Genomic DNA, 144,179 nt, shown 5'->3' with positions numbered 1-144,179 from the left:
ACCCGCCTACCTGAATACCAGAGCATGTGAGCGGAGCAGAGCGAGGAGTGGGGCGGGACCATTTTGCTAAGAGCGTGGAGTGGAGTGGGTAAAGTGCCTGAGTGGAAAGCCTCTGGCACTGCTCCCACTCCCACTCCAACTCCCCCCAACTAGCAGTGGAGTGGAGAGTGAGTGGAGCTAGCTGCTGAATTAGAAGCACCAGAGTGGGCCGCGAGCGGGGCACTGGGGAAATAAAAGCCATGCAGCGAGTGGTTTCAAAGAGGAAGAGCGCGAGGAGCAGCGTTTATGAGCACTCCACTCACATGCTGTGCTGAGTGCCGTCATTAACTCACTCACTCATCTAACTCTAAATCTAAACTACACAGGAAGTCCGGTTTCAGAAAATAGGCATACATTAAAAAATGTATTTTTATTGACAGCATGACATATTTAATGAAATATATCAGACTAATTTATTTTAAACAAATTATTAAAATCTAGTTATGTATTACATATGTAACTTATACTCTCAGGCACTCCATGAAACACTATCAAACGTGAATCAGCTAATCATGTTAAACCCAGTAACTGTGTCGCTCTCTCTGATTGGACAGTTCAATACAACTCCTTATTATTATTATTATTATTATTATTATTATATTATTATTATTATTATTATTATTATTGGTTGTTATCATAATATTAATAATACTGTTCTTGTTATATGCAAATGTCCTTTTTATATGCATGTGGGGTTTCTCATATTAATTTTTGTTCCGAAGTTACAGGTAATATTGTTCTGAAGTGTGACATGGGTTTAATCTACAATTCTATTCCTATCCAGCTGTTGCCAATGGTACGACGTAAATGTTAATGGGGTTTCCCATGTTAATTCCTTTGTTACTTAGAACAGGTATGAAAGAACAGAGGAAGTGATTTAGACTCTGCCGAGAAGCAGTGGGCAGACCACGGTTTACCCGAGCAAAGCCTGAAATAAGTTAGCGGGCAAAGCCTGTAACATATATATATATATATATATATATATATATATATATATATATATATATATATATATAATATATATGAGATAAATATAATTTTACGTATGCATAAAGAAATTATTTTTCTTTGTATTTATTTACTTCTTAAAGCACTTTAATAAAAAAAATTGCACACAACTTGCACAGACTGCCTTCATTCAATGACATAACATTTAGAAAGGCATTCATAAATTGCTATACAAAAAAAAAAAAAAAAAAAAAACTACAGCCTTGGCTTGACATCAAATTGCAAATTCAATACATTATGGTATGTTACATAAGAACATAAGAAAAAAGTACTAACAGTCCAATCCAATTGCGATTCCCATTTTAACCCAGGCTATATCTTATTTAGTAAAGTAGTTAATTGAGTTAGTACGCTGACAGGCAACAGTTCATTGAGATGTGTATACATTAGCACAAAGCACATAATGCACAGAGATTTGTCCAGAAATCAGTGTAGTAAAAAATGAAGAGCGCTTTCAATTCTGTTTTACACAAGTTGATCCTTATCTAATATTATTTAGAGTGTGCTTAGGTCACAACCAGTAAGCAGAGTATACCACATGCTTGAATATTGCTGTATTGTGTAACAGCTCACTTTGTCAGTTGTTTAGGCTTAGTTATTGTTCAGCACACTATTCAATGCCACACCATTGACTCCCCCAGGAAAATGAAAAGAACAAATTAATGAGGCTTCTAACAAAGTCCCATAGTTAATTGTCCCACACATTGATAAAAGAGTGTTCATTATGCATCGAGATTGGCTCAAGCAAATTAGTGTTGATACAGAGGAATATGGCAAAAACAGGGGGCATTCAGGAAGGCAATTGAAAAGGATTTAATTAGTCTATTTTAAAGCATTGTTCGGTCTGTGGAAAAGGCACTGGCACATTTACTTTTGATGAGGTTGTTGTTGACTTGTGATAAAAAAAAAAAAAAAATAGCAAATAGCTTTTGTTTTGCTCCTATCTCTAAGAAGAAACTGGCCAGACCCTTGAAAATTCTTCCAAGAAACGTATTCAGTATTTAGCAGTGATTTTCGACATTTGTTTGTCGAAAAAAAAAAAGAAGCATGCGTGTTCATCAAAACACAGTATTTAGCAGTGATTTTCGACATTTGTTTTCATGGTTAGAAGGCAAACCTTGTTCGAAAAAAAAAAAAGAATCATGCAAGAGAATCACTCATTTATACAGCAATATAAAAACCACACTAGCTACACATGTAATCAACTATGAATTGTCTACATGTAAATACAACCTGCTTATGTGACTCTAGGAACTCATTTAAGACTCCCATTGAGTTCCAGTGAAAGCCATTTCCTGTGAGTCATTATTGTAAGTTAATTGTGCAAAACGTGCATGTCTATTACCCTAATCACATGTCCACAATAATACACGTCATCACACGACCAAGCAAAACGATTGCCATTTACTTCATTCGCAATGTTTTCAAGCATCACAAGTTACTGAGGTAGTGTAAACAAGGCCAAATTAAACTCAAATTAGAAGCTGTTCACACTGAAATGATGCCCTGGGCCCTCATCTCCCAGTCAGACCTTGGTTCTTCAAGCTGTTGTATATTGTTTAAAGTCCTCTGTATGTGTACCATAGAACATTGTGGGGGTTTCTCGGCTTATTTGTGAAAAGTTCCAGTTTCCGTTGAATGTATTGACTTCATTGAATCCAACGGAATCTCCAAGCCTTAAAGTAACCTTCCTGGTTATTACCATCTTATATACTATACTGTTAATGGAGGGAGGACAATCTCAGTGGTTACTATGGACAGATGAGCATTATATACAAGTAGACTTTAGTGCGGGATTGACTAATATATTAAAAGGAATTTTATTCATAACAAAGTTCTACCTAATAAATTAAGCATTTGCTAGTGGATGACCCAGTTTTTTGCACAATGAAGAAGAAAAGTAATAAATAAACTGAAAACTCACTATGCACATATTCTTTGAATTTTGGCCATATAGAAAATATATCAACCTTTATTATATATATATATATATATATATATATATATATATATATATATATATATATATATTAAAACCCGTGAAAAAGTATTTGCCCCCTGTCTGATTTTCTGTATCTTTGCATATTTTTGACACTGAATGTTATCAGATCTTTAACCAAAATCTAATATTAGATAAAAGGGACCCTGATTGAATAAATAACACAACATTTTGATACTTATTTCATTTATTTATTAAAGAAAGTTATGCAACACCCAATGCCCCCGTGTGATCGCTCCCTTAGACTCAATAACTGGTTACGCCACCTATAGCAGCAATAACTGCAACCAAATGCTTCCTGTAATTATTGATCAGTCTCTCACAGTGCGGTGGAGGGATTTTGGCCCACTCCTTTATGCAGAACTGCTTCAACTCAGTGACATTTATGGGTTTTTGAGCATAAACTGCTCATTTCAGGTCCTGCCACAACATCTCAATGGGTTACGTCTGGACTTTGACTAGGCCATTCCAAAACTTTAAATTTATTGTTCTTCAACCATTCTGATGTAGACTTGCTTGTTTGTTTTGGATCACTGTCTTGCTGCTTGACCCAGCTGCACTTCAGTTTGGCCCGGGGATATACATTTTTCTTAGACTATAACGTCTGATTTGCCAACGTCACGGAAATGACGTCGACGAGATCAAATAGAGAGTTTAGTATGCCCGAATGTTGTCTCCGCGCTGGAGGTCGACCTGAGTTGAAGGCTGGGCCTTTGCTTTACAGTCCGGTCCGGGAAGTTCTACGGAAGAGGATGGCAACGCAAGAATCGCGGGAGTGTCGCCAACCCTCCTTCTAATAGTGGTACTTAGTAGAAAGGCAGTGTGATCGCGGGTAAGGTTTTAAATTGGCTCACAGAAGTTGGTCAAGCTACATCTCCCGAACAACAACCGTACAGAACGACGACTGGTCGACTAAGCTCTTCAGCTGACAGACGGATGGCCTGACATTCTCCTGTACAATTCTCTGATACAGAGCAGAATTCATGGTTCCTTCAATGATGGCAAGTCGTCCAGGTTCTCATGCAGCAAAGCATCCCCAAATCATGACACTAACACCACCATGCTTGACCGTTGGTATGAGATAAATACTGTAAATTTACAGTATAATCGTAAATCGCGAAAAACTACTCACTTCTAAATCTTTTGTAGTCATTTTTGTATTACTTTAGTATAAATACATGTTAATTTGGATTCATATGTTGTTTTTTTCTGACTTTATGTGAACTACAAGACACAAATTCGCCTGTTTTCTCATTGGAAATAGTGATATTTTGAAATTTACCTGTCCTGGTCACAAAAGCAAAGTTTGCGGGGAATAATAGCCATTTTCTATACTTTTGAGGCATAAGCAATTAGGAAATAACACTTACTACCCAGGAACAAAAAAAATAAATAAATAATTGTTACACAGTGTTATATATATAACTCAAGACAAACAAAACTTCCTAAACATATTCTTTGAAAATGTATTTCACATCACATCCACAAAGACAATAAATGTGGTCTATATATATACTGCATACAGGCTAATACTCATGGAGGATTCTCCTAGCTGGCTGTGCTGCTCTGATTCTATAACCTTCACTTGGCAAAGAAAACAGACGAGGCAGGGCTTGGTGGGGACCTGGTCGGGGTGAGCTGCAGTAACAGCAAAGAAAGCTAATTTTCAAACCAAAGCTTTACTTGCAAATCCCTTTACTGTGTGCAGTCAGTTTATAAAGTGAAAGCAGAAAAAAAAAACCTTGAAACTAAAACCTGAACTAAAAATCCAACCTTTAATTTAAGTGCAAACACCAGTACCTTGTAACATTGCCCTTTTTCAATTTCTTGTGCTCTCAGACTTAAAGAAGTTTTGACAGGCTCTCAAAACTTCTCTCAACATCCCTTGGCTGACATCCTGTGTAATGATTCTGTGAAGCACAAAAACCACAGTATCACCCTTTTACACATCTGGGAGACACTTAATCTTTCCTAATCCATTCACTTGTTAAAAAGTTTATTCAAGCAGAACCAAGACAAATACATCAGGAAACATACCAAAATGCACTGATTAGAATGGGAACAACAGCGAAACAGTTTCAGAAACTATACAGATGTCACAGTGGATAAATAAACTATATTGTTTAACTGCTAAGGGGCGATAGCCAGTTGCACGAGCTTTTCAAGTACACTTGTTCTGAGGTGGTCAGGCTGAACAGTCTATACTAGGAGTGCACACATCTGGCTCTTGAAGTCCAATAATGAATAGTTTAACAATTAACTGATTAAGTCCTGGAAGGAATTTGAATTGGTTCATTTAAGCAATTTGCTCCACTACCTACACAAACTACCCTTTAAAAGGAGACACAATCTGCTTCACATGATAGTTTCTTTTTTTCTACCCAGCGCCTACTACTGTAAGAGGGTGGAGGCTGGGCACGAAGCGGTGACCATGCACACATGCACACCACAAGCGAGCATCTTAAGCACTTTTTTTACAGAGCTTTTAATCTCATTTCACTGACAGGGGTCTGCATCCACACCAGCAGTGCATCACGTATATTGCACATTACATTATCAATACGACGCTTCAGGGACTGGTTTTGGCATCCGTTTCCTATTCACACTTTTCTGAGAAAAGCAAATGATCAATGTCTCCCATGGCTCAACATTGGCTACATGGCCCAGACCCCCCCATAATGTCGTAATCAAGAAAAGAGTCAGCTTAGCTGGAAGAATATACTTATACAGCAGGTATCCCAGACTTTGATTAGCACATATTTTGACTGCATCAGCTAAGATGAAACCAGGTGTTTAAGTTGAAACCCAGGGGATGCCAGATTAAGATTTCTCTGGCTGAAATTGTCTCACAAATATGCTCTTTTACTGACAGCATATATGCAAAACTGAATACAATGCTAATTCAATCAGAGTGATTCATCATAATTTGACATTTTAGCAACTATATATATATATATATATATATATATATATATATATATATATATATATATATATATATATATATATAATATATATATATATATATATATACACACACACACACACACACACACTCACACACGCACACACACACACACACACACACACACACACACACACACACACCAGTTAATGTACAAATTCAACAGTGCACACCAGGAGAGCTGTGAAAATTAGCAGTGTTACCTCTCTGACTAGATTCCATGTTAGACAAGAGCTTTAATGACAATGTAATGAGATGCATTAAGTTATACAGACCACATACCTCACAGTGGGGCATTTCTAGAAGCATTGCTTTTATTTCTATTCAGCTGTTCATTAAATATATTTTACATAAATTATCTGCAAGGAAAGAGAAAAAAGCATCTGCATGGCTTACCAAAATGAACTGTACTTGATGTGAATGACCCAAAGGGCCAGGCTGGTGCAGTAATGAACCTGGCTTGACCCTGTGGAAACCTTGTTTCATTAGGCAATAACGAGATGAGGTGCATTTGCTATGGATTAGTCCAGCTGGGAGAGTTGGTGGCTTTTAACCCCTGTTGGTCAATGATTCCCCTAAGGAAATGCCCTGGGCTAAGGTGGTTATTGCTGTTATAATCATCCTTCAGTACAACAATACATGTGATTGTGTTCGTGTAAGCCTACCACCTTTAAACCTTTAATATGGCTTATGCAATTGTCATGAAACTTGATATTAATATTATGCTACTGGTACGTGAGCATTAGACTGATATAAGGTGGTGTCTCTTAGCCTGTCCGTCGAAATAGCATACTTTTATTTTTACATGTACTTTTATTTTATTGGTAACTGTCAATCTTTAAAAATGAAAATATATACAAAAAATAACCAAACCACAGGAAGTCCCGCACCCATCCACCTCTCATATGAAAAGCTTGAGAAGTATTCATGAACATTGATTATCTTATTAAACATTACAGCCGTGTACTCCTAAAGGGTCATTTTCCTTCAAAAACTAGCAAGGGGGCGAAAGCTGTGGTTTTTCTTCTCAGAATTACAAAGCCGCTTGTAAATAAGGCCATCAAGCAAAGTAAATACACCATGCACCTCTGAGTTATAGTGTTTAGTCCATCTTTAGCAAAATTTAAAGCTGGGCTTCTGAACACAACTCTATTAGCAAAGCAATCTGCTGGTTGCTGTGAGCATACGGTCAATGTTGATCTCAAGTGCTCTAAGTAATTAAGATAGCTGATTGGGACTCCAGAGGTGACCCACCCTATGTGAACTAAACATCCATCCAGATGCCCATGTGGGCAAGGCAGTGTGGAGATTCTAGAAAGCAATACTATATTGTCTGAAATCTGGCTGTGCCCATGCTGTTAAGCAAATAATTAATACCATTTGTCATTCATACAACACACACACACAAAAAAAAAAAAAAAAAACTGTTGTATATTACAAACAAATAGTAATGCGGAGGTTTCTACCTGGCCCACCTTTTTCTGCATGTTAATCCACCATTACAACTCTGCAAAATGTAGTCTGTACTGGAGAGAGGACCTAGATTGAACGGTCAAGGCTATGGACACTTACAGAACTTTGAGAAGAATATGTAAGGGTGCCTGTTGTCACCTTTTTTTATTTGCACCTGCAGGAGTGTAAATGTAGAGCTCCCTATTGGGCCCTAGCCAAACTTGACATGACTGGGATTTGAAAGGACTCTCCCAGATTGCATGACTCCCCCTGCATTACATGCAGTAATGCCTTTACTAGGTGAGCCCAGGGGGACCCCTGCAAAAAGGACGTTTACTCTATGGATCAAGTGTGTAAAAACCATTTCTTTGATGAAATTACAATAACCATTATAATACACTGACCGTCAACTACATTCAAGATGTGCTTAATCAGAGTGAAGATCAATTTAATAATTTAAATAAAAAAATAAACATATTTATGAAGAAGATGAAAGCAACTTGCTTTTAAGAGTGTCCTAGGAAACATTGCAGATATTGGTTAAAAAAAAAAAAACAACACAGCAGAAGGAAATGTCTGCCGTAGCACCTATTCCAGCGTACATTTTAAAATAGTATTACCACACACACAACTGGGTATCCTGTGCCTGAAATGAAGCCACACTATTTTAAAGTGCCTGGGGTTAGGGGATGAGTTGAGAGTCAATACATTCTGATCAGAAATAACCCTAGAGACAAAAGGTAATTTTCTGAAATTACACTTAATAGCACAAACCTTTTTAGCTTTCAGGAAGGCATGACTAGTGCATACTTATATGGTTATGTGAAGGGGTATTCAGAATACAGAAAATGTGTGCATTTAAACATTTAAAAATCCAGACTGGAAATGGCATCTATCTGAATTGTATAACTAGATAATGATGCCATACTTCTGCAGTATCATGGTTTGACCATGTCACAACATCTGTCTGCGTTACATGAACATTACATGATATGAGCCAGGCAATTACTGCACTATGTCATCATAGCCCTGTGTTTATAACAAAGGAACACGCCCCTTTGAAAACCAGAATGACAGCATATAATTTACATTTCAAAAGCAGATACAAACAAGGCGAAACATACAGGCCATTGCAAAACTAAAATGTACCTACAAACTAAGACAATTATTTGTCTTATCATTGGGGTACTCCATCTTACAGAGGACCAATTACACTAGGTTAAATACAATTCTCTTTCTGTTTTACTTTGGAACCATTATATAATGGTCTATATTTATATGTGTTTAGAACTGGCATGTGTGTAGAATGCACACAAAAATCGCTCATTAAACTTACATTGGCATGTTGGTAAGATTGTTCTTGTATGTATACACTTTTTTAAATCACTCATTGCACTGAAGGTGACAACTGGACACCATGAGACTCTTTAGCAGCATGGTATGGAAAGCAAAATGAGCTATTTTTAAGTTTGACCTCCGACAGGGAACTAACATCGGAAAAATCATTTTCTGTGTTCTTAATTTTAATGCTGATCTACCCTCCCCATGACCTTGGGCTGATTAGAGGATTTCAAATAAGTTTTCTAGAAAAATATAGAAAAAACCTTCAATATCTACAACACTCTTTTCATATAATAGGACTGTCTTTCTCGCGACTGATTCATTTGTTCTGCAAATAGAATTCATGAATAGATCTCCCTGTCTGTTTCAGTCACAATGGCAAGACCACAATCTACCTGACTACAGTGACGGCCAAAGGTTTTACATCATCTAGAACTTGAGGATTGAGACACTACAAAATGATATTGCAAAAGCATGCCAGAAGCTATTATAGTAATACAGTATTTCGAAATGTCACATTTTTTGTTAAGTATATGGAAAACAAGAAAGTGGAATGTAGTATGTTAACATAATATTATTCAGCAGGTTTCTGAAGCAAAATTAGTTAATTCTGTAGGTTGATGCTACAATTTTGGCCATAGCTATATAATAGAAGACTTACATTAAGTGTTCTGCAATGGCTAATAGTTACATTGTTACAGTGGCTCTCAAAAGTATTCACCCCCCTTTGACTTTTCCACATTTTATTGCATTGCAACATGATATCAAAATGGATTTAATTAGGAGTTTTTGCCACTGTTCAACACAAAAAAGTCCACAATGTGAAGAATGAAGAATAAAAGTGAAGAATAAAATCTACAAATTGTTTTAAATTAATTACATATATAAAATAGAAAATAATCGATTGCGTAAGTATTCACCCCCTTTGCTATGACACACCTAAATAAGCTCTGGTGAAACCAATTGTCTTTAGAAGTCACATAATTAGTTGAAAGGAGTCCACCTGTGTGCAATTGAGGTGTTTCACGTGATTTCAGGTTAAATACACCTGTCTGGGAGGTCCCACAGTTGGTTAGTACATTTCCTAACAAAACCTACATCATGAAGACGAAGGAGCATTCGAAGCAAATCTGGAATAAGGTTCTTCAAAAGCACCAATCAGGGGTAGGATATAAGAACATTTCCAAGACATTGAATATTCCCCACAGTAAAGTCCATTATTAAGAAATCATTCAAAGTAATTCTTTCTAGTTTCTTTGTTGTGTTATACATTAATAGATCATGCGCAAGGTGCATCTTAATGTTACTTTAAGGGATGTAATTCTGTGCTGTTTGCACACAAAGAAATTATGTATTTTATAATAAGAGGCGCCCTTCACACAATATCTTAACTTTTTATGAATCACCAAAGCAAAAATCATACTCATGAATGGTATTTAACATAAAAAAAATGTTTAAAAGTATCTATGTATTTTCAGATTGTAAAACTGCATGCAATTTGGCAAATATTTAAGTTTTTTGGAAACTATTTAAACATACCCATTTTATCAGGGATTCGTCATTTCTTTTTCTTCAATGTCATTATCTATATGTTTTGAATCATTCCAATAAGCTGTTATGTACTAGTATTGAAAGCAACAGCACTTTCTCGTGTTTATAAGACCTTTAAAGAGCAAAAATAGCATTCGCCGATCTAAATGTTGCTCTTCCCTGGTCCACTAAGGGTCTTACTGTAATTAAACAAATTTAGTATTTTGATTCACTGGAACTTATGTGAAAAGAACCCAATCCATTAATTCAAAACAAACAGCTGAAAGCTTAGTATCTTCATTGTCTGGCAATCCCATGGCATAACAAGAAGTCTAGTTGACCCTATTATTAAAGAGAAGCTGCAGATTGCCTTCTTACAGAATTACAATGCATTTGTGTTCGAGCGCAATATATGAAAAGGTAAAAGTGCCATGTTAAGCTTATCTAGCACACGAAAGGAGGCATTTTCTGCCTTTTAGAAATAGGTAACCATGACAACAAATATTCTTTTTTTTTTTAAAGAACTTAAAATAATAGTTCCCTTAAAGAATGACCTTTACATCAAATGTTTTTGTAACTTTACCGGCTTATGAATATATTTTGCTGTTTTATTGTTTTCTCAATTAGGATGAATTTGGCAATATCTAATTAGATCACAACTAGCTGTGATAAATGCCTTTTCCCCAAAGTGTTTGGCTCTCATCCAAAGTAACTGCACAAACAAAATGTCCATTCGAGATTGCTTAACTTTTTAAGAGCCCAGTTTCCGGGGGAAAAAACAATGACCAAATAGTTTGCATAGCACGCAAAGCAATACCAGAACATAACAGAACCAAAATCGTACAGTCAGACCTGTAGCTAGACTGGGGCGAGTGGGGAAGCCACCCCGGGCATAAATCTGTGATGGCCGGGAAAAATTACTGAAATGCATTGCCACTAGAGTAATAATTTTGTTTTGCAGTTCTCAATGTTTTCACCTGTCAGCTGTCAGCTTCCCACTAGCATAGTCTGAAGATTGCATGCACCTCTGCACTAGAAAAGGAAATGCATCACTTTCTTAATGACCAAGAATCTGGTTCTCACAAATCTCCAGTTTGTTAGTATGTCTGTGTCGTTTGCTTCCCCTGTGTTTCATAACACATATTAAGCACCTACAGTATGTAATAAAGGTAAACCAAAACATTATGATAGGATAGACAACAAGCAAGTACATTAATTAAGTACAGCTATCAGGAAATAAACGGCACTGTGATTTAAAAAAATAAACAGTGTGGAGCTTTTCAAACCCAACATTTTTTGAATGACGCTAATCTTATTTCTGCCTTGGCCACATTTGCTCCTGTGCTGCCAAGAGTCCTTTTAGCAAATTTTGTTCCCTACCGTACATATTTAGTTTCGACAATATGTGGGTTGTGCGTTTGTAAGAACGGCACAGGGAAGAGTTACAGAATGAAAAACTTTTAGTCTGCAAGTCATTGTCTGTTGTAGAGAGAAGAATAGATGTTAAGCTTTAAAGGTCCCAGCTGGGGAATCCGATTGGAAAAGGAAATGTGAATATTGCTCTGGGAAGCTGGCAGTGCCGCCACACTTCATGACAGTTGAATTAGGAAGCAAGCCAGATTGACTCCCTGAAGAAAGGCTGGCAGGAGGACACCAGAAACGCCTGGTCAGTCACACACTTATGAAGGAGGGGGTTTTGCTGACCCAATACGAAAGGTATCCTTCCCACTGGGATACCATTACAGTCCCTGTGCATTAGTCTAAATACAGATATCCTGAGGATAAGGCATAGAAACTGAGAACTTGCTTTAACCTAAAGTAGTACCAGTTAGCAGGTTTTAAAATGAAAATGCATGTTTACTGTAGTGGGTGTTTCTTTCAAACTGCACATTTCAGAACTATGGGTTCCTAGAAAATGTTGCTATGAGATCCTAGCATAATCTAGATCTTTAAACTATTACTGTGATCGCGTTATTCGTTTATTTCCTTGTGCTCTAATTTTCACATTCAAGACCACTGTAGTGCATTTCCAGTGAAGCACACCTTCATAGCCACTGAAGATCAGCTGGTAGATTATACGGTGCTCGCTCAATCTCCCACAGAAGCAAGAGTTACACAGTGGCGGACAGTATGTGACCCACACTGCGTTATGGATCCTAGTGGTTGATGAGTTAACAATATCAACATCTGCTTAAGACACATTCTTACCTCTTGAGTAGAGAGCTTCCTCTTTAGTTGAATGGCAAGGGGTTTGGATTTGATCAGAGAGGTTAGTGATTTGCTTCTAGCTTCTGCATCTGCATTCAATTCAATGAGCGGAGATGCCAGTCTATTGCCAGTGCCACTTTTACAAAATGATCCATTCCACCAGAGTTCTTACCTCTGTATCTCTCAGATAAATTAAACCATAGCATGCCATACAGTACATGCATACTGCCCATGCTTTGCTATGTGTGATTTGTTGTTATACATGGTGGATACATGCCATTATCTGCCTATAATAAATGAACAGTACTCTGGAGTTCAAGGTGTCTTCCTATCATTTCAACATATTATTTTCATTAGTCCTAACTGCTACACACAGAGCATGCAGCCGCACTAATCTTGATTGTGTGCACGTTTCGACATTCAGAATTTTCATCTTAGTGTTCAATCAATCCTTCACGGGACGTAGCTGATTGTGATGTAACTGTAATTGCACTTAATTGGTCCTTTTTTTCCCCCAAGGTTTAGAATTATATGTCAAATGTATTAAGGGGCGAAAAAAAAAAAAAGAAGCAAAATCTGTATCAGACAGAAAAAAAATAATAATAATTACAGTAACACTTTAAATTGTGTCTTTAATTACTGTGTATTTATATAGTAGTTACTTAGTAAATACATCTGTACATATACACATAATCACAATGTTATTATTCAGTTACAATGTACTTAATATGTAATTATTTTGCATGATACACTGTAACCCAACCCTAACCAGAACTCTTTTCTGATACAATTGTGTACTTACATATAGTGTTAAAAATATTTGGATATCAAATACATTGTAACAATGCATAATAACATTGTAATTATGTGGAGGCACGCGTGTGGTTACTAAGTGCAATGAAACTACTCAGCAATTAGAGACACTTACTGTAAAGTGTGACCAATACTTCATTTCATGAGCATTTTCCTAATATTTAATTTCTTACCTTTAATATTTAATTTCATGTTTATGCTTAGATAATTATCTGTTATGCCTACAAACTACAGTATTGCAGAAGAAAAGACATCTCCTTGCAAAACATATCCAAGCAGGAAACAACGAACTGTCAATTCTACAGGAATAGATGGTGACAAATGATCTAAACATCTGGTGCTCCAAACACTGCCACTGAGCTAATATACATGTTTACAACAGTTACTGCTATGCAAATCAGACATCTAACAGTGCATGTGAAACATTAACAGCAGGGAGTGTATTTTGGAGAGATTTTAGGAATGGTGGTATGTAGATCTACTGCTGTTTAGATGAATAGACCCCATTATAGTTAAGGAATTACAGTACATAGTAATGCTAGGCATTTATCAGTCTCACACATGCAAAATGCTTTTTTTTTTCTTTTGTTCTGCGTATCGCTAGGGACTGTACGTGGATTGAAGGTCAGAATCCTCTGGTACTCGATCCAGTAGAGAATGTTTTCTGCTGCGGAATTACACCTATTATTGGCCCTGAGTATGCTAGGCTATAACTTAAGATCCAAGGCAATATGTGATGAGAGCCATAATGCTGCAAAGATGCTATTGTCTCAATGGACTCGCTCAGAATGGCCCCAGGTGTGCACCTGGTTCGTATTACAAAATAAGAACTCTCCTGAATTTCTGATTAATAGCTCAGGGAGTTCTGCAGTAGGAAACAAGTTTATCTGTTGCTTATCAAGATTGCCCTTGTAAGGGGAGTGGTAGAAATAGGCTGCTGAAGTAAAGGTAAAAATTGCCTGACAGTATGAAAACAGCATCCGGCGAGACACACACACACACACATACACACACACACACACACACACAGAGAGAGAGAAAGTACAGTACTGTGGTCTCTAAGGTACTGGTGAAGCAAATTACAGAACAGCAGTAAAGGACTGTAATTCTTTACTAGTCCCAGTTTAGCAGAGTGATACAGTATTTTATTTTTTCAGATTACACAAAAAACAATGATATAGCAATTGTAAAGTATACATACTATACATAGTATGTAAATAATACATACTGGTAATGTATTGCAGTTTCACATCTGTATTAGGCCACTGTTCGAGTCATTGTGTTGCTCTTGCTAGAAATGACGTGGTCTGCTAATGGTTCAGCTTGGGTTTCAGAAAAGAAAAGTCTAATTTGTGTGCTGAGGTCATCAAATATTCTGTATAATACAGTCGAACGTTTGCTAAATTAAACTGGGATCCTGTTCAAATGAATACTTTGTAATTTGAGTATTTATCCTAATATGTACCAACATTAAAGACTTGTAATGTTTTTATGCTTGTATTTCAGCAAAAACAAAAAAAAAAAAATAGCAAATAAAGAGACTGCTGTAGATGTACCTATCCTAGGATTCAGAAATGTAATTTGGTTTCTAACATTATTATTTTATTATGAGATCACAAGTCAGATTATAGGTTAGTTTAGATTAACAGGGTTTGGATTTGGAAGCCTTCTATAGTATATTAAGGGATGTTAATAGTTCTGAGTTTAAACATTTGAACAGTTTTATTGTCCTAAATATTTAACCATTATTAAAGATACGCCTATGAAATATATAGGACAGCTGCAGTGTTTACACAACAGGATGTGGGCAGAATAAGATATTTTTCAGTTTTTTATTTAATTAATATTCATATGTAGTCTCATCCTCATTAATGTTGCAATGCATCATGAAAAAGTAACAGCACTTTAATGCAGGGTTTCTCTTGATGGCTTTCGTGATCAAAATAATAACTGGTATTGTGGCAGGGCCGGGCCCTGCTTGTAAATAATGTTTGGTTTGTGTGTTGGTGGTGGTGGTTGGCAGGGATGGGGTTCATTCCTATCTCTGCCAAATACATGTGAGAATGTGACTGTACCCAAAGTAGATCATTGGTGATAATTGGGAACAGGCGCGTATTATAAAAAGGGAGCTAGAAATTCCATTAGGGAAGAGTTTTTTTACTGCCATGTGGAGAGAGACAAACGCCCCTATATTTACAATAAAACTCACTGTGAGGGATTTTCTTTCATGGATGTCTGTGTTCGTGACTTGTTCTGTTTGATCTTTTTTTTATTTTTTATTATGCTCTGTGGGCAGTGTTTTGATTTACTTTTGTTTAATAGATGCACACCCCAGCACTTAAACCAGCAGTTACTGTCTCTGAGTTTGAATCCTGTCAAACTGTCACAGCTGTCTTAATGTTTAAACATTTAAACTTGTGTAAAACAGAATCTAACATCACTAATCATACTTGCATCCCCAACACGATTCTCTTTTAGGCATCGGGAGTTAAGGAGGCAGGAGTTAGCAATGAGTAATGTCAGGTTAGGTTTACAGTTAAGAAAGAAGGGCTCTTTTGCAGTTCCTGTCAGTAGCTAATGCCATTAGCCTTTTACGCTGTTTCTATGAAATTGATATTCTCTTTCTTTCTGCAATTTGTTTACAGAGAAAAGAAGAAGCTGTTTATTACAGTTTTCTATTGCTGCACTTCCTGTCAACATGTTTGGGAAAAAAAAAAAAAAACAGTTTTTCTAAATGTATTGTTTATGCGAGAGTTTGCGAGGGGGTTATTGTTACTGAAAGGTTTTAAATTAGATTTATTTGTCCTGAAAATTGACCTTCATGGGACATAAAATGTTATTATGCTGCTATTAAACTACAACTCGAAACCTTGTTTTTAACAGCCATAAAGCTTAAGCCAGGGCATTGCAACTGATGTCAAATGTTTATTTAGCTTATATTTCGCCAGGTCAAAACCCAGAGGTGAAAGACAATTAACCAGCTGAGCCACCCATCCCCAAAGCACAGTATATATGACGACAACGCCTAGCAGTTGTAATTCTGTTTAACTTGTACAAAAGATAACCCATTGTCCACTCAGCTCTGCAGTTGTTTGCATTTCTCTCAAATCTTTTTGCAGTAAGCCTGTGTTACATTGTTTTGACTACGAGTTCAAGAGCTGCTCTTCATTTCCAGGTGCCTGTCATAGACATTTGGTAATGTAGGCTAGATCGGCATGGAAAAGACAGCACCATCTAGTGTACAGAAGTGTGTTTCCAGCAAAAAAAATAAATAAATAAAATAAACTTGATTCAAAGCTGCAGGTCACTTTATAAAGATGCTTTTGGTTGATTCAGCATATGTAGCAAATACCTATGGCAGGCAAAACTGAATAGCAGCTCTGGAACACAGAACTTAACACAAACTTATCAATACAATACGACTCATTCAGAACACCAGGTAACACCTGTGTCTCTAATTGCTGTATATTCACATAGTAGTTACTTAGTAAATACATGTGTGCTTAACCCTCTAAACCTAATCATATCACTAACTGATACAATTACATGAATTGGGAAAAACAATTTACACATTAAGTCCATTTAAACTATGGATAATAACATTGTAATTATGAGTAATGTATTTACTAAGTAACTTCTATATAAATACACAGTGATTAGAGACAGTGTAAAGTGTTACCGGAATCACTCAGAACATAAAAAAAGACAACGGGAGTGTCAAATAAAACAAACAAGAAAATCACATTTGAAGCTAATTACTTTTTAATTCCGCTAGTGGTGAAATTCAATAACAATATTCATGTGTGTTTTAATTATGTTGACAGTGCGCTGTTATACTTCAGCACATTCCCAAGTAGAGCTGGCAGCGACGAGGCAATGCCTTAATTGATGTCTTGATTATAAGTAATTGCTTGGGAGCATCACCTTTGCAGTGTATCTGTGAGCTGCACAACCGGCATGATAGATAATCGCCAGGTGGACCTGGAAATCTTGTCGGAAGGTAAACAAGTAGATTAATATCTGGCCATTGGAAAAAAACAAAACAGTAATGTAGTCGTTTTATCTGTTATTAAACTAAAGGAAATCAAAATCTTCTCTTTCTGTTGGTACCTTACTGCATGTGTAATAATTGTGCATGCATATTGCATATATACAGAACTGAAATAGATTGTCCCTAACTGGCTAAGTCACCACCATTAACTAGGAAAAACATAAATATTCTCCATATTACTTTTATAATGCTGACCCACAATCAATTTTTACACTAACTGCTGTTCTCACAGACCCCGATTAGCTCTAATCTTGGACTGAATGTTACCTAACATAAGGCAAGATTAGTGCTAATTAGGGTCTCTAAAACAAGACTTAAATGGCTTGTTTCACATTGCTACACAGTTAACCCTTCACTCTATAAGAAAGAGGACTGTTTTTGACAGTGCAGTTTGTTTACATTACCCAAAGATGATTTTAGCGATAGTAAGGGCAAGATCTCGCAGCATTTTTGCTGAGAGTAAAAACAAAATGCTAATGTTATCAAAATAATTTTTTTCTCATTTGGTCCACATGCACCTAGACCTTGGCGTTCTGTTGGGTATCAAATGATAACGTTTTCATTGAGAATTTTTTGCACTGAGATAAAGGATTTGAAACGGAAGCAGGAAAATCATTTTTTACTCCAATTGGAAAATCAAAGCGTTTTCCCAAGAGACAAAAATAAATAAATAACAATAATTCTTCTAAAGCTTTGAAATAGGGATAAGATAAGGTTTGGGGGAAAAAAAATAAGTTTCTATATTACAGCTATCCTATTTCTCCAAACCTACACTTAAAGGTTTTTTTGTTTCTTTTTTTTTTCTTGATCCCACTTTTAATGTAATTTTAATTGCTTTTTGTTAATTACTCTTGAAATCATTGGGTATTGTTCTGGGTTAAGGCTCATTCATATTGGACAGGGTGCGGGCGGGGTAAGTTTTGTGTTCACACTGAACGCGGCAGAATATTGACTTAGGGCGGCACACGCTTTAACAGAGAGGGCGCGGGGAAAAAATTGACAAGATCGACAAATTAAAAACTAGGGCTGCTCCAATTAATAGACAAAGAGTTGATCGTAGATTTTTGATTATTTTTTTTTTAAATGTAATCCTGCAATAGTATTTTTGTATATAAAATAAAATCAACCAATAGAAGACCTGCATTTTCTCTGTGGCAGTCCAATCATAAGTGAGTGGAGGCGGGACATAAAGTTTAAGGTCTTTAGTAGGTTTAACCAATGGAAGATAAAGATCTGCCCCTTGTTATAAAGCTGCCCAATCATGAGTGAGCAAAGGCAGGACATAATTGGGAGTTTAACCAATGGGAAAATGTTTTAGTATTACTATGCAGGACAGTTGCCGTAATATTGTAGCGTCGGGTCCAACAGGACGGCCGAGTGGGGCTTTATAGTGCTGCCAGGGTTGCCAGATTTCTGCTGGATTGATAGACCAAAGTCACTTCAAAAATAGCCCAATTATTTGTTTTAACTAAAAGCAAGCTTATTATTAACACACAGGCCTATGCATAAAAAAAAAAAAAAAAAATCAAAAGCTTTCGTAAGAATAGATACCTGGTATAAATTTGGTAGAAACTACAAGCCCCAGTACAGCTCACACACACGTCACTGTCACCAAATGTGTACGGAAGCTCTGAAGGGATAAATCAACATTCATACCAGATCAGCAACCGAATTAAGCGTGATCCTTTTATTGAAATACTAGTGCTGGTTCTGTATCCCAAACTATATTACAAACATGAAAATAGTTTCAATCTTTTAAAGTTATACCTCCAATCTAATTACATTATCAACCTGAGACTCCTTAATATTTCCCACGGCTGTGTTTTTAAAGTAGCCCAATTCCGTGGGAAAACCGCGGACCTGGCAACTCTGGGTGCGGCAGTGAACTGCGATGTTCACACTTCTCTTTCTCGCCTGCTGGACTCTATATAAGGTGCAGCCTGTGTGCTGTTTGAGGATCGTGCTGAGAGAGTGACAGCAGCAAGCGACCATTTGCAAGCTAAAACAACTGCACTTCTACATGCCATTTCATTCCTCTAAAACCAACGGCACTTTAAGTGGCAATCCGATTCAGCAATAAATGGCCTTTCCGGCGCCAAAGAAACCCTTTGTTGCAGTGTCTCTTTCTCTTACAGAACCTGTGGCAAACCGCCTCCACAATATTATTACCTTCACTAAAAACGCGCACGGCACTAATGCCAATAAATTAACCGATCAAAAATTTTAATCGATTGACAGCTCTATTAAAAACCTATTTTAAAATGGCAGCTGGCAGTACATTGCCGTGAATCGATGCATGTTGCCCTCTACATAATTACATAGAAACTCGTCTACAAATAATGTTAAACATTCTTAAAAATAAGTTGGTTTTAATTGGTTATTTAAACTGCGTTTACAAACACTTTATTAAGAAGGGGAGTGTGTGCAAATTGTTGCTATATTGGGGAATTATGGGAAGGAAGTTTCAGGGTAGCATTAGCTTTTATTGTTTTTTATTGAAAGCAATCCATAGAGAAACCGCTCATATCCTGTATTGAGAACAAGAAGTCTGGGCCTCAATAGTTACTCATGCACATACATGACTTAAACATTTTTTTCTTATTTGTATGTATGTATGTGGCAGTGAGGTTGAAATGATATGTAAGTATATACAGCTATACACATGCGGGTTTATAGCTAGAACCTCTGGGGAAACAATAAGAGACACTTCACTGGAGAGCTATGCCTGTGTCAGGCTGCTTTCATGAAGACCTACAGGCGATCCAGAAGCGGCTCAGGGGAATCACTGGGGCATCACAGTATTCACCACAGCAGACTAGCTTCGATTCATCTTCCGATTCCAAGTGTTTAGTGGTCACAGTATGAACTCTCTTATGGAGGTCAAATGTGTTTTTCAGGTCAGGACTGAGCTGTGAGTCTTTGGGGGCTTGATTCTTCACTTTCCAAGTTGTGTTGAAAAAGCCCCTTCATTTAATTGACATGTCCTAGTTAAGGGATGCCCGTTGCTTGCTGTACACCGATTCCTGCTGGGATCAATTATTGGCTGATGTAATAAACTGAGTGTCATGCTGCTTATAATAAATGCTAAGGAGAATAATATCCCATTATAGGCGATGTGAAACTAACATGCAGTTATTAAACAGAGTTGGGTTAGCTCGCTACTTAAGCTTCAATAGCCCATATATTCTAGAGCAAGGTTTGGTAATTCCAGTCCTGGAGGGCCAGTGTCCCTCCTGGTGTTTGTTTCAACAGTCCAATTAAGCTTCTAATAAGCACTTAGTTGGTCAAATTAAGTAATTTAGGGTACAGTTGGAACAAAAACCAGGAGGGACACCAGCCCTCCAAAACCGGAATTGCCCACTCCTGCTCTAGAGTTCAGTTTACAGCTTTGAAATATAATGTAATTCCTTTTTTTAAATTTTTCATTTACATGATATCTCTACTTGATCACAATTTATACCACAAACGTGGGTAGCGTGGGATCCATTTGTGTTGTTCCATTTAAAATAACCCCTGAATTAATTGATTTAATATAAAAATCAAATTAAACATGCTATTGTTATCTTATTTTACTTGCGGTATAAACAGAATATTGAATGATCGTTCACGGTATACGGTTTTCGTTCACCTTAGAAGGGTGTCCTTAAATAAACCATTCACCCTGTTGAGGCTCATGATTTACAGTGAGATCATCCTGCTGCAAATAACAACCGTATACCACAAACCATCATTCCATATCCTCTCTGTATACCTGGATGATGGTCCAGTTTGTTTATATTCCCCAAAACTATGTGTTGTTTGTGCTTCTGACTGCATTGTCGCTACTTCCACTTGAACAGTAAAATGTTATGAAGGCCAGAAACAAAAAACGGAAATTAAAACAGATTTTTTCTTATTTTTTATATCATTTTTTTTCTTTTTAAGCTCACTCAAGTGGCCAATGAACTGCTTCTACCTTTTGCAGTAGAGAAGTGTGACAGGGCAGGGAGCCCCGTGCATGGGAAATGTGTGTCTGTGGCAGGGAGAGGGTTAAAATCTCCCTGCCTAACTAAATTGCCTAACTGTTTTATTGTTAATTATCACCTGCGCCTGGCTACCACTGTAAATTAGAGCCATGTGCAGGGTATTTAAAGAAAGCAGCCAGTCTACTCAGGGCTGCTGTGTGAAAAGGACCCCAATTGTAGGTGTTCTCAATAGAAAAACAATTCAAAGGTACTGTGTGAAGCCTTTCTGTGGTATTTGCAAAAACTGTGTTTTTTTAGTTTGATTTTGTTTCAACAGGTAAACAGCTTAGCAATCCTGTTTTGTAGTCAGGGTGTTCCAGTTTGCGTTTTAGTTAGTGCTCGAAAAAGAGCTAGGTGTTTATTTTCATTTTATTTATTTTTGTAAATATTAAAAGTGCGCAGTCACGCTAAACTGCAAGTTCCTGTGTCGGGTCAGGGTTTTTTAAAGGGGAAACGAACCTGAGAGTTGCAGTTCAAGATTCAGAACTACTTGGCTTTACCAAGCTTACAAAATTATGTAGACGTACTAACATGAACGTGTTTAACAAATGTTATTTCCCTATCCTCTTCTAACATCAATATTTTTCAGATCTGAAGTCTGATTGAAGAGTCCCATAGATCAGGGAGATGACAATGCTGAACCATGCCTAATAGCCAGCGTGAAGCAACATGAGGTTTTGCTTAACAGCTCACTTTTCCACTGCTTCTGTAAGCCTGAGAAAACAGTGTAAGTTGCCCTAATCAGGGACAGTGGCAATACTGCCTGCTTAACCTAGTACAAAGTAATTTTTTCTAAGGCTAGAACATATATCTTCAATAGGAAATTTGTGCTACAAAGAAAGACAGCGCTGGCTCCTTAGGCGCTGAACAGCCGAGATGACAAAACACATTCCCATCATTATTTTTCAGTGCTGGATTTTGTTTGTGCTGAAAATAGAATTTCCGAAAGTACTTTCTAAACATTGTTTAGAAATACCCCAAGGAGTTTGCTTATTTAATTTCTGTCGGTTACTGTAAACTGTCATGGTCTTAATAACCGTCTTCCCCACCGATCCCATTAAATGTAACCTTGCCATGTTTTGTTACACAAACAGCGCATTTATCATCCAGATTGTACTGAACACTTCGAGTGTGAGTGTCTGTTTTTGGAGTTTTTATTAAGGACCTCTCACTAACCTGCAGAGCTATTGCTTTTAAATGCAAAATGATTTATTGCTTACTGTTAAAGTTCTGATAACCGCAGCTTTAAAATCAACAAGATATGTTTATTATTATAGTTTAGTAGATCGTTTACTGGATAAGCATGAACCTTACTTGGAAAAAACCTGTTGGCTAGATGCCAAGAACATTTTTTTTTGGGGGGGGGGGGGGGGGTGCTAAAGTATGTGAAATAGTTCTGAGAACAAATATCTTACCTTTCGTATAACTAGTTGCTACATTGTTGTGGATAACAATAATGTTAAGTGTATGCATTTAACTCTTGAATATTGGAATCAATAAAATGAAAATGGTCTCAATCATGTCCCACCCCCTTTAATTGTAATGTAATGATCATCGTTTCACATGTGAAGCAGTTAATATTGTTCAGATAAATAAGTTTAACTTATACTGGGAACATAAAAAAAATAGAATCTGTCCTATTAAATCAGATTCCAGTCTAGCAGGAGAACAATAAGAAAGTTCTGATTTGTTGCACTGTATGGCAGAGATTAGGATCACTACTCCAAACAATTCACCAATATGAAGAGCCAGCTAGTTTTGGATTAGCAAGAGCCCATTGCACTGACAACCTACAGTGCTAAAGCTTTTTGTAATCTGTCATAAGAGATAAACACGTTACAGGGTGTTATCCTACTTTTTGGCTGGAAAGTTAGACCTACCACAAAGCGAGTTTAACAGTTCAAACAAATGTTTTCTGGGAAAGATGAAAATGTATTTGTGCATGTGTTCTCCCTCTGGGTTTAAGGCAGAAAAGGTTCAGAAAATACACCCAAAGTATAGTTTACCAAAGCATTGCATTATATTTTTTGTTACATAAAAGCAGTTTGCCCAGAAGCCAATTTAAGCTGAACAGCATTTAATTACAGCGCCCCCCAGTGGCATGGAATAGTCTGGACCAGAGTATCCGGGATAGGATGGTGCATTACATAAACAACACACATGTATCGGCTAAACATAGAATAACGACTTGGATTACATTTATTTTAATGAGTATTTTCCAAGAATTATTGAACTGTAAATGTTTCTGATCCCAGACTGAATGAATGATGTTGTCTTTTAGAGTGTTGTTTTTTTTTCTTTGTGACTGGAAATTAGTCTGTTTATTGTCGTCTTGCCAGGACATTCTTGTAAATGAGTCTCAATGGGTTTTTTCCTAGTTAAATAATGAATAAATAAATAAAATGCCTCAAAGTTGTTGTCATTGTAGGTTTTCGATTCATCCACTCAAAATTGATTCTGTGCAGAGAAAGAGAAACAGGCATTTTGTATTAACAATGTATAAGATTAGGTTAAGGGAATATTTAAACAGAAGATATTCCAGTAGCCTCTGGTGCATTTGGAACTGTATTTTGATTAAATGGAGGATAGTGTGAGAACAGTCTACACTGACACATTGAACACGAGTTTGGGTTGTCCAGATAATTCTGGAGTTGTAGAAGCTTTTTTTTTTTTTCAATCAGTGGATGAATTGATAACCTGTGCTAGCATGATCTATTAATCTTTGCTTTGGCTCCCTCCAGAAAAATGAAATAATTGAAAGACGCTGTCATTGAGCTTATTGAGTTTATTTTGTTTTTATATGATGGCATATGTGGCAGAGCAAAGCTCTGCCCTTTTTAAATTGGCAGAGATGGGGTTAATTTCCCCTACCTGCCTGGGTTTATTATGTTCAGGTGGCTGGGGTTGATTAGGTTAATTAACGATCAATCAGCGCCCAGCCACCTGACATAAAAGGAGGCCTCTGCTTCTCATTTGGGAGGAGGGAGCTGAGGAAGCAGGTTGGTGTTTTCGTGGTTGTGATTTTTCAATTTTCTAAAACCAGTGAAGGCATTGCCCAGCCTGGAAACCTTTATTTTGTACGTTTTTCTTTTTTGTCTTTCTTTTTGTGTTTCAATCCCTTTTGTTTTTTTTGATTTATAATAAAAGTATTTTTTTTTTTTTTAACTGCAGTCTGTCTCTGGGCCTCTATCCGCTCGCCAGCCTGTCACAGCGTATGATAATCATCTTGATTAAAATGAAGTTTTAATCAATCATTTCCATTGCACTTTTTTTTTTTTTAATGATAGATTTGAACCAAACCATACACTTCAGTTTTATATGTAATATTCCCAATTAACATCAATATGTAATTCATTCCATTTTTATCAGGCCAGTATTGTGATGCATAACTTTGTGCTAAAAAAAAAAATCAATGCTTTTTAAATTTTGATTACATTGCACAGTTGACCAAATAGGACAAATCTGAAAAAAAGCTGTCATGCTGTTCTGAAGTGAAAAGAGAAATCACCTCTAATATCCCAGCAAGCTCATCTTACAGTGCAACAATACAGTGAAACTTGTATTAACTGGTCACGTGTCTCCACTTTGAAGGTTCTGCTGTGATTAACCCAGTTATTAAATGACCCCCTTTGGCAGGGTGAAAGACCTTAATCTATATTGTGTGTGTGTATGTCAGAATGTAAGATTGGCAGTGATGGGGTTAAATCTCTCCCTGCCAGCAATTACAGGTGTGGCCTTTCCCTAATTAAGTAATTTTGGTGCTAATTGGGGAGTGGCCACATGTATAAAAGCAAGGAGAAATCATTTGTTTGTTGGACCAACCGTCATTCCCTGCCAGCTTTAGCCTCTCTCACATGCACACACTCTATACATTAAGGTCTGGTACTCCCTGCCCCTGTGTACATTTTGTTTTGTGTTATGTTTTTATTTGTTGTATTGTTTAAGCCTACAGTTTTATTATTGTTTAAAGCCTGGATGGGGTTCCCCATTCAGATAAAATTGTGAGAATGCGTGGTTAACAGCTAGCGCTTATTGATAAACTGGCTGCTGACCACGCATATGATAAAACTCATGCCAAATGTGGTTGAGAGGTACATTAGGTAATAGATAGCCAGCCTACCCCTCCGCCACAATATAAAAGACCTGTGGCTTTGGCTGAAGGGGGTGGGGAGTGTTCAGGAGTGGAGAACAGGAGCAGAGAGAGGAGATGAGAATCAAAACTAGTAAAAGAAAACAATTGCTACTCATGCTGGTTCAATACCAGCACAATACTTGTTTTAGTCAGTGTTTAGTCAAAACACACAAGCAGCGTATTCATACCCCAGAGCTGTCTGTGCCTTTCTTCTTCCAGGTCCAATTTCTTCCAATTAAACTTCAAAATACATTGTGGTAGATATTTTTGAAGTGTATCAACTTTTAATTCTGTATATATATATATATATATATATATATATATATATATATATATATATATATATATATATATATATATATATATATTTGTTCCTAGCACATAGCCTTATTCGATGACAAGGCTCAGAAAGACTGATTTGATTGCCCCATGGCTTATTTGCGTGAGACATCCCCGAAGAGATCGCATCATCAGTTGTGAGGCACTGACATTAGAGCAATCTGGGGCGTTGGTGTTAATAAAGATAAAAGACTACTAATGTAGGTGAACAACAGAGAAAATGTTGTTCTTGTTTCTTTTTTGCAGAAAGTAACTGTAATATTATTACTCAGATTAAAAATCTAACTCATTATATTACCTTTTTATTGACAAAAGTAATATTATTACAGTAACACGTTCTAGTAAGACCGTCTGACCTGTGGACAGTTAATCAATAGACAGGAGGTTTTGAGAAGCAATAGGTCAGATGGTGTTTGGGTTGTTATCAAACTCAACAAGGAATTATGTGCCAAGAACACCATAATGAAGTAGAAATACAGCACTGACACAATCCTGCACAAATAAGAAACATCGCCTTATCTTTAAATAAAGATCCACTGAAGTCTTGCTAGTGTTACAAACCACTGGCACCATCAGTGTTTCTGTTCCCTCCTGATAGTACAGTATGGTGTTTACATTTGTTTTCATTGGTCTTACAGCAGATATATAAAATAGTTATGACATAAAAAGAGGGATGACACTGCCAAACAGAGTTAAATACTAATTATAACTCACATCTTGTCAGACTGTGTACTTTTCTGAAACAGTGGGCCAGCTGAATGATACAAAGTTTAATATTAGTGTTCAGGAATGATACCTGAATGCCAACACTGATTGATGTCTGACAGGTCCAGGTGGAGACCTCCTAGACTGAGCCCTTGCCTCTGGGGTTCAGTACCTGCACTGCTGCTAAGAGGCCTCTTGATCACTTCATAAAGTCGAATGAAACCTGCAGAATAATGTTATGTCAACATATTGAATTGCATAACGCTTTGTAGTTTTATATATACTTAATGAATAACTGTTAAAAATTGAAAAACTTGACAGTTTAGAATCTAAAATGAAATACTGTACTACTGTTATGGTTTCCTGAACACTTTTGAGATATCCGATTTTGTAGCTTCTTTGATAACACAATGTTAAATAAAAGATCTAAATTATGTTTATAATAGTAATTCTAGGTGATGCACAATTTTTGTCCAGAGCTGTACAATCAGATCCCACTATGAAAGCTAGGTAGGACCATGAACTGTCCTCAATGTTGCCAACGTTGGCAGCACAATGGATTTGAAAAACAAAACAAATTACACTTGTGTATCAGTTCATACAGTTGTGATACCATTGATAAAAAATAAACACATTAAAAAAATCACTGTAGAGGCATCTGGGCTTCCATTGCCCCTTAACAGAAGAAGAGCTCAACAGATGGTACAGTGAGAGAGCGGTCCTCTAGAGATCTTCAGGCATTGCCAATAAGACACACAAGTATTGACCTACTGAATGAATTCATCGGTTTCTGTGTAGTGTGGAATGACCTTTCTGGATGTTCAAAGACTCACAGTATGTGTGCTTTCATTCGGCCGTATTGACAGGCTGTGATCTCCACTGCCTGCAGATTGGGCAATGTTCTTTTTAAAAAAAAAAAAATCCAATGGGCTTTAATTAAAGACAACAAACTTGTGTTAATTGTGAAAGTATTGATCCTGGTGTCCTGGCTTCCCCTCTGAAAGTGATGCAGAGCAAGAACCAACTGGCTGTCTGTAAAGTTATGGAGAGCAGCTGGTAAAACTTTTGCTATTGACTTACATACATATTGACTTACATGACTGACTTAATTTGCTTTGACTTACAGCAATGTGCAAATTTATTTGAACACCTCAAGAGTAATTTATATACCCATCTGCATGAAAACCTCTGGGTGTGAGAATTTCAATTTTCATTCAGTAATCAGTGATATAGAAACAATAGGCACTGGTGTGTGAAAAATGTTAGACTTCTATGTGCTTTAATTAGGCATCTTACATATTACAATTTATGGGGCTGTGACTAAATTAGACCATCACTAAATTGTCTATTTGCCAATTTTCCAAGATGTTCTATTCCCTGTTCAAATACATACAATCATAGAAATAAATAGTGTCTTCCCCCTTGTAAAAATATAAAGCAAAGTGTAATAAAGCACAGTTAAAGCATAGTTAAGCATTGTAAATCCCTGAGGGGTAAGGTAAAGCATATTAAAAACATGGCAAACCATGGTAAACTGTGATAAAGGTATAGCACAACCATGGGAAAATTGCAAAATCTCCATTAAGGGTTATAAGATATAAAGGTTATGGCACAATCATTGCTAAATGCTGTACTATAAAAGAACATCTAGTATCTGTAACACCAAAGCAAATTCAGTTGATAACTGGGATCAGGGGTGTTCATTACATTTGATTGTTCAGATAAATTGTTAAATATGAAATTCTCAATCAAATCAACTACTATTCAATAATAATTACAATCATAGTGTGCTCAAGAACTTAGAACAATAAATAACAATGATAAATGACATGCCAGAAGAAGCCTGGTGGACAAAAAAAAAAAAAAAGATTTACTTATTGTCTAGGAAATAAATTAATTTTTTTTTTGTTCAAAGCCCCCAACCCACCCACCTACAAACGGAAAGTCATTTATCTATTTTTCACCGAAAGGCTAGAACACCATAAGTCAGCATCTTTGTGACACAGATGGCTTATCTAAATTAAGGAAGGGACACACATAACCCGGAACACAGTGTAAGAAATCTACAATCCTTTTTGCCTGGTGGTATTACACTCCACTTTACAGCTCTGTCCTGGTTTCTGTGCTATGTTTAAAATATTTACTTGGGTTAACTTTGTGAATATTTTTTAAAGGCGTTAATCTTAATTAACAGGGCGTGAACCTGTGACCCTGCCCACTGCAGGTGAGCATCTTAACCATAATGCAAAAGAGCCAGGCTCATCTGCATTTGTGGTTCTAGAGCTTTTTAAACTCATCACAACTCATCAACAGGGGACAGGACAGAATCTTTAATGGCAGAGTATTGCACAACACCCCCCCCCTACCCCTCCCCCCCCCCCCCCCCCCCCCCCCCCCCCAACCCCCCAGATAGAATCCATAACTGCAGTGTATCACACAATACTGCCCCTTACATAAGCACAGAAGCCAGAAGCCAGGACCAAGGACACAGTTGGAAATTAGTTGAAGACAGTCTAGACACTTCTTTACACAGGGTATGGAATGGGTTACCAAGCCACGCTGTTGATGCGGAACCTGAATTTGGATCTTTAAAAGACACGACTTGATGAAACAAGGAAATAAGACCTAGGAAATACATATTAGGTACAATTTACGTAATGCAAGTATCCTGAGGCAATACTGAGGGCCTTTCTGGGATCCAATAAGTCAGTATCAGGGGATAAAGATTATTGGTTATTGCAACCATTAACCACTTGAAGAGCCTGAAGAAAATAAACCATTTTTGCTTCAAATTTCTGTTGGTGAATTTATTTCATTCAGTACAAGTCTGCAGGCAGAATAAAATTGAATGTTGTGAAGGACCAAAATAATCCTCACTGCCAACACTCAATGTATATTGAGGGCCAACATAGCACAGGGCCACTGCAACAGTATGATCCACAGTGGTTATTTGTACATTCCCTCACCTTAAAACAAATACTCACTCTTAATACATTTCAGTACCAGACAGTGTTCAGTTCACACTCCATCATGTTGCCATTGCTGGCAGGGGCTGCGCTGGTGTTATAGTGGTAAGTTTTCTAATAATTTTCCATATTTCCTGATCCTGTGACAGGATAGCGTCACAGCCCATGATGTTACCAGCAGGAATTAGAGACAGAAGCTGCAGTGAAGCACTGTTGCGCACATTTAATTAACATAAATAACACAAAGACAGGAACAAATAAACAGGCACAGGGGATACAAAATAAAAGGTCAATACAATCCGTGCCATGCCATGCCATGCCATGCCTGTAGGCTGGGCTTTCACCTTCATTCCAGTGGTCCAAACACCCTCCACCCAACAAAGGATTTTTCCTTCCATACATATATATATATATATATATATATATATATATATATATATATATATATATATATATATATATATATATATATGCCATCCACTCCCCAATTAGCATCAATTACCTAATTGGGAAATGGCCACACCTGTGATTGCTGGCAGGGATTTCACATCTCCCCAGCCAACCTTACATTCCCCCACACACATTACTTACAGGGACAAGGCTACAGGGATACCTCAATGTGGATTGAGAAGTTCTATGCATTAGCAGTCAAACCACAAGAGCCCAAAGCATTTACTCCTGTACACAATCTACATCGATTTCCTGCAATAGGAAAGCACTACTGATAGTGATATAGAACCACCGAGATTCCACCGGCAAGCCAGTCCACAGCGGATATTGAGGAGCTGCTGGCCTCTGCAGGACACAGGCCAACCCTACAGGTATCCGCTTGTGCTCACCATAACCATAACCATAACTTGGAAGTTTAGACAGGGTGCTGGATTAGGAGGATTTTGTGCCATTAATTGAAAGACTTTATATTAATTTAACCCTGGGGCTGTATTTCATTTGATGACCAATTAATATTATTATTTATTTTTCTCCCAATTTGAAATGTCTAATTATATTTCTCCTCACCGCCGCAGGTCCCCACACAGCACAGACATCCTGAGGGCGTACGAGCATCCTCTGATCTCACAAGCCTGAAGCCAGAACCGCTTTTATGCCGAGCAATCCAGAGCAGAGGTGGGTGGGGCTACCAATCTCGGAGAACAGAGATCAGCCCTGCTTTTATCCAATCCGAATGTGATCTGTACTTGGCCAGTAGGGTTTGCTGTTGCACGATGAGGAGAAAGAGTCCCTACTGATTTCCAATCCTCCACCCCAGGAGCATCAGAGCCAATGTGATGCCCCTTCAGAGTTCCCAGCAAAGTTCGGCCTCTGTGCACAGCCGTGAACTAGCGCCGTCCAAGATGTATGCGCTCCCAGCGGCAGTGCTTTAACTGGATGAGCCACTCTGAGAACTGCAGCTTGGCTATGACACTTGTCCTCTGGCATTGCAGAAATTCAATGCTAAACTCCTTCAGAACTGGAGGACTCACACTGTGTTCTGTCTGAAAGCATTTAGCTTTTTCATTGGCACGCTTTCCTTCAGGGAGTGAATTAGAAATACTCTACCCTCCGAGTATTGGCTGGGGATGAGGTCTTGCGGGCCAGTTTATACTCAGACTTCTTTAACAAAAAAACTAACAACAGTTCTTAGTATTTAATAAACTAAAAATACTAATAAAATAGACATGAACACTAAATTGCTGTACTATTCAGCACAAAATCACATTAGAACAGAGGCACCGGAATAGTTTTAGTAGTGATGCTGAAAGCCACTGAACAAAACTGTAACCTCTGTATGTGATGGAAGCCATGCAAAGCAGCACCCCAGCACCCCTAGTTCCAGCGACCCTGCATTAGAATCAAAGGTAAACAAAAACATCTTAAATGGGTTCCCTCCTATTAATACGAAGAAGAAAATCAGGTCATCACATTTTTGCAGTTGACAACCAAAAGTCAATAAAAAACATTGGCTAAAAAAGGTCAGTGACCTAAAAATCCAAGTTGCACAAGTGGAGCGATTAAGTGGTCACACATTGCTTTCCAATACTAGCTTACCAATATAGATACCATCTCAATCCGTTTGAAATCCGGAAAAATACAAACCAGTAAAACCTTATTTAGTGGCTATATCTTTTTCATCAATTCTATTTTCAGCTCAATGGGCAAGAGAGTAGATTTGATAACTTGGCATCCTTGTATTCTCAGTGGATTATTTGACTGCGGTATGAATAATAATAACAAAAGGGGGGGGGGGGGGGGGGGGGGGGGGGGAGAAGCACAGGATCTGTCATGCTCTCAGTTCTGTCGCACTTGTTGTTTTTGTGAACTTAAAAGATGCATTTTGCTTGAACAGTCATTAGGTGAATCATTGCTCGTCAGTGAGAAGAGCAGCCCTGCCAAGCTCATTCCTCTGCGGTCACTCTTGGTGATGGTGTACGAGCTCCGTCAGCATGTCAAACAGCAAGTTCTTATTCAAATAACTCCACTGGACTGTCCTCGAGGAGCTTACAGCGTTCAGAATAGTTTATTTGTGTCTTGTCCACCCTAGGGACATACAGGAATGCCGGTTTTCCGTCATCAGTTTTGTTTCATAGCGGTCGTTACCCATTTTCCTAATAGAAGGTCAGTCTCCGCACAGTAAAGACGGACGTAACTAGAAGATGATTTTATTTTGACTGCACATGGTTCCTCAGCATCGACATATGTGTGCCGCCAATGGTTAAAGGTAAGCTGTTAAGCTTTGTAGTTAAAAAAAATGGTTACCCAAAATGTTATTTTATAATATATGTAATATTTATATATATATAAAATATATATATATATATATATATATATATATATATATATATATATATATATATACACACATATACACACATTATTATTTATTATTATTATTATTATTATTATTATTATTATTATTATTATTATTATTTAATAAATATACAGTGCACACTTATTATTAGAATTATGTTTCCACCCTGCAATTACTCTTTGGACAGTCAGTGGGCATGCTCCGATACCTGTGCCAATCGCCTCTTTACACCCGGAAGCTTCACAGTTGACGTCAACAAGAGAACAAACCCTGCATTTATTTGAGCCCACTGGGTACCTGTTCAGTAGGTGTGGTGAGGTGACAAAATGGAAAATTACCTATATGGTAACAGGGTCCTGGGAGACAGTCAACATGGTTTTAGGAAAGGGAGATCGTGTCTAACTAACTTCCTTGATTTTTTTGAGGATGCAACATCGATAATGGATAATTGCAAAGCATATGACAAGGTTTATTTAGATTTCCAGAAAGCTTTTGACAAAGTCCTGCACAAAAGATTAATTCTCAAACTGAACGCAGTTGGGATTCAAGGAAACACATGTACATGGATTAGGGAGTGGTTAAGATGTAGAAAACAGAAAGTACTTATTAGAGGAAAAACCTCAGAATGGAGTGTGGTAACCAGTGGTGTACCACAGGGATCAGTAATAGGTCCTCTGCTATTCCTAATCTACATTAATGATTTAGATTCTGGTATAGTAAGCAAACTTGTTAAATTTGCAGACGACACAAAAGTAGGAGGAGTGGCAAACACTGTTGCAGCAGCAAAGGTCATTCAAAATGATCTAGACAAGATTCAGAACTGGGCAGACACATGGCAAATGACATTTAATAGAGGAAAGTGTAAGGTACTGCACGCAGGAAATAAAAATATAAATTATAAATATCATATGGGAGATACTGAAATTGGAGAAGGAATCTATGAAAAAGACCTAGGAGTTTTTGTTGACTCAGAAATGTCTTCATCTAGACAATGTGGGGAAGCTATAAAAAAGGCTAATAAGATGCTCGGATACATTGTGAAAAGTGTTGAATTTAAATCAAGGGAAGTAATGTTAAAACTGTACAATGCACTAGTAAGACCTCATCTTGAATATTGTGTGCAGTTCCGGTCACCTCGCTATAAAAAAGATATTGCTGCTCTAGAAAGTGTGCAAAGAAGAGCGACCAGAATTATTCCAGGCTTAAAAGACATGTCATATGCAGACAGGCTAAAAGAATTGAATCTGTTCAGTCTTGAAAAAAGAAGATTATGTGGCAACCTAATTCAAGCATTCAAAATTCTAAAAGGTATTGACAGTGTCGAAAGGGACTTTTTTGACCTGAAAAAAGAAACAAGGACCAGGGGTCACAAATGGAGATTAGACAAAGGGGCATTCAAAACAGAAAATAGGAGGCACTTTTTTACACAGAGAATTGTGAGGGTCTAGAATCAACTCCCCAGTAATGTTGTTGAAGCTGACACCCTGGGATCCTTCAAGAAGCTGCTTGATGAGATTTTGGGATCAATAAGCTACTAACAACCAAACGAGCAAGATGGGCCGAATGGCCTCCTCTCGTTTGTAAACTTTCTTATGTTCTTATGTTCTTATGACTCATTTTTCTTTTGTAACCTGCAGGAGCACCAGAGACAATTTCATTACCAGGTGAGTTATGCACCAAGGATCAATGAACCGCCTATACATAAAAACAATATGGTTTCGATTCTGCATCTGTCAGAGGGTCAAGTATTTTAAAACTAGTGTAGGTTTTCTTCCTACACCAATATATTTTAAAATGAATTTCCCTTATAGCTTTATTATTGAACCATATTCAAAATCAGCATCTCGTAAACTCTGTATGCAATAATGTACACTCCAGAGAACATTATCTTAGATTTGAGGAACACCATGGGGATTGCTTCCCAAGCTGTGCTTCAATCACAACCTGCTTTTCCAACATCCAGCATAAGATTATAAGCACGTGTGTGATTCTTGGCGCACAGAGTTAGGTATGATTTGTGAAATAACTGAACAAGGAAGAGGAAGCTCAGTGTAATCTCATTACACACTTATCATTTCTAACAAAACAATGCCATTTTGATTAGTTATGCCAATTTATGTAACTGAGTAACACTTTATTGAATCGTTCTAGGTATTTCTTAAGCATTCATTTACCGTTTTTTTTTTTTTTAAACGTGCAAATATGCAAATTTTTCCATCCAACTTGTGTAGAAATGTTTGAAAAAGAAAAAAGAAAAAGAAAAAGACACCTTGGTAGTTTATAGGATCTTATGCAATAATTTAACAATAGCTTGATATGTTTGGCATTGATCTTAACATTATAGGTGACTTTCTCTTTCTAACAATTGGAGCAAAGCAGGACTGTAACAATGTCCTTAATTGTGAGTTGGTCTTTTTGTAGAGCTGGCTTTAAAGCCTATCTTGTTAGTTGTTTAAATTCTAGATTTTCTCTCCTTTGTTTCAGTGACAACAAGTACTTAGCATTAATTGACTGATTCACACCTGCATAGGTTAAAGGGGGAAGTCTCTGGGGATATTGAAAATGAATTATAAATGTATACAGTGCTATTCATTGGACCCTAATACCCTATGGGAAGATGAATAGAGATCACACAGAGATTTAGTTTAACATCCCACTCATGTTAATGAGCTGTAATAAACAGAATTTCAAATCTGTAAGTAATTCACAAATTCACACTGATACAATTGTGAAAATGGTTGGAATTGTAAAAGGGATTTGTTTAGCTTGGGGTCTTAAGTTTTTGACACAAGTGACTGATAGGCTATATTTCCCAAGCATAATAGACAAAAAGCCTAAATGCATCTTGACTACTTTGGATAGAGAATTATCTTCAGACGCTGTCACTACACGTGAGGGTCATTATTCATTTTTGCTATTTTTCTCCCTTTTCGTGGAAGTGGGTTTGAAATCTCTTAAAAAAATAGGTTTCCAGATTACCCTTCAGCACTTCTTTTGGACTCTTAGAAGTGTCTGTTCCTTAAGTGTAGATTGTGTAGATTGTTTTACGTGCCTTTAGTTTTTCCTAATAAGATTTTTTTCCCAGATTGTGAATAATCAATTTTCAAGCCTTTTGTACAAAATAAAGCAGATTTCTCTTTTCCCGAAAACTTTTGGGAATACCTATTAGTTGACATTACCAAATATCTTCTTACTATAAATCACATATGGGAAGTTAACCAGTCACCATTAGGGAATTGTCAGAATCTCATATTTTTGACTGATCCTGTACATCGAACATACTGCTCAAATTGGCTACAATATTAGTTTTTGTAAAGTATAACAAGGTAAAACTTTGAGTGTAGGGTGTCTTTGGGGTGAGGCATTGTTGTAAGTGACTCTGCAGCTGATGCATAGTTCACACACCCTAGTCTCGTATCTTGTAAAGCGCTTTGTGATGGTGGTCCACTATGAAAGGCGCTATATTAAATAGATTATTATTATTTTATTATACGATACATCATGCTGTACAGTTTGAACACCCAGTACTGGCCAAAGTGCACTTATAAAAGGAGACACTACATGTGGCAGGCTGGCGAGTGGATAGAGGCCCAGAGACAGACTGCAGTTCAAAAAAATAACTATTTTATTATAAATAAACAAAAATAAAGTGCACAAGGGCAAAATAACAGATACTCAAACACAAATAAAGCAAAAACAAAACTCACAAAAATAAAGTTTCCAGGCTGGGCAATGCCTTCACTGGATTTAGAAAATTCAAAAACCACAAAACAAACACCAACCTGCTTCCTCAGCTCCCTTCTCCCAAATGAGAAGCTGAGGCCTCCTTTTATATCAGGTGGCTGGGCGCTGATTGATCGTTAATCAACCTAATCAACTAATCAACCCCAGCCACCTGAACATAATAAACCCAGGCAGGTAGGGGAAGTTAACCCCATCCCTGCCAATTTAAAAGGGCAGAGCTTTGCTCTGCCACACACCTCCCCCCATGTACAACGTACACCGGCCGCAATCGGCCAACTCCCCCCCCCCCCCCCCCCCCCCCCACCCTCCTCCCCCCAAGAGTCCAATTATGTCCCTTGGGTGGGCTGTTATGGTGGGTGGTGGTGGGCGGGGTTGATGTCGGAGCCCCCAAGCCTTCTTTGGTTGAGGGGGCCCCGAATGTCCAAGGTAGCATGGCGACGGCGGCCCGGCTCCCTCTGGTGGCGGAGGCGGCGGCGGCGGCCCGGCTCCCTCTGGTGGCGGAGGCGGCGGCGGCGGACCGGCTCCCTCTGGTGGCGGAGGCGGCGGCGGCGGCCCGGCTCCCTCTGGTGGCGGAGGCGGCGGCGGCGGCCAGGCTCCCTCTGGTGGCGGAGGCGGCGGCGGCGGCCCGGCTCCCTCTGGTGGCGGCGGCGGCGGCGGCGGCCCGGCTCCCTCTGGTGGCGGAGGCGGCGGCGGCGGCCCGGCTCCCTCTGGTGGCGGAGGCGGAGGCGGCGGCCCGGCTCCCTCTGGTGGCGGAGGCGGCGGCGGCGGCCCGGCTCCCTCTGGTGGCGGAGGCGGCGGCCCGGCTCCCTCTGGTGGCGGAGGCGGCGGCGGCGGCCCGGCTCCCTCTGGTGGCGGAGGCGGCGGCGGCGGCGGCCCGGCTCCCTCTGGTGGCGGAGGCGGCGGCGGCCCGGCTCCCTCTGGCTCTGAGAGCGGCGGCGGCTCCTCCTTCTCGGGCTCTGAGGACGACGGCAGCTCCTCCTCCCTCTCTGGCTCTGGGAGCGACGGAGGCTCCTCACCCCTCTCTGGCTCTGGGAGCGACGGCGGCTCCTCACTCCTCTCTGGCTCTGGGAGCGACGGAGGCTCCTCCTCCCTCTCTGGCTCTGGGAGCGACGGCAGATCCTCCTCCCTCTCTGGCTCTGGGAGCGACGGCAGATCCTCCTCCCTCTCTCTCTCTGGGAGCGACAGCAGATCCTCCTCCCTCTCTGGCTCTGGGAGCGACAGCAGATCCTCCTCCCTCTCTGGCTCTGGGAGCGACAGCAGATCCTCCTCCCTCTCTGGCTCTGGGAGCGACAGCAGATCCTCCTCCCTCTCTGGCTCTGGGAGCGACAGCAGATCCTCCTCCCTCTCTGGCTCTGGGAGCGACAGCAGATCCTCCTCCCTCTCTGGCTCTGGGAGCGACAGCAGATCCTCCTCCCTCTCTGGCTCTGGGAGCGACAGCAGATCCTCCTCCCTCTCTGGCTCTGGGAGCGACAGCAGATCCTCCTCCCTCTCTCTCTCTGGGAGCGACAGCAGATCCTCCTCCCTCTCTGGCTCTGGGAGCGACAGCAGATCCTCCTCCCTCTCTGGCTCTGGGAGCGACAGCAGATCCTCCTCCCTCTCTGGCTCTGGGAGCGACGGCAGATCCTCCTCCCTCTCTGGCTCTGGGAGCGACGGCAGATCCTCCTCCCTCTCTGGCTCTGGGAGCGACGGCAGATCCTCCTCCCTCTCTGGCTCTGGGAGCGACGGCAGATCCTCCTCCCTCTCTGGCTCTGGGAGCGACGGCAGATCCTCCTCCCTCTCTGGCTCTGGGAGCGACGGCAGATCCTCCTCCCTCTCTGGCTCTGGGGACGACGGCAGCTCCTCGCCCCTCTCTGGCTCTGGGAGCGACGGCAGCTCCTCGCCCCTCTCTGGCTCTGGGAGCGACGGCAGCTCCTCGCCCCTCTCTGGCTCTGGGGACGACGGCAGCTCCTCGCCCCTCTCTGGCTCTGGGAGCGACGGCAGCTCCTCGCCCCTCTCTGGCTCTGGGAGCGACGGCAGCTCCTCCTCCCTCTCTGGCTCTGGGAGCGACGGCAGCTCCTCGCCCCTCTCTGGCTCTGGGAGCGACGGCAGCTCCTCGCCCCTCTCTGGCTCTGGGAGCGACGGCAGCTCCTCACCCCTCTCTGGCTCTGGGAGCGACGGCAGCTCCTCGCCCCTCTCTGGCTCCCGGGAAGGCGGCTCACCCCTCTCTGGCTCTCGGGAAGGCGGCTCACCTCTCTTTATTGGAGTGACCGGTGGATCTCCCATGTCTACCGCCAGGTAATTAACCACCATGAGGGCAACCTCTGGGAAGGAGGCCGGGTGGTGCTGTTCCTCCCACTGTTCCCACCTCTCCCCATCTCGACGCCACAGCGTGTTGATAACTATGGGGAGATCGTGGACGAGGTCTGCCTCAGGGTGCATCAACCAGTCCCAGATCTCCTGGGACGGTGGTGAAGGTGGTGGTGCTGGAGGTAGTGGGGTGGCCCCTGATGCCCGGGGTGAACACGGCACCTCTTCCTGGGCCTGGTTGTAGGGGCATCCTGCCCAGTTGTGGCCGTCCTCCTCACACCGGCCACACCAGTTTGCCGGTGGCACGTCTGGGCAGGACCGCCAACGATGGTCCTCCTTCCCACACCAGGAACACCAGGGGAAGAGGCTGGCCGGGTCCTCCAGCGGTGGCTGCAGCAGCTTACATTTCTTCAGCTGCTGCTTGTCCTGCCTTTTCCACTGTCTGCTCTTCTTTCCCATTTTTTTTTTTCAAAAAAAAAAAAAAAATAAATACTGCTCTGAGCCTCTAGGTGGCGCTATCCCACTTCTGACACCAAATGTGGCAGGCTGGCGAGTGGATAGAGGCCCAGAGACAGACTGCAGTTCAAAAAAATAACTATTTTATTATAAATAAACAAAAATAAAGTGCACAAGGGCAAAATAACAGATACTCAAACACAAATAAAGCAAAAACAAAACTCACAAAAATAAAGTTTCCAGGCTGGGCAATGCCTTCACTGGATTTAGAAAATTCCAAAAACCACAAAACAAACACCAACCTGCTTCCTCAGCTCCCTTCTCCCAAATGAGAAGCTGAGGCCTCCTTTTATATCAGGTGGCTGGGCGCTGATTGATCGTTAATCAACCTAATCAACTAATCAACCCCAGCCACCTGAACATAATAAACCCAGGCAGGCAGGGGAATTTAACCCCATCCCTGCCAATTTAAAAAGGGCAGAGCTTTGCTCTGCCACACTACACTATATACTTATAGTAATATTCTGATGAAACAATCTGTATTATTATTTCCCAGAATCTGTATTCCTAACACCATGCCTATACTGTAACTTTATACATTTTTACTTGTTCCAACATTGGTTTGTTACACAAGCTTAATTCAAAACAGAAGTTTAGATGCTAAAATTGCCTTGCTAATAACCTATAATCAATATATCAATTCCATTCTGCATTGATTTACCAATACTCCATACTCAACAGTGTAATCAACCATCCAATATGTGCAGAAGTCTGGCTCAATCTTAAATCCAATCCATCAGTCCTAGCACTCATTTCCAGGTAAAGGGGTATCATCTACATCTGACTGATATTTAATTTCTTACCTATTTCATATCCCATTACCTGTGCTCTCTATCATTGTCCATGCTTAAATCCTTGTTTACCAACTATACTCACTCATGGGCACTTTTCAATCACAAGGGCTACTTTTGAAAAGTCTTAAAGCTGCATTTTTGGTTTTTAAAAAATGTTTTGCAGAACTGTAATTTTTGCCAGGTGTACCGATTCATAATGAGGCCACACCAGTGCTTTACATTTCACTTAGTTTTAAAAAGTCACAGTAATGTGATCAGTGGTATTAAAAATTAAACAACGTGAATCTACAAGAAGACATATTAACACAGCTCTGCTAATGCATATTCATACACAGATTCTCTTTAAAGCAGAGCTCAAGGTTCCAATTTGTTATTGTGGGAGGGTAGTGGGTGGAGCTTTTGGGAAGGACCAGAAATTACAGCACACAGGAGCCGGAAATGGAGTTTAGTCCTTATAGCCCTGTACCATCAATGGTATCAGGGCAGGGTTTTATTTTACAAAAAATAATAAAAATAGAACAGTCCAGTATTGCAAAAAATAAACAAGAAAACCACCTGGAATACCAGCAATGGTAAACTCAGGTTTGAAATAAAAAGAGTAAACAAAAAGTCACGGTTACAAAATAAATAACAACAAAGGAAGCACTGGGTTTCTTTGTGCTACTGCGGTGGGTTTCCTCTCACTGCTTCTTAGCTCCCTTTCACCGATTAATGGCCAGTTCTAGGTTCCTCACTCCGGTAATCCAACACAGTGTCCAAGGTTTTCAAGCGTCTGTGAATAATAGCAGTGAATAAAAACAACACAACAAGCACAGCATGTGTTTTCAGTTCAGCCCAGGGAGACCAAATGGTAAAATCATACTGCTTAAATACTGCCAAGTCCCACCCCTGCAATCGGCATGCTGCCCCACGTCAGCCAATCAACGAGAACAGCACAGCTGATTGCAATGATGGGACCCGACGGCCGCATGGTTCTACGTTGGGCCAAGATGGCCGCCTGACCCGGAACTTCCTGCATGGTCAGAGCTCAGCCTCCTGATCCAATCACGGTCAACCCTACACAGCGCTGCCGGTGGTTGGGAGGGCAAATTACGACAGGGACTCCTTTCAATCCTGTCACAGTTATATTATAGCTTTTAGGTCCTTGTGGTGCTATGCCATTCATATTGTATTGTGCAGTATACTGTATGGAGTATGAAAATATTTGTGACCCAGTCATAAATGGTTTCCTGACACAATAAATATTAATTTATGAATAAAGTAAGCTGTGTTTTTGCTGTGTTGGAAATACCCTATGTTAGTAATTTCTAAGGGTCAGCAATTCACATGTGAACTGCCAGCTGACACAGGGGTTAATTAAAACAGTACTGTATGTGTGGATGTGATGGTCCCTAGACTCTAAAATTATGCCATGGTTATCAATCTTAGTCCTACATTGATGAACCCCGCGCTACGGATTTATTGGAGTCATGTCCTTTTTCTGTTCTACAGTTATATGTAGGGCTTCCGATTTTTGGTTTTAACCGATAAAACACACGATAAAAAAAAATAATGAAAATATCGGTGTCAAAAAACACCGGAAAAACTGTGGAAACGGTTAATCAATTCCCATTGACTTTACCCTTTTCCCATTAAATACAACCTACTACAAAAATAATAATAAATACATTTCCCAGTCCTGCTGGGCAATGTCCCACCTTCCTGACTTGTATCTACCATTGATTCATTCTGAATACTTTAACCCAAAGTAAAAGTAACCAAAAACACTAATTTCACACAGTACATCTAAAACGAAAGCCCTGAAAAAGAAACTCAAATAGCTAAAAATAAGAACCAAAAAATACAATTAATAAAAACCGAAAAACAGAAGCCCTAATTAAATGATAATAACCACCCACCTATAACCTAATAAATAAGATAAGAAATCCTGTAGGAAGTAACACACCGAAAATCCTAGATGATGAGAATTGACGGCTATGAAAAGGTCAGGAGAAAATGAGATTTTTTTTTTTTTTTTTTTTTGTTACATGTGAAATCTTGCTCCTTGTTTCCAGCAGACAGATGTCATAGGTGCATTCCGAATTGAACTATTGATTTTCCACGGACGTTTCACTGCAAGTTCATAGCTTAGATAGATTTCAAATGTGCAGTTTTGAAAGAAGCACATTACAGCAAGCACTTAAATACATCTCTGTTTGCAAGTCATGCTTTCGGAAACGTTTTACTTGCTTGGTTGACTGGAGGGTGAAATCCTTCGCACCATTTCAATGGCTTCTTTCATTTCATAAGCCAACCAGCTGCTTCCCCTATTGAGGGACATGCTTTCAGACAGTAACACTGACCCACAATGCACCGCTGCAGTGAAATCACTTGGGAAGAGCAAGTGGTTTAGAATCACTATCAGTTTTCTTTTAAAACTCAGAAGTTAAATCCCCCCCTTGTTAGCTCAGTCCATATCTCAAATATGTCTTCTTTACGTTCAGCTGGTACACAAGAATGCAACCATTACCTTACCCTCAGTGTAACACCCCCAGTAGATGTAAGAAATACCATATATGTACCAGCTAAAGACATAAGGCATGCTTGAGAGGCATCTGAATGAACTGGTGATACTGAGGCGAAAGGTTACAACATCTCATCGCTCCTGAGCAAACCTGTTCAATTTAATTTTTTTCAAAAGGTCCTTATAGAATTAAAACTGCATTGTTCTACTGCATATATAACCACATAGGAAACTGCTGGAAGCAATGCAGCAACGCATTCTGCTTCTTAAGGCATCCTTGAACACAGGATTAAGATCAGTTTGAGGCTCACGCAGTTGTAGGAAACGGCTCTGCACTGGACAAGACAAAATGACACGTTAGATCGATAATTATTTTCTTTTCAAAACATGTTCTTATTCCCACTTTGTAGATTTACTGAATTCCCCATGTCTTCAATTACATAGAACAGAGCTTGCATAATTATGCTTTAGACTGATGGATAATTTTGTTGAAAACTGTAGTCAGAAAATATTGGTACATGCTGAGGTTTCAAATTAATCTCTAAGGGAGATTCTGGCTCGCTGGTTCATACTGTTTGTACAGTAAAAGTAGTTTAATTTTCCATACGTTCTCACAGGAAATGTTCCAACTTCTATAAAATACAATCATTTATAACCAACAGTAATATATAAACCTAGCTTTTCCATACTATTCACATACACAGGTTTTTATAAGATATGGATTTTTCTGAAGCCGGTGCAATTACCCTCAGCGAGTCTTAAATCAATTAACATGTCAGTCTAACTGTCCAATGTATATAGAAGGTTCATAGTATTCGTATGTTTTAATTTCAATAACATAGCAACAGTCCCCCATGTCGAAAGGTCCACCCTACCTGTAGAGGGCAGCACCCTTCCATGACAACCACTGCCACGTTAAAGGAATGCTTAAATCACCTACATTTTCCTAATATTCATCCTATTTTGTGTGTTCAAAATAATTCTCTATTGTAGCTTCTGCTTATTATTCAGTAACTATTCCAGCAAACATTCTTAAGTGAGGTAGGGAAGCATATCAGTGTTGTACAGGTTCATGTGCACAATGCTTAATGCTTCAGTGCAACACTAATATGCTTCCCCATCACAATTAAGAAATTCACGTCTGTAGAACCACACACACACACACACACACACACAGAATATATGCTTAGATAACTACTACCCGTGCTTTATACTGAAAACAATGAATATAAAACAGGCATTTACAAACTAGTATATTATTAGCAACTGGTTTGCTGTTCCGAGTGGAGTGATATTTCCTATAGTACTAAACTATTCTGGAGTTGAGTCCCTTTGTGTTGAAAGAGTTACATTTACATCTGGAGATTTTTTTCAGATTAAATGTTACAGGTACTTTACTGTACGGTAACATCATCATGCTTAAATAAGCACAGTGAAGGATTAGGAGTGCAAAAAGAAATAAAAAGCAACCAAAGGAAATTACAGTAACTCAGCAGCGGTGCCACATGCCTGACCGGGAAATGCGCACATCAACATTTAAAGTTGCCTACCAGTTGACTTCTATGAGGCTACAACTAATGCTTTAACACCGTTTACAGTGTCCTGTAATAACTCAAATCAGAACAGTATTCTAGAGTGACATTACTCTTCTCTGCATGGCTTTAGAGAGTCTGCCCCTTTTTTATTGTTGATATTGATATTTTCCTTAATGTACAAAAAAGCCAATATAACCAGCTATAATACAATTTTAATAGTACTGCATTTTATCAATGTAGGAGGCATTAAACAAACGATTCGGGTACAGATATCTATGTGAAGTTGCATATTTATAAGCCAAGGTTTAGTACAGGGCATTTGAATGTTATATCAGCTTCAATTGTGGTCTGGGATTTGTTTTATCCTAAATATCCTTTAACGAGGGTACACAATTCCAAGGTGCAGACCCCTCCTTATTTAATCTGTCTCAGTAATTACTTAATTTAACCTGATTCCAGGTCTTAATCAGTCAAGTATCCTCAGAAAAGTATTCTCATAAAAGGATAACACTGAACAGTGTGGTCACAGCAGGGCAATTATAACCTCATATAACTGATGCTATATGATAGTTGCTATTCTGAGACCACTAAATTCATGTTATTGAGAGTCCATCAGCAGTAAAAAGACAAGTGCATTAATCACAGCGTCATGTAGCCATCACAAACTTTTTTTTTTGTTTAATAAAAAGTAACGTGCAGTAAAAATCCATCTCATAATGACGACACGTCAATAATCAGATTTTTCTTTTTCACTGTGCAACTGGAGCACAAAAAAGTATTAATTTGTTGCCACTTTAATCTGTAGTAGCGTATTAAGCTACAGAACACGTACTTGAAAGGTGGGAGTTCTAGTTGGGGCCATGTACTCTCTCTCTCTGGGGGTGCCACAGTGATCGGTGCTCTTTCTTATTTGCATAAATGACCTAGAGAGGGAGATAATTATCAAGCTTGCAAAATTTGCTGCCACAACACGTACAGTATGCAGTGGCCCAGGAAATCCAAAGGGATTTAAATCGCATAGAGAATCGGGTGGAAATGTAGAAAATGTTATTTAATGGTAATAAATGTTGCATGCTGATCACTCAGGTGTAGGATATACATACCAAATTGGCGGTAGGGAACTTAGAGAAAGAGCTAGGTATCTAACAACAACCAGACAAAGTGGGGAGGCATTTAAGCACATACACGTATAATGTACTGGCAAGACCAAGAGTAGGCTGCTGTGCCCTAGGTACAAAAAGAACAGTTTATTCCAGGGTTCAAAGGAGTTGCAAGGATAGGTTGATGGAATCTAGTAAGCCCAGAACAAACACTGGTCAGAGGAGAGAAACAACAGTGTAGACTTTACTGAAGAGCTTGCTAACTGCAATACACTGCAATCCTAAATAAGAGCAGACCCCTATTATCAGGGCTGTCTAAATAAAAGTGGCCGTATTCACAAATCATGAACCATGAGCTTAGATACCGCTTGTTTCTTTTTCTAAATAAAACTTTGTTACAAGCTGCAGTAAGATTTTATATATATATATATATATATATATATATATATATATATATATATTCCCTATATATATAAATATATATATAGCTATATATATATATATCTATATATATATATATAGATAATATTATATATATTATAACTATATATATATATATATATATATATATATATATATATATATATATATATATATACACACATATATATACATACATACTCCAGTAAATTGAACAAGAGGCTCCAGCACTCATCTAATTTCTTGCAAGATCTGTAACATTAGCAGTTTGATTTTGCGCTACATCAGAAATGATGATAAACAGTTTGGGGATGTGGTACAAGAACTATAGTTCTTTCAGTAACTTCCCTTAAAAGGGAATCTTTTTAAAAGCATGGCAAATTGTAATAAAGCATAGATAGATATTGGAAAGTACAGCAAGGTACGATAAAGCACATTACAAAATATGTCAAGCCATTTTAAACGTTGATACATGCATAGCATGAGAAAATGAATAGGCTTGCTCCGTACACATACAATGTGCCACTGTACACCTAAGGAACAAACAGGAGTAACATGCCTCGTTTCTGTATTTTTGTGTTATTATTTTTCACACTCAAATGACAGCTATTCACAACCCTCCTTCATATGCAACACTTTGGGCTCGCGCAGTCCTTCACCCCAGCCGCTATAGAAGCAAGAGGGGCTTGACTAGAAAGACGAGAAACGGTAATGGATACTACTATCTAAAACTATGTCGACATTTTAGTAAATGTATACAAGCTGCACAATGATAACCATATCACACACACACACACACCTTTAGTTTGCCCTATTTCCTGGTAATGTATCGTACACTGGAGAATAAAAAGAACCTGCGCCTGCAATACAGTAGATCAAATAAGAGACAGCCCAGCTCTGCGGTATTGGAAGCACAGATAGCGCATCGTAACAGGCTAGAAGCACTAGCAATTAATGAGAAAGCAAACATTAGATAACATTAAAAACTAAACGTCCTTGTGCAGCAAATAAAATATTACAGATCATCAGCATATTGAAAAGGATAGTGAATGAGTTTGGTAAACAGTCAAGACACAATCCTTCCTATTGCCTTGTGACTGAAAAGTGCACCATTAAAAGTGTAAAGGTCCATGTTAAAATAGTCTGCTCTGAGTGCTAACTGCTTTAAAAAAATTAATAAATAGACTGCTCCTTTTTTATGTATGTTTTTGCGTCCTGTTTTATCACAGAGAAATATGTTTAACCTCCTACTGCTGAAAGGGAACATTTTGCTTAGACAATGGCGTAGATAATTGCAACGCCAGGAGGGGGCACACGTTCTTTTCGATCGGGGTGGGATCAGCCAGGCAGAATACAAAGAAGGACAAACTAAAACAAAAGCAGTATGCAGGGCAACGAACCTCGTTTCATTAAATACAGGTGTTGAACTATATTTAACAAAGTGGACAAGTCCAGAATACAGTCACGGCATGGGGTTTGTACTGCTCAATAAAAAATAAAAAAAAAACACAACATGGTCAACTTATAACTAAAAACAATTTACAGTGCTGCTCGAGACAATCGCGGAGACGGGGCTTACTAAAACAACAGCAAAATCAATACTTTAAACCCCCCCGGTCTCCAGCAATCCTCGAAAACCCCAACGCCTTTAAAATACTAATTTCTAAAACAGTTAAACACACACACACACACGGAGGGAGATAGGAAGCACAGCAGGATCCTCCATCTAAACGTCGGCGGCTGTTTCTTTCATTTTTCTCCCAACCCACCGCCGAACACAAACCAGTCGAATGCATTCTCTGCTTCTGCTGACCGTGCGTCCAACCTCCACCCCAGAGAAACCCAGGTTCACATCACAACGACAACACAATCGGGAACTTTTCTACCAGGTGCTCAGCTGCTTAATTATTCAATTAGCACGTATAGGGGCTGGGAACAGGAGAGCATCGACGTTCCAGTGTGATCTGTGCAAATCTACAACAAAGTAACGTGCCAAAATAAACGTGCTTTATAAATGGGTTAAAGTAAAAACAAACATTAAAATCAAACGTGACCAATCAAAACTTGAACATACAACAATAACAAAATCAGACGTGCCTAGATAAAGTGACGCTAGATTGTATTGCATTGGCAGGGCAAGAAGAGTTTATTATACGAAATACACCTTGGGGAATGCAATCGTAATTTACAATCAACAAGGGTTATTTTCTGATAAAAATGGATTTCTATCCGGGAATTATGCCTCCAACAACATCTACTTCCAAAGGGAATCCTCTTGCCTCGGTCCGAACATCAGTGATGATGCATTGAAAAAAAACAAACAAACAAAAAAACAAACAAACAAAAAAAAAAAACTTCGTATGACCTGATATCTTAACACAGCCTTGTTTGTTAAGCAGAGTAAAAGCAGAGCGCCATTGTCTATCTATAATTTGCTACTCGTGTTTTAGTGGATTTATTTTGAGTAATTAATATTTTACTGGTCAGGACAAGCATCGTGGCTCTGTACTATAGCACGAGCAGGAGTCTGTCAAAGCAAAGGGCAGGGCTGGAGATTAGACTCGCAACTGGCTGTGTCAGGTTTAAACTAAGCAGCTCTCCTTGCGTTTGTTCTGACAGCCGCAGAAGGCTGAAGAAGCTCATTCAGCAAAGACGCAGCTAAAGGTCCAGGTTACAAAATCAGCAGGAACAGCACTCGCTACCAATACTTCTTTCTTTTCTTTTTTCTTTTTCTTTTTTTTTCGAATTTGTTGCCGGAGCAATGTCACTTTAACCTATAATCTTATCGTTTATGCAAGAAACTGCATTTAAACAAAACTGGACAGCTCTTATTTTTTTCTGGTTTTATTCTGAGCCCGAAGAAGAGGATGGCTTATGTGGGTTTCAGGAAAAGGGTGGCTTAATTCCTCTTGCTTTTTAAATTGCGTTCATTTATGAATTTGAGAACATCCTGCTAAATTCCCCCCCCCCCCCCCTAAAAAAAAAAAAAAAAAAAAAAAAAAAAAAAACAAGGGTGCGCCCAGATTGCACCCTTCTGGCATTTTAACAATTCGATTTAACTCAATTACTGCCAAACTATAAAAGGGCTCAATCACACACGTTAAGGGAGAGTTCGAGGTTTAAATTGTGACGGAGAGATCTTAAAAAAAAAAAAAAAGTTAGTTTTCCTTTTCCCGGCTTCACTCCCGCCTCCCGCAGCTCAGTGTGTCCCTTTGGCAGCTCACGAAGTTGGTGGCTACCAGAATCGTGTTTAGTCATTTGAAAGTGGACTTTAGCGGCAGAAGAACGATACAGACCACAGCGTGCGGCAGAAGTTGTGAAAGCGTATCTGATTTGTAATCTCAGTCCTGGGGTTGCTTTGTACCGTTTGGAAAACTACAAAAAAATAAAAAAATAAAAATAAATCACAATTGTGGATTCAGTTATTGCTTAACCTACCTACTGAGGGAGTAACACATTTTGGAAACAGTGGTATGGTTATATTTTCCACCCAAGTTTTCCACGGTGCTGGAGTATTCAAAGGCAATGTTGTATACATCTCTGAACAACATCCTGGAGAAATGATTGGAGATTCACAATTGCACAAGCGCTGAAGCCGTACCAGTGCTAACAAGCCGTGGTAAATTATTATCAACAGAAGGAGGAATAAATCGAAAAGGGGTTACTATTGTTTAGTAGCTTGTCTGGCTAACGTTGCTGTTGGATTTATCATGATTGTAATGAATATTTTCGGAATCTTTCTCCTGTTAGGTAAGCACGGGATACAGTGTATGGGATTGTATTTCCTCTAAAGGAATTGAGTGTATGAACTAGACCAGCCAGAGTGTACATTTGTACAATGCGTGTTATGCAGAAATGATTTACTGTAATTGACTGCTATGTCAATGTTTAAGAAACACGAGGTTTTAATTTGTTCAACAATGTCCGCACTGGTTATGTTTTAGCAATGGAGAGTTCTCCCTATACCGTGTGTAGACTATACATTTCACAATTTCTAAATCCGTCTTGTAAAATATAATCACATGAGAATGATGAAGTCATGTTTACTCTATAAAGGTAATTAGCCAACGGGCTGAAAAATAAACTTTTCTGATACAATTAAGGTTCAGTTTAGAAAAGATTATGCACAAATCTCTCTCTCTCTCTCTCTCTCTCTCTCTCTCTCTCTCTCTCTCTCTCTCTCTCTCTCTCTCTCTCTCTCTCTCTATATATATATATATATATATATATATATATATATGTGTGTGTGTGTGTGTGTGTGTATATATATATATGAAGACTATATATAAAAAGTTCATGGCCTAGCCTGTTTATATATCCAGTTCACACTGCTTTAGAATTGTTTACTTGACCTCCGGGCACCAGTATTTACAATGAAAAAAAAAAGCTGTCAATATGGTGTTTTAGCTATTAGGAAGGAAAATGGTCATTCTATATAGGCTAATCAGCGTAACCACTGGAACATATACAAGATTAACTTTGAAAGTCAAGGTCGTGGGTTTCAATACAATGCGCAATGAATGTGTTTTTAGGAAGTGCAGTGTTTCTTTCACGTGCTGAAACACTTGCATACCTATGGCAGGAGGGCAAACAAGAAATGTGGCACCCTGGTTCATTTGGTTGTTGTATTTTTACAAGCCCGGCAGAGACAGTGCAAACGCCGAAACAGTCCAATTTTCATCTGAGGCATTGATGCATACAATTAAAAAAAAAACAAAAAAAAAAAAAAAAAAAAAAAAAACGTGAAATTAGAAGCTTGTCGCAATGGAAAGCTTCCTTGGACCAAGTTACACATAATTCTCCACCCCCTACTTCAAAATCAAACAGAATAAACCACCAACATATAAGTTCCTTTGATGATATTTCATAGTACTTTGTTAACATATAAAACCTACCGTTTGACCGAGGATATATATAAAATTGAAGGGCTGACACGAGTTATGGTAATTCCCAACAGGTTGCATGCAGAATTAAATTAGATGTTTGCCTGTTAGTTTGCTATCTTGTTATGACAAAGTCATACAACTGTTTGTTTATATATTGTTTATAGATCGGATACAGACGGTCCTTCTGTTTGACATATATCAGCTATACTGTATGTCCACCGAAAAAATGCTCCCTTTTTTCGTTTCACCTTTTACTTTTATAGGCCAGCGCAGGCAATTAGTTTGATGCAGTTTTGTCACCATATTCTGTTAATTAGCCAACTCGGGTGACACTGAAGATAAAACAGTGTTGCGCTCATTATTAATAGCGGAGGGCAATTATATTGGAAGGTGCTTTGTTTGCCGCCTGTAGATGTCACTCGTATACTGCTGCAGGAATTCAGAGAGAGAGAGAGAGAGAGAGAGAGAGAGAGAGAGAGAGAGAGAGAGAGAGACGGGACTTGTGGACAAATACAGATTTTTTTAAAAAATATTTGTTCCTCTCAAAAAAAAAAAATCTTAATGAGATTGTAAAATGAGTTTAAAACCTCCAGGACAAAATGAAGATGACTAATGTCTAATTTAGAACCGCACTGTATCCCCTTTGTTTCCCATAAGGATTATGACAGGGCATAGCTAGCAAATTATTAATTGCATTTACCGTGGTTTTAAATCAATGTCATTGAGAATGAAAGCAGGTAGAACTGAACATGTAAGGTGTTAAATAGGTTACAGATGGCCCCTTTTATTATCTTTATATACACAATCAGTAGCCCCATGCTGTTTTGTAGAATATTAAACGGCGAGTTGGTGTATTTGTGATTGTAAATATCGTTTATCCTCGTTTAGGATGGTATTATCCGCTTTGTAACGCATGCATTACTGGAGAATAATGCGATTTGTTAAATACAGAGCACTTTGAGGTAGGCTACAGATCATAGCTAGACAGTACACCATTATTTTAGACTACACAAGTATCACAGCAGGTTGACTCAGGACTGTGTTATATATTTTCAAAGCTTTTTTTTTTTTTTTTTTTTTTTTTATGGATATTAATGTTAACGGTATGTAGTTTTTAAAGAACTGTTAGGCCAGGTCGGTATTCCACCTCTTTAACCTAATGTGTATAGGTTCCAGTTTTCGGCATTGGTTCCATACTACTTCAGCGTAGTAGAGACAGGGGCCATTGAAAACTATTTATAAACACTACCATAGTCCTACAAATAAAAGACTGTATTCTACAGCAAGGATGTCTGCATATATGGTTAAAAGTTAAAAGTTGAAACCTGTGGCTTTTAGGTTTGGCCAAACCCAACCAATTCAAGGCTAAAGACATTAATAGAATCTGGAAAGGTGATAACCCCAAATTTACAGGGGACCATTTCTTCATGCCAGGAATAATAACACCCCACTATTGTCTGCTCTCTTTGTAGATGACATTGTACATTCCCTGGCCAGTTCGTCTGTCCTTTCTAGCACCGGGACCCATGGATGGAGAACTCCGGTGGACTGTGTCAAAGCAAACGAGCAGTGCGCTGTGGATTCACTATGTAGCTCCCGCTACCGGACCCTGCGCCAGTGCTTGGCTGGCCGAGACAGGAATACCATGCTTGCAAACAAAGAGTGCCAGGCTGCGTTGGAGGTGCTGCAGGAGAGCCCTCTGTACGACTGTCGCTGCAAACGAGGCATGAAGAGGGAGCTGCAGTGCCTGCAGATTTATTGGAGCATTCACCTTGGCTTAACTGAAGGTAAGAGTGGCCAGTTGGAGAGTACGAAGAAACACTTTTGAGTTCAGCTGCTCACTTACATGCTGTCTGTGGTTATGCTGTAAAGTATATCTGTGGTGGGAGTGCGTATTTCGAGCGAGGGTGCAGCTTTTTGTAAACATCTTTTATAGTTCACTCAAACCACCAAGGTGTTTCCCCAGCAAATGGGAGCTGTTCACACACATGGTGCTGAAAGTTCGGTTTCCGAAACTGCGTCAATGAAAGTTTGCATTGGGTCCAGTATGCTTGACTTTGCATTTGGTTTGTTTTTATATATATATTATATATATATATATATATATATATATATATATATATATATATATATATATATATATATATATATATCTATAATGTACAAATCTAAACTACTAAATTTACCTACATGTGTACATTATAATAGGCAAATGTATAGTTATTAATATCTGAATAGAAAAGGATATTTTACTATTGTGATAACCTTTATTAAATAATTCAAGCGTGTATATATATATATATATATATATATATATATATATATATATATATATATATATATTATATAATATATATATAATATATAAAATATATATATACATATATATAACATTTGAAGAGTTGAGGTGGAAATCCAAATATCCCTATACAAGTAAACATTCTTTATCTACACAGCCTCCAAAACGAAGCTGTAGTTGTTATGGTACTCATGGTATTAGAAAGCGTTTTATTTTATTGAACATGTGTATTTAGAGTTTATTTTTATTTTTGCAAAACATTTCTTCCATACTGTTCATCATTTGAAAACTGTATAATTCTCATCATCAAATCAAAAGGTACCGGATCTAGATCCCGTGCGACCCAGCATGCATTAACACCTTGTGCCATGAATCTATCTGGTCTGGCACTTAATTGTGTCTCCTTCCAACATGTTTTGGAATTCATATTCACGATGGGTGACAGATTCATTTTATAATCAAAATGGATTGCTTTATAAGAAGCATGTATTTAGCCGGCTATCCAATGGATGTCTTTTGGACCATATTTGACTCCATGAATATCATAATATAGATTTCTTGTTTTAGACATGAAGTATCCCATTCAAGGTTTTAATCGGTTTACAAGACTACCCTGGTAATCCAAGTCTTTGGTAGAAGCACAGTCAAGATGCATTGACATGACACATGACAAGTGTAACAAGCACATACTCACAAATTTTTTCTTAGCGCCCTCTGGTTACATCTCTCTCTTTTTTCTTAAAGAAAACAAAATCATGTTATGTTACAATCTTTGTTTTACTAGTGGAATTACTATATATATACCTGAACATATACCTGAACTTTGACCCATTCGACTCCTTGAGACCATCACTTTCAATTCAAACACAAAATGTTTCATTTTCAATCACTCAACAACACCCACAGTACATAAATGTTCATTAATGATCAACAAAATGAGAATACGTTAAGAAAAAAAAGAAAAGAAAAAAAAAAGATTTAGGACATCACAGAAACCCTAGATGAAATTACTTTCCTGTAACTCACTGAAGCCCATCTATTATATATATGTGTGTTTGTGTGTGTACAGTATATATATGCTATCATTTACTGTTTTTTATGTATAGTAATGGCTGATTTCCATACCAGAGTCATTATACTGAAATTGTGTGTAAAAAATATTATCTTACATTGCACAGATTTCTGTTTAAACCCATAAGACAATAAGTCATTAAGTTAATATGTACCAGTAGCCTTATAGTTCTCTGATGAATCTTTATTGTGATAAAGAACTTACTGAAAGTGCAAAATGACATGCATTGTTTTATCTCATCTATCAGGTAACCTAGAATTACCTCCATTTGCATGTCATGCATTACGTTAATTGGGTATTGTTGCCAAGCTGCTAATGTATTCCAAAATATGACTGTCTTGTTATGTAAGTAAAATACAATTTCCTACCATTGAGCAGCACATTTATAGCACAGTCCAATATTATCTGGAGATTGAAAACTGAACATATTAACATTATTTGCGTTCCTTTTCTCAGGTAGTTGAAAGGTACATTTGTAAGTCTCTGAGTCTACTCTATTCTTGTTATTGACAATGTAGGGAGTATCGTTTTCTGCTTGGGGTGAGACACGTTTCCCATCAGTTTTAAAAACGATAAGCTAGCTAAGCATATGTTTGAAATAACAGTAGTCCCAGATACTGGGGAGCAAAATGTATATCTGTGATTGCTATCTCTAATCAATAGTTGATTTAGAAGGATGCAATGAAAGAGTTTGAGACGCTGCGTACTGGTAGCAAAGGGAACTGTCAAGTCCTGGTCAGGTCAGAATGATTCGCAGGTGTGTACTTTGGAACATGACTTTATAAAAAACAAAACAAAACAAAAAAAAAACTTGAAAGTGCTGACTGTGTCAATGACCTTGAAATAGTGTACCAAATTCCATTATACAAAAATGGATAGCCACCAGATTGTGTATAACTCCCTTACAACTGAATTCACACATCAAAATCTCTATTGATATTGCACAGATGGTTTTTCACATGGTGAGAAGGGTTCTGAAGGTGGTAAAAAATAATGACATTGATGTCATGTTGAGAATGACGTAGACTGGCATAATTTTAAAGATAGTTTCAGGGGATACTAAAGCTAATTAATTGACTCAAGTCATTGAGGTAAGTGGTTGACCACAACCACTGTTGGTCCATATTGTCCCTAAAATGTTCAACACAGCTTAATAAAGGAAAGTGTGCTAATGTGGTAATCAATGAGACATTGTCAGAACAATTTAAACACCTTGTCTGTCACACCCAATCAGAGCCATCCTGGCTGCCCATGGTGCACCTATTATAAGTATAAGCTGGGATTCGGGGGAGAATCATAAGGGCTTGTCTCTCCTACTGGTCCCTCCACCCTAACTTATTCAAAATTCAAAGAAACTCCCCTAGCTGTTGGTGATGCAATCTCAGTTGCAACATCATCCGTCACCTCCCTGACCTCAACAGAATTTACAGAAAATGCCCTTAATGGACAGGGATTGCATGGCTTTGTCATGATGCACTCTAACAACACCCATACTCCAAAGAAGAAACCATGATCCAGACACGGCATTGACAGTGATCTGGCAGGTGTTTTATCAAACTGCTGTTCAGTCCAAAATAACGCAAACACACTGGGTCACAACACCACAAACCAGCCATTATATATAAAAGCATTTGAAAATAAATTGAACACCTGTCTTCTACCAGTATAGATTAAAAATGACTCAGTGTGCGCTCAGTTCAACAAAGGAAAAATGTCTGCAATTCAAGTGCTGGTATATAATGACAGGCATTTAGCAAAAAAGGCACTGCATGTAAAGACAGGGTTTGCAGTCAGGAATAAACTTCTGATTGGTGGAAGATGGTAGAGGGTTCATGCATTTCAATTGATTTCCTGGTATGTTCTTTCTTTAACAGTAGGATGCAGGCTTTCATACAGTGCAAACTATGAAACTGGAAAGAAGTTTTGGTTGTTTCCTACGCACAAGTAGTTTGAAAAATAAGAGCCCTATTGTATAGCAACTTAAACCATGAGGCTTGATACTCAAATCCCCACTGAAATGGTTTCCCATTGAAAATGTAAGTTTATCCTTTTTTGTGTATTTACATACTGAGTTTTTGCATGGGTTCCTATAAAATACAACAAGCTTGGGAACAAGAAGAGGCTGTTGGGCACATCATCCAAACATTCCAGAATGCATTGCAATGTGAGTTGAAAAGCCTGAACTGTCCCAACGGAGTCACATGTTAACCCTACCCAGTACCCTTCTTTAACTTCTAAGAGAACACTACGGTTAAGAGAACAACCTTGTGGGGAAACAGATTGGTCCCATTGGAAATGCTCTGCCTAAAGGAACAGGAAAAAAATAACACCTTTTTGGCACCGCTAGCAATTTGTTCACAACAGATGCAATACTGTTTTGTAACCTCATAACACATCATCATCAAACTTGAATTCAAATGGTTTATTCAGTATTTTCAAAAGTGACTTGTCACCGTGAGAGTGTCTTGAGGCACACTGATTGGTTTTATTAACTCTTTCCAGAACCACCATTATTTATCATTGCCTCTTTTTGTGTCCCACAAGTCCACCTCGTCACTACAAAATGGCAGGTAAATATATGGCCGCTGTTTCTCTTGCTACAAAAAGCTATAAATTGTTTGAACTCTTGAAAAAAAACGGAATCAAACACAAGTCGCCTAGCAATTTGATATTATCCTGTTCTGGCGAATTGCTTCTCCATTAATTCAAATAATTTTGTGCATGTCTTCATTATTGTACATGTACTCATAATTAATCTAGAGCTGCTGCTGCATTTTTTAACATGTGTAAGGGTGCTGTGTTAATTTAATTTGACAGTTTATTAAGATACACTTGTCTATTGCTTTTCTATTACTTATTCTGTTAATTTCATATGTTGAGCCATGTGCGTGATTGCAAGCAATACATATTTATTTATTGATTCATATTGTGTCTGGTGGTCAACTCTGTTAACTCTGTGGCGAAGAGAACACTTCTCTTGCTTTCCAAAGGTTGTTCTCTTCACTGGAGACTACTGTATAATATAAATAATAATGTAAAAAGACAGCAAATAAAACCATATAAAACATAGCTTAATTCTACTGTTCCACTGGAAATGCAAACCTACAGTGTCAATTCCAACTACTTACACATTTTCCAGCTGAAATTTAACGGTGGCAGAACTTGAGTTCTCAGTTAGGTGTAGTGTTGGGAACACCAAATCTTTACTTCACAAATTAAGTACTGTACTTTGAGGGAGCTTTGAACTTTAGCAGATCCTCTGTCAGTACCCTATCTAAGTGCTAGCTATCCAAACTGCTTCAAGACACTTTGTTACAGCTGAGGGGCAATTAGTTTACCTTAATTTATTAATTTACTGGTTTAACCCTTTTTATAATAAAGCAAAACAAAGAACAAAATAAATAAATACAAATCCACACATACAATAACTATAAGGAGATATATCATTAGAAGTTAAAAAAGAGATTGAAGAAATTGCTACAAAAGCGACATAATAGTTAAGTAATGGCTGCAAATTCCTATGAATCTCAACTTGATAGGACTGCAAAAGAGTAACATCTGAATTACAAATGCTTTGCAGTAATCTGCTCTCATGCTCTAGTTCTAAATATAAAAAATCGCAATTCAAGTGGAACACAGCAATGGCAGCTAATGCATTGGGATTTACATGCATTTGCAGCATTATTTGAAAGTGTCACCAGCTGTTAAACGTGGTTTAATTGGAGTGGGGGCCAAGCTTTTCAACAAAAGTCTGTTTTTGTACAAACTAATTGTTTTGCACAAGAGCAAAATAAAAAATCTTCAAACACAAATAGAAAGACAACAAAACAAAACTTACAAAAAAATAAGGTTTCCAGGCTGGGCAATGCCTTCACTGGAAACAAAACAACAAAACAACAAAACAACAAAACAACAAAACAACAAAACAACAAAACAACAAAACAACAAAACAACAAAACAACAACTCGCTTCCTCAACTCCGTCCTCCTAAATGAGAAGCAGAGGCCTCCTTTTATGTCAGTTGGCTGGGCGCTGATTGATCGTTAATTAACCTAATCAACTAATCAACCCCAGCCACCTGAACATAACAAACCCAGGCAGGTAGGGGAAATTAACCCCATCCCTGCCAATTTAAAAAGGGCAGAGCTTTGCTCTGCCACAGTACCATTAAAACAATTCTGTTCTTCTTTAATTCACAGATTAATACAACGTCTCATGTAAACGACTCAACACTTTCTGTCTTTTACATAATAAATACCAGACAGCTGGGTTAGTAGACCTGCAACTTGTTACTGTTGCTTGCTGCAATGTGTCAGCTGTTGATATTCTGTTATTTCAGTTTTCCATTGTGCTTTTATTTGTATATATATATAAAAAAATCTGCTTGCCATCATACATTTTTCTTTGATCAACCAGAGCTCTGACAATAAGTGGGAGGAAAATGGGTGTGAACACCTACAGGTTGATTGTGTACAAACAGTAGAGACTCACACTTGTTCTCTATAGGGGAAAAAACTACCGGTGCATTTAAAGTTATTCCAACCCTCTTCGTTGTAAATAACAACCTGCTGTACAACAAGAAATCAAAAAAAGAAAAAAGAAAAAACCTACTGTCAAATATCAAAGACGTTTGATCCTAACCTGGCACTTTCTTTACAGAGATGTCTGTAGCAAAGCAAGGACAGAAAGAAAAACAACTGTTATTGTGACCAAAGCAGCACATAAAGAAAAGCCAGGGTCCCAAAATGGCTCTCCTGGGAAAGGCATGGCTGAGTGCTGTGCAGGAGAGCACTGGTTCCTAACTGGGTGAAGTTTCCGATCTTTGCTGTGGATTCCACTGGGACCATTGGCTCTGGTGTCTACTTTCCCAAGGTTGACAATATTAAGGGTGACCATCTAGCTGTTATGTTCACAGTTTAGGGCATTTTTTTAAACTTCCCTGAAAGTCATTTTGCAGTCTTTTCTTTATGTACCACTATACCATTGTTATTTAATCTACCAAACTTGTCATATTGTTATCCTAACCCTAACCGTAAGTATATGTACAGAAACAGTGCATGTACATTTACCCAGAAACATCCATGGTTATTGCTTTTCTGTTTTTGATTTGTGGCTGTGGCCCTTGATTCTTGAAGATGGAATAAAGACGATCCCACATAGACATGCTGAAATAACTCTTCTTCCCTTTTATTTTTGGATCGCTCACAAAGTGGTGTCAATGATACTAATGGATATTGCTCTTTACAGCCACAGTCTTATTTTAGAAGAGTGTGTTGGTGATTATTCCATAAGAGTTGCCAGCACCAAATTAAACAGTGTTAAGTGCTTTAATTTTAAAACACAACCAGACGGATGCGTGCTTTTCTTGTACTGAATAAGTGCCAGTTGGATGTAAGCATGGATGCTTACCCAGTGGATACAGGTTTTGCACAGATTTGAAGTATATTGTATAACTCACTTTAAATTGGAGACAAGATTCTCTCCTTAATGCAGCCATGTCATTGGAAAAACTACAGAGATCATTTTGATTTATTTTTAAAGAGCTACCGTAATCTTCTAATCTAAAGTGTCTCTAATCACTGTGCATTTACACAGTAGTTACATAGTAAATACATCTGTACTTACACATAATTACAATGGTTCAGTGATTACCACCTCTAATTCTTCAGGGAAGTTGGAGGTGAACATCGAGTCATCATGTTTGTTACTTGGAAACATAATTGTACAGTAACAAAAACAATGCTATAAACATTATAAAGCAAAGGAAACTTGAACAGCATTACATCATTATTAGAGGAGGCTGTGTGGTCCAGTGGTTAAAGAAACAGCTGTGTAACCAGCAGGTCCCTGGTTCAAATCCCATTTCAACCACTGACTCGTTGTGTGACCCTTAGCAAGTCACTTAACCTCCTTGTGCTCATCTTTTGGGTGAGACGTTGTTGTAAGTGACTGCAGCTGATGTATATTTCACACACCCTAGTCTCATAGTGCTGTGTGATGGTGGTCCACTATGAAAGGTGCTATATAAAGATGACTATTACCAACAATGGCAACAATGGATTTGGAACACAGTTCTCTGTTGTGTGTGATACTGGCATGTCCAACTTAAGGGTGAGTCCCAATATTCAAGTAATTAAGCATTCTAAATAAAATGACAACTCGAATACTTTGATCAGGTGTCAAATACTCATTCATTTTGAAAACAAATGGAAAACTGAGCTAACTTGGCACAGTATTTTTGAGAGGAGGAAGTTAAAAATGATCAGCCACTACAATCGTCATCTCACTGATAATTGACAGGGAGGCGGGCGCCCTTCAATAACTAGCTCTGCTATTGGCTAAACACCCTTCACTACCTAGCTCTGCTATTGGCTAAGGGAGTACATGAGCAATGAAAATGGCATCTTAAAAAAATAATTTTGAAAAAAGTTAAACGAAACTACCGTGCAATGTAATCGCTGCAGCACAGGTATTTATGTTGTAAATCAACGAGTTAAATGTTCAGTCATCTAAAATGTAAGCACCCATCTGCTACTTTGGAAGAAAACACAGAATGTGGCAAAAAAACAAACAAGCATTGCATCTTTTGCAGTGGCTGATGAGTTGATGCGTCAAGGGCTTAAAAAAAACAAAAAAAACAACAACTTTAATTTGGATTTTGACTGCAAACTAGCCAGGCGATGTGAAGCCTTTGTTATGTGAGTTCTGCTGTTATTGGTCTCCTAATGATATTGGCTTGATTCTGGAATCAGACTTTTCTTTAAATGGTACAGTACATCTCATTTGTATGTTTTATACTATATTATAGCATGGATTTTATTGAGCAAATATATTTTGTTGTGCTTTGTTAGTAAGCAGTCGTGTTGTGTGTTTTATACAAGTCATCAAGGGAGTTAAAAATCTAGGTGAAAGTTTCAAAGGTCCTTTTTATAAAGTTCTGCTTTTTTATAGTTAAAACCCCTGTGCTGTGTATTTGTATTTCTTCTAGTTTCTATCATTTTTTACTTGAAATGCATTAGATGCCTTAGCTGTTTCTTCGCTGTTACTGTTGATGTGTTTATCTATGCGTCCCTATGTGTGGTTGCTTCTGATACGCTCTAAGGACCTGTCACAGTTGAGTAACTAGAGGTTGAGTATTCGGGTATTCAAAAGTTTTATTCTTAGTATATTCAAATATCTTATTATTCGAAATTCCCACCCCTAGTCAAACTATGAAAGAAGCTTTAACCTTTTGACTGCCACATAGAGGTATAATGTTTGGGTTCCTATTCTGCCATGGTAAAAATGGCACTTTTACTATTATTAATCCTATTCTATTAAAATCCTAATTACAAACACACAACATCAAATTGAGAATAGAATCTATGAAAACACTATGGTGCTGTGAAAAATATGGATTGGAAATCCAAAATCTGGAGCAGTTAGTGAGTTTGTGATGTGAGCCCTCGTCAGCAGCACTGTAACTGCTACTTAGTGGCAGGAATATACAGACTAGGGAGGCAATAACGCCAGGGACTGAGTCATTTCACTGTACTGCAAAAAACAAATGTGATTGTCGGGATGGAAGGAAGCCTTGGAGTCTGAAAATGTGTGGAAGAAAATGTTCAGAATGGGGAGGTGCTTGAATTATATGCGAAATATCAATGGTTCAATAAATAATAACCAGGAAACAAAACCTCATTAAACCAGATGTCCGACAGGGAATAATTCTGCAATATAGGTAGTTTAATTACATTTCATATACTATAATGCAGTGTTTTAAAGTGAATCAAAGCAGTGCAAACCTTTTTTTTCTTATTTTTTTATTAACATTATTACTGATTGCGGTAGGGTAGCCAAAGTGAGGCGCCTCAGAGTCAGAAAGTGCAGCAAATAAAATACTTTTAATTAAATAATAACAATTAACACACAAAACAAAAGGGCACAATGGCCAATTAAAGGGACACACAAACAATCTAACCAATAACTAATAAACAATTAACAAAAACACTGCTATCTCACCCTCACTCTCACTCTCACTCTCACTCACTCTCTCACTCTCACTCTCACCCTCACCCTCCCCCTCTCTCTCCCCCTCCCCCTCTCACTCTCACTGTCTCTCACTCTCACTCTCACTCTCCACTGCCAAGCGAGTCCTCTCACTCTCACAAAAACTCACCAACTAACACTCCCAACCACTCTCCTTTTATACAGGTGCCTGGATTAATTGATTCATTAACACCTCATTAGTCCAGGCACATCCCACGCATTCCTCACACAGTGTTGTGTGATGCAGTGCCATTACAGATTCTGTCTGAGATGTTGCACCATGAAGCAGCAACAACTTTGCACCAATAGTGTTGTATTTAATCTTAAAATAGCTTCATATCCTAAATTAGTAAAAAAAAACAAAAAAAACAAGCAAATAAACAAAAAGGTCTCTAGGATAAAGAAAGGCAGGGCGGTGATAATGTCATTAGGACTAATAAGAAGTAATAAACAGGAAGTTAAATCCTTTGCTGCCGTCTCAGTTTGTTTAAGTGAAGACATTACTAATGATGCAGGTCTCCGCAGCCAGGATAATTTAATACAAAGTCCTCTTCAACAGTCTGTCAAGCTGATTCTTTAGTTATCGTACTTGGTAAGTGAATGGCTTCTGTTGGAATTAGGGTTCGCAATGAAGATAATTTAATCTCTTCCCATTTTTCTTTTGCAGTGTCGACAGATTTTAAGGTCAGAGGGGTGAAAGGGCTGAAATGCGGGTCACTTTGGGGCTATAAATCCATTTTAACAGTGTAATAATGTTAATAGCTTCCCCCTGGAAACAGATAATTCTTTAAAAGGTTTTTTTTTTTTTTCAGGCCTCCCATATGTCAAAAGGCACATTTTAGCTCTAATAAATTGCCAGTGTAACCTGTTAATCTTGCAAGAATGAATGAAACAGGTACCATGCAAGGTTAAAGGAGTGCCAACCAAGTTTTTAAAATCCATGTTCTTCTGCTGAAGAGCTCTTGTTTCATTGCTTACATTTCAGTTTGAAATATTTCAAAGACAATGTTGTTGATGAAAAGTTCTTTTGGCTTCCTAATACCTAATAACTTCATGTGTTGTCATTCAAACTCACTCCAGTAGTCTAGTGGCAACCAGGCCATGTGATACCAGATTGAAATATTTGCATATCCTGAATTAACCTATGAACCTGAATGCTTATCATCAGTTAAACTACCTTGGCGCTTGTTCTTTATTTCCTCTGTCATGTTATAAACCTCTGACGAGGTACAAAGGGTAATCAGTTCAGGACGACATTTTCAACATGGTTGAAATCTCCATCTTAACACCTGCTTTTTCATGGCATCCAAACCCAGAAATTTTCACACACATCCTCTATGGCACTGTCTGATTAGATCACATTTGATGGTTGTCTTTGACATATGTAGATGTGATGCATTTGAGTCCCTTCCGAAGTTCAACAAACAAAACACTATGAACTTCTGTTAACCACAAAACTCAAACCCAAATTTGAACCACAGTCTCCAGCTGTATAAGTCTACCACCATATCTGGTTCTGAAGGAGAAGGAAGTGAGAAGAGTTTTCATGATTTAGTTAAGCAGCTATACGCAAAACACCCAGCTTTGGACATTTTTGGAAATAGAGTTGAGTATCTTTTGATAAGCTCTCCATCCCCAGGCAAGTAATTTCACAAAATAGCAAGAGAAAGAAATTTTAAATGGAAGCTTAATAGCCCAAGAGCTCTTTCATAAGTTAATTGTAATCAAGAAGCAGCAATCAAAAGGTGCCTTGAACAGTATTGCCCCTAAGCGTGTTAGCTATATAGAATAAGATCCCCCTATTTAACCTTGAGTGCTCATTCAATACACGGTTGTCACATCTACGCGTTGTTAAATGAAAGTTCTGGATAGCAAGACAAAATATTTGCAGAAAATGGTTCTGAAGTAACAGGTTTGTAATTGTAAACAGCTTAGTGAGAGGATCGCCTGATACATAGTTTAGGGTGACCGTGACCCCCTACATTAAAGCAGCTGTAAAAGCAAAGGAGAACACTAGGGACATTGCTGGCTGATTGAAACAGTGGGGATTTGGCTTGCATTTGCGCTGGCCAGTGCAGTCATTCCCAGGGTTATCTTGTGATTCTGCTCAGTTATTTGTGATACACAATCCCTTGGATATTAAAGTTAGAAATGACAGATCTAAGGAGCTCAGGCTGAAGGTGGCGCCTCCCTGGCTTTACAACTAGTAACAAATTGATTCTATTGTGTTGCTAGTTTCATCCAGGGGTTAAGTATAACTGCATTGTTTAGAGTATATTGACATAGCTTGGGTTAGATTTGTGCTTGTAACAGGGGTCTTGCTACAAGTGGCTGAAGGATGACCATTTAGATGACATAGATGCATGTTCGCTGCTTAGTTGACAGGAGACAGAGACTAGAAGGTTGGGATTGATATGCCCCACAGGGGCGCAGGTTTATTTACATAGATGTACATATGAAGATACAGGAACCCCATGTGACACTACTAGCAATGGTAGCTCATGTGTGACATATGGCTCAGTGTACAAAAGGCAAAATAAACACTGTACAAAAACTACAAACAAAAGATGCCGTGGAGACGGCTCGCGCTAAATAAAAGTTCCACTTCCAGACCTGTCTGCTATACTGGGTGGGATCTACTATCCCAAAAATAACTCCCGGGCAGTTCACCCACTCCAACCTCGGATACAGACACGATCGTTGGTTCATTGCAGCTTCCTTCTCCCGGGACAAAACCCCTGACCCCCTCCCGACCTCAGAGTATACACACGATCGCCGTTAGAGGTGGTTACTTTGTTTGCTGAACCCAGTCGTTCAGCAGCACAGACTGACCGATGCTTCGGCAGCAGCAGCGCTCTGAACGTCAGCAGCATTGATCTGTGTAATCAGGACCTTTTTATTCCTGGTGCGCTCCTGCTCCATGCCTAGCTGCTGATTAGGTGCAGGCAGCTGCTAAACACACACACACGTTGCTCGTTCCCGCAACTAACACAGCAGGCAGGCTGCTACGCACAGAACGTCAGGTTCGACAAAAAAAAAATCTTTTTTATACAATCACAACATTCTTATTTACAATAAACAATTACAGAAGCCCTCTCCTTGTGTGCAGGGCTCCAGTTCTGCTACAGTGCTGCTGCAAATGAATGGCTCACTGAAATTAGTGCCATCATTCTTCGGATAACATTTAGGGAAAAGGGTTAGTTATTCATTACCAAGAAGGAGAGAATACAGTAAAATTAAAGGATATGTATTGTTACTTCTTCAGTACAAAGAGACTGAATAATGACACAGTTTGGACACAAATAATAATTTCTGCTTTCCAATTACGCAGCATGGGGAAACCTCCAAGTGCAATGGTGATTTTTAATTGGATTTATATCTGTTTAATATGGACTGAAGTGAAAATGATCCATATGCTGTAATTACTGTATATGGTATGTACTCATATCATAACTTATTAAATATACATCTGGCAGCTTATACATTAACATAGCTAGGGCCAATGAGTACCACTGGCATTAGCACTAAGTCAACTGCTGATGGATAAAAGAGTGTGTATAAGTAATACACTTGTGAACTGTCAGGCCACATGAAGATACTTCGAACAGTTTGTGCTTGTTATGCATTCACTGCCATTCTGATATTTAGTTATGTAGACGGTCTTAAAGCTTTAGTCTCTCATAACAATATTCAGTTTTACTTTACACTGTAATTGTTACATGTTTAGGTGGCTTGGTGGTCCAGTGGTTAAAGAAAAGGGGCTTGCTACCAGGAGGTTCCCGGTTCAAATCCCAACTCAGCCACTGACTCACTGTGTGTGACCCTGAGCAAGTCACTTAACCTCCTTGTGCTCCGTCCTTCAGATGAGACCAAGGTCTTATTGTAAGTGACTCTGCTGCAGCAGCAGTTGTGATGCACAGTTTACCCCCAAGTCTCTGTACGTTGCTTTGTATAAAAGCGTCTGCTAAATGACTAAAATAATATATCATATGCATTAAGGCCACCTCCAGCCTCCTTCTTGAGACCTTCACACTCCGAACTTTCTAACCTACATGCATATGTGACAAATATGGCCTGCTACGTCACTGCCAGCGACCCTAGGGAGTCATAACCATTCTTTATATGTGTTTTATGGGATTATTTTGAAATGTTTCTGCAAGAGTTTTCGACCACCTGCTGTAATACCTTACAAATATCAGCCTGACAATCATGTCCCCAGACAACAGACAACCTGTTGAGCCTTTTAATATGTCACTGCTCAGATGTGACCCTGAAAAAAGTCAATTACAATGGATGAATATTGCTGTTCCAACTGTTGGTATTTCAAGGAGAATTGGGATTTTAAAAGGGCTGAAAGAGAAATGCATTTTCCTTTCTCTTCAGGCTCCTTATAAATGTTTACTGTCTGTGGTATACTGCATAGCAAAGTGTAAAGGATAGGCTAGCACGTTAAAGCAGGGTAATCATTATTATAAGCGTGGATCATGTACACCTAGTGAAACTGTGTCAGGCCAGGTGTTTTCATAATTACAACTCTTAAAGGAGAAGTACAACATATGCATTGCAATTGGAAATAAATTGTATGAAATGCAAGCTTGTCATATGAATTACTATAACAATTTTTGTTTAAGAAAATCAGTATTTTAGTGTTGTTTCGGTATCTTTAAATTTCGGATTACACCACTGCTTTAACTAAAGGGATATACCATTTATATTTATAAATATTTAATTTCTTGCCTGTCTGATATCCTCTTATGTGTTAAAATGATTGACTCAGGGCTTGATTATTCCAGGCTTAGATAGTGAGGACAAACAAAGGAGTGAGATCAAAGATGGAGGACTACAGCTGGTGTTGAGCTGAATGAAGGAGATTACCAAGTAAAGAATTGAAAGAGCCCAAAAGCCTTTGTGGAATTATTATTTCAAAACGGTGGTGGAAGTGATGGGATTTAAGCCCACACCTTTAGTTTTAGTATTTTGGATATCATTGAAATGGCCCCTGGGGAGAGGGTAGTAGATGAAGGATATTGCTGCTTCTGCATTCCACTTTGTTGTGAGTACTGTAAAAAAAGTGTGGGCTGTATTAATGCTTCAGTCTGCATTTATGACGCTATCACATATTGAGACCCTTTTGAAATCAGACTGATAAAGCAGACTTTGAAGTGAGATTTAATAACTGCTGCTTCTCAAACCCTTCCCCGCAGTGAAATGAACACCAAACCAGAAAGATTACTCGAAAGCCTTTTAAATTTAGATTTGCAGTTTTTTTTATTATTTTTTTTTAAAGAGGAATTTATCCAAAAATGTTCAGCATTGCGAATATTTGGAATGACTTCCAGGGTTTTCAACATTGAAAGGTGAACGTTGCTACACCGGATGGTAAAGAGATTGTCTTTTTTAAAAGGGCAGTACAAACCCCAACTGAACCATTTGCATGTAATTGCAAAATATGTTGATTTGAGCACTTAATGTATCGAAAGCCCGTTTGTATTTTAATCAGGGCTGCAGGTAAGCAAACACTCTTGAACTTCTGATGTTTGAGACTTGCAGGCTGTTTTGAGCTTTGCCTCCTGTGCTCTAACTTTTTGATCACTTTCATCATTGTTGTTGTTTTTTAGTGAAGCTCTTAAAAGTGGTCCTTTTCTGTAGTGGTGAGCAGCACAACTGGAGGCAGCCTCCTATAATATAATAAATCATTGTGTTTTTTTTTTTTGTGAAACAACATTAATCAACATTTATCTACATTTACTGTGAATATTATTAAATACAATTGTAGTACTACACTCAAGGTAGAATATTTTAATGTTCACACACTGTAAATGTAACTTTTGTGTATCATACACATTGCCATTCAAAAGGCAAAACTGACTTTGTATTTATGTTTCACTTTTTGTTCATGGTAACGTGGAGTATTAAAATACAGTGATATATATGTATGAACAATGCCAATTGCTAATATTAAAGGCTTGCTGCTATTCTAGCAGTGTAATGATGGCCCTTCTTCCTTATTTGCTTACCGTGGGACTTATCTGCGTCCTTCTGCTGTGAAGTTTCCTTCTTCCTCCTCCTCCTCCTCCTCTGACCGCCTTCTTTGCAGATTCATCTTCCTTCAAAGGGTTGATCGGCCTTGCTTGACCACAGACAGCACCTCTTCTGTCATTACCTAATGCGTACTGTCTATTAGACACACCAGCGTCCGGGTAACCAGTGCTTACTGATCTTGATTCTCTATCTTTTATTTGTGTTGTTGGCTATCTGACAAGCACAACACCGAATTCATTAAGAGTTGATTTGATTAATCTATTCCCCGGCAGGATAAACTAAAGCAGGATTTTTCCAGAGCATTTTACCTCACTGGGGAATCACCCTGGACTGTATCAATCATCTACCAATGGATATCCAGGGATCACCCATGAAAGTAGGGGGCGAAATCCAGAGGGATTCACTGCGACTGTAAAATGCTTTTAAAAATCTAGCTATGGTTTATTGCAGTCCCTTAGTCCTAAGATTGTACATTAACTCACCAGTGATCCTGCTGTAGTGTAAATATTGACAACACATACATTTCTATTAAAAACTCATTAAAACATCATGACATTTTTGAGATAAGACACATGATTGATTCCAGATCTTTAGGCAATGTCCCATATTAAGTTAGAATGCTGTTTTTTTGTTTTTTTTTTGACCTGGTAGGTAATTAATGTGAAAAGCGTGTCCTGTATAGAATATGTTTAGGGGGTAGTGCTTATTAGCTCCACTTTGGGATTAAATGATTGGCAGGTCCTTCATCTACGTGTAGTTTTAATACCTGTGCTCTCTGACACTGCATTTGCTATTTTTACATTGGGATCAAGAAAGTAAGCCAATTACACACAGGGGAGGCTTGTCTAAATCAAGCAGAATCATTCTGAATTTTAAACCGTGCTTTACAAAAACCATTTGGGGTTGACATATAAAGTAGGTGCTTCTTTGTAATATCTGACTGCTCCAAAATATCCAATACTTAATTCAAGGCTGCTGATGAAAAAAGGTACCTTTGGTGCATCTTAAGACTTATAATGTGTAAACACCCAATATGCACACCAGTGTCTACTGGTATGCATCCCTGGTGCTGCCACAATCACAGTATATAATTAATGCCAATGCGCTATCATTACTGAGCACTAGAGTGCAGTTAACTGTTTAAATAAACAAAACTTTGACACCTCTCGCAGGATCTGTTTTGCAACCCAATGCCAGTGGAAATTAACATTGCTGGCAGCATTTCCATGATGAACCTAGTTCTGCAGCATACACACCAGTAACCTCACAACCCTATTGTCAACTCCTGTTAGGCAGGTATCATTTTAAAACAATAAAAACACTTGAACTTGTCAAACGGATTATGCTAAACCATCATTTTAAAGTAATGTGGTCTACAGTAATTAAACAGTGGCAGATCTTAACAAACCTGATATTCTGAGTACCCTTTTCACTATATTTCTATTACCATCCATCACCGTTTAGATTAATAAAACAGACCCATGCATGTTAAATGTCAACATTTTACCGTAACACCAAATTATTATAAATATTACCCTAATTTGCACAGATCATTAACTTTACTAACTGCATTTTCATTTGCTTCCTTCGTTTTTCTACAGGAGAAGAGTTTTATGAAACTTCACCTTACGAACCTGCGAGTTTCCGCCTTACCGATATATTCAGACTTGCTTCAATCTCCTCAGGTAAGGAGTATTTTTTCCCTGAAAAATAATTTATTTACTGTATATATATTTTTTTTCATTAATTACTTTCGGTGGATTTATGGGCATATTGTGGACTCTTAAACTGATTAAGTAGGTGTAGGACAAGTGAAAGTTCCGCACCCGTCAGAATATCACAAAAGACGTTGGTGGTCTAGTGGGTAAAGAAAAGGGGCTTAATACCAGGAGGTCCCTGGTTCTAATCCCTACTCAGCCACTGACTCTCTGTGTGTGACCCTGAGCAAGTCACTTAACCTCCTTGTGTGCCGTCCTGCGGAATGAGATGTAAAACCAAAGTCCTATTGTAACTGACTCTGCAATAGTTGTTGATGCATAGTTCACCACCTAGACTCTGTAAGCTGCTTTGGATAAAAGCGTATGCTAAATAACTAATTAATCATTATAAGTACAACTGTGGCCAACAATTTTACATCATCTAGAATTTTGGCACATATGTATTATGTTTATAATGTAGCATGATTTAAGCCTTTTATATAACTAATGTAATCAAAGAAACTTCAAAACGATTTCGCAAAAGTCTATAGGAAGCCATAACCATAGTAGTACAGTAATGTATGTTAGATTTGAAAATGTCACATTTTTCAATTGTTGTCAGTTTTTTTTTTGTTAAGTATATGGAAGACTGCAAAGTGGTAAGTAATTCAATATGTTAACCTAACATTATTCAGCAGGTTTCATTTGACTTTATGAAGCAAAATGTGTTAATTCTATAGGGTGATACACAACTTTTGGCCAAAGCTGTACTCTGTGTTAGCGACTTAACAGATAATGTAGTGATTTTATTGTTGTTAGGTGATATAAATCCAATTCCCTAATGCTTTTAGGGCACTGAATAGCACTGCTAATTAAACTTTAATGTTATTTAATAATGCACTGCACTGCAAGCCTCACTCAAGGGGGAAACCTTGAATATAACTTTTGACACTTAATTTGCTGCTTATTTCAGCAGGCTCATCATTCATTTATGCAGGTCTGTTCTGTATACACAGAGCCCCGGCATTTATGTTGCCAGCTGTGCTGGGTAAGCACTTCTCGGCTTAATGCAGTGCAAATTATTTTCATAAAATAGGGGATATAGAAGCTTGCATCAGTATCATTCATATAGAACATTTAAACAAATACAAACTCTGGGATTATTTCTCTTGCAGTTTAGGTGAGATGCCACGTATTATCTTGCTCCTTCTCAAATACCGGTACAACACCACTTCTGTAGTGGCTAGCAAAAATGCCTTTGCATTAAAATGATCAGCCCTATTTCCCTGATATGTAATGTCCTATGATGTTTGTTCTGTATGATCAATATTATTATTGTTTCTGCTTTGTTTTCTGCTTCAGTTGCCTATTATTCCATCAAAAATGTGTTACTGAACATCAGAAGCAGATTGTTGGTTGGGGAGCATTTCAGTGTTGCACAGGCTCTGAGCATAGTCAGGACATTGTGGGGAATTATCATGACATCTTGCCCAGTGGTGGGCAACCCCAGGTATAAGAAAGTCAAGTAGAGAAACATTTCAGATACTACCATCAACAATGTAAATGGGGAGTTATGTGGAAATTAAGACAGTGGTGCAAAGCCCTCCATTTGGTATTCGTTTGTTTCCTTCAAATATCTCTCCAGCTCAAATTTAGATGATTTTAGTGTGCCATTTTTGTCGCTGGTGAATATCTTCTTTACAAATTTGAATGGATCTTTAGAAAAGTTAGTTCTCGCACGCTCTTTCTTTTTGTAGCGTTTCCGTAGGCGCTCAGCTCTGTGCAATGTTGCAAGTTTATCTTTTATGACCCTGTGGAAGGGTGGTGGGTAATTCACTGACACAGGAGACAGACAGGTGGATTTGGCAACACCGCACAGGTGCCCAGTTTTATTTTCAGGGTGCTGTTTTTCAGTTTATCCCGCAGATGGCGCTGTGGGTCCGTGGTCTGATTTACCAACAATGGTAAACAGAACCACAGGCATACCAAGCGATGGTACACAATACCGGCGCCTTGCAGGTGCAGAAAGAAAAAACAATGAAAACAGAAGGCAAAAATAACAAGGGACAAAATAACACAATAACAAAACTACAAATAAAAGGTGCTGCACTCTGCAGCAATATCCCGGTCGCCACTGCCCGTGCGACCCAGATCTCCGTTCTATGCTGCCGGCTACCTAGCCTACTCTGTTATATTTTTAAGGGGTCTGCCCAAGGGTTCCCCGCTCTCACTGTCTCACTTTCATGTCTTTTTCTCTCCCGGCTGGTTCTCGGTCCGCGACCAGCATTTCCGCACTCTCAGCGAGTCTATAAGGGCAGACCTGAGGAAACAGCAGAGCGTTATTTTATAGGACCAACAATCACCCAAGACTCGCCTCTCAGCCATTCAGAGAGGGGGAAAGTCCACACACCCACTTTCCCACCTCCCCGTGTCACTGCCATGACTCACAGGCGGTTGTTGGGCGACTGCCGCCCTCTTCCTGCAGCCCGTGAACATGCCAGCAGAGTCAGCACAGATCTCTCCCTGCTACAGACCCATTGTAACAGATTGAGTCCCTCCTTCTGATTTTGTTCTGCTTTTTTCCATTGCTTTCTCAACTGCTCCTTTCTCTAACTAAGCGTTCAATCTCCTGCTGCTGTCTAGACTTTCCAGGAATAGTTTGTACTTTTTCCTTCCTTTTTTCAATTCCAAACCTCCCGCTTCCATATGTTTAGGTGATGCTTCCAAATTTATCCAGCTTCTTTTCAACTGTTCCATTTAACCTTTCCAAAGTAAAACAGAGATCCGTGTTTACTGTGTCCCATGCAATTTTCTCACAAGCTCTTGGCCATTTAACTCCAGGCTTGTGCCCGTTGAGGTTCTTTTCTCTCTTACTCTGGTTCGTTCATCTATTATTAGATAAGGAAGGCTGAAGCAACAAGGAATCATTTCACTTACGATTATGCATGCCATTAATTACACATGATTTTCAGTCGCTTCCCCTGGCATGCTGTTATTCTAGACCATTGGCTCCCAAACTTTTTTTGCTGCGCCCCCCTTCAGAGATTTTTTTTCTGCCCCCACCTCACCTAGTAAACAGTACAATATTTAGAAAACTATGATTTTCCTCAAATAACATATTGCAACAAATGCATGTCCAGAATTGGTGAACACGGACAGACTGGCAACCAACACTCCCCTCGTGCTAGCTAGTGTAGTGGTGTGGCACAACAAAACATTCTGTAATACAGAAACATAAAAGACAGACAGACAGGACAGTCAATACGTCCTGCAATGATGTAAAATTGAACGTGCTGTAGATTCTGCCAGGATACAGTGCAACTGGGACAGCGGCAAAGATGCAACATTCAAGCAAGCGATTAATCTTTAATAAAGTTATAATATATTTTTTTAAGATGGATGCACTTTATTACAATCACTATTCGTAATTGTATTAACATCAATACATAGTCACTTATTCTTGTTCTTCATTCCACATTTAAGAGCATGTAAAGACGTGGAGGATTTGAAAGTACATTTAACATTTTCACAGCCAAACCCCCGTAAGTGAAACTGATTGCACTATTATGATTACAGTGTTGTTATTTCAGTATACCTTTTATTTATATCACTGTCTGGTCATATTAGTAGTAACGCCCTTAGTGCTTTCAATCTGCGATCATTGAAACGCATCAAAACGTGTTTGAGAAATTAAAGATATACTATATTAACAATACTATAATAATAATAATAATAATAATAATAATAATAATAATAATAATAATAATAATAAAATTAGTTTAATGTATTTTTTTGCTGTCCTTTTGTATTTAAAAGCGGAATAAAGAAGAAGAAAATGAGGGTGCAACATTTTAATAAGTGACTAGTCTTTATTAATGTTAATGCAATTATGAATAGTAACGGTAATGTTTGTCAAGCTTATTTTATTATAACTTTCTAAAAGATGTATTTAGTAAAATGTTGCACCCTCATTTGTCTGTTTTCTACATTCTGCACGCAGCAGGACCAGTAAATTAAACTAAAACCTAAGACCCTCCCCCCATTTATAAACTATAGGTGTATCTAAATCTTTTTTATTTGATTTTATTTGTGAACAAAATGTATTTGATATTACACCGCACTGTCGCTGCACTTTCAGAAGGAAGGAGGTCTGGGCGATAGAGTCGCTGAGCTACGATAGGTTTGAAATGACACAACCTCTGTGGAAGGGGATTGGTCAGATTGAACAGGGGGTTGGTCAGATTTAATGTGATCCTTGCTTGGGTAGTTGATTGAGTCAGTCATCCCGGAGGCGGGCCCATCAAGTCTGCCATTTACAGCAGAACTTTTACAGTTGCCAGGAAGTCAGAATTTTTTTTTTTTTCTTGGCACCACCTTAATAACCCACTGTTTGAAAACCTCAGATCTAGACATATGTAGCCATAAAACAGCAATCATACTGTTGTTTATGACACAGGAAGACACAGTAAAATATGAGATGGCCTGCGAGGGGATGGGATTTTTATTACATGACATGAGATTCGTTTCATGGATCATTTCAATAGCAATAGCAGAAAGTTATGATTTCTATAAAAGATTCCAGTATTGTGATGTGCATTGGCATTTTCCAAGGAGTACTGCATTTAGTGTGAAATTGTAACATCATGGCTATAACTCATGCCAATATGTTTTGGTGACATTGTAAAGAGGTTTAAAAAACGATCTGGCAAAAGGACCTTAAAGGGTACATAAGGACCTTTTTATTTTATTGTGTTACATGTTCCCATGTGTTGCTACAACTGTTTACTTAGAGTGTGTGTATAGATTTTTTTTTTTTTTTAACATTTTGACCAGTCCTGCTCACATATATAACTTAGATGGATTTACCAGAGAGCAGGAGGATGTTGGGAAATGTAGTTCTGAGAGGTCCATACGGGTACATCTTGAGGCAGGGAATGCAATTTAAAAGCCTTTAAAAAAGTGGCCAAAATGTAAAAAGATAGATAGAAAGAAAGATTTACCAACTATGGCCATACAGCATTTCCCTCTCATGTGAGTAGTTCTCAAAAGAGTTTGAATGATTTTTCTTTTGTATGATCTGTATAAACTTTTTTGAAAAGCACAGAAATGTATTAAAGCTGCCAGAAATTAGATTGTATAAACATAGTGTTATGATAACACTAATTAAATTAGACTGTTTAAATATAGCTGGAATAACCTGCAGTAAACATTATAGATTCTTTCCTCCTTCGACAACAGAGTGTTCAGTGAAATTCACTAACTAGAATGAGTGTTAAAGGTTCTGGCAACTCCGATAAGTTGCTGGGCTTTTTCAAACAGTTCAAAGAATAAATAAAATCAATAAAACTCATGCAACTATACTTGGAACTAGTCAGGACTAATGCAAATATCATAAAAAAGGTAACACTTTAAAACAATGGCCACACATTCATAATGAATTCTGACTGAATATCATGGGAATAACACCTGTATATCTTATGCACTTCATTCAGCCCTTACTAGTTCACGTGGATTTAATTACCCATCTTATTGAATAATAAAATGAGCCAGGACTTAAACATTTACTGCAAATGTTGGATTATATAATTGACTTTGTGGTATTAACAAAATACAGGTACAGGGCTAATCAAACACCATCCACGTCATAATCACTAACACACCCTACAATACTAGACTCCTCTTCTGTCAGAACATTAATGCGACACACCCAAAGTGGTGAGAACACATTGTCAGCATTTGTGAATACAAAAAAATGATTTCATGATTTAACGTTTATACAGAGGTGCCTGCCTTACAAACTCCACACCACTGAATCCCAGTTAATATTTATATCCAGTTTTATCATTCAGTCCTTACAGTTACTTAATTTTTTTATTGCCCCTTTTATGTTTGCAATATTTCTTCGTGGTTCGTATTGCTGTTCTAAAGTGGCAGGTCACTATGGTGCTTGCTCTTACTTCTATGAAGTTACTTTGGATTTGTCATATACCTGTATTTAAGCAACTAGAACTGGCTGTTCAAATCTGGTGAAAGCACCTTAACACAGAATTAAAAGATAGAATTTGAGTGATTGCAACAAGAGCCACTCAGAATGTTTGCAAACATTGCAAAAAAGTAAGGAGATAGTAAAAAAGCAATGGAAAGTGTTCAGTGTTAAGCTCCTAGCCTTCAGTTCATGTTAGTATTCTACTATATGTGTTAACTCTGCTTTCAGTTCATGCAATCCAATTGCAATAAAACCGTCTTTGTTTTTTATGCTTCATAGCTTCATCTTCAGTGCAATAACCCCAGGCAATTGCCCATAGAAGTGCTTTCTTAAATACTTAAAAACAAATTAGTTGAACTACTAAAACCACATTTGTTTGCAGATACAAGCCTACAACTCAGTATTATTATGCTGTCTTTGGATGAAAAAAAAAACGCTGGTGAGAAAGTCTAAAGAACCAATCAAACTACAGACTATAAAAATGTAAAAAGCATATTTTAAGATGGCATATTACAATTGGTCAATTGGTTTTATTGAAGCATTTTTTGAAACTTTACTCTAACTGATCTTAACGTAACTCTTTTGGTGCTCTATTAGGCTAAATTAAGCTGTACTTTATACCAGTACTTCCTTGATTGTTTTACCTGGCATTACCAACCAGCTACTTCACCAAATGACTGACATGTTTTGACACTGAAGGCACTACTGATATGAAATGACCAAGGAGGTGCAAGTGCAACAGACTACTTGAAAATAAGGAATGCACACTGAGAACTTTCTTTAGCCTAGAATGATAGGAAACCTACACATATCATGTGATACAAAAGGATAACACATAATTCATTTAGTGCAGTTACAGCAGATATACAGTTAACAACACTTTGGCATTTCACAGATGCCAGATATTTTGATCAATAGAAATTAAGGGCCTCCTTTTACCATACGCAAGACATGATGACCGTGTGCAGTCCTGCGGAAAACAAGGATTTAGCAGATGCAAAATGAAAAGGGCGGAATAGTTCCACCCCCTCATTTGCATTGAATTAATGATGTTTAGGTATGCAAAGCAGCATGTTAAACACAGATAATGAGCTGCCATGCATTCATGAGCTATTCAGAAGGTCTCTGACAAGGATGTTTCGCAGACAAAAATGACCCAAAAATTTTGTTGACTGAATGCTGCTGCAGAGCGGAGAGCATAGGCAGCAGAAGCTTCGTACTGATTTGAAATGGCAGATGTTTAAGATCCTGTATAGCCAGAATGTGTTCATGTGACACTACTTTGTTTTGTATTACATGTTGGATAGACAAAAAAAAAAAAAAAAAAAAGCCTTCTCATTTGATTTTACTACTGTACTATTTAAATCTATTGTACATATCTATATTTTTACATAATGTAATATGTACAGAAAACATATTTGTACAAATGTTATTTTAATATTTTAACAACATTGCTGTTCAGTGCAGACCCAGGTAGGACTAAAAGACTTTCTAAAACTAATTAACTGAATGCTGTGGTCTTTATATACTCAATTATGTAATCATGTAACATGATTCTTATTCTTAGCATAACAGAGCTTTATATCCTAAGAGTTTCTGATGAAGTGACTCTTTAGATCAGTTTAGTAAACAAACAGATAAGATGCAGTCAAAGAACCACCATTTCCTGGATTTAATTAAAGCAGGCAGTTAATTTGGTGTGTCACAAATCATTGCCCTCCAGGTTATCTGCGCTACAGACACATTTCTAGTTGTTGTTTAGACACTTATATAATTTTTAATTACACGTCTCTTTGATCTGTTTGATTTCTACCGCCAGTTAAAGCTGCGGGGCTAAAATAATGAGATCTGTGTTTTGTATCGTTAATCACATATTTATTTTACACTGTAACACAAGAAATAAAGAAGCTCTGAAGGATGAACCCAGAGTTACCCTGAGCTGCCTGGGCTACTGAAATGATAATGCTGTGGACCCCACAAGTGTGAATTTTACATAAGAGCCTGAAGCTAGGTTGTCTTTGATGGAGACCTGGCTGCATTCAGGATGAGCGCAGTGAATATTTGTTTAATTGGGACTCTTGCAACGCAAACTGAAGGAAAATAAATACACCCTGAAACTGAAGATACAAAGAACGATTCAAAAGAGGGTTTCAAAAATACCAGGGCTGGACACTAACAACAGACACATCCATATACAGACCATGTTACTAAAAAGGCTATAAACTTTGAATTTCATTTTCGGAGTTAAAAAGACCCCAAATCCATTTTTCTATTTTTAAGAGCCAGTTGTGCCATGCAACTTTGTTACTGGCAGCTATGCTGCTGTGCCGATCAAATGAATTCAATGCCAAACATTTTTTGTTGGTAAATTATGTTTTATTGGTTGCAAGCTCTGGATTAATATTGAGAAGGCAACGAAGAGCAATGGGAAGTTAACCAGTTGAGTAAATATTAAAGTTTTGTGAGTAAAAGGTGTGTGAAAAACAGTAAAAGCCTATTATCAAGCACAATGAAATAAATATAATACCATGTTCTGTTTGCTCATTGACTACTTATCCACCAAAACATGTATTTGTTATTCAAGGAGGAAACAACTCAAACTGGTGCTTGCTAAGCAGTTGTTTCTGTGATGCTAAAAAGATAATTAATGGGTGCTTCTTGCTCATCACAGCTACTGCAATGACTTTGGTGTGACCTTGAATGGATCAGTACTTTCATTGTACTCTGTACAGGGTTGCAACCCTTTAATCACAGTTAATCATTTCTATTAACCAAAGTATCTGACATCTGTGGAAAGGTGATGGGGAGTAAATTGATGAGGGTTCGTCGAGCTATTTTCCTGGAAAGAAAGACAGAAGATGGATCAAGCTATTGACAAGAGAAATGGACAACAGCTAGCAAATGAAATGGAGATTAGCAACAGACGTCTGCAGGGATGATGAATAGAAGACACCGGGTTAGACCTGAAACCTGGAAATACCTGCGGTTTGCAGCACACTGCAAGCGCTTTGTGATGATGATCCGCTATGAAAGGCGCTATATAAAATAAAGACTGATTAATAGCTGTCCCTCACATGACTGATTAAAGGGATTGCTGTTAACAAAATAATTCCATGAATATGTTGTGCTCTTCCATTTGCTCTAGAGGTCTAAAATGTGAAGTTTTTTTTTTAAAACGTGTTAGCTAGTACTACAGCAGGTTGAAGAAATCTGTGCAAGCCATGCTTTCAGTTAATGTTGTACTTCCTTGATCAGCAGCTTCTTTCCTGCAATTAACCAGACAGCTTTTTGACATGCTTTCAGACCCTGTGGGACTTGGTGAATTGACTTAGAAAGAGCAAGTGTAACAGATTGCCTGAGAGGAGTGGGAAATGAGGACTTTCTTTAACCTCATGCAGAACTAGACATGGCATGCGTTTCTTTCAGACCTGTACATTTGAGACCTATGTAGCTAATAGAAGTGCAAACCAGGTAAGACTTATGGAATTATTTTGACCCCATTCATGCTTGCGATTTAAGGTGGCACAGAGTCGCCTTTTCTCATATGTAGACGCTCCAAAAAATAAAAGGCAGCCCAAGGCCAGCCTAGATTTAGGCCACCGTTTTGATATGTCCCAGAGACTGCAATCCAGGACCAGGGCCGGCCTTTACATATACATATGAACGCAAAGCAGACTTCGGGGCACCTTTTCGTATCACATGACCAATCTGGTTACGTTGCTCAGTACTCCCATACTTGTGAAAGGTAAGTAGAAAGAAGAATGCTCTGATAGCCAGGACGACAGTGGACCGATATGGAATGGTAATTATTTGTACATCATATAAATTTAACTCTAAAAATATTAAATAAAAAGAAAAATCTAGCGTGTTAACGTTCAGGTTGTTTCTTTCACATAATATATACGAGCTGCGGTGCATTCATAATTCAACTTAATTTGTCACAATTACCTTTTCTTCCTGTTATTTAGTAAATAAGCGATAAATAGAAAAACTGCAAGATTGATGATCTCTATTAATGATATATAATGCTGCGACTTGGCATATTCAGGCACCATTGTTTATTTTGCGTGCTACAGAAGTGTATGTCTTTACATTAAAATGCCGATCAATTCTTTTATCTGCTTGCTTTTACACACACATAAAACACTGCTCTCATCCACAAATATTAAGATTGTTGATGCACCTTAACAATAAGTCAAAATAGTCTATATATAAATAGTTATTTTATATATATATATATATATATATATATATATATATATATATATATATATATATATATATATATATATATATATATAGTTTTTAATATGTACCATGTGCTGCATTGAAAAAAATATATTAATAAGATACTTCTGCTACAAATCAAAGAATACTGTATATCCCGATAGCTCTTCCATTGTGCAGGCTAGAATGGCCTGCTTTTAGGCCTGGTTGTCAGTCACATATGTGAACACATAAAGGTGCCCTGAATCACAAATGTGAACTGGGTTGCAGACCGAAATATCTGGCACCCCTAAAGTGATCCCTGAGGAGGCCTTGAGCCAGCACAGCAGTGTGAACAGGGTCTTAGTTACAGTTACTTTAATATGACAGACAAATCAGTTTCAGTCTTGATGGACAAGACATCAGATCTGACAAGCTTTGGGCTGATAACAGCGCTGACAATAGGGGCTCTGCTGAGTACCTGGGTGCAAACAGGTGATCGGCTTGGTGGTGGGACCGGAAGAAAGCAACTTACCTTCAGTTGTCCTGTGCTTTTGTGGGTGAGGGAACACAATTGGACAAATTGTCCTAAATTTAATTAAAAAAAAAAATAAATAAACTAATAATAAAAAATGGTAATCGTTGAGTAATTTGCAAATCTGTAAATACTGATTGATGTGGGTCTACTAACTGCACACATCTGACAAATAACACTCTGCAGGCTATTTAATTAAAATCCATTTGGCCTGAAAATAGAGATGTAGTCATTTGAATTAATCTGGTTTGTAATCCTTGAATTCAATATGCCTCATTATATATATATATATATATATATATATATATATATATATATATATATATATATATATATATATATATATATATATATATAGGGGAGTCACACGACGCTTGGTACTGTTTGTTACTTTTCTTTAGCAAATTAGAAATAATTCCTGCCATTGATTTAGCAGCCAGCCCTGAATGCAATGTTCGCAAAGGGAAAAACATTGAGATGAATGCAAGCAACACTCTAAATGAAAATGAATCATTACACATGGAAAGCTTTTGATTGTATTTTTATACGTGGGTGTACATGCATCACGGTTACCAGACTCATTGTGAGCAGCCCCCCCCCCCGACCCCCCCTGCTGGAAACAATGTGTATAGATGACTCACCATTCTCTACATAGCTACAGTACAGAACTCTGAACCTTTGTACGACCCAAATATAGTGTGACTTTTTACAGCTTTCACTTTTCTGTTTGCTTTTCATTCAAAGGTTTTTTTTTTTTTTTTTAAATAAAGACATCACTGCTCACTCCCACAATAGAGAGGCTTATATAAAAGACATTTCCCTTAATTAATTTAATTACATTAAAAAACAGACAAACAAACAAACAAACACCTCTTTATGGACAAATTGGTGACAAGTAAGAAGGTACAAAAATGTAGCAGCAGTTAACTTTACACGACCATCTGCAATCCTACTATCGCTGATTGTTAATTAAAGACTCTACAGTGGTGCACTTTCAGATAAAAGATGTCATCCATTATCTTTTCTAGCTCTTATAAATATATAGAAAAATCGTTATAATATATATATATAGATATATATCTATTTTAGCTGTTATAAATTTACATATTATCATATTGTGTCTCTCATCAATACTGGGAAGTCAGTTTATTACTGTATGCATTATCTTTAATAAGTACTCTAAGGCCCAACTGTGGAAGGTGTTTTTATTGAACTTTAGATAAGATATATTATCGCTGAATATAATTTTATCCTGCTCTGAACTGACAAGAATCAAGAATAGAACGTTTAAACATGTCTCTGCTCCACTGATGTGGGGAACAGTTCTGTATTCCAAGGGGAGGTGCTTTTTGCACAGAACATCAGTATTTAGCTGCCCTTAATACAGAAGATATGTATTTCGGTATTACATATTTATATGTTGTTATCCTAATGGAAACAAAACAGTCCCACAAGATGGTTTCTGGGTACATACCCCATTGAAAAATAATGTTCCCAATGTTCCCAAATTCAGGGCAATGATTTACTGAACACTGTTATTTAGAGTTTAAGATTTCTGTTTTCCAAATGTAACACTTTTTTACTATTCCATCAGCTCTATCATACAATCATTTACGTTAGTATGATCTTAATTTTCTATTGAGCTAACTTCGGGTTCCATTAGCCATCAAAACAGGGGTGATCAGATTTCACATTTCTGTGGGTTATTTGGGTAGAGGTCCTCGGCCGTGATGTCATGAGGTGTCTTTAACAAATAAAGTTTGGGAAATACGCCTAATGTAATAAATAATTTGCAAAAGAGGCAACATATTTCTATTGTGTATTATACAGTAGCTGAAATTATTGCCTGTTATACAAAATAGGTAATACGCTTATCCACATTACCCATCACATCTGTGCAATATGCATTTTAGACACACTTTTAAAACTTTGTATTGCTTAGCAATACACAGCTGCCGCTTACTAACACAAAGAAACATTGGCTGCACATTCCATGTCTTTGGCATGCAAGTAGAGCTAAAGAGCAGCTCTAGCATTCATAGTCAAACCTCTACGTACACACCCGCACTTTATATGCTCAGATAAGCATTACTGGAACAGTAAAGGTAGAAAAGGCCATCAATTATAGCTGAATAAGAAAATGCAAAAATGCAAACATGCAGGAACTATTGGTAGAATAATAATGACTACTGAAGCTTGGTTGAGCTGAAACATATGTACTTTATAAGACATCCCTTACAATCTACCACCTGGTTAGTATAATCTGTGGAATCCTGTATCTGATATAGACGTCTCATTAGACCTAGCATGTGAATATCGAAACCCTTGCGTAACATCTTATAGGACAATTTATATTAATTTTGACTGCACGTGCTTCTGCCAAAGACTGCGAATTGTAGTCCTTTCAAACCCACTGAATCTTGAATGGGACACTCCACTTCTAAATACACATTGGGGAGTTGGGGCTCTTGTAAACCAACATGACTGATTTAAAACCAGCTAACTAGGAGGCCTGACCAGGATAGACATTAATTTCCAACAAGGTCTTTCTTAGGGGAATAAAGCATAGTTCCCCCCTGCTTGTTTTTCAATGTCATTCCAGACTGCTGTTAGTGATGCATATGAATGCAGAAATCACAGAAGCAGCGCTGCAGGGCCAGGGCAAGGTTATTAAACTTGCCTGAATCGACAGCAGCCCTGACAATGGGTCAATCTATCTGTCACATTAGAAGAATTGAGTTCATTTGCTTGAGGATTGAGCACAGAACCCCGCCTCCCAAACACCAGCTACCATTTCCCCTGTGTTGGGTCACATGCTTCAGTTTGTTTTAACAATGCACCTGCTTGTGTAGGCAGCTATAAAGGGGCTGGGGTGGCTTGGTAGCATTGCCAAGGATGATAAAGATGAATTCCTTCTTACTTTTTCTGTTATAATTTTTATATAAATCTCAGTACAGCATTGGAATATGTTTATACCGCAAATGTGTAAGAATGTTCTGCATTTCAGATCTGTTTCTTTGTAATAAGGCTCATCCTTTGAGTTCCATCTGAAGGAAGTATGATGCCAATTACCCAGTCCTAGTTCCACACCTGCTCCCTTCCCCTTCCCTCCCCCACCCCGAGAAGAAAACAGGAGGATTCGTAATTGGGTTATGAAAATTTCACACTAGTAATGCAGCTGTAAAAGGCTTCACAGCAGATTTCTAAAACACATATTTCCTTGAAGGAATTTGAGGTGCTAAGTGTTGAGGAATGGTCATATACCCCAAAGTGCAGTGCTATGACAAGAGTTTTGTATTTTTTTGTCTGTCTGATAGAAGCACCACTTTATAGTATCCCTTAAGAAATTGTTTCTTCTAACAGATTCTAACTACAATACAATAATTTCATTTATATTTGAACCATACAGTGGTGTTTTGATTGGGTGAGTAGTACATTTTCTTAATCTTTGTTTTCACTTGTTTAATATCCAGTATTATGTGGTTTTTATCTTTTTTATTTTTCCTTTCTGATAACATCACTATTCCAGCAAGAACAGCTGTTTACTCAAAATAAGATATTAAACCAGTAAAATAGATAAAAGAAAATGCATACAATAAAAAGTAGGCTTTTTACATAGACGTGAAATCACACAAAATAAATTCATTTAAAACCTTTGCTTTTTCTCCTGCAAGGCACAGAAACTCAAGGCTGAAATATGAAAATGAAACTCAAAAAGCATTTGCCTCAAGTGGCAATGCAGGGTCAGTAAAGCATAGGTGGAAATGACCCAGTTGTGTCATGCATTGTCTTACAAACAGCATATTTATTTTACCTGAGCCTGGCTGTTTCTACTGATTAGTGCATTCCAAAAAGCCCCTTTTTGTGTTTTGCATATATCAAGGAACATGGTCTATGTCCTGAAGGGCTGATTTCTTCAATCTGGTACAATATTATTTTTTCCCCCTGAGTAAACCAAATGGCCAAGGCTTACAAATAAAGAAATTCTGTTTTTTTTTTTTTTTAAATTAATGTTTTATATGTTTCCATCAATTGATGTAATTAACTATTTAAACAAACATGCAAGTTAATATGGCAGCTCTTTTTTGGGGAAACCTCTGTACCCCGATGCTGCAAAAATATATTTGATCAATATATGAAACCATTCAAATGCTTTATGTAAAGCTGTATCCAAACTATTAACAGAGTCATAATAACAGGCTTCTATTAGTGCATGGTTGACCGTCGAACACTGAAAGGAATTCTTGTTTTCTATGCTCAGACGACCTTGGAATGTATTGAAAAATCGACCTTTTTTTGTAACTTAAAATATCAAATGTTTAGAACGAGAGAGGCGTAAGTGACATTTTCATAATTTTACAGGAGAGAAAAAATACATTTTGATTGTTTGTGTTCAATTGCCATTTATTAGTACATTCACACTATCAAAAAGTAAGAATAGCACCAGAAATTATGTTTTAAAGTTAGATTTTCCATAATAACACACTGAAATGAATACCCACTGCAGATAAAAGTGTGGTTTTCTTCACTAGTTCTATCCCAGACTTGTTTTTCTTCAATGTAATAACAATTAATAAATCAATATGCATCTTTAAAATACAAATGTTCACACATACCGTCATATTTCATAAATTATACTTATAAAATACTAATAAAATAGAATTTACAAGATTTTCTACAATTGACATGATCTGGTTCTTATTCTGTAGTGAATTCATTGCTTGAATCCTTGATTTAACTGAGTTGTCACGAAGCCATCCCACAATGCAACAAGTAAGTGTGCTAGCTATGCCCTCCTGGCACTAAGTTTACCTCGATTTTGCAGTTGTGTCTTTATTACTTTCTCGATTTATTCAATGCAGTTTGTCATTTCAGTTGTGTCCTTTTGGCACTAAATAGATCTCATCAAGAGCTTTAATTTGAGATATAATATGCCATTTTTACAAAAATGTCCCTTACTCCCCTTTGGTTCTGAGCCCTCGATATGCATCAAGAGGCCAGAGGGAAGGTCTGGATGTTTGAAGAAACTGGACGTCTTCTACTATGGTTAGGGGACAACAAGGTCAGATTGAACTTATATTGCCTGCTGAATGCTACTTTTCTACTTCTAATAAGCTTGTGTAGGGGCTGATGTCAATATAATTTCTTCATAGACTTTAAGAATATTATACAAGTGAAAGAAACTTCTTAATTGTATCACAGTATGCAATTGAAGCTCAAGACTGTGTATATTGGTTTTGGTATTTTGGTATATTGGTATATTGACTTCTTTACAATTTTTTTCTTCACATTTAAATACCAGTAATATATCATACACTCAACACTACATTTAATTACATTTATAATTAAGCAATGTTAAAGGAATGTTAACCACAGTATGAAATCAATTTCCACTCTTCATTAGCACTAGAACTAACATCGCTGGTGCCCCTTCTTTTCTGTTGAAGTCATTCTGGTTCTTTGCCTTATATTCCTTACAGATATTTCAGAAACTTTGCAAGTTGTTCAATTGTTCAACTCACCCAATGGGCTAGCTACAATCAGGTCATGTGACTTGTCACTCAGGAAGTGATTAGATACCAGGAAGAAACTTTCTTTAAAACCCAGAACAAAGGCCAGGTTCCATTACAACAATTCTGAAAGTTCCTGAAGAGAATATTATTAGTGACGCTCCTTTGTGGGGTTTTGCCTGTAAAGGTACAGTATGTAAAACACAGCGAAGGCTTTATTTCAACAATGTTAAATATTCAAGTAATACTAAAAGGTTGTAATTAGTGTTGCAATTAGTTTTTTTTTTTCACATTGTTGTATCTCACAGTTTGTACAAACAATATTTCCCACTTAAATAAATATTCAACTTTTCTCTTACCTATACATTTTTCACTTTGTAATCCTGCATTTCTCTTCTCCTCCCTACTTGACAAACAATATCTAGCTAACATTGATCACATTCACACCTATACAAAGTTAAATACAGCTCCTCATTGCAATATTGAAGACACTATCGAAACGTTTCTCATATAATCCAAAAAGAAGTAAACCGTATTACGTTTATTTTAGTATTACTACATATATCACTATTGAGTATTTTGTAGTTTGGGATTTAAAATAATGGATTGCCTTTGACAAAATAACACATTTGAAACAGTACATCTCAGCTGAATTTTATCTTGCAGATGGACCCTGTTGTACAGAAAACAAATCTCTGTGTGTTAATTAAACGTCCTATTAGAACCACAGCCAACTCATAAAACCAAGCAGAATTACAAACTGGGACGTGATTTAACCTCCAGCCTACCAAGCTCCTTCAGAGTAAATTAAGATCCTTTTTCTTAGTGTGTGTGTGTGTGTGTGTGTGTGTGTGTCTGTACCCTCCTGAGAAGCCAAACTAGTCAGTTGTTTTTGAATTTGGCCATACTTTTTCATATTTTTTAGTTACCCCCCCTTACCTTTATATGATGTCTGCAGGTAATCTTTACAGTACTTAAATACTGTGTCTGTATTAAGGTCCCTGCACTTGAGTTTAGCGCTCTGGTTGCCTGCCATAGGTATTTGTAACCAGGTTTTTCATTGCCAAAAGAAACTTAGCCTGATCTAGCAAGCATGAAACTGGAAGGTAACTGGAACTGAAAAGCAGCTCCTGAACTGAAATGCAAAACACATTATGCCAATCTAAAACACACCATTTAGTAATGTCAATAATATAAAAGGTAAGAGAACAGTTTAAAAGAAACAAAAACAGCGTATACCCAAGTATACTATTAGCGTGACTGTACACAAAGGACGGTTCGATTGCAGGTGAGCGAAACAGCTTAGAAAAGGGGATCAAAGACAAGGCTCCATTTCTATACTTGCAGCAGGTGTCTGTTTTTTTTTTTTTCTGAACACACAAAAATTTCTGTTTATGTTCACCTGCAGCTATGCTTCAAGTTCTTGAAAGGCCTCCAAGCGGTAGTGTTTAACAAGTACTAGAGCCTTGTTTCAAGCCCCAGCGTGCAAAGCAGTTTTTTTTAAGTTACTCAGATAATGGTCTTGTGTCAGGATAACATTGTGGCCAAGGCTGGTTACTGGCAGGAACTAGACCAAGAGGCTGAAAGCTGCAGTTTAAGCACTGTGATGCACATTTATTAATGCACAACAAAATAAACATGGGAACAAACAAAACCCAGGAACAAATAAAAAAAGGGTTAAACAAACACTCTTTGCTGTTCAAGCTGAGCAGTTTTCTTCTCTCTAAACGGCCCTGGTTCTTTCTGATGCCATGTGGCTGTGGCTTGATTGACCATCAATTAATCAATCAAGACCCAGCCACATTCCGCATGTGGGTCTGGCAGGGATTGAATTAACCCCTTCCCTGCTAAACTGAAATTCACAGTAATCAAACTGTGTTTACATCGCGTAAACAAAACACACTATTTCTGCCCTGCCACAGGGCTAGTGCTATAAACTCCTTTTTCTAATACTGAACAACTAATGACCTAAATTAACAGCTGCATGTGGTCAAAATTGATGCAGGAGCTTTAATTTTCCGGGTTCAATTCATCACAGAGAGGCAGCATGCTGCACTGAGTCTCACAGAGGGACGGCTGAGCTTTCACACTTATTTCACTGCAGGTAGCACCACTGACATTTCTGCCTTCCTAGCAGCTTGTCAACCTCTCCCCTGACACACTGAAGTTCTTAGGTCCAGGCTTTTTTCTTTCTTTTTAAGTAAAGGTTTATAACCCAAGCAGCGCCCTTCCCTCTTAAATCTCCTGCTCTTGACTGCCGCGGCACTTTCTTTTTTCCACAACATTTACTTTTTTGTTGTGATGATTTTATTTCCTTTTTGAAAAGTACTTGGTCTTTGGCACTGGAGACTGGGAATCGAGTTTATCCACAGGGCAGGGGTAGCAAGAGCAGGGGCAGAAGGTCATAGAATGTCTTATACGTCTCATAACAGCAATATCAGTAAAAGTCTTACATCACACAGGTATTTTACAAGGTTTTTTTGTATATTTCACACCCCTGTGTGCGTTTAACAAAAATAATCTAGAACCAATCAATTGGAGGTTTACTGTAATTCTAGAGGGGAGGTTCAGCCTGCTCCTATTGGCTAACAGATTCTTAAAGACCAAGCCCCCTTTCTCCTATCTCCCTTCTGAGAGGTCAGCGGGCTCCCATCACCCACCCTTTGTTAACTTCTCATGTTGAGAAATCATGCTTTTAAAATCCAAGACAATTCTTAAAAAGATCAGATTCAAAACAGAGAATCCATTGACAATTTATGATAAAAAATAAATGAACACCAACAAAAAGTGGCGAACACAGTTTTATCAACTTATTGAGACATGTGGATAGTAGCTGTGACAGAAGTGCAGGGCTCAGCTACTATTTTATAAGGTTTGTTTTAATAAAAATTAGTGGATCTAAATACTACCGTTATGTAACTCTAAATTAATCCAATTAATCTATTGAGCAATATATTAACATGCATAAAAAAAAAAAGTAATATGTTAACAGGTAAAAAAAAAAATCATGTTTATACATTTTAAGATCCGCCACTGTTTATGCTCGCCTCAGTTTATACCACTGTCCAACCTTCATTGGCAAGACTTAAAATAATTATTTTTTAGTGGTTAGTGGTTTATTTTTTCTTTTTATAACCCAGTCAGGACACTCTTTTTGGGTACTACCACATGGAAGATGATCATGGCACATTAAAAAAGAATGTCTATATTTGAAATAGTTGATTAGTTTCTAAATAACCCTAATGCTTATGGGTTATTACCTGGATAGTTGGCATGTGCGAATTCTTACCTTCCCACTGCAGTCAACTACTATCAACTTGGTATAACAGTAGCTATAAATGATTGGTAACACTACATTAAGTGTCTCTAATTACTGTGTATTTACATAGTAGTTAGTAAATACACATGTACTTACTCATAATTGCAATGTTATTACTCACAGTTACAATGTGCTTAATGGGTACATTTTTTTTGCATGTTATAACCATAATCCTAATCCTATCACTAGCCCTAAATGAACTTAATTGTTTTCTGATACAATTGTGTACTTGTATTTAACGCGCAAAAATATTTAAATGTTAAGCACATTGTAACTATACATATTAACATTGTAATTATGTGTAAGTGCACATGTATTTACTAAGTAACTACTATGTAAATACACAGCAATTAGGGACACTTAATGTGAAGTGATACCAAAAGATCTGCATTCAATGCTGAGGTGGTCTAGGACTGTTTAATATCACGGTACCCTGCCACTGCACTGGGAGTATGTGTGTGTGTGTGTGTGTGTGTGTGTGTGTGTGTATATATATATATATATATGATATATATATATATATCCAGTTATGTCAATACTAATGCAACAAAGGTTATGAATTGCCCTTGTTTAAAGAATAAAATAACTGCTTCAATGAATTTGCATGAATTTGTGTGTGTCATTTTCAGAACTGACACAAAGATCAATTCACCATGATGACAGTAATGAATGAATGTCCTGCTACATGATAATCTCTTCATGTACCCTTTTTCTTATTGTTTAATATTGACATCTGCAGAAGGACAAATGTTAACAGATCTTATATCTTCTTGTATCATGAGCTTCAACCGTACGCTTATTACGTTATGAGCTCCTTTTGAAAACAATTGCGATACATTTTGGAAAATTAGAAAATCTGCACAAGCTTTGAGCTAAAATAATAATAAAAAAAACATATATATTATAATGAACAGGTTCAGAGATAGATTATTGGATTAATGCCTGGTTTATAGAAATATTTACAGTGCCGTTGGTTTGGTTTGTTGCTTTAACCTTTAGAATAATGTAGATTTATAATTTTCATATCAGTCTACATGTTTATTGGATAATAGCAGACTGAAGCATATTTTCACATTTTGTTTTATTTTACAAGCTAAGTAACATTAAAATAAGACTTAATTTGAGGAAAAAACAGGTGCATATATTGGTAAGAAGATAAATTTATGTATGTATGTAAAATTGGATAATATTTTAAATATATGGACGAACAGTGAATAATAATACCCAAATCCATTGGATTGTTACTTTGTGGACAGGAATGCATAAGAAATTCAAAAATGAGAAAAGGCCATTCGGCCCACCTATACTCGCTCTCTTTGGTGCCAGTGTGGACCGCTAGCACTCAGGAGAGGAAAACAAAAAACCTGAACCAGGTCAGGGAAAAGAAACCTCTGGGAATCTGTGGCTTCAAAGCATCAGCAGCTATCATGTTTGTTAATATTAAATACAGAAGGTACAACAGGGACTATCAGTTATTTATTACCAGCTTCTTGGCTGTGCATCGGAAGTACAGAGCACAGCTTGATTCCCGTCAATGGAATTGGGCTTCAACAATCAAAATCCAAAAGAATAATTTTAAGCAAAGCCAGATAGAACAACGGCATTGTCAGACAGAAAAAAAAAGAAAGAAAATTGGCGTAATACATTAAAAAAAAAAGTCATGCAGCAATTTCTTTTCAAAGTTTTTGTTGTCCAGTTTTATAGAGTAAAATCCTTATATAACATATCTTCTACTTGTTGGCCTTTCACGCACTTGGTTTCACTGTGCTTGTGATATTTGGCTTCTGCAGGTGGAAAGGGTAGATTAGCAAGCCAGTGAAGTTTTTGCAGAGATACTGTAAATGTCATTCTAGGCCTCGGGCAATATAGTCAACAACTGTCAGTAAAGTAAAGAAACTGGCGATTACGGCAGCAAAGCTAAAGAACAGATGCAGCTTTGCAAAATCTGAAAAAAATAAAGGCTTTAGATAAAAAAAAAAAGTTTTTGCAGTGTATTGCCAGCAGAACACATGGAAATGTTATTCAAAAATCACTCTTACTTCTATAAAGATCTAGCCTATGTTATTTATGGGAAACAATCAATTACCAAAGAGCAGCTCCTGAACCAAGGCGAAAGCACCTTACTATCTTGTCAAAAAGTAAAAGGATATAGCATTTGAGTGTTTGCAATACCAACCCGGCAGAACGATTGAAAACATAATAAAGGTGTTGGGACAGTATAAAAAAAAATGAAATTAGAAGCTAATTTCTCTTAAAATACACGCTCCCAATTACCTGTGTATTTAGCACACCAGCAGTTCTCTTCTCACTCACAAGCCTGCAGTAACCTATGACACATTCACAGAAGAGCACTCACATTATTTGCATGCCCGCTGCTTCATTATTATTCATTAGCAGATGGACAAGACCTTTGCTTTGTGAAAGTATGCCCAAGGCTTGCATAGAAATGCAGAATAATAATGGGATATATAATTCCACCACATTTAAACAGATTAAGCCAAAGGTTTCTTCTTGAAAGGCTTCAAGTATTGAGAATTAGTTGTCAGCATAGAGAAACAGGTATAATTTACAAACAGTGAAGGAATCATGTCTGTCTGAAAATGTCTTTCTAATGTGGGAGCAATCCTGTACAGGCTTCCTAAGAAGAGAAGAATGTCTGACAGCCTTTGGGAAACTTAAAGGAATTTTGCTTATGGATCATTTAATCTGATCAGTCAATCCTATTAAAAAAAAAAAAAAAAAAAAAAAAAAAAAACAAACTCAAAATAAAGAAAGTGACACTTGTTTGGTGTGCTGAAAGCCTATCACATATCATAGTGTGCAAAATTAAATATATTTCTTACCCATGTATCATCATGCTATTTGGCTTTCAATTTTTATATTGCATTAAATGTTCATTACACCCTTGAATCTCATTCAAGGTTGGTTAACAGTTGGTTCAAAGGAATATATTCTCTATTAAAGACCACTAAAACATGGCTATAGGTAGTTCCACACAACAGCTTTTTTTGCGTCATCAAAGCAGGACTAAAGGTATGAAATTGAGACTAATTACACTTTTATTTTTACTCTTACCTGTGCAAGCTTTCCAGCTGACAATGGTGATGGGCTAGTTGAATTCACTGCTGCTAATGAGATGCACTGAGTCTGATGTTTGTTTGTTTTTATTTCATTACAAGTTAGCTCATAGAGGTGACACTAATAATCAAATTAGTGTCGCTCTCACAACTTTAGCCTTACACTAATTGTGGGAAAAGCCCTTGTGGTGAACTAACAAAGCATGTTAAGGTTTTTAGGAGAAAAATATTTACAGGCAACGTTTTAAAAGGTAAATTCAAAGGACATAATGAAAAAGGAAACAAAACAAATAACATTATTACCTCTTTGTTGACTATCTTTGCCCTTTTGTGCACTTCACTGTTTGAACTAATGTTTGTTTAGGAGGATTTTACCCGACTGTTCCCCAGACTTTTCAGAAGCCATTCCTGCAAGAGTAGTTAGTAAGCATGGCAAATAATGGGTAAGGATTCAGACACATTAAACAGTATAGGAATTTAATATTAGGATAATGAAGATGACAGTGAAAGGCCATTAGATTTTTGCATAGGAAATGTACTAGCCTACCCTCAATCGCTGGCTTTTACTGTGCATCACATTGCAGTATATATTTAAAATACTATTTTATTGCAGTAGTTCGACCATACAGACAAATCAATATCATAAAAAAAAAAAACCCTGGTCCCAGTAACTTTAGATAATACTGTACATTTATTTGATCTATTATACAGAGTAGATGGTACACACATTGAATTTTAATAGACTGCAGCTGTTCACAAATTACTTAAGGGTAGGAGATATATTCTGTTGGAAGATGGAAAGCCAACACTATCTTGCAAGAAATGCCCTGATTTAAAATAAATAAATAAATAGAAATCAATGCATCTTTATGTCCAAACTGGGGCTGTGCCTTAAATCTAATGAAATTCTTCATCAGAGAACACAGAGCCGAGAAAATCAATTAAGCAGCTATGAAATTACACCCTAGCCGGTTTGTAAAAAGCTTTGTACATTCACTTTCATCAGGAGATTCGAAAGGTCAGTGCAAAATTAAGACTTTATGAAAGAAAATTAGATATTTGGACTCAGAAGGCAGCAGTTGCTTTACGTCAATCGTTGAAACAAAATGTATATGGTTATAATTTCTTGTGTTTTCTGTCGCACACTCTTGAACAAATGACCCTGAATCAATTACAAATATGGGACAGTGTTTTTTTTTTTATTTTATTCATATCACAATTCATTGTGGTGCTTGTAGTCCCGTATATCTTTAAGAGAAGAGACAGATTAAAGGCACTTCAATGCATTATGATACGAGTTAACACACCTTAACTGTCCCAAACCGTCTCTGTGAATCTGAAGCCTTATGGCCATTGGTCCCATGTACAGGTGACCAAAAAACAGCCAGTGTTCTTGTAATGTGCTTACAATCTTTGTTGATTGCACACAGCTACAACCTTTATTATCATGTGACAGGGCTATAGTGGAGAAGTTTGTAAGTCTTTCCATCAATATAAGGTTCCTTGTCAGACTAAAAGCCATTCAATACTGGATCTGTTCTATCATGTAGCATCCATCATCCGAATTCTAATCTAATCTATTGCACAGTAGATGCGTTAATATCGTACTTCAGAGCGTGGTGTGCAGTGGAGGCTTTGTAGTAAATATACCTAGTTTCAGTGGTTTATATATAAATACAATTCTGTTGTTAATTCTTATGTAACTTTGAACACTAAAAAATGTTAAATGTAGTATAAACTTAATGACCAGCAAACGCTGATAGAAGTTAAAACGTTTGCTAATTATTATGTTTCTACTAGATCTACAATAATGGCGTTACGCAATACATACCATAATAATATTAAAAAAACATATGATTTTACACAACACAGTTGTCACAGCAACAGGAACCGTATGACCAAAATTACATTTTTCAAACACTCGCTCCTGTAATAAATATATCTAAAAGTTGGGAAGCTAGCAATGAGTTACCGAAAATGCTTTACCATAATAACCTTCTATGCTCTGTGCATGGAGCCAGGAATTCCATCAATTTCATGTACTGCCCCTCTTTTCTTACTGTTAAGCCCTGTCCACTCTTGGTTGCCCTTTCTCTGATATGTGTCTCCAGGTTAGGCCATTGTTTCTTTACTTTCTCGACTACAACTGAAATAAAAAGTATATGCTTATAATATTACTGCACAAATTCCATATGCTGTCAGTTCATAATTTAATGTTTTATAATACATATCATTCACGACCAAGTCCACAGCAATGTCTCACCACATGTTTTCTTTGTAATCTTTCTTGGATTTATCATAAAGTCTTTTTTGTTTGGCGTCACAAGTAGTTTTTCCATTTTGTTCAGGGAACTGCAAGAGTCCACATGGTTTCCCAGTTATTTTTCACTGGTCACTGTTCCACATGGTTTCCCAGTCATTTTTCATTGGTCAATGTATTTTTTAATGCACGTCAAATTGGATTGAATAGAACTTGTTTTGATTCCAAACTTGACGCAACACCGTCGTACGACAATTACCGACTCAGTGTGCAAGGTGCAATAGGGAATGCACATGAATGTTTTTTTTTTCCTGTTTAGACGCACGTTAAATTCGCATGCGTTATCGGATCCAGTGTGCAACGGCCTGTACATTGCCTTGTAACACATTCTGCTACTCCCTTCCTCACATTCATTTACACAGAAATTTGCCGTTTCCTGCAGTACATTTGCACAGTTTAGATTGTGGGAGATGAGGTTACATCACCATTAAGAAGGGTTAATCTTTTGTCTTTTGCAAGGCTTAAAATGGCAGATGCAAAACAGTTTTCATTGTTAAAGCCAACTTACAGATTTATAAAAGTTATTATTTATAACAACAACACAAGCTACCTCATAACTCCAATCCAATCCAATATACTGTATAAGCCTGCATCCCTGTCGGTGTTGAAGCTAATAGACAGCATGTGTTTATAGAGAGACTGCTGAATTGCTGACCATTGAGAAATGAAAAGATTCCTGTTTAATTATTCATGCATACTCCCAAGACAAAACATTGTTTTTTTTTGTCTTTACATTTTTTTTTTCTCCAGCTTCCAGTTGCCTTTTAATCACAACCCTTGAAAATCAAGTTGAATTACCCAGCAGTGTGTTAAGGTCATCCTTACTTTTATGTTCAAATAGCCGATATCCCTGGAACATGTGTTCTGTCTTTGATCTGTCTTGTGTGAACACAGTGAGATCATGTCCAGTACATACAATGACAAACCACGCATAATGATTTGCAGCATTATATTGGTGTCTGCTCCATGGGCCATTTATTCTCTCAGTTAGCAGTTTATTGGTATCAATTGTAAAAGCATCATGCATTAATTAATGAAATATGCTATAGTATAGTACAAACTATGTTTTAGCCATTATTGTAGATTATAATAATAGTATTTTATATACAGTATGGGACCAGTGCGAGTCTGCTATTGCCTTGTGAATATTGAGCACTTTTAGTTCCAAAGGCTAGTTGTGCTGAGTTTCTTCAGTGTTAGATTAGCCATTGATCTTGCTAACCTTTTAAATTTAACCAATCGTCATAAAGAGTTGTTTGTTCAGAACTACAGAACACCTTCAAAGTATTAAAGAAGAAAAAGCCACAGTTGGCTTTAGGTCGGAGATATCACTAGGGACTGTTTTATTTATTGTCATTATTTTAAGTTTCACAATGCTTCAGAGACCAAGTGATGCTTATTTACAAAAGGCACACAAAAAGCAGGATTCCTTATTGAAGTCACTAAAGTTTAGGTATAAAAGAATGCCGAAACAGTATAAAAGGAATCAGCAATGATTAACTTTAAAATAAAGCCAACAGAATACCTACAGTTTCTGTGGTGCTCTGCTTATATTTTTTATGAATCTGTGGTAATGTTTTAAAGTTATAACTAGAGGCAGTCCCAGTATTTGAGAAAATATGCAAAAAAAAAAAAAACTTAAGTAGATATCTGCAGAGTGCAGCATGTGAATCAAGTAAACATAATCATATTAAACAATGCCTTGGTTAAATGCTTCCAATTTAATATGTCAAGGATTTTTTGTCAGTATAATCTTTAGAAACTGTCAAACAAAAACATTACATCACATGATACTTCTTATTGGGCCACATTTTCAAAGCCTTAACTCTAGTCTTTAACTAACTCCTACTTTTCACCTGTTAATTTAACAAAACTAAAACCTGCATATGCAGGATGAATTAGAGGTTGAAATGAACTGCTCAGGCTGAAAAGAGCCACATTGAAGACCAGACAACCCTCGGTAGTTCCAGTTTAATACTGAATGGAGTTTTTGGACCCTTGCTTCTAATCCGTCTGTAATTTTGATAGTTTTCTTCCCTAGACCTGTTCACATGCATGTTAAAGCAGGGAACCCCTATCAGAAAAGAGGGTAGATTAATCACTGTACATTTTGTTTTTATGCCATCAGGAATGGACCCTACTGCCGCAAAAGGAAACCACTGTACAGATACTGGGAAACCTTGTAACGCGTGTTTGGATGCTGCAAAAGCCTGCAATTTAAACAATGATTGTAAAAAGCTGCGAAGCACCTACATCTCCACCTGCATGAAGACCATCTCTCCGGCAGAACCCTGCAGCCGTCGAAAATGCCACAAAGCCCTAAGGCAGTTTTTTGATCGTGTGTCGACCGAGTACAGCTATCGGCTGCTTTTCTGCTCGTGCCAGGAACACGCGTGTGCCGAGAGACGAAGGCAGACGATCGTTCCCTCCTGCTCCTACGAGGAGAAAGTAAAACCCAACTGCCTGGATCTGAGAAACTTGTGCAGGACTGATCATCTATGCAGGTACTTGTATTTCTGTATCTTGAATATACTGGAGAGTTTGTGTTGTTTTTTGTATGTGTTTTTTGTTTTCTATTTTTGAAAAGCAATACAATAATATAACACAGTGACACAATATGCAGCTGAAAAAAAAAAAAAAAGTTGGTGGCCTGTGATTGACAGAGTATGTCTGGTTATATCATCTCACCAGGTTTGAAATTGCTTGCTGTGAGCACCCAACACAGCGAGCCACAGTACACTGTCCCTAGTCCAGCATCCAACATGCTGATTGCATGAAGGCGCTGCTCTCTTGACAGATGTGGCATATTTTTGATGTTTTTTTTTCTGTGATTTTCTTTATTGCTTTTATTTAAGATTGCCATTCAGCAGCTGAAATCACTCCATATCCAGTGTCCAATCAACTGTCTCACTAATTAGATGATTACGTGGATATGCTTCAGTCATAGTCAATCAAGTGCGTGATGGTCAAAGGTGAATGATCGAGTGATTAAAAAGAAACCAAAAATATTTGTCAATGTCCATCATTCATATACCTTATAATAGTGATACGTTTCTTTTGATGCTGCTGTGTGTCTGTCTGTGTGTGTGTCTATATATATATATATATATATATATATATATATTATATATATATATATATATACTTCATATTCCATGCTCCTATAAAAATAGTATTTTAAAGATATATATATATATATATATATATATATATATATATATATATATATATATATATATATATATATATATATATATATATATATATATTGGGGGGGGTACAGGTCGTAGCATGAATGTTCATCAAGTTTTGTAGTTATTACAATAATGTGGATGGCTGTGAACACTGCAGGGACATCCCTGGAGTACTCTATTTAAAATAATTTTTTTTTGTTCAAGTAAATATATTTAACTCTAAACAGATTTGAATTCAGAGATGTATTTTTCTTTTAAAACAGTGCAGGCATTCTGTAAATGGATTGTCCGTAAATGCAATATAGATTTACCTAACATTGTTTACAAATATCTAAGGTTTTATACTCTGGTATTGTTTAATATATATATATATATATATATATATATATATATATATATATATATATATATATATATATATCTATAATATAGATATATATATATATATAATATATTAATATATATATATAGGAGCATCGAAATTAAATACATATATATAGGAGCATCGAATATGAAGTTATCTGATGATTTATCTTGCAGTATATAAATAAGTATATAATCGTGTGCTCTTTTTCTGAATTCTTAATTACTTAAATAGCTAGTTCATCCTGTAACTACTTCCGAATGAATTCATGGGACTAGGACTTAAAATGGTTCTGAATGGTTTTGACTGACCTTGGTGTAATGTTTTGTGACATACAGCAAGCCAAGTTAATTACTGATGTGCCAGGGAGGCAAAATAGGCTGATCCCTGGAGCCAGCGTCACAATTCAACCATTAACACCAGGCAGAAGGCTATCTACATCATCAGATATCAGGAAATGTAGATGGATCACATTAGTTTACAGTAAAAGAAGCAGTCTCTTAGTTGGTGCTTATCTTGGCGAGAGCTACGTCCAATATCAGCATGAAGTTTTAACACCTACTCTCATGAAATGGAAATCATGATATACAATAAGAACACAAAATCTTCCACGTTAGGCTGTTGTCCGTAGCAACTGCAGTCGTCAAAAGAGCCACCTTAGCTGAGCTTCTGTATAGCTTTGACCAAAAGTTTTGCATCACCTAGAATTTTAGTATTGACATAATATATACATGTATGCACATAATTTAGATTTTTGTATTTAACATCATGTAACCAAAGAAAATACACAATTATATTGCAAAAGCCTACCGGCAGCCATAATAGCAGTACATTATTCCATGTTAGATTTTGAAATGTCAGTTTTTTTTAATTTTTTTGTCAGTTTTTCATTAAATGTATGGGAAAACTGCAAAACCGTTAACATAACATTATTCAACAGGTTTTATTGGACCGTTTGAAGCAAAATGAGTTAATTATATAAGGTGATGCAAAACTTTTGGCCATAGCTGTACTCATCCTGGAGTTAGTTTCCTCCAACAATAAACCTAATAAGTTATCACATAAAAAGTTTGCTACTTGCTGTTTTTTGTTAATTCTGTCCAGCTTCCAGAAGACTTTTAATTACAATAAAATACAGTTACTCAATAGTGAGTTTTCCGTATTTGCAAGATCAAATAGTGTTCAATATACTGTAGAAACCGTCCCATCACTTTTTGCACCAGTGTTGAGTCATACTGCATACAATAAAAACCTAAAACATATTTGTAAATAAATAGTAAGGATATGATCTGTTAGGCCAGTAAAAGTACTTAGAGAAAATGTAGCAGTCTATCGATAATGAGTAATTGTACTGTCCATTGCATGCTAGAAGCACAGTATAACCTATGTATTAGTGAGAAACAGTAAAGACAGGCGGTTTAATTGAGAGCATGGTGTTCAATTGAGCTAGACTGAAACATAAGCACATCTCTTTAATTGCACTTCAATGTGGTTTAATGGGGCACCCTTCACTTAACACCTGATACCCCCCGAGCTCCAGCTTGGAAGTCTTTGTTGAGAAGCTTTCTCTTGAGTTCATGAACTGCTCTTCAGGACCAGAAAGGTGGGTAGCACTTAACATTGTGTCTCAAATTACTGTGTATTTACCTCGTAGTTAATACATACACTTGTACTTACACATTAATACAATGGTATTGTGCATCATTACAATATACTTAAACGTGTGAATCTTTTTTGCACGATATATGTAAGCATACAATTGTATCAAAAAAGGGTTGGGGTTCGGTTTAGAGTTAAGGTTATATCATGCAAAAAAAAAAAAAAAAAAAAAAAAATTACACATTAAGTACATTGTAACAATGCATAACAACATTGTAGGTATGTGTAAGTACACACATATTTACTGAGTAACTACTATGTAAATACACAGTAATTAGAGATTCTTAATGTAAAGTGTTAATGACATCGGTAACCAAGGATAGATCAGCTAGATAATGCTGACCCTTATTTCTTTAAAGACACCTCTAGCTTATGGTTCATACGCATATGTCAAATAACTAGAAGTGAATAGCAGCTCCCTAACATTTTTATACTGTTTTTAACCATTCTGAGTGTGTTTTTTTTTTTTTTTTGCATAACAAAATAATCGATACAGCCCATTTTACACAAATGCTACATAATATCGAGGTTTTCATTGTCTTTATTCTTTGTTTTTTTCCCCACCAACATGAATAGACACCAGTGAGCGCTTATGTTCTACCTTCTCAACCACTTGCAATCATTACTCCAAATTCTCTCTTTCTCAAGGGGGAGCTGGAAGGCAGCCAAGCAAGCAGGAGGACGAATTCAAACATACAGCATTTCAGATAGCTTCAGATAAACAGCGAGGCATGCTTCATACATCAACCCCATCAGAAAAATCATATATTGATCTTTGTGGAGAGATCCGCTAGTGCACATTCCAAAGTATAGATTGGTAAACCTGACTATATTTGAACTGGGTCATTGTTTAATTATTTGCTGTGGTGCTGGAAAAGCCGGGCCCAAGGTCACAGTGCAATCTGTTTGTTTGCTGTGGCAGTGCTGTTTGTAAGATAAGCAATAATCCTCAACACAGTTTGGAAATGTCCGCTTGCTTTTTCAGTAAAGGGCACAAGAAGTCAAGGGCCATTGCCTACTGATACTGTATCACTTTAGTGAGGATTACTGTCAAGCATGACATTTGCAATCATTTCACATGTAAGAAAAAATCAGCAAAATATTGACTTTTCAGAATTACTACATTGAGTTTATACGCAGTATATATGCAAACATTTGTTGCTGTAAATATGTCCATTTTGGTACATCCACTTAATTGAGTTTTACGTCTTTGAAATTAAAACAGAGTGCTGTAATTATATATATATATATATATATATATATATATATATATATATATATATATATATATATATATATATATATATTAAAAATCACTGAGCCAAAGCAGCTGCAGAAGAATGTTAAATGTTGCTAAATAGCATCAGATTTATATAAAAGGAAAAATAAAAACGTAAATTATTAGAAGAATGGACCATTACAATGCAAGTAGTCTTGAGTTTAATATACATTGTTATCCCATTTCTGTGTACAGTTTGAACAGCTAATCTGTAAAGTGGGCCATCTCTGGATATGTGAACTGAACCTCACGGATCAACTCTGATCCGATTGTGCCAAAACCTATCAGTGTTGCACAGGCTTCAGTGCACTGTGCAACATCAATATGCTTCCCCCACCTCACTTCGCAATACAGCCCAGAGGTGTTTTTTTGCTGGAATAGTTAGCAAACACAGCAGACAATACAAGTGGCCTGGGGGACCTTTGTTCTAGCCAGACATGCCTATAACATCAGATGTTAAGGCTTAAAATTGGATACCTGCTCAAGTAAAGAAAACAATTCTCTGCAGAGACAGTAACGTTAAAGTTACCAAGGAAAACAAGAAAAATGCCAAATGCTTTTCCATCAGGAAGCCTGAGTTTAATTCAATTCATGCCTGCGACTCCTGATTACTAACAGTAGGAAGGAGACATGGGTCATTTGCTTTCATTATGTTGTGACCAGTGAATGGATCTTTTGATGTTGTCAACTGCTTGACTGGCTACCAATCTGTCTGTGTATTCTTTTACCTTTTGCTGACATTTGCCATGATATTGCAGAGCAAACTGTTTGTATCTCTTTAAACAAGAAACAGATCCACTGGGAAGTGCTTCTACCACTGAGGTTGCCCCCCTGGCACCCGCCCCCTCACCTGCATCTGAGGTGTGAACACCCAAACATTTTGGCCACCAGCCGCCACTGCCTACACAATACAGATGTATTTAATGGTGTATCTATAGAGATGGTCATGCCCAAGCATTCCAGGGTGCTTCTCATTTAACATGTGCTGTGTGTGTGTGTGTGTGTGGGGGGGGGGGGGGGGGGGGGGGCACAATTGGCTGAGCACTGCCCGGGTGGGGGAGGGCTTAGGTCAGGAGGGGAATCCACGGCTCACCGCACATCCACGACCCCTGTGCCTGATAGGGTGCCTGTGGTTCTGCAGTGACGGCGCCAGATCTGTGTTGTCCTCCAGCACTATAGGTCTGGTGGCCTTGCTGTGGAACTGCAGTACAAAAAATGATGGATTGGCAGGAGCTCATTTCAGAGGACGCGTGCTCCAGCCTCTGTTCCCCAAGTCAGTGGGGGGATTGTGAGTGGTGAGCCGAGGATATAGAGCCGAGGATACAGCCTCTGCGTTCTGTGATATCAGGTAACATCTGGTAAAGACATGGAACCAGCAGGGCTTGAAGATGGTTCAAGATCACGAAAGACCTTCAAGAAAAACTTACATTTAAAAACATATAGGAAGGCAGTTCTAGGAATGTAACAGTAAGAATTCTGACACTAGCATTTTAAACATTGACTAACATCCCAGCGTCTTTCCTAGTTGAGAAGAGAGAGAGAGAGAGAGAGAGAGAGAGAGAGAGAGAGAGAGAGAGAGAGAGAGAGAGAGAGAGAGAATTGTGAGTGCTGCGTACGTTATGGGATGTATACACTCTGGAGAGCTGTGTCACTGTTTTTAAAAAACCTCACATGCAAATATATGCAAATCTGCAGCGTAAATCTGTGACAAACCTAAGTGCCTTGATTACGTATTCCCTTGTGGTGAAGTATAACCTGAGGCATTTTGTGTCATTGCTTTCATTTTTCTTTTCTTTATTAAAAAGATCAGGTGGACTCACTTGGCAGGAAGAGTATAAGGTATAATTTAGTGTAGCGGCAGGTGTAAAAAGGAAGTCATTTTCTTGTTTCAATCATGACAGTACTTAAGTCATCTATTCCTTTGTCTTTCTCTATTGTCTTCCTTTTATCTTAAACTGCTGATAGCCTGTCAGACAAGACCTTTGTATTAAAAAAATAAATAAATAAGCTGTTTCTCCTACAACCTCAGGACCAACATTCATTTAGTTTGTACTGTCACAGGCATCACTCATGCAGCATCTATTATGGGACAACTCAGACCAGGTTTTCACAACACCTTCTTGGCAATCAAAATCAAACCTCTGATTTGGCATTTGATTTGGTTACGCTCCCATTCCTTGCAAGTGTTGGCATACTTCAATGTAAAGCCCTATGTTCTGTCGTTTAAGAACAGCCCAGCGGCTGTAGCACCTTAACTTTTTTAATGTACAAAGTTGAGTTTCGCCCCTGTGTCTGTACATTATTCATAAAACGTTATACTTTATGTTTTTATGTTATATAGCAGATCATTCAAAGGCTACTACCAAAGTAACCCACATTACCAGAATCCAATGCCTGATGAAAAAAAATCTAAATTAGATCTGTTAGCTGGAAAATATATGATGCCTGGAGGATGGGCACATCGAAATGGAAAGCATTAGCAACCAACAACCACAGAAGATCAGGCAGACTCACTTGGCTTGATATAGGATTGTGGGGTTTGCTGTTTGCTGTGTAAGCTTGTTTTCTTCTTGAGTATTTGGAAGAAGAAGAAACAAATAGATTATCAGGGTTATTCTATAGCAGCAGCCTTTTACTGTTAATGGGAAACCCACAAATATGTTGCTGTTTATATTGGATGCTATTACTGTGTCTCTATCCAAGCAATCATTGTGATGCATTTTCTGCTGCTTCTGCCCATTGCAGAGAGATGGCTATTAGAAGATCATCAAATACCAGCCTACTTCCCATCAATAGTCATAAAGTTTTGGAGCTAAAAACCATCGGTTTCCCATTATAGTTGATAGAAATAGATAGCTACTCTAGGCATGCTGCAGATAACTGTGTTTTAACCATCAGACATTTTAAACGAATCCACTTTTCCAGAGCTTTCATTTTCTTCCCTATGAAGTGAGGAGCTGCAGTGAGTGCAATGCTGTTTTGGTAACTTTTACTTTAGCATGAAATATCTGAAAGCTGTTCTGCTGTGTTCAAACATGCAACGTGACTTAGCTGTGTTCTTTTTGTTATGCTCTCTGTTTACTGTCTAAATGAGTGAGAAATAGTTTAACTGGTGTGAGTTAACAGTGAGTTAACAGTGTCATATCTGTACTGACATGCTATACTATTCTGCTGTATTTATCTGTACATATACTCCTAGTGATATAGATGTTCAATATAGTTGCTGTATTAAGTGGAAAGTTAATCAAATTGATTTTCTATCTAATGCCCAGGGGAAATGTAATACATGCAGCTGTGACCAAAGGGAATAAAGGAATGAAGAGCACATCTCCTGTGTCATTCCTAAAATGAACTATTCCAGTAACTCTTGTCAACCAAGCTATCTGTATTTCCTCATACAGTAGTAAGTAACAAAAAAGCCATGTAATAAGGTGACACAAAGATGGCTTAGTTGAACAAGACACAATGTATCTAACAAGCCAACCTTCTATTAAGAAACACAATCGAGTCAGCTGATGAAAACCTGCCTTACGACACTTACATTAGAAATGGGGGAGGGCTGTATTTATGAATACAATACAGCATTATAATATATAGTAGACCCTGATATTGACGCAACCTTCTGAAATGTCTTTGTATCAGGTAGCTTGTATCAGATGGAAATGTCAAATTAGCGATACTGTTGAAATATTCTTTTTTTATGGTGTATGAGATGGAGTGCCCGCCCGGCCCCTATAATTGAAATGAGTTTGTGTGAAACTAAATGAGTTTGTGTGAGGAATGCGTGGGATGTGCCTGGACTAATGAGGTGTTAATCAGTTAGTCTAAAGGAGAGTATAAAAGGAGAGTGGTTGGGAGTGTTAGTTGGTGAGTTTTTGTGAGAGTGACAGGACCTGTGAGTGAGAGTGAGAGAGTGAGTGAGAGTGAGAGTGAGAGAGTGAGTGAGAGTGAGATAGTGAGTGAGAGAGTGAGTGAGTGAGAGTGAGAGTGAGAGTGAGAGAGAGTGAGAGAGTGAGTGAGAGTGAGAGTGAGAGAGAGAGTGAGAGAGAGTGAGAGAGAGTGAGAGAGAGTGAGAGTGAGAGTGAGAGTGATGGAGAGGGAGAGGGAGAGAGAGTGAGGGTGATAGAGTGATAGAGTGAGTGAGAGTGAGAGTGAGAGAGATGGTGAGTGAGAGTGAGGGAGAGGGAGAGGGAGAGTGAGAGAGTGAGTGAGAGTGAGAGTGAGAGAGAGATGGAGAGTGAGAGAGAGAGAGAGAGAGAGAGAGAGAGAGAGAGAGAGAGAGGGAGAGGGAGAGGGAGAGGGAGAGGAGAGGAGAGATGGAGAGGGAGAGTGAGAGGGAGAGGGGGAGAGAGAGAGAGGGAGACTGAGAGTGAGAGTGAGAGGGAGAGGGAGAGGGAGAGTGTGTTAGCTGTGTTTTTGCTAGTTGTTTATTAGTTATTGTTTAGATTGTTTTGTGTGTCTTTTTATTTGGCCATCGTGCCCTTTTGTTTTGTGTGTTGATTATTATTTAATTAAAAGTATTTTATTTGCTGCACTATCAGACTCTGAGTCTCCTCACTTTGGCCACCCTGCCACAGTTTAGTATAGTATACTCTAAGGTAAAAGCTGATTTTAACTCACTCTAGCTCCTGTAAGCCAAACAATTATATCATAGTAATTATAGCGAAAGAATATCAGCTTGTGCTGTACAGAACCCCCTACAGTATTCGATATAAACGCTTACTCGTGGTCTGGGCTGTTGTTGGGTTCTGTAAGTCTAGAGCACAAACCAGAGTCCTAGTTTTAAATAACTAGAAGCTAGGAAGCATCAATTCAGTAACGATCTACACATTTGATCAAATTAATTCCTATCCAGGTTTTGGATTACTACCAAGTGTGGGAGAATCAATTCAGTGGCAATCTTGAAAATTGATCAAATGAATTTCCGAAAGAGAACAGATTAAAGTTTCTTCATCTGCACACAGTAGGGAATACACCGACCGTCTTATTTCAAATTACTATAGTGATTGATTTGTGTGTGTTTGTGTGTGTGTGTGTTTTATATAAGGTCCAAGATTTCAGATTTTTCAAATGTCTTCAAACCAAGATAATGGACAATGCTGGAAATGGATTTGGCATCTATTAATGTTTATTTATTTATTTATTTCAAGGGGTGTCTGCTATTTGTTGGCAGTTAGGGCAATATGTTCAAAGAGTTGTATACAGTAAACCATAGTGAGCATACCAATGCATCTGATCTAGCTTATCTGGTTAAGAGTTGAGTCAACAACCAGAGTTCTTAAATAGCCAGAAAACTGCAAACCCAAACAGGAGTGAAAATCAGATTAAAATAAGATACAGCGTAAGTTTTTTTTTTTTTGTTTAACATTAACATTTGTTTTATTTTGATGGTATTTACCACTAAGGCAACCATTTTTCTCTTCATTTCTTTTCAACCCCTTTACAGCCATTGGACAGCCCTAATCTAAACATTGATGCTAATAAATTGGTCTAAATCACCACTGGGACAGAGAACGGTGGTATTTAGATCCACCACTATTTAAATCATTAAAATCAAAGTCTGTTTGCTGCTAAAGGACTGAACTATAGATCAACGTAGTAAACAGAGACCAAATATTTTCATTTTAGTGTAAAAATTAATTGTGAGACAGCTTTAATAGCAAGACTGAATGGGAAACATACTGTACAAATATATTTGCATTATTTTATAGACGCAAATATAGCAATGAATAACATTGTAACATAACACATTGCTTAATAACCTGACTGTAGCCATAACACAACAGACTGCAGTAATAAAAATTAAATTATTATTATTGAGACTGGGCTAGCTTCATCAGAGTGACATATTAGCCTTTTATTAAGGTAGCCTAATTAGCTTTGTCAAGATAAACACTTGACTTCATCAAAAATGAATTCGGAATGGAGGCCCAATCTTGAATCTGGCCTGCTCTTGCTGAGGTTAAAGATGTTTGCACAAAATGGTGCGCTTAAGAGCGGCTCATTCCATCATATTGATTGCATCGCATAATTCAGATGTTCTTTTGTATATAGAACGACTGCGAATTAAATAAAAAGCATCGTGTTCAGCTTTGTTATGCCGCTAATATAGTGTTTTCTATTTTAGAGTTAATGCTACAGCTGACCCACGCAGTATCACATGGGACTAGGTTTAATGAAGGGTTTTACAGCAAAAAGCAATGTGTACGTTTTTATTCTTTTTTCTGAAAGGTTCTGCAAAACTAATGCCAAGCAACTCAGCAGGCTTGATGTATGGATGTTTTGCAACATTACATTTCATTTTACATTCTGGTGTAAAGGCCATGATAAAATCGTCCTATTGTCTTTAAGAATAATGAACAATCATCAATTCATACGTCATAAGTGCCATGTTTGCAATAGCTGCACGGTCCTTTTCAGCAAATAACACATTATATAAATGATTGAGTTGTGAAAACCATTTTAAGCTGCTGTTTCTGTAATTTTTTGTTTCCCTTCACTGTATACCATTTTGCCTCTGTCTAGAGCTTCAACATGTGGGTCAAATAATTCACGATTTTACAGCTGCACAAACAATGTGAAGCTTTTTCTCGTGTGCAAGAGGAAAGGATGTGACAGATAACGCATGCTGCTGGTTAAATTAAACCAACAGTAAATCGATCTTGCATTGCATTATCTGACTTCTGAAGCAATGAATTGTAAAGTATTAACAAAACAAATATTATTTTGTTTAAGACAATGTATCCAGGAAGCCAGGGAAGGGCATGCATTGGCTCTGGCGCGACTGTGGGTTATGGAGGTTTCTGTTTCTCCCCATGGCACTACAGCGGACCCTTTTGGCCATGCGCCCAGTGAGCTCAAAGCAGCATTGTAATTCTTGTACCCACCATTGTGACTAGAAACCTTTTTTTGCCCAAGTTTAGCTTATCCCTAAATGCATGTTGATAAGGAAAACAAACACGTGTAATCATTTACAGTAGGCAAGCCTAGTTTTGAAGCTCGTGGGAGTCATTAATGCAGATGATGAATAAATAATGAATTGATAAATATTAAGTTCATTTACCAGTTTTCATAGGTATGATAATGGCAGGCATTTGCATAACATAGTGTTGTTCCAAGCACTTTGTTTTGTTCTAATTAACCATTGTCTGCCTTGTATACTCACTGTCTCTGGGTGTGAGAAAGAAAATACATTTTTGAGAGGCTGTAAATAAATCATTAAGGGTTTTTTTTTCCACACAGTCTCACTTGATAATAACAGTTGTACATGTTTTGCTTTTCTTATAATTCTGAGTAGAATACAATTTCATTAAAGCAGCTTTCTCTCCCTGGGTAAAAAACTAACAAACAAACAAAACAGCTAGAGAACAAAAAGCATCCCTAATAAATAACTGGTGTTTGTAAGTAGGAATGAATCCTGCTCTACGGAAATTAGGGACCCATACATGCTAATGCATGGGTGAAAGTTTTCTGTCTGTTGACGGAATTCTGCCAAAATGACCTATTTGTAGAAATGCAAAGAAAATGGGGAGTGGGTGAGGTCTGGTGTCTGACGCAGTGTGTGCAAAATGTGAAATGAATCCTCCCATGTTTGAAGCTCCATCACTGATGTATGCACTTCCAAAAAGCAGTAAAATGGCTTATTATACTGTGATTAATGCAAGCGCCATTTTCAGCTTGAATGGTTGCAGAAACACGACTTTTGATGAGGACAGCAACAACATGTTTGTCAAGTTTGTGTTTCTAAAAACAAAAACAAAAAAACAAAAAAAACATTCACTGTCAGTTGTCAAAACTACATGACATTTACCTTGAAACAAAATGCTGTTCTTGAGTGACGAAAATGCTCCACTGGGCACTGAAACCAAGTTAGACATACTGTAAACTTATCTGTTTGCTAGACAAAAACATAGTCGTAACTGCCTGATTAGTTATGCCTAAACTGTCAAGTGGCAATCAATTAGTTTTGAACTGGACAGCACGAGAGAACAGGATAGTAAGATAGTAAAAGCCGTGAATGAAAACCACAGTTCCACTGTCTTCAATATATATATATATATATATATATATATATATATATATATATATATATATATATATATATATATATATATATATATATATACACTGAGTGTACAAAACATTAGGAACACCTTCCTAATATTGAGTTGCACCCACTTTTGCCCTCAGAACAGCCTCAATTCATTGGGCCATGGACTCTACAAGGTGTCAAAAGTGTTCCAAAGGGATTCTGGCCCATGTTGACTCCAATGCTTCCCACATTTGTGTCAAATTGGCTGGTAGTGGATCTCTACTCCGAATAGCTCATTCCATCTCATCCCACAGATGCTCAATTGGATTGAGATCTGGTGACTGGGCAGGCCACTGCAGTAGGCTGAATTCACATTGCATTATCCTGCTGAAAAAGTCCATTAGCAGATGAATACACTGCTGCGATGAAGGGATGCACCTGATTGGCAATGTTTAGAGATCCTGTGGCATTCAAACATTGCTCCATGTTTATCAAGGGGCCCAATGTGTGCCATGAAAAAACACCCCACACCATCACACCACCACCACCAGCCTGCAGAGTTGACACGCGGCATGATGGATGCATGTACTCATGTGGTTTTCTCCAAATCCTAGTCCTCCCATCAGAGTGAAACAGCAGGAACTGGGATTCATCAGACCAGGCAATGTTTTTCAATCCTCCAGTGTCCAGTGTTTTCGTTCCTTAGCCCACTACAACCTCAGTTTCTTGTGTTTTGCGGAAAGAAGTAGAACTCTGTCGTCGGCTACCATACCCCATTCGTGTCAAAGTACGATGAGTTGTGCATTCTTTTATGGGTCTTTCTGCACCAGTGTTGTACTGGACTGTCGGTTGACTAACTGTAGCCCGTCTGTTGCTCTGCACAATTCGTGTCAGCCTCCTTTTTCATCAATGAGCCATTTTCGACCACTTGCCTGCCATTGGCTGGATGCACTTTGGGTGGTGAACCATCCTTGATACACACGGGAAACTGTTGAGCATGAAAAACCCAGCAACGTTGCAGTTCTTGACACACTCAAAACAGCACACCAGGCACCTACTACCATACCCCGTTCAAAGGCACTTCAATCTTTTGTCTTGCCCGTTTGCCCTCTGAATGGCATACATACACAATCCATGTCTCAATTGTGTCAAGGTTTAAAAATCCTTCTTTAACCTGTCTCCCCTACAACTACACTGATTGAAATGGATTTAACAGGTTACATCAATAAGGGATCATAGCTTTCACCTGGGTTCACCTTGTCAGTCTATTTCATGGAAAGAGCAGGTGTTCCTAATATTTTGTACACTCAGTGTGTGTGTGTGTGTGTGTGTGTGTGTGTGTGTGTGTGTGTGTGTGTGTGTGTGTGTGTATGTGTGTGTGTGTATATATATATATATATATATATATATATATATATATATATATATATATATATATATATACACATTTTTAAAACTTCATGTTTACTTTGATATGTTCTACAAGTTGACCAAAAACGTGCTTGATTGTAAATAATGTATGTGAATGCTATGATGAGTGCCAATTTATTTCTTTATATATTTTATCTAAAGCTAATTCTTTATCTAATAATGTTAGTAGTACATAGGTAGTATCCCCTTGGTAAATCAAACCCACCACAGTTAACAGCAATGGAATTATAGTTACTTGAACAAACTCCAGCGAGGTGGGGTTAAATGGAAGCTGTGCACAGGAACTGCATATCATCTGTGCTAACCATACTGGAAATGTCTTTATCAGACTGATGCATCTATTGAATTAGGTTGGGTAAGAGAATGGGCCACGGATTCATATGAATTCCAGTAGAACAGCTGTTATATTGGGAGTCATGTGAATTTTGGTTACAAATGTAATTGTAATTTTTTTTTTTTTTTTTTATTGTTTCATTGCTATTTGTAAGCTGTTTACAATTGTAGTCATAATTGTATTACTAAGTTTTTGTAATGTATACTAAATTTGCCTTTACATGACTTTAAGGTGCTTCGAGCTTGTCTGGAGAATCTTTACAGCCTTCCTCATTCCGTTAAAATCATGTGCTCTTTCAGCTCTACATAGACAATGATTATTTTGGGCTTGCCACATGATTGGATGGAAGGGGTAGGCTGTTGACTCCAATACTCTTGACAAACTGAATGCAAGTTTAAAGCCAAGTAAAAAGACCCCTGATACAAAAAAAATGAAATCGGTGGATAGTCAATAAACCCCAGAAAACACGGGAAAAACTGTGGAAATGGTTAATCAATTCACGTTGACTACCATTTTCCCATTAAAAAAAATAAATAAAACCTACTACAAAAATAACAGTTAATTTCGTCTGTTTGGGTTTCACGGCATGCAGAATGTATTGCTTTATCTAGCTGCCAAGGCCAGGAGGATGCTACAGCATGATGCCACAGTTCTATTAAGTTAGTTCAACATCCCTGCTGTTGTTTGTCTTGAAAGAGTTGATGCTGAACCTGCCCAGGGGGTGAGATGCGTTTGAAGGTGACACACCTCAATAAATAAAAAAGGCATCATGCCAGTCTCACCTGGGATCATTAAAGGAACCCTGGACCTCAAAGGTCACTCTTCCTATCATGCCAGGAGTATCATTAGCACTTTGAATTTTTATTGAAGTGGAAATTTTACTTTTTTGTTCTTCTCCTCTGGGGTACTGATGAAGGTTTCAGAGTATGTTACATTTACCGTATGAGGGTTTGGTAATGCATAGAGAGCTGCAATAACATCTATAAAGTGTAAGGCCATCACATAGGCAGACAAGATGGCACAGGTTAACATTTATTATGGGAAATTAGTAACAGAAAACAACGAGATCATAATAAATAAACCTTTACAACCATTGACAAACCAGTTTCACTCATGGTCTTTGATTACTTCTCTCAGACCATAAACAAGAACTTGATCAGGCCTTGGTTTAAATCCTTTGGACGACAGAAGAAACCCACTTGAGTATCATGCTTGCTGCCTAAGATAGAGCCTCAAGCCTATTTTGTATTGTTCTGTCTTTGCCTTTGCCTGCACTTCAAATACAACTTCATGAAAGAGTAAAGCTTCAATATTTCTCACTATTAAAAAAGCTTCTGGACTTTACTGGACTGCCTGCAGATATTAAAGCCCTGGGCTTTCTCTCAGTTCTGGGATGTATACAATGTATAGATTTTAGCCCTTTTTTTGTTCCTATCTTTAAAAGGTATTATATAGGTTAATATATTCAAACCAAGTTAGCAAGGTGGAGATGAAACATCTATTTCCTTTATTCTCCTGACATTTGTGAAGTAGCCAAGGGGAGAAGATTTTTTTTCTGGAACAGCCACATTTTGAAAGATGCCACTGGGTGTGCACACAGTGCTCTGCTCATTAATGCAATGCACGGTGATACACTACTGTTACTGTTGTATGTCCCTTGTCAGTGAGATGAGGTTAAAAGCTCTATGTAGAGGAGCCCGGCTCTTCTGCACAGTAGCCAAGGTGCACACTTGCGATGTGCACATTGCTGGTTCCTGCTCCCTGTTACACTTGCACTTATTCAAGTCATAATCATGAGGTCCAACCTTGCTTAGCTTCTGAGATGTTAATGAGGTGCGAAAACAGATTTGATCACTGCGAGCATACTCTTCAAAGGAAGACACGAGCTTCGCTTATACACTGATTGATCTTACAGTATTTCTAAGGCCGCTGAATAGCTGAGCCATATATATATATATATATATATATATATATATATATATATATATATATATATATATATATATAAATGTAGGTAGAAATCTCCTATCAATATGCATATTTGAATACAAAAAATGCCAAGATAGTGTTATATATTCCATTTCATACATAATCTCTTCTTATTCATTTGAATGAACTATACTCATGGCTGATTTATTCTCTCTATTTTGTGATTAGGTCAAGACTCGCAGATTTTCATATGAACTGTCAAACATCATTATATTCAGTTACCAGCTGTCCCAATGACAACTACCAGGCATGTCTGGCTTCCTATTCTGGACTGATTGGTATGTAATCTTTCGACACATAATTGAGAATAATTGCTGTATCCCTCATTACCCATGGATGTATCATGTGTCTTTCTCAAGGAACTATTATAAATATATAAATAATACAGTAATGAAATATAGTATTCAGCCGATCAAGTAATCTATAATGACAACAGTATATTCTGTAATATTCAATTTTATGTAAAAGCAGTGAACGTGAACTTCATCTACAGCCATCCCAGACACCCAACAGCATGGCTTGCTTACAAGAAAATTGTCTCCTACCCTCTGAGCAGTGTTGCCTCCAAGTCTGTCTCCACTCAATTTCCAAGCGTGTCCACCATTCCCGTTCTCTCTCAATTGTTGTTGAAATTAAAAATAGATTCTCCTCTGGACTGGTTTGCATAGCTTGTCCTTTCTATCCCTCACAGGGTTTGATTTGACCCCAAACTACGTCGACTCCAGCAGCACTAACATTACCGTGTCCCCCTGGTGCTCTTGCAAAGGAAGTGGGAACAGGGAAGAAGAGTGTGAAAAATTCTTGCGGGACTTCCGGGACAACAGCTGTCTCAGTAAGTGTCCACTTTATCTTCTAGCGCCAGCAACGCTTCAGCAATTGCCCCTTGAGGAATATATAGATTTTCTATACAGTGTTTGGATCCACATTAAAAGTACATTGGGTTTCAGACATGTAATCCTTTAGATCCTGGAAGTCCATTTTATAGAGTTTTAGAATGCTTACCAGCACCTGTATCCTTTTTTGTTCAATGATTATTATTTGATATATTTTTTTGTTTTTTTACACAGAAAATCTTTTCTTTATAAAAAAAAGTCTGGTTATTGTGACATTTAAACAGTGTGACTCTGAGGGGTCTATTCATAAAGGGTTAACACCTGTCGAAATGAGAAAACAGGAGTACATGATCGGATAGTCGCCTATTTAACGGCAGTTGCTATTCATAAGAGATAATTCCAGATGTATAGTGAAGCCCCAATGATTTTCATCTATGAAGGCATGTTTTTAACGAATTGAGAGAAAGGTTAATGATTACCTCATTAGCATAAGGTTTTCATCAGTCCTGAGAGTCAACCAGCTATTCATAAGAGTGAATGACAGCAAAATGCTGTCGATAACTAGGAGTTATTGAACGCTTTTTACAGTTAAATCTAAACTAACGACAGCCTCGGCAGACAATTTTTTTTTAAGACATGTTTTATTACTGCACTTGCTCTGTTATACAGTTTGACATACCAATCATTAACTCTGCCTATTATGAAGAAAAAAAAAAAGCTGTAGCTTTATATGAAGGAAAATGTTTAGTATAAATATATACTCATACAAGAACATATTCTCTGGTAATCATTTTGAAATAGCGCTGTGAAGTGGAGAGCAACTGAGAGACTGAGAATATGCAGTTATTTTATTATTATTATTTCTTTGTCGTGATCCGCGGCTGTCAGCGGTCCTTTTCTTTTTATTTCTTTTACCTGTGTTTACAATAAACAGTTTGGACGAATACTGCCTGTGTGAACCTGTTTATTTTTATGAAGCTTTACAATGTACAGTATACCAGTGGGAAATTTGGGCTTGATTGGTATTGCAAAAAACACTCATCGAGCCTCAGTGAGAGGCTTGACGAGAGGGATATTGCTGCAGAACGAAGGCTCCCTCAGGGTAGCTCACATAGGGTTGTGCTGCGTGCGCAACTAGCAATAGGATAATTATATGCTACAGCCCGATTGCATGATATGGGTGATAAATGTAGGCACTAAAACAAAGTTTATTTCATAACAATAACCTAACCCTAAACCTAAGGTTCGTGGGGTATTATGGTCACGTGGTATCATTTCATTTTCTGAATAGCAATATGGACGACAAACAATTTTTTTTTTTTTTTATAACGGCAGTCGGCAAGTACTTTTATCAATAGGGCTCTTAATCCCTAAACAGTGGGGAACTGAAACCCTAAAATATGTGATTTGTTGCAGATGGCATTTCACTGTATTTTCATTATTTATATTAATGTTAAGAAGTAGGTCAATGAATCACCCTGGGTAAAAATACCATCACAATTAATACAGATCCCCAGTAACTTCATTCTTATACTGCAGTTTTTCAAGTCCAGAGACCACTGTAAAAATATTTATTAACAAGCAAACATTCTCAATCTGGACACATATTTGACCAAATTTACTATACAATTCCCTTTGACCTTAACTATATTTACAAGTGTGTTCAAGGTTTATCCATTACCCCAATAACAGAACTGGATTCCTCTTTATCTCCTTTTTCTTCATTCATTGTTGAAGTAAATTGCACTTGATAGTTGTGGTAATTACATCCTGTGAAGTACAATCAACATCCAATCTCTAGGGAAAGTGAAACATAAATACAACCGACTGATATTGATTTTTTCGTCAATAACTGAAAATCTTTTTATTATTTCCTACTTCAATTTAGATAGGCATGGATACTCTTTGTACAATAAAAAAATGAATTGTTAAATCGCAATATACATGCAATGAATTTATATGCCTTTATGTTACAAGAAGTTTGTGAACATATGACATTATTTAAGTTAAGGTATGCCCAGATGTATTTTAGAACCATTCGTCAAAACGTGGATTTAACATTTGTTATTATAAATTACCACATATAATCCATAACTTAAACAATCGATCGTAAGATAACCAGTACAATGGAAATTACAGTTGCAACAAGAAGTATTTGTCCTCATCTGTGGTTTTCTTTAGAGCTAATGAATTACCCCACATACTCTACATGAGAAAATGTTTATATCTTTTGCAGGAGGAATGTGCAGTGTGCTACTTTCAATTACAGACTCTTGGAAATTAAGCACTCAAATATGTGCCTAAGTTGCGTCATATTTGGTTTGTAACATTAATAACTTTTTTAAAATGCATAAGTCTTAAAATCTGTACTAAATCTAAACTTTTTTCTTGTAGAAAATGCAATTCAGGCTTTTGGAAATGGAACAGATACAAATCTAGTACCTAAAACCCCCTCCAGTTCTGTAACTCAGTCAATTAAGACAACAGTCACCGAAGCCATACCTAAGCCATCTGTCATCCCCATCGATATTAAACCAGGAGATGATGCCTGTGTCTTCCCAACATGTGCCAACATTCAGGTAAGCCTGTCACACTTATGTGCATTGTTCAGCATTCTGACATGTAAAATCTAGAGGTAATGGAATTGCTCACCTGGTCAAAGCATTTCTGGTCAGGCTCCCAGTGAGCTCAAAAGAGGACATCCGCAGGGCTGGCCTTTGTCCTCGAATAGCCGGTAGTTTGCCAAAATAGGCTGTAGAGCGTCTGGATTGCTGGTGTTACTGGAGATTCCCCACTGACCTTTAATTCTGCCAAGCTGTTGCTGTCGTGACGGATCATAATTGGACATTCTAAAATGGTAAAATAGCTGGGTACACTACATTTAGATAACCAAACTGAAAAGCCAAAATCCTGACAACATATTCAGAGTCACAGCATGAACCTGTTAACACAATCCCAGCTTGTAGAAGTCTAAAAACGAAGGACGCTCAAGACCTTACATAAATGGTTATCAATCACTGAGCACATGTCAGTCAGCATGGTTTATTTTCCCCACCTGATATTGCAGTTTACACACTTTTAAAATGTTCTTAGCTTTGATGGGTTTTTTTTTAGCCACCTTGTCTATTAAAATGAACCAAGAGTTAATTTAATGTGTACTGGTTAGATAAGTGCAGCACAGAGCTGGTGAGTGATTTCAAAGGGCAATACTTTTTCTACAATCAAGATCACCATGTATATCAGCATCAGGGTGTTATGCTGGTGAAAAAATGTTTGATCCATAATTAATTTTTGGTCATGATATATACTGGAAAGACCATAAACATGTATAGAAGACTTAAGTTTCATGAATGACGACTGCTACGATCCCTTAAAAGAAATTACTTTCCTGAGCTGAAACGCCACATCAGCATAATTTGGAGCAGGGAGATTCTGCTGGTCATTTTGTTCTTGGATTTGATTACAAAAGGAGATCCGGAAAAAAAAAGAACATTAATGCAGCAGCATTGAATATGAAAGATCTACTAACACCTTTTGCATAAAACAATATAATATTGTGTTAGTGACATGATTTTTTTTTCATATGTCTACGACTCGTTACAAAATATCTTAAATTGTCTCCTCCCCCTTCAATGGCTTCTTTCTTATCATTAACCAACCAGTTGCTTCCCCTATTGACTGACAAGCTTTCATCCAGTAACGTGCTTTGGCCTAGAAAACATTTCATAGGTAACAGATTCCCTGAGAGCAAGACATAACAACACATAGAAACACAGAAACACAGAAACTAACTTTGTACAAGTAGCATAAGTAACACAGAGGAGCTTCAAGCAGAATTAAACACAAAAATCTCTTATTTTCTTTAACTTTTCTGCACATCATTGTGGCAAAGTTTAAATGCAGTGACCAACATTCTAATTAAAGTGAGCACAAGCACAGCAAGTAATTATTATAATCCTCTGGTTACAAGAAAATAATTAGAAAAATTGAATTGTTTACAGAGGTTTAATTCCATCCAATTGTAAAATGGAGAACTAATTAAGTCATCCTGATATTTGCTATAAAGGAAAATATTAAACTGGGAATTTAAATGTTCAACTCAAACAAGTTTTTAGGATTAATGAAACGGGGATGGATTGCCTCTGTCTGGGTGAGCATGATAATAGGGTTAATTTTGCCAGATTGTTGCTTATGATTGCATCACTTTTATACAGTAATTTCTAATCATTTGGTTAATGTGTAATTATTATAATTATGGTGTGCATTGCTTCTGATGGTACCTTTGGTTTTCTGCCACTATATAAGGATTTATTTATTTTTACAACTAACGAAGAACAGAATCATTAATTTGGTGTAAATTCATACCTGGAGGCTTTGGACTTAGTTTTTCAATATTTTGAGGAAGAGTATTTCTATACTCCCTAGGGCTATTCCAGTGGATGGGTCACTTATTCCCTAATATATGTATGTATACTCTTCAAGAAAAAGAAATGCATAATTGTTCTGAATGTACTTTTTATAGCATTAGTATGGCAGTTTGTATAGTAAAATAGTTCCAAAGAACCTTAACCTGTACAGTAATCAGTAAGACATTCAATATATATATAATGTTATTTTATATCTGGAATATTTGATATAAAATCACCCTGAATTATGCACATGACATGCTGTGATTTTCTAGTATGCAAATTAAGAAAGATTTCTAAATTCTAAGAAGCTTCAAATATGGTTTTGCATTTATTGTAAACCTTTTAGCAGAAAATATTCATTGCTTCTGAAAACCAGCGAGGATAAAAAAAATCATCTGAATTATTTTGAGATGTTCAAACTCCTGTGACAAATAATTAGTGATGGGGGGGCAGGGGGGGGGGGGCATTGTTACACTCATCATAAAAAGAATATCAAACATTAAAGAAGTATTTTAAAAGGTTGAAATGCGAGTTCAGGTTTATGTAAAGAATATATATTATTTACATTCATCTGTAAAGCACTGTTTCAAACTTAAGCAACATCACCCTACCTAGCTATTTCTACCATGCTATCTGAAGAAGTAATTATTAAAATAGTGGTGGAATAGGGTAATGTCACAGCCAAGCTGTTACCAGCAAGGAGAGACACTTAGAGAAAGCTGCCTTTTAAGTGCCGCTGCACACATACAATAAACAAAGACAGTGGACAAAACAGTAGACCTCCACCTCTATCACCAACATTAATTCCATAAACACATTTTAAACTAACACAATTAATACACCTGTGGCTGGAGCCTAATTAACCATTTAATCACTGAGTCAGTTTTTGGCACCAGCCACATTCCTCCGTGTTTTTGCAGGGAGGAATTTAACCCCCTCCCTGCCACACAATATTCACCCCACACACAAACTCCTGTGCACACATTTCCACACTGCCACAAGTGGGTTTTAAGTTGATCAATTACTTTTGTTTGTCATTGTATATACAGTTAACGATACAGTACAGTGCCCCACCCACATGTTAAAATGACAATGAAGTAAATATTGGTGTATTTCTGCTACAATCTATCCCAGTTTTGTCTTCTTTTCATCAACATTTCACAAACCTTGTTAACAGTACAGTTTTTTTTTTTAATTTTACTTACCTACAAGCATATAGAACCTAGGTCATAAAGTGATTGTATCTAACAAAAGGAATCCACAAATCTCAGGTGAAATGACATAGGGAGTGTAAGTGTAGCATACTTCCTGAGAGCAAGGAAATGAAAATGAGAACTGTCACTGTGTGCAGTACTACGATTGCTGCAACATGTACAAATACTGCACATTTGAGACCAATGGAAGTGCAAACAGTAACTTTAATGATGGTTCATGTGTAAGTCCCACCTGGACGTTGCAGAGCACAGAATAATTAATATCAGGAAGGGTTTACAGAAGCATAATATTTACATATTTAGGCAGGCTTTATTATAATACAAATGATCCACACTGGCAAGATGCCAGTGGAAGAAACAGCAAGGCGTTCTGTAAAATGAAAAATAGCAAACAAAAGAGCAAATAAGAGCCAATTAATTAACAGAGGCACTGATGTATTGCAACTAAATGTTGACATAGCTCGGAAGATCCTAATGTATTCTGTGCTCCCATATTCTCAGCCCATCACCATACAGCCAGATTGGCTTGGTAGAAGAAGTTTATACGTTTTGCAAGATTAACACTGAGGGGTAGATGTACTAAAATGGGCCAGTCGCAGTGCAAACATACCGCAGTTTGCATTTTCGTTACAACAGTTCGCAAAGTTTGCTGCAACAGAGGGTGCATAGTTTTTGTTAAATGTAAACGTCATCTGTACAATGCATTCTGTTCCGTCTTCATTTTACCGATTTTAATACTGTTAATAATAATCATTTTAATGAATGATTTGCAGCCACAGTTGTTATTTGCACTTTAGCCTTATATTGATATGTAATTCTGGGCGTTCCTGAAGAAATTCGCAGAAACAGGGTGGAGATCAAAAATATTGTAATGAGATGTACTAAAGTTGCCAACAATTGCAAGACTTACAATTGCATCAATGTGTTAAGAACTTTTGAAAGCATGTTTTAAATAGTCACAATTGTTGCTGGCATTTCCCAGTTTGCTTTTTCTCGTGTGCTGACAGTTGTGCTCAGTGTTTTTTTGAGACAAACACCAAGCCTTGAAAACACATTTCTATGACATTTCTAGTTTTGCCAGTGTGTTGGGAGCAATAGACAGCACACATGTGACACTAACCCCTCCAGCTTTTTGGGGGTGAAGGTTGAGGGGTCTCACTAATGAATTAAATGAAATTGCATTTCATTTTTATATATATATATACACACAGTGCCTTGCAAAAGTATTCAGACCCCTGACCAATCCTCTCATATTACTGAATTACAAATGGTACATTGAAATTTCGTTCTGTTCAATATTTTATTTTAAAACACTTAAACTCAAAATCAATTATTGTAAGGTGACATTGGTTTTATGTTGGGAAATATTTTTAAGAAAAATAAAAAACTGAAATATCTTGCTTGCATAAGTATTCAACCTCTGTGCTGTGGAAGCTCCCAGTTTGCACCAATGAAAGAAATTGGCTAACAGTGTTGCATTTGTTTAGTTTGCATGTGGTTTAGTACATCTACACTTTAGTACATCTACCCCTAGTGCTGCAAAATCCTCTTTAAAACACTAAGTGCTGTTTTTATAAAAAGACTAGATTGCTGTAGAGTGCAGATAACCCTCAAAAACATATAGTTATAATCAACAGATTACACAGAGAGCAGTTCTAACTATATGTGTGAATCACAATAGGCACAGATTGTGTTCTGGGTTTAAGTTGATTCTTTCTGGTTGATTTTCAATTTGCAACAATATGACTTGTGCTTGTTTCTCTTGACCAATACATTGAATCAGGTTAATAGTCAATATACAATAGAAGTTGCTCTATATAAATTGAAACTATAGAGCAAGAGGCATCCATTGGTCACCCCTGGCTCATACCATTGCATCTGTCCTAGCGCTACCTGTATAGGGAACAGAATTACTGCTTTGTATTGCCATTTAAGATCACTTAGTATGATTGGTTATCTGGGGAATAGAGAAAACAGTTCATAAGGAACAATACTGTTACTATCATATGTAAAACTTTGTGAACTGTGATTATTTTGCATATTCAATAACTCTTAAAGATGTGGACATCATTCATGTGCAGTGATTGTTTGCTCAGTCACTGTAAAAGCTAAACCATCTGTTTGCTTAGCTGGGAGTTGTTGGTTTGCGACAGAAGTATGCAGGATGCTGCTGACATTATGAAATAAATGGCTTATGCATTCATCTGCATAGAGATAAAAATGCCTATGCTATAATGCATAAGCTGTTTCACCCCGTATGTGAAAATAAAGAAGTGAGCTCAGAACTGGAAAATACAGTAAACAATGAACCCCTTACTTGGAAGATATGTCCATATGAAATCTCAGATCTGTGGAAAACTTTTGGAAATTGCTGTGCTGTATAGTGGTCATATGTTTTACTGTAAAACTGTCGTGTTCCAGACAAAGGCAGTAACATAGATTTTAGTGAGAGCCTTTGGTGAAAAGTACGAAAACACGTCTAAGATTGGACAGCTCATTTAAAATAAAACACTCTTGAAACATTGTAAAAGCTTCCAATTCAAAAATAGCTGTCCAACTGACGTCAGAGGTTTGTAATCAACTATAGACCACTGTCAAGGGGCATGTTGGCAAGGAGACTGAGAGACCAGAAACGCTGCAGTTCAAACTCCCTCCCTCCCCCCCCCCCCCCCCCCCACACACACACACACACACACACACCACACACACACACACACACACACTGTGCACCCGTTTCACGCTAACGAAAGACGCGATGAGGTGTTCCCAATAATAATAATAATAATAATAATAATAATAATAATAATAATAATAATAATAATCAATTAGGCCTAATCCTGACCCTACTGCCTCAAGGCTGAAGAATATGTTGGACCATCCTACATTATTTTAATTATTATGCAATCTATAAGGCATAAACATCATTGTTGATAGGTGACCCAACAGTCTGTTTCACTAGCTCCTCAAGCTTGTGTTCAAATCTGACCGAAGTCCCAAGATAGATTATTTTTGTAATCACTTCTTAGACCCCAGTAAACATGAGTCCACATCACAAAATACTTTTGTAGTTGGCTTTACATTCACAAATCAACAACAAAAATGTAACAGTAATACCACTGATTCTAATACATTATTAAAACCAAAAATGTAACACTGCAGTTAAAGTATGCAAAATGTTGTTTCAATTTATTTCTACTGCATTACTGTTATGGGTATTACTGCAAAGTCTGCATCCAAAAAGGTGTTTATTCAGAATAAGGGGACTGTAATAAGGAGTTGGAATTCACTGTGAGACAGGAGAGGTCGAGAAACAAGTAGGTGGTCCTTGATACGCCACTGAGGCACGCAATATTTATTTATAAACCACCATGTGACTAAACCAGCGATGGCAGAGAGCACAAGCAAGAGTACACACACAGCAGTTAATACAAAAATACAAAACAAAACACTGTGGGTAAAAACACAGCTAGTTGAACAGAGGTCAAATGGCGCTCCTGCTATAAGGGAGGTCCCACTCCAGGAACTTTCTCCCTGACACTCCCCGGTACACTCTTGTGGGATTCAGATCACCTAAATGAAGTCCTATTGCTAAACACAGAGTGATCAAGCATTGGTTGCTTTGTTAACTCACCCTAGTTACACATGCATCCATGAGGGTTCTTCACTGATTCTTTCCAGCTCCTTTTTATAGCAGGTGGTCAGGGTTCATTGATAATCAATAAACTAATTAACACCTGGCCACCTTCCACTCCTGTCTTATTTAGAAAGTCCCAGCCTAATCCTAGCCCTGCTATATTCAACACAAACTTATACTTCAACAAACTTTATTTACAATACCCAAACAAAAATCCTGCCATAAGGTTTTATTCACAAAACATTTTAAGAATGCTTTGCTAAGGACTGTTTTTTTTTTTTTTTAAAGCCAATTTTGATTATTTCTGTCAAGTTTGCAGTCCATAAAACATTTTCAGCTGTTTTAGAGAGGGGTTATCGGCTTATTTTTATTTTTCAATGCACAGTTTACCCTAAGACAAAATAGTTATCAAAAAAAATATCTAAAATAGTCATTAAAGAGAAAAGGGCCCTTTAGAAATGGTTACATGGATGTTTAGATGCTTTTAGCTTTCTGGAAAGCCACAAAAATGTGCACCTCCTGTTGTTTTTTACATATTGTATTCTGATTGGTCGCCACGATGGTGCACAGACTTCTGATTGGTTGGCTATTGAATTCAAACAGAGGTAATTTCGCCATTAACTGTATAAATACACGATGGACTTTGGTATTATGTAAAAACAAAACTAGATCAGATTTTAATTTATATATTTGAGATATATAAAAAATGCCAGATGACTCTTGCGTGGGCAGACTATATATTCACATGGGTAAAATAGATATATTCTGCCTGTTTCAGTAAATCCAGCCAGCACCTGTCTGATGAGCTTAAATTGCCATGCATTAATCTGGGGAATAAGACAGGCCCAGCAATGTCACCCTTGGGCAAACTCTAATTATAAACTGCATGCTTGAGTAATTACATGTCCTGTGTTTTCTAATTACCATTTTACAATACATTAAGTATTTCAATTCCAAGCCGCAATCACAAACTACCAAATCAAAACTGATATATGTTTGAAAAAAAAAAAAAAAATCAGTTTCAACTGTCCATGTGGCCACTGAGAGGAATAATAATACAATACTACAAAAGTTATTTTTTTTGGTTTTGTTTTGTTTTCTCAATTGTCCAATCTAAAAATACATATTTTAGATTGGACAATTGATGCAATTTGTACCATTTTCTTCACTTGTATCAGATACTATTTTCTTGTGTTAGATGTGGCTCGTTATTGGCTTTTTTATGTTAATTGGGTCTATACAGATATTTTAAAGACCCTGCTTAGAACAAATGAAATTGTGGTTGTTGCAGGGCATCTGCACCTCATTTAGTATTTTTGTTCAAGGGTCTGCAATTAAGACCTTGCCAATTAGCCAACAATGAAACAGAGACCAGTGGAACAAGAATTTCGATTTTTCAAATTTGATTAGCACTCCTGTATATCATGGATACGTGTACATATATTTCAGAATATAGCTCTTATATATTTCCCATATACAGTATCAGGGTCATAACGTTGTAACAGAAAAACAAACAATTTAGTTTAAGTGAAGCATTAGCTTTACACCCTATTGACTGCAATCCCTATGCGTTTTTCTACTGTTGATGCGTCTGGTGTACAATCAAGTGTTGGAACATTAAATAAAGTGCACAATTGAGCTATCATGCGTGTTGCTGTGTGGTGTAAATATCTGCGGCTAAGCATAAGTGATCTACTTTCTGTTTGAAAGGAATGTTCTTTCTTGCTTACCACCAAAGCTCCGCTGATGCCTATAATGCATTTCTGTATATTTTAGCTATGGAATATGAATGTTCATAGCATTTTTTATTTATTTTTTTATGGGTGGCGGGCAGGGGTGCAAAATTAACAATTATATGTAATTATCTGAGACAGATTTGAAAAAAAAAGAATAATATGTTTTTTTTTTTTTTTTTTTTTTTTTTTATTATTATTACTTATATGTAATTATTCTGTATATTATTACCAGAGGTATGTCATTTTCAAATATGTAACTAAGTTGGATATAGTATTAATATAATGTAAAGAATAGAGAAAGACAGCAGGTGCAGTGTTCACATCTGCAGGTATTATTATCAAGCAAAATTAGAGGAATCTAAAAGTGTGTGAAATGTTTTTCCAGGACACCCTGCAATCGATCACAGAGTATTTTCCATTGTCAAATCTGCAATTCTGGTGTCCTTTTTGCTTGTGTTGTTATAGTGACATAAGTATGAGTGGGTGCACTCTGAGCTGAACCCAATGTGAAATAAATGGAACTCAGTTTAAATGTAGAGGGAGTACTTTAATTTAGGGTTCGAGGTTACAGGGACATGTCATACATGAAATGTGTGTGCACACACTAGGCTGTCATAAAAAAAACAAGTTAAATAATCTGAGACACCGTGTTTAGTACAGACAACAAAAAAAAAAAAAAAAAAAAAAAACACAGAAAAATAGAGATGCTTTAAAAAAAAAAAAAAAAAAAAAAAAACATTATTTATTATTTATAAAATGTATTTTAGCATGGCCAGTTCAAATCTGACATTGTGCAATAAAACTTCAACATGTAAAGTACATGGAATTTATTTATTTATTTATTTATTGAACACATTAGATAACAAATAAAGGAATTATGGCCATATATACAAAAGGTATCATAAGCAACCAAAAAAAAAAAAAAAAAACTGAACAATTGAAAAATTTGCAAAACAAAACAAATAAATGTGTTCAAATTATTCATGCCAAGGACCCTGATCATGTGTTGCAAGATGGAGCTATTTACTGTGGCTTCAAGCCATTCAGTCTGGCGACCATGGCAACCTAACCCTAACAGCTGACTTGTAACGTGCATCTGATCCACAAACACTGTCAACACGAAAAACAAATATATATTTATAGGAAGATAGGTCCTTGTGTTTTCAATGATGCCATTTCTCTTCTTTTGTAAAGCGCAACAGTGACATTGAAAAACACTCATCAAATACCATAAATAGATGAGTAAGACCTCACTGGAAAGCCCCAAGTCTCCTTTTTTGATCGGTGCCACCCAAGCAGGGCTGTCTCTTAGTGTGCCTGAGTAAAAAGATTTAAAGGGCCAGGTCACAGGCGGAATTTTTAACATTGGGTGTATCCTTATATGATTTGGATTAGAAGTAATGCATTTTCCTTTTGCCGTTACAGGAAAGTGGACCAAAGTGTAACCTCGCCAAAGATCAAACGTTCTGCCTACCTGAAGTAAGTAGGACGATAAAAAAAAATAACGCATTTTACTTTGAAAGCATTGCATTTTAGGTGCGTTCCACTACAACCCATTCTTGCTGTCCATAAAGGTTCATTTTGCCACCCCCACAACTCGAGTAATGAGAAATGAATGTATTGAATTGATGTGCATGCCTCATGTAATATTTGCACCCATACTCACTTTTTTTTCAATGGCCATTGAACCAATTCAACTAAATTAATTTCTTCTCCACAAACCCAGGTTAGTCCCTCAAACCCAAATACTCCTGCTGAACCGGAAAGCTTTCCGAAGACAGGAGATATGAACGACAGATCAGTTGCCGTCAACTTCTACGGCAATGCAGTGTTTGTGCTGCTTTCCTGCTTGACGGTGAAATTGGCTTTCTAAAAAGTTGAGAAGAAAAACAACATCTAACAAACAAGCAACCAACAAGAAACTACTTTCTCTCATGTTTTCGTTTAGAAACTGAGATTCCTTGAAGACATATCAAAGGCTGCAGACCACATTGTTAGGAAGAGAAGGTTGGTTCTAGTTTAAGATAGCACTAGATTCCAAAGTCAAATAGACTCCAAACTGTGCAAACCACTTGGGCTTTTCTCTTCCTAGAAGCTCAGTAGATCGATTGTTAACTTGAATGGTAAAGCAGGATGTTTTTTTGTTTCCTTCTCAAGTGCAATGCTCGTGGAACACTGACTGAAAGACTTTGCTTCTTTGTGGAAGATTGTTTCATTTTCCTCAACCCCTTCTACCCACATCAGAGGAGAGACTCATCTGTGTGTAGCAGTTTCAGTATTCCCCTAGGTTTATTTTATTTAACACTAAAGTCACCTACCCTCCCTGCCTCCTACCCCAACAGGCCCCGTGCTTGCTTTTTTTTTAATTTTTTTTTTTTTATTGCACAACCAATAATATTTTATGAAAGGTTATTTCTTTCTTTAAAAAAATATTTTAGGTATAAATCTTTATTCTGTTAACACATTGTATAATTGTTAAATTTACAGTATATATATATATATATATATATATATATATATATATATATATATATATATATATATATATATATATATACTGTACACATGGTAAATATATATAAATATAAATATAATGCAGGTACAGTGTAAACCTGCAGTTCTTTCTTTTTGGTATTCCAAAAAGAAGAGAAAAATAGGTTTTGTGACTGGCAGTGTTTCAGTCAGTTTCTTCTTGTTGGAAGTTGGCAGTGTGTGGCTGCCACTTCAATGTGTAAAATTTTGTCTGTGACTATTGATAAAAAGTGTTTCCCTTCAAATGTAAAAATTTCTTATGTACGATAACAAGATGATGTTTAAAGGCAAGATGTGGAGTACTGGTACAAGAACAGGAAAACAAAATGACATATATGCCCCTCCTCTCTAAAGCTTAAAGTGCCAATTATAATTTTGCCAACATGGACCTGGATTATTAAAAATAACTTAATTTGTGCTTCAATATGAATTATCCATGTGGCCTTGTTTTTCAGGCTTTGTTGCTTTAGGTGTTGGTGGGCTTGCTCTTGCTCTGAACTGCAGGAGAAATGTTTGCTTAGAGATTGAATTTACCTTAGTTCTGGAAAGATAATGGCAGTGATTGCCTTTGATCCCAGGGAAGTATGGTTAAAACCAATTTACAGGACCACAAAACTGCTGTTATTGACAATAACTGTTGATTATTGACATTAGATAAGACATGTCACTGGAAGTGAGTCAAGCTAAACTCATCATAAGATACAATTCTGGCGCTAATTTTCAGTGCTTCAGTGTTTATTTAACAAGGATTGTCCCTGAATTAATAGTCCCGCCTCCCTACATTTGAGATTGACAGTCATCGTTGCCCAATTTTTAGCTGTGATACAGCATACAAAACAGCACAGAATTTAGTAATGCTTATCGAATCAATTAATTACATTGAAAGAATATGTGAGGCTTAAATTGGAAAGTTGAAGGCAATGGGTATTCGATGTTCCAATCATGCAGTTTCCTATTCTTTATTTTGGAAACCACTATCTCTGCCCTTAGAACAGAACCAAATATTGCATTGAAAGAGAGTGCAATTAAAAGGTGTCATGATTTCATCGATCCCAGTTAAAACATTTCTGTAAATGGTGATGATGGTATTTTGTGCCATAATAATTTTTTATGCTTTACATCTCCAACATCTAAAGATGGCACATCATTCCTTGGGGTTAAGAAAGAAAAAGATGATAACAAAGTGGTTAAGGGGGGTTTTCAGAGCCTGCACGCAAGTTCACCTGTTTCTGCTTTCCTGTTATAGTAGATAAAAGAAGACGTGTTCATGTTTCATTTTGGTTGCTTCTCATGTTCTTATTCTCTTTCTTATTTTTATTCTCCATGTGAAGCATTTAATTATTTCTTTCAACCTTTTAAGTCTGATACACTTGGCGTTTTTGCAAGGTTTGTAGTTTTAGAGCAGCTATAAATTGCATCCTGACTGTTACGTTAGCCAGTGCTGCGCAATGGTTCCCCACTAAGGTTGTACCCTATATAGGCAAGAGCGACGCCTGGGGCAGTGAAGCAATGGAGATGCAATTTGCTAGTAGCTCCTATAGTTGTGTAGCATACTGTTTGGTTTTAGAAATAAAGAGAGAAAGCTTGCATTTCAAACACAATGACGATCAGCACTTGCATGTGGAGAATATAAGCAAAAGGAATCACTGAAGAAAGTATGAAATAAGAAGCTGAGAATATTCCATTTAAACTTTCATTTGGAGCTGTTTACTGACACTCCAGCATTCAAGAGTTTTAACAAATAGAGGCATATAGTAAATGTCTCTACTGTACACTCAATTTATAGCTGTGTTCTCTCCATCACATTTATAGAAGCATATTTTTAATTTACAGCAATCAATTCCCTCAAAAAAAAAAAAAAAAACATTACAAGCTTAAATACTGACAGAAAGCAATAACTGTGCCAAGAATATTCTTGTCACAGTTGCATATTACATCATTTTGGTACACTACCTCCATTATATGAATGAATACAAATGTACAGTAATTTGTATTGTCAGGGGTCTAAGCCAAATGCATACTGTCAGATAGAAGCATATGTTTAATTTGACTCACAAATCTGCTTGCTGCTTCAATTTGTGATTAAGGGATTGAGCAGATACACACATTTTGTTTGAGTTTTATGACTTAGACAATGACAATCATGTATGTAGTGTGCATTTAAGAAATTTACAAAAGAACCAAATAAAAAGATCAACTGAGAAAATAAATGGTTTTGGCAAACCACGGATGGTGTTACAAAGTTATATACAGTACTATAGATAATCCTGCAGTGTGTGTTGTGGCATAAATATTGGCACCGGCTTCGCCAGTGTTGGCAGAGGTCATGCATTGATTTAACATTTGTTTGAATTATGCTATGTGGACAAAATACCCCCATACTGTAACAATGTTAATGTCACCTACCTTTGTAGATTGCAGTAAGGTCCAGGTATGCTAATGTTGTGCTTGTTTCTTTATCAATAAAATGTTTTTATTTGTAAACTTTTGAAGACTAAATTGCATTATTAGATCAATGACCTGATACATGTGTTAGATGAATGAAGGAACTAAACAATAAGATCATTTTAAGAGAAACTTTTAAACGGTGCAAACAGGCACATGGGCTTATGTCATGGGAAAAATTTACATTTTAGGGTCTTTGTCAATTTTACTATCACAGTTCAGCATGCTGGTATCTTGTACTTAAACTTATCTCATCTTTATGGAGACTTATACTCAGAGACAGGTGCATGGACTTATATATAAAACTAAAGGATTAACTACATTTTCTCAAGAAATACTGCGTACCCAAGCATAAACCCATGCAAATATCTGTATGGTTATACAGTAATGGGGTACCAATGAATTACCTTGAATAAACCTTGGCAGATTAACGGACCACAGTTTTACGAGTAACAGAAACACAATACGTTAGTACAGGTCTGTTCATGTTCAACCAGTGGCTCTTGAGACATGTAAGGATCACTGAACTCTATAATCTGCCTCTTTTCATTTCGAGAAGAAGTTTGAACGTTCTGTGGGTTTTGGTATAAGCAGGTCAAATTGAAAGAAACATAAAACAAACTACGCTGTGCAAGCTCTGCAAGAACTGTCTGGTTATCGACCTGCTTCTTTTAGCCAAAAAGGCTGGATAGCTCCACAATGATACAATCACCAGTAGCTTATACCATTGTAGATGACGTGTGCAACCATTGCAATTCCACTGTAGTGTAGTGCAACTGAATTGTCTTTTGGTAAGGAAGGAAGCCAAGGAAGCCCTTAATGTTATTGTGTTGTGTTTTACTTTCCTATGCTATTTCCAAGGCATACTTGGTGAAGTGATGATCAGTGGAGAGGTGCCTTTAATGCAGTGAAACTTAAATAGCAGGGGAAATACCAACGGGTTAGGAGTGGGGATAACATACAGAAGCAAATTCTACAGTGAGCACAGAAACAGGGGAATCAGAAACAGGCTGCTAATCCATCTGGTAAGACCACGCTATATAGGGCACAACAGTTATCATCAGGGGATTTAGATCAGAGTATTAGAAAAGAAGAGAACATTGTTGCTCAGATTGATGATGCCAAAATCTCCAAGGAAGCCCTTACAGATCTTGAAACTACTTGAAAACCGTTGGAAGATGGATGTCCTGGGTGCCCTGTGAGATGTTTTATCCATGTGGATATGACCCAGAAAACCCTGCATGGATATTGCATGTCGTTGGTAAGCAATTGTGGCAGACTTTTCGTCAAGATAGCCATCACTGATGCATGTACACCAGGTGTAATAATCTTAAGAATCTGGTACTTTTTTCTAAAAAAACAACTGTGGCTCAAATCTCATTAAGTCAGAGTAGAGCAGGAGAGCAGATAGGGGATGAGATTGCATGGTGGTCTTTTCCTGCTTGCCTCAAAGTTACTCCATAGAATGACAGTCTGTCATGCTTCGAATGCTATTTTAAGAGCTCTGGTTTAGAGTTAATAGCACAGATTTAAACAGAGTGCTTGATTAAATGTACTGCTTGCAATCTGGAAGCAAATACTATTCTTATGTTATAGTGTTTAACTGTATTATATAAGTACAGTACACCATGTCCAATAAGTACGCATAGTTTAAAATGTGCACGTACCTTACTTGTGCAGGTTCATCCCTCTAATCTACTTTACCATTTACTTTCTAGTCAGAAATCAAAAAAAAAAAAACATTAAGTAACAACAATAATCAAGCACAGTTTATTAAAAGCAGACCTAAGCAAACTGATTTCAACTGATACAATAACAGTGGTCAAAGATAGGGTGCACAGTTAAATTTAGGTTTAGTGTTTGTGTTTGTGGGTCGTGCACACCTCAACCCCAACTGAAAAGATCATGTGGCTCTTTGAGATTGTAGCGGTAAGGGGAGGGCCACAAAAATATTGACAACCTGGGACACAGAGTGACACCTTACCCAAAAGCTACATTTTGTAGGCACTGCTGTAACTGCTTTTGCGAAATGGCCCAGATCGATCAGAGCAGAAACCTAAAAAAGACATGACAGCTGGAATAAACTGATTGAGTCAAATCCACATTGATATCCAGGGACACGGGGACTCATATCAAACAGTAAACATCTCTCTGTTGTGCACTAGTCTAAAGCGACTCCTGCAATGGATGTGAGGAAAGCGAGGTAAGGCAATGCTGTTGTTCTCTGTGTAGAAACACACTCTCAGCTCTAATAAGATGTGAGAAGCTTTTTTGTTTGCAGCACAGCATAGAAGAAAATAGGCTGCTGTCAAAAAATTGTCAAGAAGTAGAAGAAATGAAGGAAGGGCCATCAGCAAAAATACTAAGCTTACCGAAAAATGTGCTTTAAAAAGATGTTAGCTATATACAAGACCATGGAAGATGGCACCTACCTGTCCTCAGGCAGATTTCTAAAACCTAGCAAGCTTAGTTAATGTAGACATTAGACTGAATAGCTTTTACTAGTTTAAACTGGTTTCCATTGGGGCATTGCTGGAATGTAGAGAACTGGGGAAACAATATAACCATGGCCTGGATTCAATCAAACTGTGGTGTATACATAGATATTATAAACCTTGATTAATTAGCATACCAATCTGCCATTCCAATTTCACTGGTATAGCATCCTTCATGTACAAACCTGCCAGGGCGCTTTATGATATAACGCATACAATATAACACACAAATAAGAGTTTGCTAGTAAAATGCCAAATCCCAAAAATATGTTTAAGCCTTAAATGTATAAATATTGATTTTCAATATAACAAAGCAAAAGAACTCAGAATACAGGCTGCTTTATAAGAAATATATAATGCAAAAGAGCAGGACCAATTCCATGGATAAGTGAGGAGAAATGTTTTAAAAATCAAAACCATACTTCACTGGAAGCCAGTGTAATTTTGGCCCTTATCCTTTCCAAACCAAAAACAGACAAATGTTATTTATATCTATTTGCATGCTTTTCACCCAAGAGCTATCCGTGAATGTATTTTTTCAAGCCAGCTGTGAGCCCATGCTTGTCTTTATTCCTACATTTCTCATTCACACTTGTGCTTCCGATCCAGTGGATAAGTGACATTCCAACGCAACTCAGAGAAGAAGGACGGGTGACCAACATTGAGAAGAGAGCTGGGCCTCTTCAAAGTGAAACTAATGTATTACAAACAATTTCTAAAAAGTTCCTCTGCACAACGAAAGAAAAAAAAAAGAACAACATGTTGGGAACGGGTTTGCAAACAAGATAAAAAATATTTTTCTTTTCAGATTATGTAGAGGGTAGTCAGGTGGTTAGCTGTTAAACCTTGGTAACTATTCTGTTATAATGCCTCCATGTTCACTCCTACAGATTTCCCTTATTGATTTGTAATTAAGCATTGCTTGGCTGTATCATGCTTCCGCCTTCACTTATGGTAGGGCTAAGACTTCCTTGTGCTCTCTTCTTGAGTGTGTTGTTCCAGGCATTTTGCCATTTGCTGTTGGTTATTCACAGAACATGAACACATTGTCTTGTCTTTACCCCATCTTCTGCTGTTCTCACCATGACTGATTAGTGGAGGATCCTGTGATAGCCTAAGGCAGCAGAGCTTCGCTTGAACAGCATCCTAGAGGTGGGCATGCTCAAAGTGCTTGCTTTGAATGTGAGATGCTGATCATGTTCACAGCCATTAATTCAATTGTAATAGCCATTCCCTTAAAAAAACAAATACATTACAAGCTTTAATACTGATAGAAAGCAATAACTGTGCCAAGTCACTGTTACATATTGCATAATTTTGGTACACTACATCCACTATATGAATGAATACAAATATACAGTAATTTGTATTGTCAGGAGTCTAAGTCAAATGCATACTGTCAGTTTTTATTGAAGTTACAGTAACACTGAAATCAGATTTAAATTACAGAGCAAAGAGAAGTGTTATGCATTTGAAACACTGTGCATTTTATTAAAAATACGTCTGTAAGTGAACTTTAAAATGTATGCTTTGCAAATGAACTACACCTGAAACCTGCATGTCCCATTCGGATCACAGGCTTTTTCAAAGCATAGAAGCAAGGCGTCCTCAACATCAGGTATTGAGCAAATCAGAAACACTGACGACTTGCATCCACAGTTTACTGTTCATAAGTCTGTATTATTGCACTCTAGTTTTTCAGAATGGCTGGCAAAGTGTTCGTGGGAATGTTCAAATCTGCAGTAACAACTTTCTTTTTCTTGTACGGTGGTGCATTATCCACCACTTTCAACCCCTCCACTTTTCTCTGCACATTTTTTTGTGTGTGCACTGTGGCAAATGCATCACAGGATCAGCGGTATCAAAACAGCACGTTCGTTTTGTTCACATTTTTATTAATATTTGCATTAATATTTCCATCATGTGAATTCAATGTATTCAAATATAGTTCATGCATAATTTAATGAGCAACACTCAAACCTCCAACATTCTTCAATGACATGCAGATGAACTTCAAATTCTAACCATTATCAGGTTGTCCATATTAATGCTCTGGTATCTCCTGGAAAGCATTCATCTGCTAATTCTGCAACAGAGATAAACAATCCCAAATGGAATCTCCATCCGACGTTAGACACAGGGTTATCTGAAGACCAAATTCCTGTTTCCCTGAAAACAAGCACAGAATATCATTAGACAGGGTCTTATCTCTGCCCAATGATTAGTAACTGTGTACTGCCGGTGGCAAAAAACATTTATGCAATCCTTATTGAAAATACGGCAGTAAGTGAACTTTAAAAAGTATACAGTACATCGCAAATGAGCTGCACTTAAAAACAGAATATGAAATTTGAGTCAAGCTAAACTGTATCTACAAAACATATGTTTCAAAGTACAATAGTATATTTAAGCAATAATTACAGGGTGTATCAAGTGCACAAGGTAATAGCACGCATGTGGTTAAAATCGAGGATGTTACACTAGTGAGGAAAGTTAATTCCAAGTTCACTTCATGTGCCCTTCAGTTACAGCTGTTATATGACAGGTGCTTTTGGTCCTGGCGACAGTTTGCTATGCCTCAAGGGACTATTTATCATGCTTGTTTATCCAGACTATACCATGTTATGTCATCACATAAATAAGAGGATTGGGAATACAAATAAAAGCAAGTGTCACAGACAATTTACAATGATCACATTCGGGAGACTTTGCTGCTGGTTCCTCCTTGAAGGAATGAGAAATGATAACCATCGAGGAACAATAACACTTCAGAATGTCTAAAACGCCTTGCACACCCGGCTAGTCTGTACTGTTTTGGAGCCCTATTGGTGACCGTCTCAAAGTCTTTATCCAACCTTTATAAAGTTGTTTATTATTCGGCGTACTGGAGAGTATTAAACCTCTTCTACTTTCCTGCTCCCTCTCAAGAGCTGACTCTCAGCTGTTGCTCTTGCCACTAACATTACAGGAGCACTGCAAGTGAAGCTGCCATACTTTAGCCAAATGTGACGACTGTGAACATCTGACATGCCATGCTTATCTATTTGGAGCAGCTCAGCACAGCACTCTCTATTGTGCATGAAAAAGAACTGCCCCTTTCACTGGTGGGTGAGAAGAAAAAATTTGCAAAAATCGTGTAACTGTTTACCTCATTCCAGTTCAATTTGAATTGAAGGCTGGCAGGTGTCTAAATCCCTGTCTGGATGTTTAAAACAGAAAGCTTTAATTCAATTTGAATTTGGAAATGCGTGCTTTACTCAGTCCTCGTGTATCCTCATTTGTATTTGCTGGTTGCCACTTCATTGGTGTGGAGGCTGCAATAACAATGTTGGTTTTATGGAGTGCCTTGTGAAGGGCGTGGCTTTCAAAGCTTGAGTAAATCTCTGATGATGACACACTGGATGAAAAAAGCTCATGTTTCTTACTGAGACGACTACCTAACTGAGCAAAACAGAACGTTCCATTTGGAATTCGAAAGCACATTTAAAGTTTTTTAAATTGTAAAATGAATTAGTAATTTTACACAAAATCCCCTTACCAAGTTTTGAAAATCATGCTCTACCATGAAAAAAAAAAGACAACAAGAGGTCGAGAAATTGTACCAATACGGATGGACAGTGAGGAAAACTAAAAGTGTCATTGTAATTCAAAAATTATGAAAAAGATTGATTCCACGTGACATATAAATATGATTGAATAACTGAAAAAATATGTAAGGGATACATTTGAAAATTGATAGATCTGTTCAATTCAACCCGTTTGCGTTCCTACTGTGTACCTGGGTATATTCACTGGCTGAATTAAGTGTCAAAATCTGACAATCAACAGGTTTCATGATGTTACACTGAAGAATCTGAGTCAGCTCAAAACAATTGGTTTGCTCCATCAGTTGAGCCATTTATCAGACTCCATTATGATACTTTCTTTCAATGTATACCACATACAGTATCACAAACAATTTCTATCTCACTACATTGCAGAGGTGTGCATGCAGAATGGACGAGGGGATTAGTGGTATTAGAGGGTGATGCAAGGATACACGCAAATTGATTTTCGGGTGCAAAATCCCCATAACTGACTGTGACAAAGAACGAATGAATCTGAATCAACAATCTCCCTCTCGACCTGTGAGAGCACTGCACAGCAGGAATTACGTGCCTCGTACTGAATGGTTGGGCAGTTCATTCCGCGGCCATTCAGGAAAGGGACGGTATCACGGTACCAGGAGCCATCGCCCTAGTACGGTGAGCGAAGTTTCATTCATGAGTTGGAGGAGACATGATTGGGGCTATGGGTACTTTAAGGGGACGTGACGTCGTGATCGGGTCCTTTGTTGTGGTTAATGGGAGGAAACAAGGATGGTGAAATCGTGAGTATTTTGTTTGTTTAAGTAACTGTGTACGTTTGTCTTTGCCAGACGGTTAATACTAATCACGGAACTGCCGCTTCAAGCCAGTAATAACCCCGGACGTCACTGCACCCCTGGATCAAGCACCGCATCTGCACCCAGAGCACACACTGTCCGGAGACGTGTCTGTCTGTGTTGTGTCTGAGTTTGTGTATTATTATTTCGGGACTGTAACCCCTCGTTTGGCGCTGGCAATATCCATTGTTGCGTAGAGCCAATATTATTATTTTTGAGCGGTGAAAGTTAGAAAGGAGAATTAAAACTTGAACCGTGAACTTTGTGTCTGTCCTTGTTTGGAGCACCTGCATCATCCTCACGCACGGCAACCCACACGTTCACACTGCCGTAAATCACGTTTACAAGCCATCTGATTTTACCGGTCACTAAAAATGCGCTGTATGTAAAGAATGGTGTTCATCTGGCATTCTTCACCTGCTATCAAATTTGCACCTTGTCATTAATCCATTAAAATTATACTGAAATGCATTCTAATGAAAAAGCGCATGGAATTGGGCAGGATCTGGATAAGGGATTGCCTAAGCAATTAGACAGTTGACCCTATAAAACTTTACACCTCTCCTCACAAGATGTAACTAAGAGCTGCAGAGAACTGTCATTGGCTTCAGGATGGCTGCTGTGGTTCACTTCGTGATGAGTCGACACTTGGCTCTTGTTGAGGAGAGGCAGGGTTCGGAGAAGAAGGGCAAGATGAAAGACCCTGCATATTCAATCCCAGGATCACTTTGTTTGGGATGCTGGAAGATATGGTGCTAAAGCATTATTGTCTCACTCCGCTTATTGCTGCCCTTCCTCTGACATAAATGTATTTTTTGGTTTGTATTTTCATGCTCCACAAATGTCATACAGCGACTACTGCTCTCTGTACCCCTATCTCTGCAAGTGTGGCCGCTAAATAGACCGATGCACTCATTGAGACCCTCCTTATCATAACTGAGGATCACTATTTGTGCATGTTGAGTAATTTGCATTGCTCCTAAGCTTATACAGGGAGCAGTGCTAAATAATTGCCTGGCCGCGGTGCAATTTGAATTTTGCATCCACGATTATTTGCATGCGTCTATACTTGCGTCACTCCCTTAGTCTGGTATAATGATGTTATTTTGTTAATTCTGAAGTGGCTATGTGTTATGTGCTCTTGATTTTTGCTCTCTTGTCATTCTGTCTTGAAGTGTTTCATGTATTTTACACAGTCTTACCTCAGTATATAGGGCCATGAACTATCCTGCATTTCACTGGGGAGCCCCCTCTCATGAACTACACATTCAATCTCTTTCAGTTTCTGTTCGGGCCTTGCCCTCTATGTGGAGCTGCATATCGACAAGTAGAAGGTGACAGCAGCAGGCTGAATCAATTTTACTTCTATCAGTGCCTTTATGACTTTCATTTTCCAATCATTGTTCTTGTAACATTGGCTACACAGTCCTGTATGCTTGTAATTGTCTCCTTCTTTGTTTCATTAATTTACTTAACTGTTCATTTCCATCCCAGCACACCTCTAAACGAATATCAAAAGTAAAACACAGTAATCCTTAGATATTTATTTAAATTGTTGTTAGTTCATGTTGTAATGTATTATATTGTGTAATTCACATTTGTCAATTTTTTGATGTGTAAGTCAGCGAAAATGCAAAACATAATTGGATGCTTTTAACGTGCATTTGAAGATATGCATGGAAATAAATATCACTCACAGGACGAAATAGTTATTTGTAGCCTTTGGAAAAGAAGGTACAATGAAATGATTTATTTAAACCCGGTTCATTGTTTACAAATCATTCACAGAAGCACCTTCTCCGGCCACAACATCACATTTCATTTCGAATTTACTGACTTTCGTTGATAAAAACGAATCCACCTGGAAGGTTACTAGATTGCTTTTGACCATTTCTGAGGACATCTGATTTTTAGTACCATGCGAATCATGCTTTAAAGGCTGTTGTAAAACCGAGACCTAGTATAACTTAAGTACTCGACAAGTTTGCAATGAAAAACAAGAGGATGGATTTGGGAACCTAACAATCAGCTAAGGTTAAGGTTAGGCTTAGGGATTATTCTTTCTGTTATGTAATTTGTGTGTTTTTGGAAACTGTATAGTAGTGGGTTGTAAGTAATAAGTTGGAGTGTACTTCATTTTTATTTCCAGAAATATTTTTGTAAATGATTACCCATCTGCAAAAATCTCCACCACCCCCCCACCTAACAAAATCCTTGCTATGCCATTTCTCTAAACTGAACCCTAACCCTTTTCTGATACATTTGTGTACTTAAATATATTGTGCAAAAAGATTTATGTTAAGCACATTGTAACGCATAATATTGTAATGCATAATAACATTGCAATTATGTGTAAGTACACATGCATTTTATGTAAGTACTATGTAGAGACACGTAATGTAAAGTGTTGCCATGGTTTCTGTAATGTGCTTTATATAGCATAGTAACTCAGATGCTGGGTTTAGCAGATTCCATACCGCATAGATGTGAAAGAGGCTTGTCCTCAGAGAAGCAGTTTGATTTCTAAGATCTGACACCTGTATCTGCCCAGTCTTAGAAGCAGAAACACATTTGAAGAATTTTTCTTGCAAAACGAAGCTCCCTAACATTTTAGATGACCTTGGTTAGGTGAGCTGTGTGATAACGTTGTGTTTTCTAATCCAGAAGCAGGATTTGTAGCTCTAACAGCAATCTGTTTCATAGACAGGTCTGAAGAGAAGAAAATGTATCCTTTTGAATCTAATTATATAGATATGCATTAAAAAAAAAAAAAAAAAAAAAAAAACTCAGTAATTAAAATGATTAGTACTGTGTTCTTATCCAAGTTGTTGCAATAAAGTCAAATCAGCTGTAACAGTGTATATCATTTTAACACATAATTGAAACTGAGTAAGCAGGCCACTGTCCTGCCAGATAGACTGGGAATGTACTACAGAGCATTTTTCATTGTGTTAGTTGTAAATTTCTAATGGGATTCACCACTATGTTCTTTACACTTGATACACAGCAACTTTTCTCTCTCTCTCTCTCTCTCTCTCTCTCTCTGCTTTACTTGCTTCCCTGGTAGTTTCAGCAGTGTTTATACTCGACCGTGTAATTTGTGCACAGTCTAGACCTGGTTTTCATGTCAATTGAAATGCAAACACTAACACTGTAAATGAGGACACTCTCCTAAAGTTCAGCCTGTGTCCAGCATTAACTCTGACTTGCCAGGTGGGCACTAAAACATGGTTCCTAAATCACATGTGTGGGAAAAGTCTGTTTGCCCACACTTGATTCTGATTTTGTTGCACTAACTGTCCGCAAAAGTATTTTGCAATTGCATTAGAGGTTTGCCAACATTGTTAAATAGGGCCCCAGATGTCTAATTGTGATCTTTGTAGAGTAAGTACTAAGTAAGTACACAATAATTAGAGACACTTAACATAACGTTTTGCTTAATATTGTTTGTTCTGCATGATTCTCTTTTGTTTCTGATTAGATCACTACTAGCACTTATCAATTATTTTATCAAAAAATGCGTCCGAAAAGAGTAGTGAGGCAGGTAAGCACATTAGCACTGCAGTGCTTTGCCTATTGGATTCTGTTTTCAGAAGCAATTGTGGCTGAAATTTTAGCAGCATTGGTAAGTGATCCAAGCAGAAACAAGAATAATAATCCTAGAGAACCCACTAAATAGATAAGAAACCATCTACAGTAGCAGAGGTGCCCGTGGAACGTTATTGTAGTGTTTGAGAGTGAACCCTACACCAGTTTATATGCTAGTCACCTGATAAGTATGTTTGGTGTCACTCTAACGGGCAGCAATTAAAAGCACATTCACTTACCTTGAACTACTAACCCTATTATGTCGTTTCCTTGTGAGATCCTAATGGGTTTTAAAACACTCAATTTACTCCCTCAAACCTAGTAAATTATACATATAGAAAGAAGGTGAATAATTCATTCTGAGTCTCGCAGGAGGTAGGATAAAACAAACAAGACTTAAAGACAAAACAGCAGCACTTCTGAAGCCTGCATAATAACTTGAATGAAAAGAGGGTTACATATTGCATGAAAGGCAAACAAATTCACTTGCAGGAGTATTTACATCTTTGGGTTAGTTTTTATTGATTTGAAAAGTAAACCGCTGCAGAATTTAAAAAAAAAAAAAAAAAAAATCTCCAGCTATGGACACAAGTTTTGCATCACCCTATAGAATTAACTAATTTTGCTTCATAAAGTTGAATGAAACCTGCTGAATAATGTGACGTTAGCATGTTAATTACATGTGGCTTTGTAGTTTTCCATATAATTAACAAAAAACTGACCTACAATTAAAAAATGTGACATTTCAAAGTCTGACATGAAATACTGTACTGCTATTATGGCTTCCGGCTTTTTGAAAAATAATTTTGGCCATAGCTGTACATTTATTCTTTGTAGAATTTGCCGTTAGTTCTTTCAGTTTCTGTAAAAATGCTTGAGTCTTATGGTGTGAATAATAGATAACACAGCAGTGATTACAACAGCACTGTAGAAGCAGTTCAATAGTCACTACGAAAGCTATTGAACCCATGCATAATTGAGCTGATATCACCAGTCTCCCTTTGGACTTAAGACTACCAAACACAATGTCAAGTGCAGCATTAAGTATATAAACTTCGGTATGCTCAACTAGCTGCTGAAGTGGAAGATGGAGGATAGAGAGTCTGAGTTTACCAAGTGGAGGTGGGTTGTCGAGGATTTGTGGCACACTCTACAAGCTGGTTTCTCAGAGACGTCGGGTTCAGTGGCCAAGAGTTGCGTCACATAGTGAAGTACTTATCTGAAGCAGCAGAAAGGAGCAGCAACTGGCTGTGGTTGAGACGGAAGGATTCTGGATGGGGATCTCAAGCACAATAGAAAGAAATCAACGCTGATGTACAGGTAAGTAAGCTGGGTGGGGGATGGAGGGGGGTGATGCTGGGACACCAGAATCACTGTTGAGCCCTCTTGAGGTGTCGTGGGCTAGTCAACAAAACATAGAGGATGGAAGGTGCCCACTTGAAGACCCCAGAGATGTACTTTACTTAGCTGAATCGGACAGTTGTCATGCTGTTGAGCTGGGGAGACCGCATCGCAGCCGTTGTTTCGTGCTGATGTGCTGAGGAGGCAAAATGAGCTGATCCCTGGAGCCAGCATTACACTTCAGCAATCAACACCAGACAGAAGGATATCTGCATCATCAAATGGAAAACAACGCAAATGGATGGGGATGCAGATGGATCACATTAGTTTACTGCAAAGCTACGTCGTAGTTGGTGCTTTTCTTGGTGAGAGCCGAGTTCAAATCAGCATGAAGTTCTACTCTCTTGTAATGGAAATCATTATAACCAGCTTACAGTGTATCACCTGCTGATGGTATGTTGGGTGTATAGGTTCTTGATTTTTACCAGTACTTAAAAAAATATTTAGTATCTTCTCTGAAGTATACTTTTTGTATTGATCCTGCACCCACCACAGCTAGCAATGTGTTATGGAGGAACCTGAGGGATTATGTGTAAAGCCAGTTCATCAGTATTCTCTGCATTACTTTGTAACCCTTGATGTGTTATAATAGTTCTTACAGTGTTTGAATGGTGTTGACCAATGTCTTCAATCTTCTGGCACAGCTGTTATGGAAATTTGCAACATACCCAGTGAACCAATGTCAGTCTTCCATATGTACATTGTTTGCTGAGTTTAAGTATTAGAGATCAGTATATATTCGTAGGAGCTTAACATGCAACCTACAACACTCAGTATTCCCAGGTGATCTCCCATCCAAGTACTAACCAAGCCCAACATTGCTTTGCTTAAGCATTTCATGGTAAGTTCGATTTGAAGAGCTTTTTGCCGTCAGAGATGTTGCCCAGGGGTCACTACAAGGAAGTAGCTCTTCTTGACCCCCAGAGATCAGTAATTAGTGAAATACACACCAAACAAGACTTTAATTATGCCGATATCTTTTTGTCTGACGGGCAAGAATTATACAGTTTGCAAATGATAAACTGTATTGAAAAACCAAAATATATATTTTTTTGTTGCAGAAAAATAACTCTATATAGATATCATATGCTACAAAAAATAGGCTTTCCTGTCCCATGAAATGAATGAGAAAAGTGTACTGTAACAATATATTTAAGATGTAATGTCTATGAGTAAAAATTTAAAAAAAATGTACACCTCAAAACAGCAAAACACCTAAAAACTATCATTCTAAACAGGAACAGCGTTGTATCTCCTGTTCATCAGATTAGTCAGTCCGAAACTGGTATTGTTCAAACCTGAAGATTATGTTAAAACATGACTAGGCAAAGGTTAGCATGGAGCTACTGACACCAACAAGGCAGCATAAAAACTCTGATCCATAAGCAGAACTTGAAACATATATGGGAGTAAATCAAGGTCAGTATATTAGGTCTATAAGACACAAATGCTATCCTTCTTCATTAATAAGTTCCGGTAGCTTTTTGTTTACAAATGAAACCCAGCACCAAATTACGCATAGATGCAAATAAAAGATAGAGCTGTCATTGTCACCTATAGATGAATATAAACCCTTTTTTGTTGTTGTTCAATGTTGTTCACTCAATAATCCTCAAAAAGTAAAATCATCAATATAATATTATTACCCCTCTGTGAATTTTTTAGAGCCAGGTGAGGCAATTTTGTCTTATTTTTAATTCATGATTTTACTTTTTGAAAATATTGTTCTTGACAGAAACTGTATTACAAAATAAAAATCAATTGGGCAGAATCGTGATATATACGAGTGTAGACTGCAGCTGGACCAATAGCAGCCCTGGTTTGATATTGGAGGGTCATAAACTGTTTTCATGGTGCAAGTATATGACAGGGAGACCCTTTTGTTGGTTTTTGGGTGCATAATACAATGTCTTCAGTTACTAGGAAACTGTATACAAGAAAAACCAACCCAACAAACATTATCAAATCTCTGGCTAGCCCTGTTGTCTTTGCAACCAATTACAATAAGAATAAGAACAATTCAAAGCTACACAGGTTGAAGTGTAAACACCCCAGTCCAGCTACAAATCCAACTGCAACCATCGTCAGAGGCAACCGCTAAAGCTGCCATACTATTAAACAAACTGTTTATCTGTATGGCTTTAGATTTAAGTTTTAACATGTTCACTGAGTTTAAGAATGTAACATTAAAATAAGTAACAATGTTATTGCAGCATAGTGGCGAGACTGAGACTCAGAGGCAAGGAAAGCTGCAGTTTAAGCACACTTTTAATGCACTAAATAACATAAAAATACAAACGAAAAGGCACAAGGGCCAAAATAAAGGTTTATCAAAATGCCAATAAAATGTCAGGCTGGGCATTCATCCTTCACTGAACAAACATCTAGTATTTTAACACAGATTCACTCACCAAACTCAACTCTCCAAACCACAGCCTTTCTGTCTGCTTTTAAGCAGGTGGCCATTCCCCAATTAGCACCAATCTGCATTAACTGGAGAGTGGCCACACCTGGTTGCTGGCAGAGACATCAACCCTCTCCCTGCCACAGTAATTAATTTGCAGTCAGTGTGATACCTCAAAAAAATGTGCTGAGCTGATAAAGATCCTTGTAGAACACATGCGTTGTTGTACAGTAGTTTAAAGTAACATTGCAGTTAAAATGGATGGCTCTATCTTATTTAATTCCTACCCCATTACCACTAAATATTGTACAGTATTTAATCACAATAACTCATGACTTCAAGGCAATATTGCATTTTACTCCCTGAAAATAAATGTACTTTCTCTGTGTTAAAATTAGAGGGTAAGTTCGTCCCAGACCCAAAACCTTATCTGAAGCATTGGGTGCATGTGTGCCTTTATGGAAGAAACTGGGATGCGAAACAGGGAAATAATTGAGCAGGTGGGCTTGCCTGGCGCTGGGCACAGCAGGAGGTCCTGATTGGCTGGGGG

General features: G+C 37.6%; 1 protein-coding gene across 1 annotated transcript; it reads left to right on the top strand.

Moving 5' to 3' along the window:
• The first annotated feature begins 48,239 nt into the window (after positions 1-48,239).
• LOC121303053 (GDNF family receptor alpha-2-like) lies at positions 48,240-126,716 on the top strand. Its single transcript, XM_041233450.1, has 9 exons — positions 48,240-49,006; positions 51,615-51,929; positions 69,185-69,268; positions 96,362-96,737; positions 112,684-112,793; positions 113,207-113,347; positions 115,743-115,927; positions 125,767-125,820; positions 126,068-126,716. The coding sequence occupies exons 1-9, from the start codon at positions 48,967-48,969 to the stop codon at positions 126,212-126,214; spliced, it is 1,452 nt and encodes a 483-aa protein (XP_041089384.1). The 5' UTR covers positions 48,240-48,966; the 3' UTR covers positions 126,215-126,716.
• The last annotated feature ends 17,463 nt before the right edge of the window (positions 126,717-144,179 follow it).

The sequence above is a fragment of the Polyodon spathula genome, chromosome 31, assembly GCF_017654505.1.
Source record: "Polyodon spathula isolate WHYD16114869_AA chromosome 31, ASM1765450v1, whole genome shotgun sequence".
In the NCBI taxonomy this organism is placed as follows: Eukaryota; Metazoa; Chordata; class Actinopteri; order Acipenseriformes; family Polyodontidae; genus Polyodon; species Polyodon spathula.
Note: the sequence above shows the minus strand (reverse complement) of the source record. Positions and strands in the feature narration are given on the sequence as shown.

What these genes read in the sequence shown, in the direction of transcription:
- LOC121303053 (XM_041233450.1), top strand. Translation starts at nt 48,967, where the DNA reads ATGATTGTAATGAATATTTTCGGAATCTTTCTCCTGTTAG. An exon ending in AGGACTGATCATCTATGCAG is followed by an intron (nt 96,738 to 112,683) that starts GTACTTGTATTT and finishes TTTTGTGATTAG; the next exon opens with GTCAAGACTCGCAGATTTTC. An exon ending in CAACATGTGCCAACATTCAG is followed by an intron (nt 115,928 to 125,766) that starts GTAAGCCTGTCA and finishes TTGCCGTTACAG; the next exon opens with GAAAGTGGACCAAAGTGTAA.